A 139356-nucleotide genomic window follows, 5' to 3' on the forward strand; every position below is an offset into this window, starting at 1 on the left:
TGTAAGTATATGACAGTTTAGTTTTAAAACAGAAGCTTGGGCATGTTGGTAATTCATTGTGTAGAACAGCGCGAAAAAAACGACAGGGACGAAGGAAGACGGAAAAAGGAAATTTCTGGATGACACATGGTTCGATTGCATTCTTACACTTTCCGGTGTTTGTTTAGTTGTTCTTGTTTCTTTTACTGTGTGAACGTGTTCATATATATGGATGCAGGCATGCAATAAACTTGTCAGTTGAAAGTCAGCGCTCGTCTTGTTGTCTTCCTTCGTCCTTGTCGTTTTTTTTTGCGCTGTTCTACACAACAGTTTAGGGCTTCCGTGCTTCCGAGGCCACTGCCGCTGTTACTTCTGACTCCGACCCTTACTCTGGCTTGAACCGGCGACAGCTGGGCACCAAACGGCCACCCCCTTCTGTCACTACCCGGTAGTTGAATTCCGGCTGAGACGGCCACGCAGGCCGAGGGCATCTCCTTAGTGACCGGAACGGCTACCCCCACTCACTTTAAGGGAGTCTGGGAGTGTGCGCACCGTTAAGGGCGCATCGTTAACAATACCTTATAATTATTAACGGGTGACAGTCGGTCAGAGCTAATGCGATGGCAACCTCATCCGCGATGGTAACAGTTGCGGCGTTGAGAAGACGGCAGGCGTTGTGCCAGTTTCGGTGCGGTGTCAATGCAACCGCAACCATAGCGGGGCGAAGGGGGTGGTGGGAGGCATCCGCGTATGCAATGTCGGGGCGGCCAGCAAAACGTTTGTGGAGTTGCCGGGCTCGGTCGGCTCTGCGCTCTGTATGACACTCTGGATGCATACGTTTGGGAAGTGGAGGTATACGAAGACTGAGTCTCTGCTCGGGCGTGATGTCCATATACGTAGAAGTCGCCCTCAGTGGGTGGATTCCTACCTGGCTCAGTACTGCACGGCCCGCATGTGTCAGTGAGAGGCGCTCATATTGAAAAGTTAGAGTCGCTTCAATCAGTTCGTCGACTGTGTTGGAGATCCCGAGGGTCATCAGATTGGTGATGGAAGTGGACGTGGGTAGACCCAATGCTGTCTTGTAGGCCTGTTCGCGTGAGGCAAAGGTAAGGGGCAACGTAGGCAATGCGCGTACAAACGAAGGCTTGTACGAGGTGCAAATGGTTGGATTCGCGCATGCCCCTATGCTTGTTGGCGACTCTACTGAGCAGCTAAGCGGCTGATCTGGATTGCAGATTGATCTATTCGGTGAAGAGTAGTGGCGTTTCTTCTATTATCTTGTAGATGAAGGCCCAGGATATGGATTCGGTCAGTACGAGGTATGGGGGTTCCCTGTACTTGCAGATTGAAGGATGCCAGAGGTGATCTGGGGCGTCTTCTCTGGGTCGGGACAATAATGTATTCAGACTTGGTGGCCGAGCAGGATAGGCCGACTGTGGCCAAGAAGAGCTGCACTTTTTGCTCCGCAACGTATTCGAAAAGTTCCTCTAGAAAGGTCAAAAAACGATTAAATGTACCAGATGGCGGTCTCTAGACTACACAAAACAAATGATCAATGTGTCGTATGGTAAGCACTTAAAAATCGGGAGTGACAGCACAAAACTTCTGTTCAGTATCACACAGAAGGTTATATTTTACCAGCATAAAAACACCACCGCCTCTCCTGTCCTGGCGATTGCGATGGAAGCAGTGGTAACCAGGTGGGCAGAATGTAGCCGTTCCATGTTCATACCATGTTTCGGTAAGCATGAGCACAGTGAGAGAGAGAGAGAAAACTTTTAATGAGCATAATAATCAGTAAGAATTCGCAGGAGCTGGGTGGTCGGTGCCCCTAGTCCAGGGCTCCGCTGGCAGCAGCTGACTTGCGGACTAACTGGATAATCCAGGCTTGCTGGTCCAGGTTGTCGCTGGTCAGGGCCGCCTCCCACTGCTCGTGTGTCGGGCATGGCACTAGTAACGTTGGGTCAGGTTTGTCCTGGCATTCCCAAGAGATGTGATAGAGTGTGGGGCTCTCACCGCACCAAGGACAGTAACTCGTGTATTTTGTTGGGCTTATCTTATTTAAAATGTGAAGATTAGGGAATGTGTTTGTTTGTATTTTTCTCCAGTCTATAGCGTCCGAGGAAGGAAGTTGTTTGTGTGGTGGTGAGAAAATTCTTTCTAACCGTAGGTGTTCTAGCCTGTCGCCGTAGGGTCCTAGGAGAGGGGTGGGGTAGGGATGGGGATCCGCCCGGTTTGTGAGAGCTCGGGCTAGATCATTCGCTGCCTCATTTCCTTCTAGGCCTTCGTGTCCAGGTGTCCATGTAATTGTGTGCGTCTGGGAGATGGAACGTAATATTGCACATGCTCTTCTGTGAGGTTTTCCGACCAGGTAGTCCCTGCAGGCTGGTTGGGAGTCCGTCACTACTTGTGATGACTTCTTTTGGTGGTCTTGTGTTTTTATGGTGACGGCTATTGCCAGTGATTCCGCTTCCGCAGGATCCTTGGCATAGATCGAAGCCTGAATAATTGGCCTCTTCTGATGGTCAACTGCAGCTATTGTGAACTTGCCAGGCTCGCCGTAAGCCCCTATGTCCACATGAAAGACATTCCGAACACCTCCAGCAGAGCATGCATTTCACTTTCTTTGTTTCGTAAAGATCGGACGTTTTGATGAAAAATGAATAGGGTAGGTTTCTCTTTCTAATTCATGAATCCCTCGTGGTAGAAAAGCCATGTTTGCAACATAAAAACTGCAAAGATAAGCTTGAACATTTCAAGCAATCTCGGATCCTTGCTGGTGATAGAAATAACTGCTGAAGTTTCGTTTTTGCGAACATAGATTTTTCCATTCTTGACCCCCCAGGCATATTTCCACCCACGTTCCTTTTTTGTGGCATTTACAGCACCGAGAGGTGCTTCATTGCGAGACACAGGTGCTCATTGACAAATATTTTATCATCTTGTTCGATTGCTAGGCGACAAGATGTTAGCCTGTGCTTTCTTGCTTTTTCTAAGAAAGAGTTACGCTGAGTTCTGTGAGCAAACTGCTCAGTAATGTTAGGGGAGGTAAATTCCAAGTGGTCTGAACGCAATGGCAAACTTCAATATCAGCGTCCCTTAGAGGCATCTCGATTACTTCACCCATCTGCTTTGTTAATTCATGCAGGTTTTCACCATTTACCTGCGGCACTCTTTTAATCTCAATGTTCAGGCACCGCGAGCGTTGGTCGTTTTGCGTGAGACGAGATTCCTGTTCTTTTACTTGCTTATAAAGAGCGTCGCGTTCCTACTGTAACGTTTCTATGCTTTCTTTCAGAGCCTCGTTCTCTGCTTCAACGTTTTTCACGGAATCTTTCCTTTCCTCATAGCACTGGTTTATGTACGTATCTCTAACATTCTTCCTAGCTTGTATATTTCTGTATTTCAAAAAAGCCTTTGATTCTGTGCTTCATTCTGCTATTATTACACAAGTTACGTTGTCTTGCTCTGCATCCAATTGTCATTAACTGACTTCATATCGCCAGGACCGCATGTAGCGTGTTGTGAATAATTGTTGTCACTCGGAGTATGTAAATGTCTCCTCAGGTGTGTCTCAGGGGTCTGTCTTTGGAACCTTTCTTTTTCTCATTTTTATTAATGATATTGTTCTTGACCTTACCTTCTAAGTTCGGCCATATGATGACGACTGTGGCATGTACCATGTTGTGGGAAGTCCTTCCGATGCATTAGAACCTCAGCGAGACTTAGGTTCTATCTAGCGCTGGTGCTGAAAATGTCAAATGTCTTTTAACACTTCAGAATGCCAACTTATCTCGTTCACTCGAAAGCGTTCCTCTATACAGACCTGATATTGTTTAAGTAATATTTCCTTCAAAAGGTTTCTGAATATAAGTATCTTGGCGTACATTATACATCTAATATTAAGTGGACGAGACAAGTTGAGCATATTACATCCAAAGCCTGCAGAATGCTTAATTTTTTAAACCGTAATTTCAACAAAGCACAATGAAACGTCAATCAGCCCCTCTATTTCATGTGACTAATCCTCGGATATGCATGCCCTGTATGAGACCGCATACTTATTTGATATGCTTGAACGCGTCCAAAAAAAAAAAATGCGACCAAATTTGTGTCTAGCAATTATAACTTTCTACCTAGCGTCACATCTCTTAATGACCATCTCAGTTGGGAATCTTTAGCTCACCGCAGAAAACATTTCAGATTACAGATCATATGTATCGCATCTATTTTGAAAATCAGAGCATTAACAAAGACTAGTACCTGCTTCAACCTCACTTTTTTTCGAGACGACTTAATCACCAGCGGAAGATCCAAAAAATAAAATGCTGGATAAATGCGTATAAAACCTCATTCTTTCCACTGACGATCAATGATCGGCACAGAACAATGCTAGTCGCACAACATTGTGAACAAACTCGAACTAGAGGCGATTCTGATCGCCCATGACTCATATTATTTGCTTGAGACAAGCTGCGCGCTGACATTGGGAACCATGAACTGGCTCCTCCGGGCTATATATCCTGCGAAAAGACAGGGCAACTAGAGGCGATGGTGTTGCTTTGCTCTTGCGACGATGCATCATCTACTAAAATGACATCACTGAGTGCTGCACAGAAAATTTATTTCAGGCTTTTTTATCAGATGCGGGACGTGGCGCGCAGTTCTCTTGCGCGTGTTTTTTTTTTCATATCTTTGCCATTGTGTGTCTTTATCAATTTCTGTGGCGCGCAGTTGCCCTCCTTCGATGCATGTTTTTCATTCTGCATTATTGCCTGCGTTGTGATATTTTCTTTATTTTATCTATTCTTACTGTACATCCTGCCTTCCCAGCAATTTTTGTCATCTAATTCGTCCCCCCCCCCCTTTCGGACACTGTAGGACTCTGTAATAAATAAATAAAACATCTGGGATGTTGAAACCAAAGAAATAACAGAAGTTACAAAAAACGAAAGCACGGACGATGGACTAGCCAAACGAACGCAAAATCACTGTCGGACTTAGTTATTCTCAATGCTAGTCGCACAACACCGCGAACAAACTCGGACTAGAGGCGATCCTGATCGCCCATGATCCTCATATTATTAGTCTGAGACATAGCTGCGCGCTGACACTGGGAATCATGAACTGACTCCTCCGGGCTATAATATCGTGCGAAAGGACAGGACAACTAGAGGCGGTGGTGTTGCTTTGCTCTTGCGACAATGCATAAGCTACTCAGTAATGTCAAATGTCTCAGTTGTAAAAGCGGTCTGGTGCGGGATCCAGTCGAGCCGAAGCCACATTTGTGTTAGCGCCATGTACAGCAGACCCCCACACACTGATGTGTCATATCTGACGCTTCTAGAGTGCATGCACAAGCATATGTTAGGAAGTGTCATAATAAGGCAGGGGAGTTTAACCTCCCAGACGTGAACTGGAACTGTTTGAGCCCGTCCAATAAAGGCTATACCCGTGGATAACACGCGAAGTGATTCAATTAAAACGCAAAATTAAAAGGTTAAGGAAATATAGCAAAGTACGCGCACTTCTAGACTACCACCAAAAAGTAAACTCATTAGAAGACTGATAAAAAAACATCATCACCGTCATCATCATCAGCCGGACTATACCCACTGCAGTGCCCTATTCTCGACAATTCGCTATTTTGTCCAAATTGTCACGTACGCGTGACGTATACCTCAAGGCGACGTTAGCTGACGTAAACTCAAAATCATGTTACGACGTCCCGGGGAGGGAGGGAAGATAATTAACCAATAAGAAAACCGAATGCCGTCGTCTGCTACTAGAGGCGCCAAATACAAAAAACAAAAAAAACAAAAATGCGCTCTGGACAGCGTTTCTATTAAAGTTGGCTCCGGGGGCTACGTAGCTTCAATGCATTCTGCAATGCGTATGAAGCCAGCGGAAGATCAATGTGAAATACTACACGTCCTGGAGCCTGTAACGCGGAAATAACACATGCAAAGTGCGTTCGACATATGCATGAACAAGCGTACTTATGGTAGTGCAGTGGTTTCCCTTGGCGACTGAGCCTCACTAGTGCCATGAGAGAGACTGAACGTGCGCAGCGCCGTTTCCTATCAGTGTCTATTTATTCGTCTCTTAATTATTTCTATCGCCGCAGCTTTAAGCGCGATGGCAGATGCCGAGGCTGGCACAAATCTTTTCCTTGGTTTGATTTTTCCCTAAACCACTTGATAATGAGCACCATGTCGTGTATTTAATGGGGATGTTTTCACGACCGACTGTTGCTTAATTAGGAGGTTCTAGGACAACACATAAAACATCGTTGTCTTCTAAAGCGTGGCCTAAAAATGACACTCATCGTGCACTGCAAGACGTTTCTTCGTTGCAGCAAAAAAGTGAATGGACCTATTACATTGCTGCTTCGATACAACGCTTTCGTGGGGAAGTGAAAGAAAAACGCTTGAACTATGAAAACATATGCATGGTCCCCGTACGGCCGCTCTGTGAAATAAAGAAGTGTTTTTATGTTCAACACTCAGCAGCTAACGTCATTCAGGGTACATTACATGCAAACAAGACAATAAATGTTTTTTAAAGTAGAGAATTGTATTTTCGATTATTGAGAAAACCAAGTGCTGCTGTCGTGGTCGTAACCACGTGGTTACACTGTCGTCTGCTACGGAGCAGCAGAAGACTCATGGACCTTCAGCGAAGCAGCACGCCCCGGAGCCAGCAGCGCGGCCCTTATACGCCGCGTAGCAGCGCTGGGCAGCTCGAGGCCTTAATTAGTTTTATGGAGAGACATCCTTGTTTGACCTACGGGGCCAGCGATGCGATGTACAGCACAACGTGCCAGCGCCTTTGGGTGCAGCTGGCAGCAGAATTGAACGGCCTGGGGCAAGCAAAGCGCTCGCCAGAAGGATGAAAATGCTTCTGGCAGCAGCGGGTGAGGCAAGCGCGAACGACGGGTTCGCAAGCTGCTGGCGAACACAGGTGATTGTGCTTTCGTAATAGGACACGGTACCATTAAGCTTCCAGTTACGCGTGTCTGGTCTTTAGTATCTGATCCCGTCTCTGGTTCAGTCAGGCACACATGTGCAAAGGCCGGCGCGCACCTGCCGCGCACCACTGTAGACGCGCCGGCGCCTCTCAAACAGCTAGCGCTGTAATACATAGCTTCAGAGACGAGGTGCTTTTTACAAGAGCCACAACAACGAAACAAAGTTATGCAATGGAAACACCAGTGAAGTTTGCGGGCTTCGCACAGAAGCGAGATTCCGAAGGGGCGACCAAGATCAAGGGGCAGCTTGACGCGGGCTGATTTATGACGGTCGCGCAGGCTACCGTTTCTCGGAAGTGAGCCCAGAACACATGGCAGCGGGCGACGCTGCTGGCTCTATCCGTCCCGTGCGGCGAGGGAGGCAGAGTAGTGCTGTTAGAAAACACTGCGTAAGCGCAGTGGTTGTGAGTTCGGCGCTAACTGCTGTGTCTCCTGGTTCGAGTGGAGAGGGCGCGGAAGCCATAAATCCCGAAACGCGGTGTAACACGGGCCTGGGGAGAACGCGCTGCAAAGGGAGCGCTGTTGACGTCTTCACGGGAAGACGTCTGTACGTCCCTTTGAATCCGCCGCCCGCGCGCAACCGACCAAGGGCAGGGATCGGAATGTCTGGGCCTGAGGTTTGCGTGTGTGTGTTTATATGTGTGTGTTTTCGGAAGTGTTACCGTCGATGCCGTTTGTCTTTGCGACTGCTTGGCGCCGCTTGCATGGGAGGATTTTGGAAAGGGAGTAAATCGCAGATGTACGTGTTTGCGTGCGCAAACACTCGCCGCTAAGTGCGTGCTTTGTGTTTGTATGATTTAACATGCATAGGAGAGGGGCATGTGTGGCACAGCGATCGGCCAGCCCATTTTGAAGGACTGCATGTTATTGGCCACAGAGGGAATAGTCGTTGATTGGTCAACGTACTAAACTCGAATTTTGGGTAACGCGAAAGAAGCGAGCGTTGGACAGTGGGGGCTCGGAACCGAGTTGAGCTCGGACGAGGGTCGAGGGCAGCCGGGTTGTTCGAGGAGGGAGGCTAGGCTGACGGAGGTCTCAAGGGACTCCGGCTTAAGGTGTAGCAGAAGGCCAAGGCCTGATTCTGCTAGCCTCTGACCTCCGATCGTGCCCCCAGCTGCAGTTAACCCCCTATGTTTGATGTCGCATCCGACGACATTATTGTAAATACGTTGATGTAAAAATGTGTACAGTCGAGAAGGGAAGTCCTCATCTCCGCACCGCAATGTGTCGCTGAGCCACGGACGCAGCGGTGGTCACCAACATCACTCTGTACGAGCGAAGGCAGAAGAAACAGTAAGAAACACCTGCTGTATAGGGAAGCCCATCTATTCCCCACGCCTTCGCGCGAAAAGTTTAACTGGCGCAGTCGAGACAGGATCGGCCCAGCGACTTCCTGCGGAGTGGCGAGAGATCGACGACGCCTCGGACTGATGTACACGGAGGGTGGCACACTACCTCGGTGAGCCAAGGCTGACCAAGAAGAAGTTTGAAGTCGGGGTGCCCCGTCAATCGACGCTACCGGCCTAGAGCGGCTCCAGTGAGGCTGCGCGGATCCGGCGTAGCAGAAAAGGGCACCAAGACTGACTTTTCGAGTGGCGACGACCGATGCTGAGCCTGACGTGCTGATCGTGTCCAGGCGTTCGACGGACCGAAAGCAGTGACCGCACGGCAACCCAGTGCGACGAACTGACACTAGCTGTATACAGGTGGGTCCTTGTCCTGTTTTCTCCGGGTTCACCATGGTCGTAACTCGGTCAGAGAGCCAAAAGTCTACGGACAGCTCTGATGGCGTGGGGCAGAGCTCCGGCGCAACAGCTTCCGATGAGCGGGGGCAGACCTTGAGCAGTACCATTACTAGGCGATCGTGGTCAAAGTTCTAGTACTGCGTCGGTAACCGCGGATCTTGAGAGAGATCTAACGTCAGAAGGAAACAAGGCAGCTGTCAGACTGCGAGAAAGAGAGCTGGACATTGAAGCTCTGAGACTCCAGGTAAAGTTAGAGAGATTAAAGAATCAAGGCGGGCGAGGCACTCGATCTGAATTGGGTCGATATGCAGAAGATTTACGCGCTATTTTCGCACCAATGCCAGAGAGAGACAAGTTGGCTCCCACATGGTTCCGAGGTGCGGAAAGTATGCTTCAAAGTTACGAGATTCCCGAGGAGGTACGCGGCTCGATAATTGTCCCATTCTTAAACGAGAAAAGCCGCATGCTTATAGCAAATAGGGCAGTAAGCGGAAGGCTGTCCTACGGGGAAGTGCGTGATTATATTCTGGGTGAGTTGAAGCTCACACCTGAGAAATATAAGCGCAGGTTATATGCTTGTCGGAAAGGCAGCGAAAGATGGGGACATCTTGTCACGAAATTAGAAGGGTTGCTTGATTACTACCTGCGTAGTAGAGACGTAACAAGATGGAAGATCTGCGGGCGCTACTGATTGCAGATCGCGTTAAACAGCTAATGAAGGATGACATGCGCACCTATGTCTTACAGCATGAGACAAGGGAACAGCTAAAGCCGGAGGGTGTTGCCAAGTTAGCACAGGGATACGAGGAAAGCACAGCTTCCAAACGCCAAAATTCTCGAAAGGTTGCTGACGCAAGTAAGTTTGATTCACACAGCCGGCGGGACCCCGTAGGGAAGGGAAGATTCCATGGGATCGATCGGAAGCCGTCTTCTAGGTGCTTCATCTGCGGTGAGATGGGTCACTACCAGTGGCAGTGCAACCAAACGAGGCCTAAAGTAATAATGGGTGGGCAACCCGCCAAGGGCTCCGCACCGGAAAAGCTGACTGCCAGAGCTGCATGTGATGTAATGAAGGAGTGCGCGGCCGACAGACACCGTTTCTACGTAAAAATTAACTTAGGTTATTGAGCTCACGTCTGCGTGGCGCCCATTTACTGCCTGTGTGGACTCAGGGGTTGACATTACTATCCTGAAAAGGGATGTTATCCCGGCTGAGGCAGACAGTCAGGGTGCAGGCAAAGTTCGCCTTAAGGGAGCATTTGGGAGGTCAGTTCGAGCCGATTTGATGTATGTCCCACTGAGCCTGTCTGCTAATGACGAGGGCGTAGCCCCTCAGCTTATGACGCTGTGCGCAGTAACGGACCACTTAACGGAAGGAATAGATGCGCTTCTAACCCCAGATGCGTTTGATGAGCTGAGGAAAGTGCAGAGAGAAGCCACTGAGCTAGCCGTGCGCTTTGTGCAGGCTGAAGAGGCTGGCCGTGAAGCGGTTGAGAGCGTGCGTCCTAGAGAGGTAGCCAAAGACCAGGCGATAGGAAGCGGCCCTACGGGTGTTCAGGACGAAGCGTTTGCACCAGAATCGTCGGTGCCGAACGAGGAGCAATGCGCGGACACGTTTGCGAAAGAGCAGGGGCCTCTTAGCATACTGCAAAAGACGTGGACCGGAGCGTGGGAGTCCCCGACAGGGTTGAATAAAGTCGCATCTGCGCATTTGACCGAGCTCCGAGAGAGAATGGCTGAAGCAGTCCGTGCCGCAGATCAACGAGGTGAGCAAATGCAACAGTTATACACTTACAGGTACAACCTCAGGGCTAAGCCGAAATCATTTGAGGTGGGCGAACAGGTACTGATCCTAGAAACAGGGCAGGTTGCGAAAATGCAGCCAAATTGATCGGACCTGCCGAAGTGAAACAGCAGGTGAGGAGAGACAGCTATATCATCCAGCGCCCGGGAGACGCAGAAAAATGGGTGCACGCGAACCGCCTCAGGAAGTACTACGCTCGTGCGAATAACATCGGCGTGGTCTTTGAATCAGACGAAGAGTTCGGCGAGATTGAAACAACCCCGCAATTTAGTGAAACGGGAGGACAGTGGCTGCACTGCTAGAGGAAAACACGCACTTGTCAAACCGACAGCTGACTGAGTTAGATCACTTGCTGAGACGGTACGGCAGTACATTTTCTGAAAGGCCGGGAAAGTGTAACGTTGGTGAGCACAAAATCATCTTGCTTCAAGGAGCAAAAGCTACCAAGGCGTACCCCTATCGTGTGCCGATAGCACTGAGAGGAGAGGTAGAACGGCAGGTGGAACAACTGAAAGAATGGGGACTCACATATCCCGTAGAAAGTAGCTTCGCGCATCCGGTTGTGTGTGTTGCTAAAAGAGATGGCACAGTAACAATGTGCATTGACTACCGTCACTTGAACGCTGTCACTGAAGCGGATAGCTTCCCGATGGGAAAAACCAGTGAGCTGCTTTACGAGGCAGCCAGGGCACGATACATCTCCATTCTAAATATGAAGAGAGGTTACTGGCAAATCGCGATTCAACCAGACTCTCATAAGCATACCGCATTTGCGACCACCAGTGGTCTTTACGCTTGGAGTGTGATGCCGTACGGACTTCGTAACTCGGCGGCAACGTTTCAGAGGATCATGAACGAGATCCTGCGAAAGCACCGAGACTATTCGTGCGCCTACATAGATGATGTAACCGTCTACTCTGAGACTTGGGAGCTACATATGCAGCACCTGGAAGCGGTTCTTGCCACGATAGCGTTGGTGGGGCTAACGATTAACCCGGAAAAATGCTGCTGAGTCTAAAGTCAGGTACCTTGGGCCTGTGGTCGGATCTGGCACACACTCCCCAGATCCAGAGCGAGTGAGCGCTGTAGCAGAGCTTAAGAGTCCCTCAACTAAAAGGGAACTATGTAGCGCTTTGGGCCTCTTCAACTACTACCGGGAGTACATACCATCTTACTCCGAAGTTGTACGCCTCTGACCGATCTCACGAACCGACGCGTGCCGAACAATCTTCCATGGAGCGCGGATGCTGATAGAGCCTTTAACAATGTAAAGGTTGCATTGAAGGCAATCCTGACATTAAGTGCCCCGCAGACAGATAAGGCGTTCGTGCTAACTACTGATGCCTTGGAAAAAGGGACAGGTGCATGTCTGAATCAGGAGCTGGATGGTTCTGAGAAACCCATCGCCATCCTCAGTGAAAAGCTAACGCAGAACCAAGCGAAGTGGTCTGCTACTGAGCGTGCGGCCTTTGCAATCGTGTGGCCGCTGAGCCGCCTTGACACATGGCTTTTCGGTGCTAAAATCAAAGTGGTCACGGAGCATAATCCGCTGACTTATCTGACCCAGTCCACACCCTCCAATGCGCGCCTAGCTCGCTGGGTTCTAGCGCTGCAAAAATATGGAGTTTTGGCAAATCAAAAGATCGCTTAATCGGTATGTCGATGCCCTGTCTAGACTAGAGAGTGGTATCTAGAGTGGACGGCTTGGGTCGCCGCTCATCGAGGTGTTGGAAGTTGTAACAAGCCCCGTTGGCTTGTTAATTATGGGGAAGATCGCGGTGATTTTGCTAGTTACCTAATATTGGTGAGTGTGATGAATACCATGGTGGACCAAGGAACGTACAGGGCAGGGTCCTGCCTGTGCTTGAGCGTTGAAAAAGGACTGATAGTTTGTCTGGTGTATCAGTATCTGGCACTCCTATGTTCTATGTATGATGTGGTTTACATGTGTTACCTTGTATTGCTTTGTGTGGTGTCGTATACGCCAAGCAGTGTTGTTTAGAGTTGTGGCGCATGCATTAGTTACCGTTTGCGAATGTGCACACGGGGTATTGTCGTTCAGGGCGCGCACGCCTCTGTACGGAGCGTTGCACTATTGTTTGCATGCTTCGTTTGTTTCTGCTTTGTTTGGTGTTCGCCACACCACAATGTCCCCCCCCCCCCCCCCCCTTTCCCCGTTAGAGGAGTTTTATGTTGAGCGTACAGCAAGTGTACGCACAACATTCTCGATGGGGAGGAGTTAAGTTTGCGGACTTCGCACAGAAGCAAGATTCCGAAGGGGCGACCAAGGTCAAGGGGCAGCTTGACGCGGGCTGATTTATGACGGTCGCGCAGGCGACCGCTACTCGGAAGTGAGCCCAGAACACATGGCAGCGGGCGACGCTGCTGGCTCTATCCGTCCCGTGTCGCGAGGGAGGCAGAGTAGTGCTGTTAGAAGGCACTGCGTGCAGTGGTTGTGAGTTCGGCGCTAACTGCTGTGTCTCTCGGTTCGAGTGGAGAGGGCGCGGAGGCCATAAATCCCGAAACGCGGTGTAACACGGGCCTGGGGAGAACGCGCTGCAGAGGGAGCGCTGTTGACATGTCTTCACGGGAAGACGTCCACGTCCCTTTGAATCCGCCGCCCGCGCGCAACCGACCAAGGGCAGGGACCGGAATGTTTGGGCCTGAGGTTTGCGTGTGTGTGTTTATATGTTGCAATTACGTTGTGAATGGGGTTAGAGCCTTTGCTGTTTTTCTGGAATGGTGTTAATCACTAACTTACTTCTGTGCACTTTTCCTGAAGGAAATCATCAGTAGTGAATCTTACAAGCTTGATTTTTTCTATTTTTTTTTGAAAATGAATTAAGTGTGAGTTCTTTATATTTCCTATTTATCTTTTGAAAATGTCCTTAAGGCCAGAGGTTGTCCATTTTACTGCAAGAAACGGTGACATATGTTGCCCGTAATGGTTTTAAAGCAAACCTTGAACTTCACTTGGCCTGACATTTTGTTCCTTGTTCCACTCTTCTCACATTTTAAACTTCGCTTTTGCATTGATTTGAAAGCGCATTGCTTCTACAAGACATGTTTATGTTCAACATATACTTTATTCACCAGCTGCACCAAAGGGCTCTGCAAGAGCTAAAGCTGAATTTATATTTGTCCAGTAAAACTATTTTCTCGATGCATCTTCATCACATACCTAGCAGATGTTCACCGGATCGCAGAAAGTTGCGCTCGCACAGCGCATGGTGCACCGGTGACGCCCGCCACACGAAAGAATCGTGCACAGATCCCGAACGTTGCGTCAAGTGCCGTGATGCGAAGGTCGGCATCACACACCTGTGAACAAACATGAACAAATATGCTACATTTATTATCTTCCTCATTTAGCTGTACGCAGATAATCATGCTGTGATATTTAGGTTGTGAAAAAATGTGATATTTTTTTCACCACAATGCAATGGAGGTTGATTTTTTATTTGTTTTTCGATCAGGTCGTGTACACATTTTTCTTCACTTGTGTTTTCATACTGCGATTAAAGAGTTTCAACTGCTGTCTGTGCTGACATTAGTGTTTTGTTTACCTTGTGTCGGGTTATTGGTAACAAAGACATGCATTAACAAACTCAATTTTCTTCATGTGCTTCCAACTCGGTACTATTACAATATGACGCACATGATAATGTAGTGTAAGGAGCCATAAAATCAAACAGCTTGGCTGTGACACCTCGGTGCAGGTAAGTGGCCATAAAATTTGCTAGATGCGTCACCCTGAAGCATATCACAGGGAAACTGAAACACTGGCAACACTAACCATCACAAACTGTCCTAAAATAATAGCAATAACACTGCACGACATAATCTGCAAGCAGGTATGCATTTTCTGCCCAAGAGTGCGGGTAGGGTAGCTTGTGCGATAAACCACATACCGTAGTGTCAGTAATGTAGAGGAACAATATTAACGGTAAGCACAAACCACACCTCCAGTTGTACAACAGACAAGAATGACGCGGTGCTTGGGCTAAAAACACGCCGGCGGTACCCAGCTTTTTCAGCGCCGCTTGTATATGTATGTAGAACTTGCAGCACCAAACCTCAATGCGAGCAGAAAGCATGACGCATCTCATTGCAGATGGAACTGAGGAAACTTTGAAGAATCGTAGACGTTAATTCACATGATAACGTTGGACCAAATGAGCGAGCGAGCGGGCCGCGGGCTGGCCGTCAACACCGCGATTACATGCGCTTGCGCGTCGTGCTTGCCACCCTGCCGCGGTCCAACTCACGTAAGCCTATCATCATGCTTCACGTAGTCTATCCCCCATTCTAGGCACTATTCTTGCCACTGTACTGTTCTTTGTAATTTCGCATTTCACGCATGCAGTATGTAGTACATATTTCTTGCACCTCGCACACCTCGTACCACCAACTTCGATTTGGCTACATTTGGCTACATATGGCTACCAAGTTGTTGCTACAACCAGGCTACAACCACATCTGGGGATCTCCGTCCGGCTTTCCCGACGGATCCCAAGGCCCATATTGGAGAAAAATGCGTTGGGTCCGTCGGACGAACCCCACCGATCGCGTCCGTCCGCCGTACCCCTCCCTAATCCGTCCGGCTTTTTCGACGACGTAAACACCTGGTCAGCCGTACCTCTGAAAAATATTTCCCGGATTCGTCCGACGTATCCCAAGGAAAAACGCACCGGGTCCGTCGGACGTACCTTTAAGACCATTGATTGGGTCCGTCTGACGAACCTTTAGCCACAGCCTATGCGAAACACCATCAGTTGAAAGTCCCGATTAACCCACTTGTATTCAAGTGCCTGCGTGGCCTAAGGGCAGCGTTCTGACTCAAAGGCACCGAACTTCATTCCCCACCCTCTACGCTGTCCGAGTGGGCCAACGTGACCATTCCGTGTTGCGCGCTACGCTGTTCGATGTACCATTCTGTGACCATTCCGTGTTGTGCGCGGCTATGTCGCCAACTACCGCCTGACGGGCACACGCTAGTGATGTTTCGTTCACGACGCCAGGATTTCTGAACAGCTGGCGTTTAAACCTATCGCGTTAAAATGACACTCTGGTGGTATCCCTACTTCCTGCTCCATCAACAGCATTGCAATCATTATTACTTCCAGTCGTTGCGGAGTAAAGTACTTGTACTGAACAGGGTGCATCGAACTTGAAGCCAGAATTCCACGAGTCCAGGAGCACGTCCTGTCACGTAACCTGGCTAGTTTCACACAAATGCAAGCCGAAGCTTCCATGTTAAAAACAACTACAATATTGAAGATCCAGGTAGAACGAAAGGAAGAAGTTGGTTTGCACGGTATGAAAAAGAACTGAACAAGGGTAAATGGGGTACGCCTCAGTTCGCAGATGAGCCAACGTTTCGACAAGTGGACTTGTCTTCGTCTGGGCATAGCGATCATCACTGGCAAGGGTTTAAATACGCTTTTGCTTCCGAAGAAGAAAAGCTGGGGAGGAGAAAGTGGGTGTGAAGGAGTGGGGAGGAGAGTATGGGTGAGAAGTGGGTCATGAAGTGAAAGAAAACAAAATCTTCAGGATGTACTCATCAGCCTGGAACCAGGGATTCTGTGGCCTGCAAAACAAGTAAAAGCGGCAGTACCAGGAAAAACTAAAATGCCGGGTAGGAGATTAGTCACCACTTAAGCCGGTTTGGTGCAGATACACCTTACAAATGGCCAGGCTATGCAAAGGGCCCTGATAACCCTATTGCAAAAACCAGTGCCACTGGGTGCCAGCGCCCCAGCGCCATACCTGATTATGGTCCCAGTATGACGCTGGAAACTGGGCGCACTGGGACGCTCCGCACTGGCGGCACTGTTCGCCTGGAGAAAAAAAGGTGTGGGATAAAAATTAAAAAGTCAAAAGTAACAAAACAAGTTAGGTACATAAAAAAACCTAAAAAAAAAGGAAAAAAAAGTTAGTACACCAAGCGCGCTTCGAACAGTTTCTAGGCACATATCACGCTCAGCACGCTAACCACTCGGCCACTTTTTTTCTTTATTGCCTGACTTCAGCACAATACACAAAACCACTTACAGGGCACAATGAGCATTCATTAATACAACAATCAGCGAGGTGGGTTGTGGCGTCGTCGTGCTAAAATTCTCTCAGGGTCACTAATGGCTCCAATCTTCCGAGCCACTCGGGAGCTTCAGGAGCAAGTTTTTGAAATTCAATATATCTATTCATGCCTTCCCGAAAATAGATCCGTGCTGGCCGTGCGTCAGGATCGCAATGGTATCCTGCCATTCTCGAGCGCCAAATACAGTGGAGGGCCATTAGCATAATAAGGTGAAATGGCACCCCATCCTCATTCTCTACTGGGAAGTACCTAATACCATGCGAGTCTAATGGAAATTCCTTTTTTAAAGTCCTCTGTAAAATATCCCAAAAGTATACCCCTTCCCAACAATGTAGGAAAATGTGGTCTATAGTTTCTGGCTGTTTACAAATTGAGCAATGCAAACCCCAAGGTAAAAATAAATTCTTCCTTTCCAAGAACCTCTTTACTGGCAGTGTTTCCGTGTTTAACTTAAAGAAAAAAGTTTTTGCATTTGACGGGACCTGCATCGCCTTCACCCGCTTAAGTACGTCGCGTCCTGGTCCTCCACTGTATGAGGCCCTGTACATTGGTATGGGTACAACTACGTCGCACAAATCCTTGTACAGCTTCTTCTTGCTAACACAAGATAAATATTCATAAGAAAATCGAACAGACAGGAATCGCACACTAGCGATAACTTCTCTAAAATAACCAAAAATGCGTCCCGATACACTTTCGGTCGAGACAACATAGTCCGGTAGTGCATTTCCGAGCCTTAATTGGCACACAGTACGCAAAAATGGATCTTTTACATCGCGAACAAAAAGAAATCTGCTGACAATCTGTCGTAGAAACAAGTGCCCCAAACCCAGTCCACCGTCCTTCACCCGCCTAAACAAACCTGTCCGGCTACATCGTTCCCATTCTGCTGCCCACACAAAAATGGCAAATATCCGGTGCAGTCTCTGTACGTTCATCCTTGCACAATGCAACACTTGCATCACGTACCACAGCTTCGACATAAAAAAAACATATTGCACACTGTAGCCCTGGCGAAAACTGACAATTGTTGCCCTTTCCACCTCTCCACCTTTTATCGCATGGCTTGAGTCTGTGCCCTCCAGTACGATTCGCTATCGCGATAACTGTCTAGTGGGACTCCCAAGTACTTTACTGGTGTTGTCACCCAGGAATTGTTTGCGAACTTCTCGGGCGCCATTGGCCATTCTCCGTGCTAAAGCCCCAGGGACTTTGACCAATTAACTTTACTGCCGGAAACCTTTGTGAATTCTTTTACAGACGACACGGCCTCGATTACCCCTTCGCGATTCACTGCGAATACAGCCACATCGTCCGAATATGCCAGCAGCTTAACCTCTGCAGCTTGCAATTGGAAGCCACGAATTTTGTCGTTTTCTATGATATTCAAACACAGTGTCTCGATGTACATGCAGAATAGCAGAGGGCTGAGGGGACAACCCTGGCGCACCGATCGCTGCACGTTTATGGGGGCCCCCAAACTCTTATTTACAATCAATCTTGTTGTGCAGCTTCGGTACGCCATGGCCACTCCCTCGCGAATGACGGACCCTACATTCACATGGTCGGCCACACCGAGAACTGGATTTTCTTGAAACATTTCTGCAATTTATGTCATGACCCGCATTTATAAGGTTGGGACTTCATGTTTCGCAGTCTACAGGCCATTGCTACCGCTCTAACAATTGCAACTTCTTGATCATTTTAGCTTGCTGTCTGCTCTCACGACTTGCACCTAATGTTCTGGGTGCCTCTGCGCGCTATTTTGTGCACTGGAGTCATTTTAACATGTGGAGTTTGACATCACTGGCAAATTTACCAACGCCGGCTCTTGGGTGATGCTCTGCTACCGTAAGCGTAATTTTCGCTGAAAACGGAGCTTTAGTAGAAGCCTTCAAGGAAAAAAGTGCGATCAAGCTTCAATACCGGCAAGCACCATAGCGATGACCCTAATTGCGTGTAACTAAACCTTATTTGTATGTAAACATTGCGGGTAGCGTTGCGATGACCAAGGGCTCGGCTGCTTGAACCGCAGAGTAAGAAGGAGCGCAAAAGCTTGATAAACACGTCAAATATTATGTGTTACAAGCGCTGTATGTTGTTGCTTTTTCTCTCATGGGCCCATCGCTCAGTAAACTACTCTCTTCCTGGTTTTAGTTTTTCTTTCTGCTGTTTATACTGAGCCGTGATGCAGGCTACGCTCGCCTGCGATTGAACCCGCATTGAACATTTTGGCAGTAATCATTGTGTTAGAGTTCCCGTAAGATCAGCTGCGAAGTTGGTTGTGCATGGTAGCCCACATTATTCAATTCCAGCTTTAGTTGTGCGTTCATCGCCAGTGTGTCATGGGATCGATGCGCGGCGGTCGTTGGATCTCTCTCGAAACGCTCGAACCGACCTATGGAAACATGGAAACTCTAGAAAAAAGATACTGCCTTTGTTTTCTTACAAATGCGCAACGACTTCGCAGCAAAAAGCGCTTGCTTGAACCACATTTTTCATAAGCCCCCCGACGGTCGATTGAAAGTACGCTCTTGCCGTGTTGGCCCCTGAGGGATGCTACTCCGGCTGACGCCGCAGGCCGCACCGGCTATACTGGGGCACTGGGACCAGTGCTGCCCCAGCGCACATACAGCGCTTCTCCCAGTGCATTGCGGATGCCAGCGACACACCCAGCGTCAAAAGGCTAATTCCAGCGTTTTTCTCCCATCGCACCAGTGCAGCCAGTGTCTTCCCGTTACTGCTCCAGTGAATATCGCAGACCTCCCGCAGCGTGCCCAGCAGATCCAGTGCAAAACCAGCGCGAAAATATTACTGGTTTCGCACTGGAGACGTTGGTTTTTGCAATAGGGAAGGCATATATCTAGGGGGACAATTCCCTAAAGGAGGGGGTAGGGGAGGGGGGAGTACAAAGTAAAAGGATGATAACCGCACAGTGAAAAATAATAATAATCTTAAGTATGTATCTCAACCTGGAACCAGAGGTCCTGTGGCCTACAAAAGAAGTAAAAGCGGCAGTACCAGGAAAAAACCCATAGTACCAGGTAGATGATTAGTCACCATGTAGGCGGGTTTGGTGCAGATACACCTTACAAAGGGAGGCTTTGGGAAGAGCCCTGAGGGGGACAATTCTTAAAACTTTCTGCAAAGGGGGGGGGGGGGGAGAGAAGTACAAAGTCACAGGATAATAACCGCGCAGGGAAGCGCAACTAACATGAAAAAAAAAGAAATAAAGAACAATAATAAAAAATGTTTGAGGACAAATTGAAGCTAAAAGTGCTAAGGAGGAAATGTGTTTAGAGGAACGTGTAAGGTTATGCTATTGCGGAACCGAATAGAGTGTACATGCGTTGTGAATAAGCTGTACAATTAACGCTATGTGAGATAGTTTTCCCGAATAGTTATGATGGAGAGGGAATATACCTAAGGGATTCTAACGTTCCCCTAGATATATTTATTCCTGCTGGTTCCAATGTTCTAAATTTATGAATTAGATATGCCTCTCTATATTTTCTGTCCCTTGCAGATTTAAAGCCTGACTGGAGAATATATAATTTAATTTCTTCGAACTTATGGTCTTTCTGATTGAAATGCTGGGAAACTGCTTTCGGGAGGTTTTTGCCTACGTCTTCCCGATGTCCATTAAGCCGCATGTTCATTGGTTGTCCTGTCTCTCCAATGTACTGTTTATGACAGAAGAAGCATTCTAGAAGGTAGATATATATTTGAAGATGTGCAGTTAGAGCCTGATTTTATGCGGAAGACGAAATCGCTTGCATTGCTTTTAACCGTGGTGTCTGTTTTTATATGACTGCACGTCTTACATCTAGGTCGAGAGCAAGGGTGTGGTTGTGTTGGATGCTTGTTGTCGAGTTTAGATTGTACTAGAATGTCTCTGAGGTTGGCATTACGTTTGTATGTTACCCTTGGTGCCTCCGGAAATATTTTCTTGAGGCTTTGATGGCCATTTTAAAACAACACTGTCAGGAAAACGTAGATGAACTTAACGACCAAATGGCCAAACTAGCACTAACCGCGGTCGAGCATCAAGTACTAAAAGAATTTGTGAAAAAGAAAGAACAAAAGCTTCAGGTTAAAAACAGCGCAAATTCAGAAGGGATCAGCAGTCGATAGATAATGACACACCTTGGCAGCGAAGAATACCTCCTGCACTTTCACAACAACGACGGATATCACCTACGAGACAGGACACAGATGACAGCAACATCACTGACATTTCTAAATCTCTAAGCGATATTGATAAACAGATTCTAAGGCGAGGCCTAACATTCTGCCCAACGAATAACAGCTTTAATCGATATGAACTCCACCGAGATATAACTGAATTCGCAAGAATGCGTATTAAGGAATTCTTCGCTGAAAATCTAAACAATGTACCGGAAGCTTCTAACCTACTTAGAGCCCCCAGCACATGGTTTCCTGATGCAAAGCGCAGCTCCGAACTGTACCTGTACATTAAATCCGTCTCAAAAGAAATTATTGAAAAAACAAAGCTAGCTCGAAAGCCCAGAAACCTCTCTATTAACTAGAAGAGCAACTCTTGACAACCTAGCTTCTAGAACTGACTTAGTTATCAAGCCTGCAGACAAAGGTGGTAGCATAGTGATTCTCCTTGTTGAAAATTACAAAAAAGAGGCATATAGACAGCTTAACAACTCTTGCCACTACCAAAAGTTAAATACCGACCCGACAGAACAGTTCAGTGAAATCATACTGAATAAAATAAGAGATCTATTAGCCAGGGAACTAATTACTGAGATGGACTCTAAATTTCTTCAGCCGTCAAACAAACAAGCAGGTCGATTTTACCTACTGCCCAAGATCCATAAGGTTTCCGCAGAAGCATTGTTTACCACAGAAATACCAGGAAGACCAATTGTTTCTAACAATAATACGCCCAGAGAAAACCTCTCAATATTCCTAAATCACCACCTAGCAGACCTCCCGACCCAGCTTCCTTCGTTTTTGCAGGACACACCTCACTTTCTCCGAATTATTAAGCGTATTAATAACACCACCAATCTTGCCGATGATTGTATACGTGTCACACTTGACGTCGCGGCACTCTACACTAATATTCCTATAATGAAGGTATCGACGCCCCCTCCCAAGTTATAATCAACAACCACCATCCGCATGCCTCTGAAGTTTATCTCTCGCTCCTTAAACTAGTCCTAACTTTAAATTATTTCGAGTTCGATTCATCCTATTATTAGCAGGTATTTGGAACCAGCATGTGTACTCCATTCGCGCCGACTTACGCGAATATATTCATGGGCGTTCTAGAATCCAATATACTAAATTCATTCCCGGAAAAGCCACTTATATACCTTCACTATATTGACGATATTTTCATGATATGGCAGCATGGATCAGAATCACTTGAGTCGTTCGTCTCGCATCCTAATAATCATCACACTAGCATTAAATTCACTTGTCAGTCGTCGCAATTAAAAGTCGACTTTCTCGACACCACTGTGTCAGTGAAAAATAGAAAACCTAAAACTTCTTTGTACAGAAAGCCAACGGATAAGCAATAATACCTAGATTTTATGAGTCATCATCCGAAAGAGACATCGTAAGCAAGGAATATTTGTAGGGCAGGCGACACGGCTTAGAAGAATGTGTAGCGACTACCTAAACGAACTACATTCACTGAAAGCAACACTAATCCAGAGAAACCATCCCGGTACCTCCCTTAATACGGCCCTCGAAAAAGCAAGCACTTTAAACCGCAACAATGTGCTCACGAAACGACCAAAGGCCAACACTGAATGCCAGCCTTCTTTTGTAACTAAATACTCCAATGCCCTTCCAAACATAAACATTATTCTGTGGAAATACCATTCCATGCTAACGTGTAATGAACACCTCAAGAAAATATTTCCGGAGGCACCAAGGGTAACACACAAACGTAATGCCAACCTCAGAGACATTCTAGTACAATCTAAACTCGACAACAAGCATCCAACACAACCACACCCTTGCTCTCGACCTAGATGTAAGACGTGCAGTCATATAAAAAAAGACACCACGGTTAAAAGCAATGCAAGCGATTTCGTCTTCCGCATAAAATCAGGCTTTAACTGCACATCTTCAAATATATATCTACCTTCTAGAATGCTTCTTCTGTCATAAACAGTACATTGGAGAGACAGGACAACCAATGAACATGCGGCTTAATGGACATCGGGAAGACGTAGGCAAAAACCTCCCGAAAGCAGTTTCCCAGCATTTCAATCAGAAAGACCATAAGTTCGAAGAAATTAAATTATATATTCTCCAGTCAGGCTTTAAATCTGCAAGGGACAGAAAATATAGAGAGGCATATCTAATTCTTAAATTTAGAACATTGGAACCAGCAGGAATAAATATATCTAGGGGAACGTTAGAATCCCTTAGGTATATTCCCTCTCCATCATAACTATTCGGGAAAACTATCTCGCATAGCGTTAATTGTACAGCTTATTCACAACGCATGTACACTCTATTCGGTTCCGCAATAGCATAACCTTACACGTTCCTCTAAACACATTTCCTCCTTAGCACTTGTTGCTTCAATTTGTCCTCAAACATTTATTATTGTTCTTTATTTCTTTTTTTTTTCATGTTAGTTGCGCTTCCCTGCGCGGTTATTATCCTGTGACTGTGTACGTCTCTCCCCCCCCCCCCCCCCCTTTGCAGAAAGTTTTAAGAATTGTCCCCCTTAGATATATCAGGGCTCTTCGCAAAGCATCCCTTTGTAAGGTGTATTTGCACCAAACCCGCCTACATGGCGACTAATCATCTACCTAGTACTGTGGGTTTTTTCCTGGTACTGCCGCTTTTACTTCTTTTGTAGGCCACAGGACCTCTGGTTCCAGGTTGAGATACATACTTAAGATTATTATTATTTTTCACTGTGCGGTTATCATCCTGTGACTTTGTACTCCCCCCCTACCCCTCCTTTAGGGAATTGCCCTCTAGATATATGCGTTATCAGGGCGCTTTGCATAGCCTGCCCCTTTGTAAGGTGGATCTGCACCAAACCGGCTTAAGTGGTGACCAATCACCTTCCCGGCATTTTAGTTTTTCCTGGTACTGCCGCTTTTACTTCTTTTGCAGGCCACAGAATCCCTGTTTCCAGGCTGATAAGAACATATTAAAGATTTTTTCTTCTTCCATTTCATGACCCACTTACTTCTCACCCATCTTCTCCTCCCCACTCCTTCATACCCACTTTCCCCTCCCCAGCTTTTCTTCTTTGGAAGAAAAAGCGCATTTACACCTTTGCCAGTGATGATCGATATGCCCAGACGAAGACAAGTCCACTTGTCGAAACGTTGGCTCATCTGCGAACTGAGGCGTACCCCCCATTTACCCTTGTTCAGTTCTTTTTCATACCGTACAATATTGAAGGATTTTCATGTTTTTTTTTCACAACCACATCCTTCGTAAGTAAGACTGCAGCTTTGCCCACTGAAACAGCTTTGAGCTCTAGCATGAGTAACGGATGTGAACAAAGCGTCTACATATTAATGAGCACTGCATAAGGCATAGTCTGAGCAGGACCGACAGCTCAGAGAGTTGGACTGCCTCCGCTATAAAGATATAATCGAGACGGTAGCATAATAAAGGTAGAAAGGGAAAATTGAGGCGTTGCCAAACCGATTACAGTGCGAAAGCGTGGCCAGGACGATGCCATAACCAAATTTGGAGGTGACTATCTTGTCGGGAATAATCAGTTATGGTTAAACATTGCTATTTTGTGCAAAATGGCCGAACTCAAGTTTCGAGGATGGGTGAACCCAATTTGGAGTATCCCAGGCCACATTTGAAGGTCACCATCATGTTCGCCATAGTAAATTATGTTCGACATTGAGTTTGGTCCAGTTCTGCCGAAGTCAAATTTCAGGGCTGGATAGGCCAAAGTTTGGTTGGCCCGGGTCAAATTTATGTTCATCATCGTTTTAACTGTAGTCGAGCTAGGTTAGATATAGATTTTGCTCCGAACTGACCGAGGTCATATTTCCGCTGCCCCGGATTGAGTTACGTGGCTGTGATCTTACGAAACAGCGTTGCCGCGAGAGAGAAACCGGACAAGATTCTTGGTGGCCAGCATTTGAGTGCTTAAGCAGTAAAAACAAAACACTAAGCGGTACGCTTATAAACGAGAGTGGCGCCTGTGCAGGGTATTATTTATCCTCTAACTGCTTTTTGACGATGTTTCTCGCAAGTGCGCACCTCGAACACGAGCGCCTTGAATGCGAACCGATGGGTGTAGGTAAAAACGTCCCCGGAAGAAGCGTCCCCTGAAGAAGCGGCAACTAGGAAAAAACGTCCCCAAAGCCAAAGCCGGCCATAAAAAAATTTTCTTCCGGAACTCACATGAAAAAAACAAAAACATTTATGCCATTCTTTCTTGGCTTTGAGTTAAATGTAATCATCATTGGAACCTGCGTCCTCTGGAGCCCGAAATGTTTACAAGAACTGTGTAAAAGCATGGTGAGAGCCATCTGGCTTTTTATACGTTGCGAGGTTCCGAGTTCCGCAGCTCGTTAGCAATCATATATGGCAGGTCTAATAAGTTTGATAACACTGCCCACTTAGAAAGGTACAAGCGGATCGGCGTATGGTAGTCTCAGGAACCGCCCAAAGCAGAAGACGTCACTAGAATTACTTTCCAGACCTTCTGGTGACGAGGTTCAACCGTTCTTGTGATGCTGGTGTAGAATTGTGATAAGGGTGATGATGGTATAAGCAGAACAAGGCTTAACCGGTCGTGCATCATGGACGTATTAAAGCATCGCTCCAAGCTTATCCGGTAAAGCCGGTGGTGAGCTCCTCTTTTCCTCGCAAAGTGATGACGAGGCGCTATCAATGTATTACGGCTGCCATAATTGTTTTTGTCATGAATGCCCGCATCAGTTCGATGCCAAGCCGACAGGTGAAACCGCTGTAATAAAATTAACATGCATCATTCATCATTGCAGCTCGCCACGGGGAAACGTAGTCTACGTCCTATTGCGCAAGACTTCAACCCGTTCGGGGACATTTTTTCCTACTTCGCCAATAGGGACATTTTTTCCGGGGACGTTTCTTCCGGAGACATTTTTTCCGGGAATATTTGCTTTCCGGGTATATTTGCGTTTTTACCGGATCCCGCCAATCGATATATCCAAAACGAGTAGGGAAATGAGCACTCAAAAAATGCTTGATCTTGAAATAAGCAATCCATATCGCAAATAACTGCTCTAAGAAAAAGCAGAGCATGGCTGTCTCAACACGGAATAGCGAAGCATGACCTCCTATCGACACTTCCATTAGCAAGCAAGTGATTATAAAAAAAAAGTGTCCGATTTGGGCCAAGATTGCAATGGCCAATATTACCACGGCGACTCAAATACCGGCCACAATTTGCTATCGTGCGTAGGTTTCTTACGGTACAGTACTGAGGCATTTTTGCGTGTTCCTTCGTTTTGACTTTGCAGAGTTCAAGGTGACCGAAAGAAAGAAAGAAAGAAAGAAAGAAAGAAAGAAAGAAAGAAAGAAAGAAGGGAAGCATTAGGTAAGTTGCCATTCAGTTCCGAAATTTGGAAGACCAGCATCAGGTGGTAGATATCACCTTTGACTTCCTGTAATCAGCATTAGCGACAAGGGGCGGGAAAACAATTATCGGAAGTGGAGCCAGCTTCGAGTATGCCAAGGCTTGGGGGAAATGTCGCCCCGTATTCTCTCAAGCCTCATCACAGCAGCACAGTCGAGACCACAAGATATTGACGCGTACAGAACGATTGAAGCACACGTGAGGCGCCAGCTGTTCTCGCACCTTGGTCGAAACAGTGCGTCCGTCGTACTGAATAAGCCAACACAAAACTAAGCCAGTAAAAGAAAGTAGCGTTCGTTTTGGTTACTTCATTCTTGACGGCACAATGCTGCGGAAGCACGCTGTGCAGTAGGCAGCAGTTAGGGAGACTTCTACGTCATTTCCACTCTCTTGAAGAACAAGTGCGATCACAACACAACACAGTAGCAGTTATGTGTCCATGTAAGGAGCTTGTCGCTGAATGGATGTTAAATAAAATTCAAAACATATTTTAAACCGTCGTACAAACCTGTCTGCTGCTGTGGTGCCATCTGAACGAAAATCTGACCCGTCCGCCGGAGAGTAATTAAAATACGAACGCGTGCGAATTGTTCTTTGCACTGCCTTTATAATGCGAGACCCGCCGGGGTGGCGCAGTGGTTAGGGCGCTCGACTACTGTTCCCGAGGACGCGGGATCGAATCCTGGCCTCAGCGGCTGCGTTTACATGAAGGCGAAACGGAGTGGCGTCGGTGTGCTGTGCGATGTCGGTGCACGTTAAAGAACCCCAGGAGGTCGAAATTTCCAGAGTCCTCCACTACGGCGTCTCTCATAGCCGAAGTCGCTTTGGGACGTTAAACCCCACAAACCAAACCAAATCTAATACGAGAGGCGAGATCAGTCTTCAAAAATACGTGGCAATGGTGGCGGCCTCACACCAATGTGAGGGTAGTGGGCGTGAGAACAGCACCAGGATGCGGCTTCCTAATTCGTTCTGCTTCTTCGTCTAGGTTACGGCATGTGCTATCTTCAGCACCGCGCCGCTGTCGTCATCTGCTTGTAACATCAGCAAGTTGCCCTGCCACGTAAGCAAGACGTTTGGATCCACGTGGCTGCTAGACAAGCACCTTGTCATGGCCGTCCCTGAATCACGTGAGATATGCGGATCAACAGCAACATCATCTTCTGCTGCCTATATCAAGAGCTGGCAGGACCTTGGCGCCCTTAGTGGGTGTGAGAAAAGCACCAGGATGCGGCTTCCTAATCCGCTCTGCTTCTTCGTCTAGGTTACGGCATGGGCTATCTTCAGCACCGCGCCGCTGTCGTCATCTGCTTGTAACATCAGTAAGTTGCCCTGCCACGTAAGCAAGACGTTTGGATCCACGTGGCTGCTAGACAAGCACCTTGTCATGGCCGTCCCTGAATCACGTGAGATATGCGGATCAACAGCAACATCATCTTCTGCTGCCTATATCAAGAGCTGGCAGGACCTTGGCGCCCTTAGTGGGTGTGAGAACAGCACCAGGATGCGGCTTCCTAATCCGTTCTGCTTCTTAGTCCAGGTTAGTCCTGTTACTTCCATGTACGCTAAAAAGCCAAATGACGTATGCCTGTTGCTGTTCCCACGCTCGGGAGTCTTGCTTTCTGAGTTGAGTGAGTGCTTTGATATCGCAAACCAACTGCTGTCCGGCGATGTCGAGTCCAATCCTGGGCTTAGCACGAGGGCCTAGACACAGGGCTCTCTGCCTGGCGTCCAGTTGGAAGATGTTTGCAATGTTAGAAGTTGTAAACAAGCGTACTGCGGAAATGCAGCTGGACCAAGCGGCTTTTATAAAGTCCGTTGATGTACTTAAAAAGTCGCAGCTGAAATTGGAAGACCATTTGACAGAAGTGAACAAAAGACTAACGGAAGTTGAGCGCAAGACGGTTGCTGCTGATGTAGTCGAGAGGGAAGTACAGCCTTTTCGTCAGTTAGTTGACCAAATTTCAAGTGAAAATGCCCAACTGCTTGCACGCCTGGTTGGGCTCGGAGACAGGCAGCGACGCGAGAACCTTCTATTCTATGGTATATCAGACACGCAGTCAGTCCTGGGCTCAGTCAGAGGAAAACCTAGTTAGTGTTCTTGCATCCTGCTTAGCAATTCCGTCCTCTGAAAGCTTGATCAAAAGAGCACACAGGCTCGGCGGCTTCGCATCAGATAAATGCAGATTGATGATTGCTAAATTCTCATCTTTCAAGATGAAACAGAAAATACTGGTCAATAGTTCCAAGCTCAAGGACAAACAATTTACGCTTTGCGAAGACTATTCTCCCGCCACTCGTGACGCTAGGAAAAAACTGGTAGAATTCGGCAGAACCCAGCCTTTAACATTCAAGCTTTGCTTCAATAAGCTCTTCATAAAAAAAACAAGGGCTATGCTTACAACCACCCTGATGATTTCGTCCATGAAATCCGGAGCCCATTCCCATTACCAACCGAACGTTCTGAGGAGTCTATGAATGAAACCCATAGTGCCTTTGGGCCACCAACCGATACTCTAACTGAATAGCATTGCGCGAGGGGCAGTGGAATGATGTCCCCGGTCATTACCTGCATTTCATTTTTATTCGCAAATATTCGTAGCTTAATACTTAAACGTGATGACCTTTGTTGTGTTATCGATGCTTGCGATGCTGACATCGCATGCCTCACTGAAACTTGGCTATCGGCAAAGATAGATAGCAGCGAGCTACTTACCTGTAAGAAGCGCTACAACATTTATCGGTGCGACAGGGAGTCTAGATGTGGCGGAGGAGTGCTTGTAGCTGTTACAGATACTGTTATGTCTTTCCCGACACACATTGTAAACGCGTAGAATTTCTGCTGGTCGAAATTCGCATGTGCTCTAAGAAATTGATATCGGGCGTTTGTTATCGTTCGCCGTCTGCTTCCCCCACCTTTGTTAATGAACTTGGTTGGTTGGTTGGGAACTTTGGGATATTCACGGGGGGTGGGGGGGGGAACCGGACACTGGTTATGCCGGCTTAATGTCGCGGCGGCACTCTTGGTGTCCGGGAGATGGGGAAGTGGGATGTTGGGAGGGATGGGGGGGGGATATCATCTTGTCGTCTTGGCCCGCACCAAGCAAACAGCCCGGTGAGCGTCGGCAGGTCGGTGGTCCGGTGCGCAGCCTCCAGTGCAGCAGCGCTTGCGGGTGGTCCAGGCGAAGCCTGGTACTGCGCTTCTGTGAGGCACAGGAAGGACTGCTGGTGACAGCAGGACACCACGGCGATTGAGGCAACCGCCGCAGCAGGGGGGACCGCGATAGACTGCTGCCAAGGCAGCAATGCGGCGGGTGGCGCTGTGGAAACCGTCCGTAGACAGCGCGCCGAGGCCCGCGAGCAGGGAGTCCACGGGAAACTGTGCCGCTGGAGAATCTGGGCGGCAGCAGGGAGGACCGCTGATTTACCTTTGCCGTGGCAGATGTGCGGCGGTTGACGCTGGAGAAGCCGCTGGCAAGGCGGTGCGTCGAGGGCCGTGAGCACAAGGCCCACGGGAATGCTGGCGAAGCAGCGGGGGAACCGCAGGAGCGGCAGGTGACGCGGGTGCGTCAGGGCCCGCGGACCGTGAAGTCCGCGGGAGACTGGCAGTGGCCAGCAGGGATGCGCCCACGGAGGAGCTGCAGTGGGCCGCCGCAGTATCCATGAGCCCGGTCCAACGCAGGGGCGCGCCGCAAACGTGGAGGCAACGAGGGGTGTGCCGCGGGGAAATCCAGGTCACCGGCACAGCACTGGGTCGACGCCTCGAGGGCGGAAGGGGCGCACTGTGAGGGTCCGGTGATCCTGGAGTCGGTTGCAGCACTGGGTCGCACCACTCACGCAGCAGCTACGAGGTGCGCGAAGGAAGTCATGGGTCCGGGGCACCACGGCAGCAGGAAGGTTGGCAGAAGCCAGTGAGATGGGGACGATGGCCCAGGGAATGTGCACCAGCGGGCTGGAGCAGGGAGGACTGAACCCCCGAAGGGGGGCGAGTAGGTCGCACGAATACGTGAGGGACGGTCAAGGCTGACGAGAGCGCGGCGAGAGCGGGAACGCACGAGCTCGCCGGAGCGAGCGCCGCACGCACCCGCTCTCGCCGAGCTCTGAGAGGCGACTGACGCGGAACGCGCCTAGTCGAAGGGGAGCGAAAGACGCGTGTCCGTTCCCCTCCCGGAAGGGCGCGACGTCATCCATATCAGCCAGGACAGCAGCTTGAGCTTGTTGGTTATTCATTCTTGATGGAACAGCGCAAAACATCGGGACAAGAGACAAGCGCTGACTTACAACTGGTTTTTATTTCGAAGAAACATTGCTTCTTATACCTTCATCACCCTCTCAAAAAGCACATGCGTCGCAACCATATCGTTCAAGCGTCCACAAAAAAGCATAAGACACATAATCGCAGATATTTATAATCACATTTTTAACATGTCAAATTCTTTCTTAGTCAAAGCAACGGACGGTGTGCTGACACAATCGTCGCGCAGACTCGCTATCGAAGCTGCCTCGATTATTTCCCGGACTAGCTGGTCTTTGTGATTAGCCAAAGCTTTGCATTTTTGGAAGGCTGCTAGAACACAAAAATAATTTCGAGCAAGCTTGCAGGAACCTGGGAATCCATTGTAGAGATTGCCCTTCAACTAGTTGTGCACCGGTTTTCCAAAAATGCAAAGCTTTGGCTAATCACAAAGACCAGCTAGTCCGGGAAATAATCGAGGCAGCTTCGATAGCGAGTCTGCGCGACGATTGTGTCAGCACACCGTCCGTTGCTTTGACTAAGAAAGAATTTGACATGTTAAAAATGTGATTATAAATATCTGCGATTATGTGTCTTATGCTTTTTTGTGGACGCTTGAACGATATGGTTGCGACGCATGTGCTTTTTGAGAGGGTGATGAAGGTATAAGAAGCAATGTTTCTTCGAAATAAAAACCAGTTGTAAGTCAGCGCTTGTCTCTTGTCCCGATGTTTTGCGCTGTTCCATCAAGAGTCATCCATATGATTACAGTCCGTTATCCGAACAGTCCATTCATTTTAATGGGCGATTTTAATTTCCCCAACATAGTGTGGGCTAATGTGCGTTCTGCTTATTGTGGTCCCTATTCGAGCGAATGTGACATATTTCTGAACCTCTGCAGTGATTTCAACTTGTCCCAGCTTGTAATGCAGGCAACTCGAATTTCGCTTACTACTTCGAACATCCTCGACTTGGTGCTCACCGCAACGCCTGAACTTTTCCGGCCCATATCATACTTGCCAGGGTTACGTCATCACCTTCTGCTTCATTTTTCGTTTACCTGCACTCAGTGCTGGTAACGGTTCCACATCAACGTAACCACAGAAAGCACATCCGTAATTACAAGAAGGCTGACTTTGATGCCATTAACCGTGAACTCTGTTTTTCTAGATACAAACTGGAGCCTGTTTAAAGAAAATTTTGCTGCGCTAACTGCAAACTATGTTCCACGCTTAGTCATCATCTCTTACCAGTTCTCAATGACACGTTACCTTCCATCTTCATAAATAGCCCTAGACAATTTTGGAGCTTAGTTAAAAAAAACGACACTTCATCCATCAGCCTTAAAGACTCTAGTGACGAGCTATAATCTACCCAAATGAGTGTGCAAATGTCCTAACAGTCTATTCGTTTCAGCGTTTTTTAAATACGTGTGTTTTGAAATCCCTGCATATACCAGTGCTGACTTTTTGCCAATTAATTTTGTTTTTGATTCTCTGGCGTGGAAAAATAATCGAAAAACAAAACATTTGTTCATCATGTAGTGTTGATAGTATTAATTACAAGTGCTTGATTAAAACCAAAGTCTACAGCGCAATAATACCAAAGCGCAATAATACTATCTAACCTATTTCAACAATTGCTTCAAACAGCCTGCATACCGGGGGACTAGGGAAGGTGATTCGTTGCATAAGTCCGGAGATAAACATCCCCCCCATAATTATCGACCAATTTCACTAACAAGTATTCCGTGTAAAATCATGGAGCATGTTATTGTTACGATACGGCAAGCCGATGAAGACAGGAGACAGAACATGACCGATGGCGATGGTAGATGACGTTTTGAATGTTCGCGGGCCTAGCGCGAGCGCTCCTTCCCGCGCCACTGCCCGCTTCTTCTTCCTTGTCGTCCGTAACATTATTTACTCTCACTTTGCATAATTCCTTGATTCTAATGCTTTTTTTACTGATAGTCAACATGGGTTTCGTAAGTTTTCTTGTGAAACGCAGCTTTTAACCTTCACGCATGATCTAAATTCATTCCTTCACAGGAGTTCCGTTGTCGACTGCCTATCTCGATTTTTTCGTAGGCTTTTGACAAGGTTTCTGATCAACTGCTTTTTCTGAAAATAAGTAAACTTAACCTTGATCCTAACGTTCTGAAGTGGCTGCATTCTTTTCTTACAGATCGTTCACAGTTTGACACTACTAATAACACATCATCCTTCACCTCTCCAGTTGGATCAGGCGTGACACAAGGCTCTGTACTAGGGCCTGTTCTTTTTCTTGTATATATTGTCATGACTGAAGTCAGAGGGAGCCGTGAAATTGCACGTAGCCGAGGACCCGAGAATAAGGACGGCTTGTAGTTCCGAACACAGTCACAGAATCCAGCCCCAGCGCGCCGCTCGTGCCAACCACCGCTTCGTCGTCGTCGGCACCAAACACGGCTGTCGCGCGGCGCTAGGCACGTGGCATTATTCCCTCCCGTGAAAGAAAACATCGTCCCGATGACAAGGTGAGAGGAGAAAAAAATTAGGCGTGAGGTGAACTGTACAATAACGCAAGGTTTCACTTGTAGGGAACGCTCAGTCACGCGAAAAGTACAGCTTTAAGCGCACCACATGCACAATTTCAGGCCGCTGGCGTCGAACACTGACGATCACAATTCCATCTGGAATGACTTCGTAATTAACGTTGTTTAAGCGGCGCAGGGCTTTATAAGGTCCGAAATAGCGGTGGAGTAGTTTCTCGCTCAAGCCTTTGTGACGCACGGGGGTCCACACCCACACTTGGTCCCCTGGTTCGTAATGGGCCTCCCTGCGCCGAAGGTTAGTGTCGAGCGTCGGTGGCATGCTGCTCCTTGATGTGCAAGCGGGCCAGCTGACGGGCTTGCTCGGCCTGTTCTGCGAAATGGGCGCGTCGGGTTCGACCGCTTCTTCCCCGCACGGGAGCATCGCGTCCAACATCGTGCGGGCCTCTCTGCCATATACGAGACGGAACGGCGTAAACTTCGCGGCTTCCTGCGGCGCCGTATTGTAGGCGAAGGTGACATACGGCAGGATCTCGTCCCACATTTTATGTTCGACGTCGATGTACATTGAGATCATGTCCGCCAAAGTTTTGTTTAGTGGTTCCGTTAATCCATTTGTCTGAGGGTGATACGCTGTTGTTGTGCGATGCTCGGTATGGCTGAGAGCTAAGGTTTCCCGCAGTAGCAGAGCTGTAAACGCCTTTCCTCGGTCAGTAATGATGGTCGACGGAGCACCGTGTCTGAGCACAATGTCGTTCATAAAGAATCGAGCAACTTCGCCGGCAGTACCTCGGACAAGGGCCTTCGTTTCAGCGTAGCGTGTTAAGTAGTCTGTGGCGACTACGATCCACTTGTGTCCGTTGGAGGATAAAGGAAATGGGCCTAAAAGGTCCATGCCCACTTGCTTGAAGGGTGTGAGGGGTGGTTCAATAGATTGTAACATACTGGATGGCTTGAGCGTGGGTTTTTTTCGCCGCTGGCATTGTCGACATGTCTGTACGTAACGTCTAACGATCGGAGAAAGATGTGGCCAGTAGTAGTTCTGCCGAACTCTGTTTAGGGTGCGTGTAAAGCCAAGATGCCCTGAAGTTGGTTCGTCGTGGCAGGCCAGGAGGATTTCGTGCCTTAGATGAGCCGGTATGACTAGCAGGTATGTCTTCGCACTAGACGTAGAATTCTTCTTATAAAGCACCCCATTGCGGAGGCAATACGACGACAACCCCCGAGCAAGGTACCGGGGTATTGTAGAATGCCCACCTTCAAGATGGTCAATAATCAGTCGCAGCTCGCCGTCGGCACGCTGTTTGTAGGCGAGATCGGACGTATTGACTGCTCCGAGGAAGCTATCGTCGTCGGTGGCATCTGACGAAGGAGGGCCGACGGGCGCGCGGGACAGGCTATCAGCATCGGTGTGCTTCCGGCCAGACTTTTAACTAACATCAAAATCGAACTCCTGCAGGCGCAATGCCCAACGTGCTAAGCGGCCACAAGGATCTTTTAAGTTTTTCAGCCAACAAAACGAGTGATGGTCAGTGATGACGCGAAACGGTCGGCCATAAAGGTACGGGCAGAACTTGGCAGCGGCCCATACTACCGCCAAACATTCTTTTTCAGTGGTGGAATAGTTACTCAGCACGGGAAAGTGCACGGCTGGCGTAGACAATTACTTTCTCGACCCCGTCTTGGTGCTGAACTAGAACGGCACCAAGGCCGACGTTGCTCGCATCCGTGTGTAATTCTGTGTCGGCATCATCGTCGAAATGTGCCAGGATCGGGGGTGACTGGAGCCGGCGTCGTAACTCGTCGAAAGCCATCTGCTGCTCGGCGCCCCAGGAAAACGATGCGTCATCTCGAGTCAGGAGAGTCAGAGGGCTGGCCATCTGTGCAAAGTTTTTGATAAAGCGACGATAATAGGAGCACAGCCCCAAAAACCGTCGGACTGCTTTTTTTTGTGAGCGGGGACGGGAAAGGCAGCAACGGCAGCAAGTTTCTCAGGGTCAGCTCGGATGCCATCAGCACTCACGATGTGCCCAAGAAACTTCAATTCGGTGAACCCGAAGTGGCACTTTTGAGGCTTGAGAGAAAGGTTGGCAGACCGGACAGCTTCGAGAACAGTTCTCAGGCGGCGCAGGTGTTCCGTGAACGTCGGTGAAAAAATTATTACGTCGTCGAGATAAACAAGGCATGTCTGCCACTTAAGACCTGTGAGCACAGTGTCCATCATCCGTTGGTAGGTGGCAGGAGCACAGCAGAGCCCGAATGAGAGGACGCGGAATTCATAGAGCCCATCTGGTGTTACGAAGGCAGTTTTTGCACGGTCCCTCTCATCAACTTCAATTTGCCAATAACCACTCCTGAGGTCAATGGAGGAGAAGTACTTGGCTCGGCGAAGTCGGTCGAGTGAGTCATCAATCCGTGGCAGCGGATAGACGTCCTTCTTTGTCATACTGTTAAGTTTCCGATAGTCAACGCAGAAACGAAGTGTTCCGTCTTTCTTTTTAACGAGGACTACAGGCGAGGACCATGGGCTGCTTGAAGGTTGAATGACGCCATCGGCGAGCATCTCCTTGACTTGCTGTCCCCGAGGAGACACACGATAGGGCTGCTGATGGATGGGTCGAGTGCCTTCATGCGTGATAATCCGGTGTTTAATGAATGGGCTGGGCGGCGTGTGACATCAGCATAAGTCATCCGCTTGGTGGGGCCCGGGGGTGGTGGTGGAACGACTGTACTTGTTGGTGGCGTGAGTGCGTTCTGGACCTCCTCACGGATGATGCTGGCCAGAGAAGCTGCGCCAGGAGTAAATGATTCATGAACTTTCTGTAGCTCCTCGCGAACCACGGTGCGAATGAGGTCGCGAAGGGAGCTCATATCTGCCCCGGGATTGTAGTCGGTTCGGTCAGACGGCGGTAGTGTGGAGATGGAATTCAGCGGCCGACCGTACTGGCTGCATCGCTGCTGTAGCAGTTTCTTCATGGTCACAGATTCAGCCAGAAACGCCTCGACGGTGGTGGGCGGGTTCCGCACGAGGCCAGAAAAAAGCTGTTCTTTGACGCCGTGCATCAGGTGCCGAACCTTCTCCTCACTCATGGACAGGTCGGCGCGACGGCAAAGGCGCATGACGTCTTCAACGTACATTGCGACCCCCTCGTGACGCTGAACTCGAGAGGTCAGGGCACGCTCGGCATTCTCTCGGCGGTCACTGCTGGCGTACGTACCGAGGAGCTGACTTCGGAAGGCCGGCCACGTAGAGAATGTGGCCTCGCGGTTCTCGAACCATGTCCGAACAGCGTCTTCGAGGCTGAAGTAGACGTTCCGCATTTTCGCAGCGTCGTCCCAGCCGTTAAACGTCGCGACCCTTTCATAGCGAGCTAGCCAGTCCTCGGCGTCTTCAAACTGCTCACCGTGAAATGGTTTAGGGGTTCGTGGGGTCTGAAGGATAAGACAGGACGAAGGGGTGGAAGGGACAGTCATGGTACGGGAGGGCGGTGTCGTTGCCACAGCCAGAGTCTCTTCGTCGAGAGGGAAGGCCTCGGGGGACAAGCCTCGGAGTCGTCGGCTGGTACGATGAACAGGAGTGGTCACGAGAGGCGGCCGCGTAGGGTCGTCCGCAGGAGAAGGGATCATCGATGGCACCCCCCCCCCCCCCCCCCCCCCCCCCCCCCCCAGTGTCACGACTGAAGTCAGAGGGAGCCGTGAAAGTACACGTAGCCGGGGACCCGAGAATAAGGTCGGCTTGTAGTTCCGAACACAGAGTCACAGAGTCCAGCCCCAGCGCGCCGCTCGTGCCAACCACCGCTTCGTCGTCGTCGGCACCAAACACGGCTGTCGCGCGGCGCTAGGCACGTGGCAATATCAATGACTTACCTGATAAATTATGTTCAACAAACAGTGATTCTAACGTAGCTCTCCTTCAGTCCGATATCAATCATGCCCTTGATTGGACTAACAGGTGGAACATGGAACTAAACATTAACAAATGAAAGTATATGCGTGTTTCTCGTCATAACACTTTATTTCCCACATACCGTCTTAATAGTAGCCTTCAGTCTGTGCCTTGTTATAAATATTCAGGTGTATTTATTTCCCATAATCTTAATTGGAATGCTCATATAGATCACGTAACCAACAACGCTAATCGCATGCTGGGCTACATACGTCGTAATTTTAGTCTTTCCTCCAGCTCCGTAAAATTGCTCCTTTAGAAATCGTTGGTTTGTAGTAAACTGGAATATGATTCATCCATCTGGGACCCTTATCAAGAGACACTAATCTATTAACTCGAATCTATTCAGAACTATGCGACCCGTTTCAATCTCTCTATCATCGTAATTCTAGTGTCACTGCTATGAAATCAGGCTTATCACTGCCACTACTGTCTCAACGTAGAAATATATTCCGTATTTGTCTATTTCATAAGATCTACTATGATAACCCCATCCTCAAGAAAAAATTCATAACGCCACCTTGCTACATGTCTACTCGGGTCGATCACCGTCATAAAGTTGGTATTCCTTCGTGCCAAACAAATCACTTTACAACTCATTCATCCCCACCACATCGACACAATGAAATCGCCTTCCCCAATTGGCTGCCGAAATAATTAACCATTCTGCGTTTAAATCTGCTTTAGCTAATCTGATGTTAACATAGTACATTGAATTCTTCCACACTGCCTTTTTTTCATTGTTTTTAGTTGATCTGCTGTTTTTAATAAACTGCAATTTTGCTGCACCCTCAAACTGTGCTGCTGATTGGGTGTATGATGGTATATTTCAGCAACTGTGTTTTCTTCCTGCTCGTAAAATTGTTTCTGTGCTTTGTTTACGTGGTATATTTGTGTGCTTATATATTTTGCTCATACGTCTGTGCCAGTGCCTTTTAGTGTGTATTCTTATATTGTTGTAACGTGCTTATTTCTGCCAGCCATACTGCTTTTCACATTTGTATTATTACTGACTGCTGTTCTTCCTTTCTTTTTTTGCTTTTATTGTACCCCACTCCCCTCTGTAATGCCCTCGGGCCCTGATGGTACTGAAATAAATAAATAAATGCGTAGAGTTAGAGCAAAGACGTAATATAGCCTCAGTGGCCCATCACACTAATTATCTGTCCATGGTGAACACCAGAATCAAAACATGTAAGCACAAGAAAAGGTACGAACAATATTCGTTGATCACCAGCCAATATTATATTACTCATGTACTTCTACATGCTGGAGTAATGCACACAACGGTTAACGTAATATGCAACAGGGCCAATCACCAACAAAACCGCGAAAATACCTATTTCAGGACACAAACGTAAACCGTGGCTCTCATATATCACCTATCAACCGATAAGCATGGAGGCCACGGTTGACAAATGAATGTATGTTTAAAAATGGAGCGGTGCTCAAACACAATAAGAGTCTTTTGCCTTGTCTTCAGAAGAGATCCGAGATTGTGCATGTCTTCCGAGGAAACATGGGGGACCCGAGCTTGCAGCTGAACGCTTGGCCGAAGTGGCGCACACTTTGAACGGCTGTGTTACAACCGGCATCCTGCTTGCTGCCGGCCGTTTTCTTTCTGCACCTGTCGGCCCGGTGGGAGAGTGCGGTGAGACACTGGCATAAGCACTGTGGGCTCAAGCATACAGCAAAGCGCACTCGCAAGATTTTAAATGATACTACCGCGGGGGTGCTGTAGCATGTGGGGGTTTTAAACTAATAAATTCTAACAAGGCAGTATTATTAATATCAGCCACAAAGGAAAGATGTACGACATTCACAGAAACTCAGTAAAGGAACAGAAGTTCTTTCTCTTCCAGACTAGACTTTGAACCAAACTACGCAATAGTCGTAAAATTATAAGCCAGGACGTTGTTTAGAGCGCCTATATATTTTTTACAAAGGAAGATAAAGTTTTTGTGCTCTTTTACAAAAGTTTTCAAAGCATGTTATTCGCTCTACGCCGGCAGTGGTAGCTGAATCGCACCGCCGACCAGAGCACCCTCTTTCAAAAAAGTGTGCTCGAGTTCCAGCTGCTACATTCTGAAGATCTCCCTTCTGCTATTTGCCAGCAGTTCTGGCCGAGACACAACTGGACAACCTGCCATCGACCAAAGATTATATGCAAGCTTTTGTTTGACATGTCTCGGTGATAGCGATAATATTTACGCCAAATTAGTACTCTCATGTAGCTATTTTAGCTACAGATATTCCGGCCACTGATTACATTGAACACCAGCTGTATAGAAACAAATTTGAGCACTGTTGGATATAAGTCTCGAATCTCAGCGACAAAAAGCAACGCTGCCAGTTTTGTTCCCGGTGAATTATTACATGCCCACCTGCTCCGGCAGTAGGTGAGGAAAAACAGCTGGTCTTCGCTGTAGACATGTTCCTCCTGCTGGTCGCCTTTGATGGCGAGCAATATCGGAGTCGGTGTCAATCCGTTGTGTCCTGTCTCAGCAAGCGATGCGGTGGCCGTCGCGTTCATAGCTTCCCAGGCGAGTCCTAAGGCGACAATGTCCAACAAATTTGAAAGGAATGTGGCGTCGCATCCGAGCTCCTGCGCCCGACGCATGACTCCGTTGATCTCCGCCCACGTTATGTCGAAAACGCCGGCGTCTTTGTCCACTGCCTGCGCATTGTGACCACGTTGTGAATATACTTGATATCCAGGTATTTCTCCGGTCCAGCTAGGAAGCTACCCATGCAACATCATTCGTCTGACTGATGGACCTCTGTGTGCACAGTCTGAGCGTCCAATACCCGGGATTCACCTAAGTTAGTCCAGGGTCACGAAGGCAACTGATCAAACAAACGGGGGTTTTGAATAGCGCATTTTGCATCTTCTCGCTTAGTCGAAGCCACCCGTGAAGGCAATGAAAAAGTCATTGTAACTGGCTGACTCAGTGGACAGGCCAAAGTGAAGCGGTGGCCCTTCCCAACGTTGCTGTTCCTACTTTGGGAAAAAGGACATTGGCTCCAGTGCAGTTTTCCAGTTTGAAAACTCGCACTTGTATATTCAGGACCTATTGGCAGCTCCAATTGAAATAGATTGGGACATACATATAGGGTTTGTGACTGGAAAGATAATACCGTTGGTCAACTCAAGTGGTAGCACGAAGCAGCAGCTCATGGCAAATTCCATGGGATCCAAACCATATTTTAACAATAGCAACGTAAAAATGTGACACAACAAGATTATATACATGCCCTAAATTAACGTTTTTGTCGATTATATCCCATTCATGGCACTTTCCGTGTGCAGATAGTGCCGCTTGAGCTCTGGTAACGTTTTACTTAATCATAACTTTAACATTATTGAAGCGACCAAACGGGTAAGGCAATTATCTGCCAATTCATTTGAACAACGTCCTGATTATCTCGCTATTAAATATTTTCAGAAAGCAACAGGCATATAATGGTGAAAACGTGTTTGCTCTCCAATCATGTTGCCAATTTCAGAACTGTAATTGGGGTAGGGAATCGAACGTCGTATAGAACCACTCTGCTATGCGACGACAGCATGCTACGACCTAACAGACTGACATCAGGACCCTAATCCTACGGCGCTTTCTCCGAAGACCAACATGAAAGGGGGATGTGCAGCCACTGCGACGCCGAGACGACTTCGAGCACTTGCTCAGGGCTTCCCCTCACTGTTTTGTCATTACATATCCTGCCCGAGCTGCTCTTCCACTGCTTTCGAGTCCGCATTTGCTGCAATGGATGTGAACGAGTCCTCGCATTTGGGCAAAACTTTAGTGGCGCTTTTGTAACTGGCAACTTGGACGTTTTGGGCTCGGCTTTCCGGGGATCAAGGACGGTGTCTGGCCAGTAAACAGCGAGCAAGGATCTCCCCTTATTCATTTCGTCTTTTACACAGCATCTAAAAATTAACATTTAGGTATGAGGTACAAACAATCGCCGAACTCTAACAGCGTAACAAGCAAAAGCGTATACTCTGGCATAGTTTATGCTTGTAGGGGGCAGATGTTAATGACGTTGCAATCGTTTCGCCATCACCTGCCGGAGCCACCGTCGTGTGGAGGACCGGGATGTGTGTCGTTGCAAGAAGCGACGTGCATATTAAGCTCTGCTTCACCATAAAAACGTGGCAGTTGGGGATCTCCCATCTTCACATCGAAGCACGAGAAAGCGCTGCCAACTCGGGTCAATCTGGCGAGGCACCGAATCGGTTAAACCTCGCAAAACTTCTCTGTAAGAAGAAATACAGAGACTATCCTGCGCCGTAATGTGGCGCCCGCCGCGAATAGGGCTGCGTGAACTGAAGACACGTGCCCATCGCTCTTTGGCTTTCACGAAGCCTTGTGGCCTCAAACTTCGTACCTTTGTAATTGCAGCGTATACACGTATAATGTGCTAATACACGGGCGGCCTTTTCAGTCAGCAATCTGTCTATTCACCAGAGCAGATTTCGAAGGCCTTCAAGCAGCGGCAGCGTCCACTCTAGAGTGCAAGGAACTCGCGGCAACGCACTGGGCAAATAAATCAGAACAGCGTAATTGCGGCACATTCATGCCGTTTCAGCTACAGAGGTTCTTTTGCAAGAGTAAAAGACCGGTCAGTCTTAAAAACGCTAAAGCAAGATAACTATCTCTGAAAACCAGCACCGGCTCTAAAAAAAAAAACGGATATGCTATGTACCTAATTCAAAACAGCAAAAAAAAAAAAACATTTCTAGTGTGAACAAAATTTGCGTGACCTTTATTGTAGCCTTTCCAGTAGTGATTAGTATAGTGTAACTAAGATAAACCTCTCATGCATACGGGCCTTATATGAGGACAGATATTTATTCTGCTATAAAAATTTCTCACTTGCTGGGAGCGTATCGCTAGCCGCACGTAGACATGTTAAGGTGCCTAACATGTTTCAGAGATGACAACAGCCTTCGATGTTTCTTGAAATGCCCAGTTCTAGGGGGCATTGATCGAAAGGCAGGGGCTCTGCCCGAGTACAAAAATTATATGCTCAAAGTACAACTCTTGTTTAATGTCAGCCAGTTTTGTCGTCATTTTTTCCTTGGCTGTGGCCTGTATACATGGAAGCAAGCATGTGTCCTCAAATGGGTCCATTACATGAAAAGTGAAGCCTCACTTATAGCCCCATTCAATAAAAAACTCACTCGCGGAATTCCAGGTCTGGGCTCAAAGTGCCTGGGTTTCTCCATGCTTCCAATGCGTGGTGTAGGATGTCGTGGCGGGATTTTGGTTGCGTGTAAGTCTCGCACTTTCGTAGACAGTGGAAAAAACGGTAGTTTTCTAATGCGTCTTCAAAGCGAGGAATGTCCAGGGATGAAATCTATGCGGTTCTGGACCTCTAATCTGACTACGATGACGATTCTAGAGATCGTAGATAGAGATCGTAGCTGTTCGAGCAGATCAGAAGATGTGAGTGATGACAGCGAGCCTGGACATGCTAACGGCGCTTCAGTAAATTCTGGCCCAACGACTGCCTTGAGGGCTCCTATTACGAGAAAGGACAGCACATTTTGGATCGCTAATAAAGACGACTATACAGAAAAGTCTGCTGGGTTTCTTTGTGAGCACAGGGTCAACATGCACCTCACACACATATCGAATGACTACTTTCTTGCCGTAATTCATGAGTCTTTACTTTAGAGTATTGTTTTCCAAACAAGTGTGTGTGCAGTTCAAAACGACATTAGGAAAAAGAGCAATGTAATCAATGCCACCAGGCTGCACTCCATGGAAACCTACAACAAATGCATGGGAGGTGTCGACATCATGTATTCTTTGATTACAACATGCAGAAATACCGTCCGGTACAAGAGGGGTTACGTGAGAATGCTCTTTTACCTAATAAATGCGGAAGTTACGATCGCCTCGACAATATTTAGATCACCAAAGGCAAGGAACACTTTAGGAACCGACTTGTGTTCCGAATTCACGTTGCCAAGGTGCTAATAAGCCTCGTTGAACTAGCATAGAGCTCAATGCGAGGAGGCTGGTCATCCAATGATCCCGCGCCAGCTTGTATATAAAAAAAAGTATAGAAAAACATATGCAACGTCGGGCCTAAACAAGGGTAACGAGAAATAAGCCAGCTGCTGCGGATGCTCTGCCTGCCGTAGCAAGACAAGATACCTTTGCAGTCGCTGTAACGTCTCTCTCTGTACAAAGCATTCCAAGTCCTTCCACAGAACTAAGCGGAGTGTGCAGGACCCATCATCAAACTTTCGATGAAAATTGTTTTTTTACGTTGTTCTAGCATGAGTGTCTGTTGTGTTCCAAGTGCTGTGCTCGTCCGTTCTGTTGTGACTGGAGCAGTGCGCGCTAATGAACAGGCCCGCACCCCTCTTCGTGCTTCGCCGGGAGGAATCGCCGCCTGCCTGCGCTCAGCGGGACGCCCCCCACGGCGGGCTCCCTCACTCTCCTCTAGTTCTGGGAAACAAGCCCCATCCCCATCTCCGGGCTCCGTTCCCTCCGTTCTTCGCCCGGCAGTTCGGGTTTACGCCTTGGCCGACGCTGGTCGCACCCTCTTATCTGGTGAATAAACCAAGTTAACAGTTTAACAGTAGCGCGTACGTCTTTTCTACATCGACGACGCGCAAACACGACAGTGTTTAGAGTTGCTATTTTGTTCTGCACTTAATCCAATCACCTCGACCACCTTATGGTGTGTCGACCTCATATGACGACACACTGAAAATATAAAAGGAGGTTGTTGATTTTATGAAATGAATTTTTGAGTTCTTTGGCACCTATAGCAATATCTTCGAGCAAGAAAAAATGCTCATCCACTAGCTGTGTTTAATTCATGCCTAGAGGGTTCTACCTTTCCCATGTTATGCTTGTAGGCTGGTTCTATGATGGCTGTAAAATTGTAACTGGCGATCATGACACCGCTACAGGTCGGGTACGACACGACCAAGACTATCGACAGCGGTTGAGTACGCCGAATAACAGGGACATAATTTCATCGAGGTCGATACCGTTTGAAAGTTTCGAAGGCTTTTTATTGAATAGCCTTGTAAAGCTTTGGATTGTGGGGTTTAACGTCCCAAAACGACTCAAGCTGAGTGACGCCGTAGTGGAGGACTCCGGAAAATACGACCACCTGGGGTTCTTTAATGTGCACTGCCATCGCACAGCACACGGGCGCCTTACGTTTCGCCACCATCGAAAAGCGGCCGCCGAGACCGGGATTCGATCCCGCGTCCTTGGAGGCAGTAGCACAGCGCAGTAATCACTGCGCCACCCCTGTGGGGTCCTTGTAAAGCGCCCGTGTGACAAAATCAATAAAGCTGCAGTGAGTGACTGAGTGAGAAGACTATTTACACCGACATGGACTTCGGGGTAGGGGCCCAGCCAGGGGAAGGATCTCTTTGCTAGCTCGCCTGCGCCGTGGCCGCATAGAAGGTCTTGGAGTAAGCCTCCTCCGCCAGACATAGGACGATCTTTTGTTCATCCACATTTGGGCTGCGGATGTAGGACTCCCAGGTAATTTGGTCAAGGGGATCAGTTTCTTTAGCTCCCGGAGAATAGGGGCATTGCCAGATTAGGTGATTTTGACTCAGGGGTACATTTGCAGAGATTGCAAGCCTATGAGCCCCGCCGGGGTGGCGCAGTGGTTACGGCGCTCGACTACTGTTCCCGAGGACGCGGGATCGAATCCCGGTCTCGGCGGCAGCTTTTCGATGGAGGCGAAAAGCAAGGCGCCCGTGTGCTGTGCGATGTCAGTGCACGTTAAAGAACCCCAGGTGGTCGAAATTTCCGGAGTCCTCCACTACGGCGTCTCTCATAGCCTGAGTTGCCTTGGGACGTTAAACCCCACAAACCAAACCAAACCTATGGGTCCCCTGTCAACTCATTATATAGAGTAACATGAGGAAAGAAGCGATTGGCCTGAAGGTTTCTCCAGGCCCTGCATTCGGAGGGTATTAGGGGCCTATCTTATGGTGGATAGATCCTTTTGTTTAGTCTGGGAGTCTCAGAGAGCTCCTTGTAGGTGATGAGGGGGTCTGTCTCCGGGTAGCGGGGTCTCTATAGCTGCTCAGGTGTATACATCTCGAGCGAGGCGATGGGCAGCCTCATGCCTGGTAGACCCTCGTAAGCTGGAACCCAGATGACTGAAACCTACCAGTTTAGCGGATGCTTTCTCAGTAGACTGGCCGCCTACTTGGAAACTAAGCCTTTGCCGAAGTTCCTAACAACGCTGCAGTATTATACACACATCGGCTTGGTTTGATTTATGGAGTTTAACGTCCCAAAGCGACTCAGGCTTTGAGAGACGCGGTAGTGTAGGGCTCTTGAAATTTAGTCCACCTGGGTGTCTTCAAGGGGCACTGATATTGCATAGCATACCGGAAACGTGCTTTTGCCTCCATCGAAAAGCGGCCGGGATTCGATCCCGCATCCTTGAGCGCAGCAGTCAAGTGCCTTAATGACTGACCCAGCGCAGCCGGGGATACACTTACTGGCGGTCGGAACATCTGCATCATGTGAACCAGGAAGGTGGCGCCGAGCCCTCCAAGATTGGCCTGGAGCAACTCTGGGCTTTCCGGGTGGTAAAGTGGGCTCCGCAGAGCAGAGTGCGACACACGCAGCCGGTTGCTCCAAGGATCGTAGCGGACAACCTCGAGCGCGTCGCTCTGCCACAGCAGTTGCATGCGCTCAAACTTCTCGGTAGAGAGGGGCCAGGACTTGATGTTAGCCATCCACCAGTAGTCCATGAGCTCTGGACGCCGAGAGGTGGTCGTAGACAGCGATGCTGCGGCGCTCTGGACATCGGCTTTGCGCTGACAGGACACGCAGAATTCGGCGTACTCATCCCAAAGCGTCTCGTTGGAGTCCTCCACCTTGGGCGGCCACACGACAACCTTAGATGAGAAAGGTTATGTATTAGTATCAAAAATTCGTTTCCTGTACTTCGGCGTTTTACAGGTAAACGAGTAAGAAGTATCGTGATTTTACCTTTATCTGAACACTCATTCCGCTTGCTACCAGTTATCGCATGTCCCGTATGGAGTGGTTCGCGGACTGCCGCCATCGAACTTATCACGAAAGCCGTATGACTCCATCTGTCTTCAGGTCAAAAGCAATAATTGCTGTCGTATTGGTGTCGCCAGCATCCTCTCATATAAATATGAATAATGTTTATTCTAAAATCAAAGCATATTAAGAGGAGGTCACAGACTAAAAGCTAAGAAAGAAGTTTGGAAATGCATGTGGTCTTTACAAAAAAATATTGCGTTCTGAATGTGTCGATGGTGTAGAAAGACAACCGATAGACTATCGGTACTGCCGATGGAATATTGATAGTGCAGTAACACTACCAATAGTGAAATTGATCTCACTGAAAACGCACTTGGCAGTATTATACTTGGTGCCATTTATATTGTTAATGTAGATATTACTATCGACAGTGCTGTGGATAATAATGCAGTTATTGGCCCGCGATATTGCCAAAGCTTTTGTGATAACTGACAACCAATAAAGTAACGTAGGTAACGAAACATATTTTGATAAATTCAATTATTTTATTCCTAACAAACTCCTGGATCATGTCTATCAATGCATTCATATGCAGTCCGTAGAAAGGAATACCCCGACATTTAACGCTGGTTAGTCTCAGGCTATCTGTCCTTCGTGTGCTCGTACAGTTCGCTGCTGTAGTTCTCTGCATGCCCCTCTATAACACCTGCCACTCATCTTGTAGATGTGCCAGGTATTTACGTCCTGCGTGCCGGGGCGGCATAATTTCAGGGGCATTTCACTGCTGGGCGGTCACCGTATACTCATGATATGGTTGCAGAGTTCTGCAACCATGCAAGAGTGGCCAAAGTAACACTAATGTTTTGCTTGACTACTTTTTGCAACAACGAAGGGGAACGGCGACTTTAAAAAGATGTATTTGCTTGTTCTTCGCTGTGAAGTTACTCCGTCCCATATTTTGGATCAATACAGACATGTCTTATTAGGTGGCCTTCTAGTCCCTTGATTCTCTGCGCTCGTAGCCTTCTCTTCAGTTCTCTTTTGTTTCGGTGCCGCCTCTACACGGAGATGTGCTCGATGCCACGCAGATGACGACGCCATTCCCCGCGGCTTTGCCGGCTAGTCTGCTACTCGTTCAGTGGCGCTGGCGGCAATTTTTGGACGTCATCTGTCCGTCGAGCGGAGTTGCGGCAGCCTGGCGGTGGTGGAGTTTGATTCTTAGCCACGTGGAGTGACACTTGCGCTAGCCGCTGACGGTATTGTGAATGCAGCAGTCGGAGACCGAACACCTCTGCGAGGCGTTCAAGCACAGGTTCATGGAGTCCGAAGACCGGCACCATTCGTTAAGCGCTCGCGCTCCATCTGCGGCTGCGAGGTCAGTGGCGAGGCGAGCCTCCTGATATGGTGAAAGGCGGCCTGTAAGTTCTGGAACGTCAACTTGAAGGCCAGGTGGTGCTCATGTCGCTTTTCCATGTCGGCCAGCCTGGCGACCACTTCATTGTGCTCTTTCTGCAGTACGACGAAATCATCCGGGACGCCGCCAAATGTACCGCCACCATACTTCGGAGTATCCAAATCGCCCTCACCCCCACCGCCGACAGTGTCGTCATCATAAGCCTTGCGCCCATTCATGCTCCTGCTGTTGCTGCTGCAGCGGGCGCTCCTGGTTCTGAAACGGGTGAAGGCAATGTGGTCATTCCAGAGTCACACAGCCAGGATTGGTGCAGGCTGCGTAGAAGCCATACCCGTGGGAACACCTGAGTTGCCGCAGCGCGAAGCAGCTATTGCTGGTTGTCACGTCCCTCTAGCGCACGAACGAACTCATTTGCTGCTGAAAACCGAACGCATCAGCAAATGTGTCGCAGCATGGGTTGTAAGCGTCATCGTGCTGCTGCTGCCGCTGCCGGCGCCGCTGCTGCTGCTGCTGCTGCCGCTGCCGCTGCCGCTGCTGCTGCTGCTGCTGCTGCTGCCGCCGCCGCCGCCGCCGCCGCCGCCGCCAAGATGCCACCATCGCCGCAGTCGCTGCCTGGTGCCGCAGAGACTGCAAAGTAATTGCCCGGGGTGACCACAATCGTGAGGGCGGCGGCATTTGGAGAGTTTGTGAGCGGTGACATGCGCTGGTTGCGGCGATGCTGCTGCTGCTGCGACTTCTGCACCTTTTGCGCTTGTATCGGCACATCAGCTATGCGAAGCTGTGCAGTGCCGTCAACGGATGCAGCCCGTCATCGCTTCCCTCCGGCGGCAATCGGCAGCTCGTATTTGGGTGAAGGCAGCTTGATGGGCCATTGTCTGGAGGCTGCTGCTACTGTGGTCGCTGAGTTCGCTGCCGCCGTCGAGATGCACTAGCAGGACAGCTCCGATAGCCGCACTGTCACCCGCCCGCACCTGCCGCGCGCCAACACTCCGATGCCCGTTAATCACGAGCGAACGCGCTCTTCTTCATTAGTGAATAGCAGATACTCACGAGGGGGAATCGGCCAGGGTTCAGTGTGGACAGCCACGCTTATCACAGTGCGCGAGGTTTTAAATGCGTAAGCTCTTTTTACGTTTAGCGATTACTGCCGGTCTGTGGTGGTGCTGGTTTAAACATTTATTAACCATTAAATGGATAGAGAGATGTTTAGGTTAGAGACTTGTTGGCCTCCTCCCCTCACAATACTAGGTGGAGCCCCCTATTCCGGGGCCCCGTTGGCAAGCAATGCCACCCGCGTCCGTTGAACCAGGGCCTTTTGAGCCTTGAAGTCTTGATAGCCGAGCAGGGCCGCCTCCCAGTCCTCTCTGGTTGGACTGGGGTTGAGAGAAATAGATGGGTTTGATTAGCACGCCCAGACCATGTGGGAGGTGTCAGCCACATCCCCACAGTACTGGCAAGCACCATCAAAGGATGTGTTGAAATGTTTAAGGACCGCCGGACACAGTACAGTATTTGTGAAAATTTTGATGAAGAGGCGCTCGTCAGCGCGAACTAGTCCCTTACAAGGGGCCAGGTAGCGCCTGTGCTCCTCCTTGCAGTAACTGGTGACGTCTTTGAATGTAAGTAAGCTTCCAAAGACAGGGAGATAGCCCGGGGAAAGAGCGCGCAGGCGGCCTGATAGGTCTGTTCGCTCTTCTTGAGACCCAGGTGACCGGATGCCCAAATTAGGTTATGCAGAGTTGGGTCTTTCTGTCGGCAGCTAGATTGCAGTATACACCGGGAAAGGGGGGAGCCCACCCAAAGCTATAGTTCCGACAGGCCCCTTGCGAGTCGGTGATGATGTGCTTCGACATGGGAATACTGACAGCCAGAGCGATGGCAACGTGTGTTTTGTGGCGGTCTGTCGGCGGCTCCGAATTCAAGGTGTTGAGCCATGGGGCGAGGACCACTTGGCTCAAAACTGTGGTCTAATCGTCGGTCACTCGAGGTTTGGAGCGGTGTTAAACGGTTGGTTGGGTTAATGAACACAAAACTCCTAGTCGAGTCGATCTTTGTGTGAAGGAGTTGTACCAGGGACCTTTGGCCATTGAAACCGTAGCGAGGGTGTAGCTTCCGGTGGTCGTGCCGATAAATCGCTTTGTGGGGTTCAATATCCCAAGGCGACTCAGGCTGTGAGAGACGCCGTAGTGGAAGACTCTGGCAATTTCGACCACCTGAGGTTCTTTAACGTGCATTGACATCGCACAGCACACGGACGCCTTGCTTTTCTCCTCCATCAAAAAGCGGCCGCCGAAGCCGGTGGTTGTGGTGACATTTATTTATTCCCTTGTACAATGAGGTGCTTGGACTTTAGCCCTATTGGTCCAGGCCCTCACAAATCTAGGTGAGTTCCTATTACGGAGCCCCAATGGCGACAAACGCCGCTCGCGCCCTGACGACCAAGATCCGCTGGGACTGTAGGTCATTGCAGCCTAGCAGCACCGCCTCCCAAGCCTCCCTAAAAGAGTGGGGATTGGATGGACAGGTCCAGACCGTGTGGAAAACGTACGAGAAGGTCGCTCCACACAGGCTGCGGCACCGCCTTTCGTCTGCTCTTGAGAGACCATTACAGGGTTCCGGAAAGCGTCGGTGGCGGTCTTTATAGTATCTAATAATATCTTTGAATGCGATAAGAAATTGGGTGGGCTCAGAGTAGACTTCCCGAGCAAGTTCAAGTGCTCGGGGAGAGAGCGCGTGGGCCGCCTGATCGACTAACTAATTGCCCAGGAATCCCTGATGGCCGGGAGCCCAGATGAGATTACAATTTGTTGTGGCTGTAGGAAGAAGGAAAAATGCACGGGCCTGCCACTGGCTCTGAAGCTGAGCCACCTCCGCTGCCTCGTGCGGACAGAAGAAAAAACAGAAAAGAAAGAAAATGAAGAGGGAGAGAAACACGTGCACCGCAACAGCCGTCGTACATCACCTAAGTTATAGTGCTAGCGGGAAGTCGGGGGCGGCGGTGGCTGTGGTCGTCAACGGCCGCGGCGTGCCCGCCGCCGCCGCGTCCGTTAGAAGCCGAAATGTAGACACGGCTGAAGAAGTTGCAATAGCGCTCGCTTGCGTTGGAACGGAAGCCAGCATAGTTATTAGTGACAGCAAAACAGCTGTCTGGAACTTTGGAAAAGGGAGGGTCTCGACGGAGGCAGCCAAAATTTTAGAGAAAAGAAAACTTGAAAGAAAGATTCGAATTATTTGGACCCCCGCGCACGAGTCCGTCCCCGGCAACGAGGCGGCGCACGAGCTAGCCCGAGCTCTCTACTTCCGGGCAGCCGTAGAGCCGCCTGATTGCGATGGGATGGACGAGAGGCTGCAAACTTATAAGGAAATTTTAGAACACTACAGACTTAGCAGAAGGTCCCTGCCACCACCGGACCGAACGCTAACTAACAAGGAGGCCGTCGCTTGGCGGCGCCTGCAAGCTGGGAATTTCCCAAGTCCCGTCTGGCTTTTCCACACGCAAGTGGAGGAAAAGGCGGACGATAGATGCGAAACCTGCGGAGAAAGGGGTACTCTTGATCACATAATCTGGCAATGCCTTGATTCCCCTGGCGCCAAGGAAAACATAAACAGTAGAGAAGCCTGGGAACTGCTACTGCGGAGCGAGTCCCCCGCCAACCAGCAGCAAGCTGTCCGCCTGGCGGCTGAAGCCGCGAAGAAAAACTGTCACTTCGCCTGTCTTTAGTCGCGGAGGCCCCGGCCTCCGTCCCATAGGCCTGCGTGCCGGGGGCGGGGAGTAGGGGGCCTCCTACATCGGTGGAAAAATAAAGTTCGTAACAACAACAACAACAGTGCTCAACGATGGCGGGTGCAATGACGGCCTACAACAGATAAAAATCTGGTGGCAGGCTAGTCCCCGCCGCAAACGGCGTTGACCTACCAGTCCCGGCACCGTAGGGCCAGGAACAGCCACTCTTCACCACCTCCCCACCGAGATTACAATTTGGAGGGTCGCAGGATCGACAGCAATTTTGAAGGATGCGCTTGGGAAGAGGAGGTATCGAAACCAGATCACATTTCGGACTACCCCCTTGAGTCAGTAATAATGTGTTTCGCTTGGGGGAGGGAGAGAGCAAGCGCAATTGCTATTTTCTCCACGTATATTGTGTTGTGAGCATGGAACATAAGTCCTCCCATTGTGTTGGTGTGTTGTGTTCCACTGCCGCGGTGAACCACCTCCCACGGTAGGGACGGGCAATGTTCACGTAGTATACATGTTGTAGTCGACCATAATGCCGCTCCAGTTCTTTTGCATGCGCCTGGCGACGGCCATTATGGTCAGTGTGACATGCTGCGGGAAACGGATCTGACCCTGAGAGCGCGCCTCCAGGAGGAGGAAAAAAACATTTATTCTATACTTCCTTATTTTCCCGAGTGGAGCCCTCAGTCCAGGGCTTCATGTGCCGCTACAATCCTGCAGGCCCGTCAGAACAGCTTTCGCTGGTCTTGCTGGTTGTTGTGAATGAAACGGTCTCAGAAAGAAATAAATACACGTCAGTCCATAAGTCCATGGGCCACTGCAATCCTCTCAGCCCGCTCGATTAGCCGGCGTTGTTCAGTCAGCTCCGTGCGGGACAAGCCTTCTTCCCAAGATGAAAGGGTAGGGCGAGTTATAGGTGGAATGCCGCCGGGTGGCTTCGGGCAGGCCCAAACAGAATAATATAGTGTAGATCAGTGTTGTTGGCAGGTGGGGCATTTTTCTGGGTAGCGGGTGGGGAAGAACAAATGTTTGTGGTACAGATGTATATACATGTGAGTCCGCAGTTGTCGCCATGCCACAGCTTCGGCCTTGGTGAGCGTTTTGTGCGGCGGTGGCAGTGTTCTTTTTTGTGTACGGTAATGTAATGTAATATGGGTGTAAGACTGTAGAACTGTGCTGGCGTCCTCTGTGTCTACTTCCCCCTCCGCTTCCGTCGACAGCGCCCGGAAGGTTGCTGCCCGGGCGAGCGCTTGCGCACTCTCATTGCCAGGAAGGAAGGAGTGGCCAAGCCTCGTAACAGTTTTAAGAATAGGAAAGGTATCATAGTTCCTCAAAGGTTGTGGTGCATTGGATGTGTAGTCGATCAAGAATGCGGCAACCGGATGTTGTTGTTTTGGTGTAGGAAGAAAAAGCAAATGCATGGGCCTGCTACTGGCTCTGTAGCTGTTGTTGTGGCTGTAGGAAGAAGGAAAAGAAAATGCACGGGGCTGCTACGGGCTCTGTAGCCGAGCCACCTCCGCTGCCTGATTGATTGATTGATTTATAGGAAGGGAAAGGCACGGTAACAGTTCTATGTGAGCCTCTGTACAACACACACCACACCATTTATAACAAAATGACAGCTTGAGGGGCAAGTTAATGCTGCATAGTGTTGTGTTTCTTCGCCTGTGATTGTGTTTCTTGCTCCATGTATAACACAGATGTGCCAAATATTTAAGTCCCGCGTGCGCTCCCCGCATGACGCCGCCGGCCTTTCGCTGCTCGGGGCGCTGCTAATGTTATGGTGGAAGGCGGCCTCTCCTTGTTGAAGTGCCCACTCGAAAGCCAGATGCTGCTCATGTCGCTTGTCCATCTCGGCCAGCATGGCGACCACTTCGTTCTGCTCCTCCTGTAGTACACGGTCATCCGGGACGCCGCCAACTGCACCACCGCCGTACTCCGGAGCGTCCAAATCGCCCTCATCATCCTCGCCGACAGCGTCGTCATCGTAAGGCCGGTATTTAGCGCCCATTTGAGCTCCCGCTGCTCCTGTGGGTGCTCCTGGGTCTGGAACGGGTCACAGGAACGCCAGCCTTGGTGCGTAACAGAGCAGGAGTCGGCGCAGGCTGCGTAGAAGCCATACTCGTCGCGGGACCTGAATTGCCACAGTGCGAAGCAGCCATTCTTTTTTCGTGCGGACAGAAGAGAAAATGGAGAAGAAAGAAAAATAAGAGGGAGAGAAATACGTGCGCCGCAACAACAGCCGTCGTCCACCACCTAAGCGGTGGCGGGTGCAATGACGGCCTGCAACAGCAAAAGTTTGGTGGCTGGCTAGCCCCCGCTACAGGCGGCGTTCACCTACCGTCTCAGCCCCGTAGGGCTAGGAACAGCCACGAAATCGTTTCCTGCTCTGTAGCTGAGCCACTTCCGCTGCCTCATATGGACAGAAGAAACTAGAGAAGAAAGGTTTGTTTGTTTGTGGGGTTTAACGTCCCAAAGCGACTAAGGCTATGAGAGACGTCGTAGTGGAGGACTCCGGAAATTTCGACTACATGGGGTTCTTTAACGTGTACTGACATGGCACAGCACACGGACGACACTCCATTTCGCCTCCATCGAAACGCAGCCGCCGAGGCCGGGATTCGATCCCGCGTCCTTGGGCACAGTAGTAGAGCGCCTTAACCGTTGCTCCATCCCAGCGGTGCAATAAGAAAGAAAAAGAAGAGGGAGAGAAAGACGCGAGCCGCAGCAACAGCCGTCGTCCACCACTGAAGCATTGGCGGGGGCAGTGACTGCCTACAGCAGATAAGCGTTTGTGATAGGCGTGTGTATTGGCTGAAAAGATGGGCCTCTCGGAGTTCCCGATAGTTGTTGACCATACCAAGGTCCAACAGATGCTGGTTGGATATGGCAATGGGGAGGTCAAGGGCCCGTTTTACAACTTTGCGATTATGACCTCCAGTTGGTCCTCGTCATGTTTGCACATGTGAAGGTTGGGGGATGAGAATTCTACTCGTAACGAAGGCATGGGTCAGCCGCAAGGCATCCTTACTTCGTAACCCCCCACGCTTATCGGAGACCCAGCGGACCACACGGCCCACCTGGTCGCCATACATGCGAAGTGCGGATCTCTTTAGCCTTTCTAATCTGACCCGAAGGGAGTTGAAGGCTAATTGAAGTGTCGTCCCTAGGGGAGGGATGGATGAGACAAATTTTGGTTTGATGGGGGCAATTTGTAGACCAGCACAGTAGTCGAGTGCCGTAGCCTCTGCACCACCCCGACGGGTGTGCCGATAAATTGTTAAATAGGTTTGGAGGAACCGAAAGGCGCATATTTCTGTCACAGTTCTCGTTGGATACCTGAACCAATCCGTAAGAGAAGGGAGGGAGGTGGGAGTCAAAGAAAGAAAGATTCAAAAGTGGAGGACTCCGAATATCTTTACCCTGCCCTGACATTGCAGAGCATACGGACTCATTTTCGTTTCTCCTCGATCGAAACGCGGCCTCAGTGCTCGGGATACTCCGATTCAGTATTCGAGCGTCTTCCCCACTAAATAAGTTACGCTCTTCAATATTAACACCTATTGGCTGATGCCAAACATCGACGGACATAAAGATTGAGGTGGCAGCTAGATCAAGAAGTACCGAAGGTGGAACAGATTAGAATATTAGGATCGATCCTCCAGGCCAATGGTTACAATGGAGAGGTCATAAAGAAGCTAGAGCATCAGGCCACACAGATTCTGGGTCTTATTAGACGCATATCAGTCAAGGGCAGAGGACGTAAAGAGAGAAACCTCATGAAACTAGTACAAGCGTAAGTGATTACCAGAATCAGCTACGTGACGCCGTATTTGGATATCAAGGCGACGGAGAGAAACAGGATAGACGCCCTCATACGCAAATGCATAAAGACTGCACTTGGTCTACATATGTGTACCAGTGACTGCTCGCTTTGGAAGTACGTGGACGGAGTTAGCAGAAGAGGTTAAAGTATCTCAGATAGAAAGACAGCGCGACGAATACGGGTAAATCTTGCAAAAGTAGAAATAAACCCGGATTGAGAGGACATACAGAGCGAGATAAGGAACGCCTCGGTAGTCCCCCCACTTCCTGAAAATATGCATCCGGAATTTAATAAAGAACCTAGGGAGAAGTGAGCTGATGCCTTAAAGATAAGGCTCGGAAATATGGGTGAGAGTTAGGTAGCCTGCGTTGATGCGGCTGGAGGCCAAATCTAGGCAGCTTCGGTCGTAAACGGCCGAGAAGTGCCAGTTTTCGCTGCGTCTATACGGGGACGCAATATAGAGGCTGCGGAGGAAGTGGCGATCGCTTTAGATTGCGCAGGAACAAAAGTAAAATTTATGATAAGCGACAGTAAAACTGCCATTCGAGGACTGCCATTCAAAATTTTGGAAAAGGCAGGATCTCGCAGCCCCTCCGGGGTGGTGCAGTGGTAAGGCGCCCGACTACTGTGCCGGAGTACCCGGGTTCGAACCCGACCTCGGCGGCTGCATTTCGATAGAGGCGGAACGAAGAGGCGACCGTGAGCTGTGCGATGTCAGCGCACGTTAAAGATCCCCAGGTGGTCGAAGTTACTCTGTAGCCTCCTCTTTTTATCAACTTTCACTCCCACCTTCCTCCCTTCTCGTACGGTGCGGTTAAGGTGTCCACAGTAACAAGCGTTACATGTACTGTAACTTTCCCTTCCTGTGGACCAATTATTATTATTAGCATCTCGCCAGAGGCAGCAAAGATCCTTAGCCAACAACCACTGAAAAGGAAAATTCAGATAATCTGGATACCTGCGCACGCTGCTGTCCTGGCAACGAGGCGGCCCATGAGCTATCTCGAGCACTCTACTCCAGGGCAGCCATGGGACCCCCCCCCCCCACCCCCTCCCGGTGAATGGTAATGAGGAGCGGTTGCTGAATTATGGGGAAATAATCAACCGTTATCGATTGGCACGTAGGCTGGTATTCCCACCAGACCCAAAGTTTGAATAACAAAGAATCTGCTGCATGGAGGCGCTTTCCATCTAAAAAACTAAAGCGCACTGCAGAATCTGCATTAGAGTAATGCGAAAGCACGGATGCTGCTTTTGGTTGCTTCTGGTTGCTTCTAGTAGCTTAATTCACCTCTTGTTTGCCCATTTTAGTTTTTAGTACTTTAAATTTGCGCGCCAATCCCTTCCTATGCCCTTTTTCGGTTCTACTTCCGGTTGCGTGACGTCACGTCCTCTACCTCACAATATTTCACTTCTTGCTTACCCCTTCTAGTCTTTGGGGCTTTCACATAGCTCACCAATCCTTTCCTATGCCCTTTTTTCGGCTCTACTTCCGGTTGCGTGACGTCACATCTTGACATTATATCCTCTATGGCACCCGTTTCTCTCTTTCCGCTTTCACTCCCACCTTCCTCCCTTCTCTTGCGGCGTGGTTCAGGTATCCACAGAACAAATGTGGCAGATACTGCGCCTTTCCTTTCCTGTGATCCAGTTATTCTAGTTAATTACCTTATTGGCCTAATTATTTTTTCTGCAGCAACATTATAACAGTTTCTATCGATTGACACCACGCATTAACCTCTACCACTTCTCAATTACCCGCAACTGCTGCGGACACGATTTTACGGACGCGGTCTGCGGACACGGTCTGCGGACACGATCTGCGGACACTATCTGCGGATAGAAATCTCTGAACATAGCGAAGTAACGATTTCGCGTTAACAAGTTCATGAATCCGGTCTTAGCGTACCATGTGTACCCTGAGACGAGAGACCATGAGGAGGAGGAAAAACTATTCTGCGAAGTATTTGAGGCACGCAGGCCTCCTGGGCCTCCGCACGACCCCACTCATGATCTAAACGTTCATGTGATGTTGATACATGACGTAGGCGACCCGGCTGACGACGATATTCTGCCTGGCCGGGTCCGCTGACCCCAGTGAGGTCTCCCAGTCCTCCCAGGTTCGGAAAGGCACCGGCCCGGCGGGGGAGTAGACGCCGGGCAGGATAAAAGAATGTGAGTAAGGGTGGCCTTGGAGTGGGAACACAAAGTGCATATGGGGGATACCGGCTTAAATTTGGAGTGACAGATGTAGTGATTGTGGGGCGAGATGGAGCCTCGACCATATAATATGGGAATGCCCGCACTCTCCCGGGGTGGGAAAAAAATTAGTGTCTCTTAGATCTCTCTTAGGTTGATTGATTGAATGTCCTTTATTGAATGAGAAGGCTCATGGCCATGGATGGGGATAAAGGGGAGTAGACAGTATCTTCATTGTTTAGGTCGTCACTCGAATCACATTGCTCTAACCAGGCCACTAAGCGAGCCATACTTGGCAAATATCATCTGTGTGTTAGCATCAGTTTCTAGAAGGGAACGGCAGTTCAGGCGCTAGGGTTCAATCTCGGGGCGTCCAGTAGAAAAAGCAGGGCAATCCCAAAGTAAATGAGATATGCAGCCGCGGGTTAGAGTCGTACAGTAGGGGTACGTAATCATTTTCTCCGTATACTGACGCCAGCGGGCCATAATATGTGGCGTGTAAGCCGCATGGGCGATGAGCTTATTCACAGACTTCTTGACTTCGCGTGAGGTGGGTTTTTATCGTAAAAGGTGGGTCTGGTGTGGCCGCCTGCATGCGATGCTGACTGAGGCTACGAAGACTGGTCCGAGTATAGTGTATAAGAAGAGGAGAATGGCGGAAGCCTACCTTTCCTCTCCTATAATTTGCCTCCCATAGTTAGCCTATTGGCATTAGCTACAGTGCTACATATAATTATAATTGGTCTACAGGAAAGGAAAGGCGCAGAATCTGTCACACTTTGAACCCCGTGAACCCCGTGAAACATATCACACTTTCTTGGTAAAGATTCGTCGAGAGCTTCTAAACCAAAACAATATTGCCGCTCCTAAGTCCCAAAGGGGAAAACGAAAAATATAGTCTGGAAATGCACGGTTATAACAAAATACCCACTCGAGAGACCTGTCGGCCATCCTTTTTCACCTCTGAGAGGCCCGGAACAGCTTTCTTCGCCGATGGCGCCGGCAAAATCACACTCAGAAGCTCAAAATTAACATCGCTGACTTCACCAAATGAGCCGAGGAGTATGCGGCCTAACTCGCCGACTCTGCATTGATGCAACACGGCGGCACAACAGATGTCCAGCCGGAGTACGTGGCGCCTTTTCCGCGCCATTATTGACCCCACTCAAAACCGAGTAAAAGCTCAAATGGCGACACCTCAAAACTGGCATGCAAACTCCGAGATCAATATCTCTGTACACAGTAGGAAGGGTCCGCGTACTCGTATGCAGATTCTGAGCACGCGGAGCTACACCAACTTTCTCAGATACATGACCTGAAAGCGTCCCTAGCAAAAATGAAGCGAGAAATGGTACGGGGACCAGATCAAATTACAAAGTACTTGCTAATCTACCCGATTCAGCATACTCCATACTTCTCGCTTATATCAACTACATTTGCCTCCGGGAAACACCACTCCCGATTGACTGGAAGACGGCGCTGGTCACCGTCATTCCCAACGTTGGTAAAGCCATTAACACAGAAAACCTCCCCCCCCCCCCCCCCCCCAACTCCTTTCTTGTGTGGAAAAATTATGGAGACGACGGTGCGCGACAGGCTGTCGGAGTTTCTGGAGAGCAAATGTTTTCGCAAACATTATGTTCGGGTTCCGCCCACACCGGTCGCACGGAATGTCCTGCTTCAACTAGACCGGGAAATTCACAACCCGATCGAACACTCCCCCAATGACTTAATGGTAAGGTTGTACTCACTTTGGATTTGAAGGGGGCCTTCGACAACGTCACAAATGAAATTATTCTAACACATCTTTCCGAAATAGATTGCGGCCAAAACGCCTTTACTATACATTAGGCAATTTCTCACTGACCGACAATCATATATCCTGATTCAGGACACCGAACATGGCCCATACGAACCACGCAAGCGAGGAACCCAGCAAGGAGAGGCCCTCTCTCCCCTCCTATTCAATTTAGCTATGATGAGACTTTCCCCTCAGCTGGCGAAGATGGACGCTGTACGCCGACATTACCATCTGGGCTAAACTATCTCGGTAGGAGGAATGGATGTCTACCTGTATCAGGCGGTTGACATTGTAGACAACTATGCCCGTCGTTGCGGCCTTCAGTGCTCACCGTCCAAATCGGAATTTGTGCACATACGCCCCTCATCAAAATACGCCATCAAGATCCCCTCACGCTTAACAGTAAACGCATACCTGACCATGACAAAATCCGAGTACTGGGTCTCTTTATTCACAAAACTCGGAGAGCTGACACAATACTGGCAAAATTGTGCAAGGTGGGAGACCAGGTCGACCGCGTAGTCCGCCGGGTTTCTAACAAGCGCGGTGATTATGATGCAAAGACGACTGGCGCATGCATTTGTAACCAGTCGTGTCTTATAGTAGCCTCCATACCTCCACCTGCGCAAATTAGACGAGAAAGCACTAGAAGTCATTTCCGCAAAACATACAAGCGTGCCCTCGACCTCCGGTCAACACCTCCAATAAGCGCTTACTTGTCCTGGGGATGGCGAACGCCTTTATTGAACTGCAAGATTCACCGATGATCAACACAACACTGTCTAAAAAACTGTCAGGTCGCCAGCTCCTTGCCCAATTACACATCCATCACTCAATTAATTCGGAAGAGTGCGTACATATCCCAACACATTAGAAATATGCCTTGCACGTACGCCCTCTTCCGGCTAACATGACACGAGAGGATCACAGTGGCAGACGACTCGCACGGGTGAAAGCCTTGGCTCGCCACTACGGACAAAATCCATGAGGATTGATACGCGGCGGCAGTCATCCATCAAAACACTGTAATAGACTCACTTTCCGTGCACACAACATTACACACACGGAAGAGGTTGCCATCGCACTAGCCACCCCCGATCAGGACTCACGGGTCATCATGGCCGACTCGAGGGGTGCCTGCCGCAATATCGAGCATAGGTACGTATCATACTTCGCACCATAATTTTACAAAACAGCGACTATCTCGGTGCCCCTACGCATCAAACGATTATCTGATATCCGGTTCACACGAGCCTCGAGGGAAAGGAAACGGCCGATGGCGCCGCTCGTGCGCTGACTTTCCGGACACCAACCTTGTCTCCCATCGATCCGGAGTCCGAACTCAATCCCGTCTACACTTTCAAGGAAATAACTAACTTCTATCAATCCAGGCATTCAATCTATTATAAGAACTGCAAGGGCCTCACAAAGGCGGAACAGCGCAATCGCATTCGCCTTTACACCAAAGCTTTAGTGTCCGGCAGTTTTAAATTACCTAGACCCCGCATGCACGGGGAATATGCTTGCGCTGTGAGGAAACGTCTCCGGGCATTTTCCACATGATGTGGGCGTGTAAAAAATTCCCCAGTCTAACCCCCCTTCCTGGTAGGACTGACAGGTGGCCCTGCTCTGACCCGACGGTGCAACGAGCCTTAGTCGAGCGGGCCAAATTGCTCCCGTAAGAGGGAGCCCATCTAGTAATTGTACGGGGCGGCCCCTTAAGGACCGCTGCCATACCGTCCCTGTATAATAAATAAAATAAACAAATCAATGTTTTCAATCATCATCTTCCAGGTTTTCAGGCATTTTCATCGAATAAAATTATGAACACCGCGGTCTTGGCAGGGAACACTCATGTTTTACTACTTAGCCTACAGCCTAATTAACAAACGCTGCGCCAGAGCAATTAACGCATTTCTCAATCCAGTAGTATGAGTGTGAGCCATTGCTTAACGCAGAAACAACGCATAAATACACCTTTTGCACGGCAAGGGCTTGAGTATGTAGATACGTCGCGTGGTCACCGTAAAACATAAGCCTGGTTGCTGCCAGACGAAGGTAAAAAAAAAAAATAGGTGGTTAAACTCTGCCTTAAGGCTGTGACGACACAGGGGTAATGGCTTTCTTCTGGGGATCACTATGCGAACCTCCGTTCCTTATCTAATCGCTACTATCATGCAGAGTCCGTTTGACGTTGCTACTATTTTAATTTTTGTGAGCATTGTCCCACATGTATTTAATAAGCGACCACATAATTTGAAGGACCGCACTCAGTCATGTCACGGAGTCAGTGCCCGGCCACGTCACCTGCCAGAGGCTTGCCCGTTATTCTCAGCTCAAACAACGCCGCAATGCCAACGCCGAGTGTTGTGAACAACGGGACTTCAACCCCATTGCATCAATGAATTTGCGCGGATAATTCCAGAGTGAGAAAGAAGTCAGTGCAACTAATGTTCCCCGCAATATTCTAAAAACACACACACCTTTATGCAACGCGGTCTTTGGAAGCCGATATGCGTACCTGAAGCTCGCTCAGCTTTTTTGCTATGGCAGCCTTGGCACTGTCCCTCAGCCAAGAAGTCCTGCCAATGAAGTAGCCCGTAAAGGCCACCAGGCGGCCCAAGAACACCTCCACATCACGCCGAGAGCTTCGCGTGAAGAGGTTGACAGCGCTCTCGGAGGCCAGAAGAAGACCGAACCTGGGCGCCACTATGGAGTGGCATTCAACCTTTACCTCCTTCTTGGCAGCCTGCGCGGGGTACGTGGATCTGTCAGCATTGAATGCCGTCATATCCTCAGGCCACACTGCTTTGGGTGTTTAAAATCGAAAGCATCACTCTGAAAATATTGGATCGAAATTTTTCTGTTTACCGGTATTATGGGTTCAGCGTTTACAGCAACGCTACACTACTCGCTGAGCGCGAGAACACGGAAAGTACAATAATGTCACGGCCGGTCAATAAGATTCGGGTGTCATACACGCGTTAGTGTTATGTTTTAGCCACTGTATGGGTATCTTGATATATTCGCCTATTCACATGAACTCGAGAGAATGCAGGTCGACGGTGGCACTTGTCTGTGCAGTCTAGGCCACCTATAACTGCCGCAGTAATAAAACCGCTATTAGGAACAAATCTGTAATTAAGAGATAGAAAGCGTGCAGAGTGGGCTAGAGAAACAACTCAAGTTACCGACATTCTAGTGGAAATTAAGAAGAAGAAATGGACATGGGCAGGACATGTAGTGCGAAGAGAGGATAACCGATGGTCGCTGAGGGTAACAAACTGGATTCCAAGGGAAGGAAAGCGTAGCAGGGGGCGGCAGAAAGTTAGGTGGGCGGATGAGGTTAAGAAGTTCGCAGGGGTCAAGTGGATGCAGCTAGCACAGAACCGGTTTAAGTGGAGAAATATGGGAGAGGCCTTCGCCCTGCAGTGGGTATGATCAGGCTGATGATGATGATGTAATTACCGCCAACAGATCTATTAGGGATATGCACTGTGTCCCGGACAAAAACGAACAGCCGTGGCCGCGCCACTCGGTTATAACGAACAAGGATACCCAGTAATTTCGCCCCTGAAGTAAAAGGCTTGGGCTTTCTATGTGAAAACGATGAGCGTCTCGTGATCCCCCAAAAATGTGTGAAGGCTCTCTCCGTGTAGAAAAAAAAAAGAATTGAGGGAATTTAAACCCCACTGAACAAGCTTCCACTGACAGTCGGTGAGTGTAGGCTGGAAAAACGGGTAAAGTATAACTAGAAACGTGGTAACTGCGTGACAGGGGCGACGTTTACAGTAACAGTGTTGCGCGCAGTTTATAAAATCAGCCATGATTTGAGAGAATTCAATACAAGCGTCGCCAGCCTAATCTGATCTCCGCATTCCGTGAAGCTGGAAGACAGCCCACAGATAACAGTATTCGTCACATTTAGCTGGGGTGACTGACAGTACGCGCCAATCACTCAAGGGTGAACTCAAGCAGCCACCGACGGTTTTCAGGCAAAGTGTCAGTTTTCATCTGTTTCGTAGGCATCTCTCACTTCTGGGCAAGAACGTAGTAGTTGCCGCTTTATCTGGAGCACTGCAGGAGCGCTTTGGACAAGGTTGCGCGAAGGTACGCTGCTATAGTTTCGCAGCTCCCCATTGCTACTTTATAAGCATGAATAGGTGGTCCTCAAACAAAAACCAGTTGACGTGAGCGCCTCAGTGTCTGTTTGAACAACGCGTCTCTAAAGCGCCTCGTTTATAGAAAGTGCCGAGAGCAAATCACCAAGCTGAAGAGCTTATAAAGCGGCCTGATAGGGTACGGTTTAACGTGACAGAGGGCACTTGGACATTTTCAAGAAATAATCGTCCGTTTTGTCTGGCTTAGATTTTTGCGGTAATAACACAAACTCACTTACTTCGAACTGCGGGTAAAGCGAAGGCATTGTACATGACCGTCATGTTCGCTGTAGGTGAACTCGACGCGATCGCACAGTGGGTAGGGCGCTTAACTACTGAATCTGGCTACCCCAGTTTAGTTGTGGTCGCAACGTACGCGCTTCGTTGGAGGAAGGCGCTCGTATACCGTGCTTGCAAGTGCAAGTAAGGAATCATAGGCGGCCCAATTAACGAGGGCCTTTCATTACGGTGCTTCTGATAGTCATTGTCACTTTGGCACGTTAAATGCCACAATCCTCCTCTATAAAACGAAGTGCCCTTCACCTCTTCTCTTTTCATTTTCGTCACCGCCCCTCTACACCCTGTGCGTGACGTAGCCGGAGGACCAACAGTAACGCAAGACAATGTTAGTCCAAAATGGAGCTTCTAATTCCTGCCAGCGCGCATGTCAATTCGGTCGTTCGACGGTGTCGTGACGTCACATACCCCATTGACCCATCAGCACTCTGTGATGTCACGTGACAACGTGGCATCATCACAGCAGCGGCGATGCTTCAGAAAATCAACGTTAACTTTGGACACAACGTTTGCAATCTAGGATTTCCAACACAACCAGCTCAAATGAATCCGACAGTAGAAGGCCAGACTGAGCAATAATGATAGGAGAGAAAGAAGCATATGAAAGATATATTGGACAGGCACAGTAAATAGAGACCATCAGGCCAAGCACACACATATGCAGTGCAGACCGTGAAATAAAAAAAATACAGACAGGCAGTTAGGTAGGCATGTGATATGTGGGCTCGATACGGGAGGTCGGTAGGTAGGCAGGGAAGCAGAGGAGGAAATATTTCCCTACAATGGAAGTAAAAAAGGACGGCACTAACTATTCCTTGAAATTATTCGTTTCTATATGATACCTGTATTCAAATACAGTAAATAAGGGAACCCACCTCTTGGCTACCAGCGATTATGTAGAAACTCTGCGGCTGACCGATCACCGTGAGGATTTGCACCAACCACCAGGACAGGTGCTCCATGAGTGCAGCCGCAGTGTACTTCAAGAGGAGCTGCTCCACCGCCCTCAGTATGCGCACATCGTGGATGAACACCAGCGTTCCCTCGTCCATGTTGCTGCCGCCCGCTGTCTCTTTCAAAGCGTCCACCCAATCGCTGACAGAAGTGTTGGTCATGTTAGCAGCAATTTTAGCCACGCTAGCAACCGCTGGGCGCGGGACGACTCCTGGAGACCGCGCGCCGTCAAGGGCCGAGAGAACAGCCTTCTCAGTGGCCAGCCGTCTTAAGATGCTCACGGAGTCTGGCAGAGACGCATTGTACATCTCGTGGAACTGTTGGAAATAGTACTGGCGGCGGTGGTTTCGCGTTTCTAGGTTCTCCACGAAGTCCAGCCATAACGAAGCTTGGGCGACGCCCTGGGCACAGAGAAGGCAGTCACATGCGTGATTTCTTACACTGAGAACATACCTTTTTCATTTATTTATTGTACACTTGTTTAGCTGAATAAGCTAAGTAGGTCTTGGACATCTTGGACATCTTGGTCAAGCGTTCCGTGAACACGCACATGAAGCGAAAAGGCCACGTCTGCTTCCCTACACGCATCGCGTCTTTGGGTATCGGAAGTTTCAGAGGTGAACTCCCGCCCTAGTCAGCAGCACATTAAGGCAAACGCCTTAGCTAATATTAAAAACCTCGTGCATCATTTTGTTTGTCATTTTGTGATAGCTTCAGTCGTGAGAAACGCAGCCCCAACTATAGAAACAAATGACCACTCGTATGCACATCGAGACTGGTTGCGACTCCGCCACCCTTGCTTCGCATCCTGCCCTGCCGAGACAACTGATTGTGCTCCTCCAATTTTGACAAGTCCCGTTCTTCGATCATCGCCTTACGATTAGCGACTATAACAGTAGCATAAAACATTAATTTGGGAGTATGGGCTATGGTTTACGGTTATGGTTATAGTTATGGAAGATATATATATATATATATATATATATATATATATATATATATATATATATATATATATATATATATATATATATATATATATATATATATATATATAGAGGGTGCACAGCAACCATAGTTCTGCATAAAGAAAGTAAAACACTTTCTATAAAGAAAGGTGTTAGGCAAGGAGACACGATCTCCCCAGTACTATTCACAGCTTGCTTAGAAGTATTGAGAGACTTGGAATGGGAGCAGTTAGGGATAAGTGTAGATGGAGAATACCTCAGTAATGTGCAATTTGCTGATGACATTGCTTTGCTAAGTAACTCAGGGGATGAAAAGAATGATTAATAACCTGGACAGGAAAAGTAGAAAGGTAAGCTTGAAAATTAATATCCAGAAGACTAACGTAATGTTCAATAGCCTAGGGAAGGAACAGCAGTTTACGTTAGATAGCGAAGCACTGAAAATAGTAGTCGAATACTTGGACAGGTAGTAATCGCAGATCCGGACCATGAAAGGGAAATAACAAGGAGAATAAGACTGGGATGGAGCGCATTTAGCAAGCACTCGCAGATTATGACTAGCAGCTTACAGGCGTCGCTCAAGAGGAAAGTAAACAGTTGCATCTTATCTGTACTCACCTATGGGGCTGAAACGTGGAGGCTAACCAAGAGAGTTCTACTTAAATTAAGGACAACACAGAGGACTGTGGAAAGAAAAATGGTAGGGATAACGTTAAGGGATAGCAAACGTGCAGAGTGGGTCAGAGAAATAACTCAAGTCACTGACATTCTAGTGGAAATTAAGAAGAAGAAATGGGCATGGACAGGACATGCAGTGCGAAGAGAGGATAACCGATGGTCGCTCAGGGCAACAAACTGGATTCCAAGGGAAGGAAAGCGTAGCAGGGGGCGGCAGAACGTTAGGTGGGCAAATGAGGTTAAGAAGTTCCCAAGGGTCCTGTGGATGCAGCTAGCACAGGACCGGGTTAATTTTAGGAATATGAGAGAGGCTTTTGCCCTGCATTGGGTATAGTCAGGCTGAGGATGATGATGGGCTATGGTTTAAAGCCGGGGTTGGTCGGGTTCTCAGACAGGAACTTCATTGCCTAAAGCCGCTGACCGAGCTCTCGCAACCAGACTTCTACTGCAGCGTTTATACAGACATAAAATCCAACATACGCTGCAAACTTCGAAATACAGATATGGACTATCATAATTTCCAGTGAATACACTTCTTAAGGTGCCGAAAACGTTGAACTGCAGTGTCTGCAAGCCCTTACTTCGCACAAAAAACCTCTTGCACCGACTGCTCAAGCTGCTCACGAGTTTCTATTTCAGGCGATAGAGTGTTGCATCATCGACGCTCTGTCATCGATACCGTGTTATCCGGCGACCTTCCCCACACTTGCAGTACGGACGTACAAGATGCATGCTTGTTTTCTGTTATGAAGCGTGCTAGAGCCGCATGTACTTGGAATCACCAAGGCAGGGTTCTGCCTTCCTGTAACCTCCGCGGCGAAAGCGCGACGAACAAATGTGTTCGGCATGGTATAAAGGTGTAAAGCGAAGCCGCGTGGAAAGTGCTTGAAGCAAACAAAAAAAAAAGGCAGGTGGTCAATCGCTCGATCAAGATCTCTTAACTCCGTGGTGCACTTTCACTGTTCGGGCATAAGGTGTGCACGCAACAAATGAAAAGCCCCGTTTACTACCTCGATTCTCTACGTCGTATAAGAACGGTGAGTCCCGGCTGTCGACAACTTTCACGTTTTAAACGTGACCATTCTCGAACAGGCAGCGATAATCGGAAGCAGCTCCCAAAGCATTTAATGGCCTTAAAAGCGCAAACAATGACGACTGACATGCCTCCTGCCGCACAACGTGAATGCAACCCGACCGCGCCGGCGTTGGCGGCTCTGAATGCAGTAGCGCCGCCTGGCTACTGCAGGTTGCCTATAGAACGGATAATGGCGGATGTTACGTTATGATGTGTAGGAAGCATGCATCAGATGAATAACTCAAATTAATGGCATTCCAGGGGAAATCAAGAAGAAGAAATGGGCCTGGGCAGGACATGTAGCGCGAAGACAGGATAATCGATGACAGCAAAGGCCACCAGTTGTATTCCAAGGGAAGGACTGCGCAGCAGGGTGCGGCACAAAGTCATGTGGGTGGATGAGGTCAAGAAGTTCGCAAGGGTCAAGTGGATGAAGCTACCATAGGACCGGGTTAGTTGGAGGAATATGGCAGAGGCCTTCGTCCTGCAAGGGCCGATATGATTACTTTGATGAAATTAAGTGAAAACGAAATGAAATGAGCAACGGTCCGATTGTCTTGCGTTGTAATATGTACAGGCGCCATTTTGATTTATTTCTTTCTAAAGGCACCTAAAGTAATGTTAGCATGAGTGCTGATTTTCGGACAGATATCAAATGCTTTCTGGTTGCATGTAACGCTATACAACGAATTAAGTTGTAGCTTTTGGTGAATTTCTCTATCGCCAGGAAAATGATGAGAATACCATTCATTCTTGCCGAAACCCAAACTGTTCTTTTTTGAACGATATATGTAAGCTAACGCTCATTCTGTTAGTGATGACCTTTTATTATACAACAAATATTAAAGCAAATGATATGTAGATTTAAACAAGTTAGTACTGCCCTTCATGACATGTTATGTCACTGTTCTGTACATTTCCTCTGCGCTGCCGCTCAAGAAGCTTTTGGTATACAGACCATCAAGTTTCTCCCTGCTTAGTATCTCAAATGTTCCCCAGTAAGCCTGCCTTTCATCAAAAACACATATTGCTAGTGTTGACGTTAATTTCAATATTATTGTATTCGAGAGATAGGATGACGCACACGCCTTTTTGAAAGCAGCTTCATAAGTATAACACATTTACTTCCTTAAAAATAATAGACATCCCTCTTTGTTCAGTATATAGGTTTCTTGCAACATTTAAGTATAAAGAAAAATTAAAAAGGCCTGACCGCTATCGATAGCCATGTTCACTAGAATTGACTGAACACAACGGAACACTTGGAATGGCAGTGTTAAGACATCTGACTAAAGAACATAAATTAGGTGAAAATTTATAGGTCTTTGCACGTATTTAATCAAACGAGAGTGCAGTGGAGGCCACATTGGTCCTCATCTATATCTTGAATGAAAAATGTCAACAAATGGAACGTGGAAGCATGGCCGCCCATATCCCCTCAATCGGCCTTCTGCCAAACGACATTGAAGGCGGTTTAACTTGTCTATGCAGTCAGAAGTGTGCTGGTATTTTGTGTCAGTAGGATAGCGCAACGCAAATGAATGGCTCTACATGAAATGAATGGTATATTATAAATTAAAAAAATAAGAGATTGAAAAAACGTTCCAAATCTATTCAGTGAGGGGCCGCGTGCTATCCACCGTTCGCGCCGGGGTTTCGATTATTGTAAAATGTGCAATGCAAACGTTATAATAAGTATTTTGAATCACCCTTGTTCTCAAATTCTCTTATACATTTTCTTTTCGCCATTTTGGTCGAGTTCAAATATTTTCGCTTCTAGTGCACTGTTCTCAATATTGCTTGGAGGTTAAGGGGTTCAGTTAGGTACTGGTTTGTGGCTTCGCCTCCGCCCTTAATTTTTATTTCTATAGAGGAAACTAAAATGATCAGTTCAGTTATACAGCAAGTGGCAGATTCGTACTGGTGCGGGTAACATTCTGACCCATCTCGCTTTTTCTCTGTGCACTTGCCTCAATGAACAACGCCGGAACGACGCTAGAGTTGGCACGGGACAATTGCCGCCAGGCCTCGTAAGTATAGGCACGAAACCACGTGTCGACGCCCCACTTCATGCTGAGGGACAAGACGGCTTGCAGAGGGTGATCTTCTGCCCTGTCCTCGGGGTCAAAGGGCCACGGTACTGAAACAGTCTCGAAGAAGGCGCGAAAGCTGTCCATCGACGGCGTGGTCTCATAGCGGCCAGTGCAGGCCTCCAAGAACTCGGTAACTATCCTGCGCAGAATTTGGTGCAGACGGTCACTTGCAGTGATTAAACATACCCTTTTGAATTTTTTCTGACCTCATAAAGCGTTCGCCAGTCCGGAAAAGTGAGCGAGATAGACAAATAGGCACTGATCACGATGGCGGGTTTCTGTAAAGCTGGCATTGAACTCCAAGCTCACTTTGTATGAAACCTAAATAGGCTTTACCAGAGCCCCCTCCCCCCAAAAAAATAAGAAACGTAGACCAAGCGGGTACTGCAAGCACAGACAAGCGTAACTTAATCCATCCTTTATCAGCCCTTTTTTTCGTGCTCGCGTATCTGAACCTCAACGGCCCTCCTTGGTTTTACCTCGTCGCTGTAAAGGCGGCTTTTCCTCCCAGAAGCAGCTGGACGACATCGAGCTTGTGATCTTTGACCATGCGTTCAACAACGCTCAGCCAACCGCGCCCACCGCCAGAACCCTGGGTGAGCCCTTTGGAGCAGACAAAGGCGTCCAGGTCAGCGCACGGGTCGACACTGTAGTTGAGCACACCGTCGAAAGCCGCTGACAGTTGAGCACACGCGGGCGTGGTACAAAATCTCTGCGACGTTGGTCTGAAGCGTCTTCGGATCAACGCAATCAAAAGCACTGCGGCAGCGAGAACGCCGATAATAACTGCGAACCGCAGGTACCCCTGCTGCTCCTGCCGCATCGCGGACAACAGTCGAGGCGTACTGGCACGAGTTGGTGTCAGTGAGTCGGCTTTCAGATTGGAGGCCTGCATAGTAATTAGGCACAATTCGTACTGCGCTCGTCTACATGTGCCCTCTATCTATGCTTTGATGCATCTCGCAAAAGGAGCACGAAGGCTAGTAAAAGTCTAACACCGAAGAACAGTCGAATTCATGATGGTCACAAATTTCCCAGCATATGATCATTGCTGAAGTGCCCTTCTTTATACGTATCCATACTTTTCACACCCAAAATGAAATCATAAGCAACATCTGATTACATCTAGTTTAAAACAAACGGTGTGTCGTTTGACATGAATTGTCCGTGTTTTGTGTTTTGCTAGTGTCTCTGATTCGGATCCATAACTTTCGAATAATTTCCTGACGCAGAAAGTGCAATTCTTGATACGCTCACTATGCATTATAGGGGTGATTTCTAACGCTGTCGACTATGGAAGGTGACCCTAAAGGGCTGGATGGTGACGTCAACATAACCTAGCCCACTATTTATTTTGGTAGAAAAACGGATACGCATTACGAAAAATGATTTCAATATGAACATTCTACAATATAGACGAGGCAGAAGGCGTTACAAGTACGACAGATCTCGTCACCGGGCGATAAGCATTGCACTCTTAATGCTTACAAAACCCAGTGAAGAAGTCAGTACGGAAAACACAGCGTGCCTCTATACCGTTCAGAAAACAGCGAATGTGATCAACTCATTGCATAAACTGAAATCATAAGAACAACAAAATAGAAAAGAATGTATCTTCAAACAAAGATTGTGTCCCAGTATCAATTAAAATAACAGCATCAAAAGGCGAGAAGCAACAGTTGACCATTATGCGAGTACATACAATATATAATGAGATACGGTGTTATATGCGCAAAATACTAGTATGTATCAGATGAGAAATTAAGAGTTAGGTCATTTTGGTTCCTCATCGTCATCATCATCAGCCTGGCTATACCCACTGCAGGGCGAAGGCCTCTCCATATCTCTCCAATTAACCCGGTTCTGTGCTAGCGGGATCCACTTGACCCCTGCGAACTTCTTAATCTCATCCGCCCACCTAACTTCCTGCCGCTCCCTGCTACGCTTTTCTTCCCTTGGAATCCAGTTTGTTACCCTAAGCGACCATCGGTTATCCTCTCTTCGCACTACATGTTCTGCCCATGCCCACTTCGTCTCCTTGATTTCCACTAGAATGTCGGTAACTTGAGTTATTTCTCTGACTCACTCTGCACGCTTTCTATCTCTTAATGTTACCAATACCATTTTTCGTTCCATAGCCCTCTGGGTTGTCCTCAACTTAAGTAGAACCCTCTTGGTTAGCCTCCATGTTTCAGCCCCATAGGTGAGTATGGGCAAGATGCAACTGTTATATACTTTCCTCTTTACCGATACCGGTACCCATAATCTGCTAGTACTTGCCCAATGTGCTCCTTCTTAGTGTTATTCACCTAGTTATTTACCTTTCATGGTCCGGATCTGCGGTTACTGCCTGTCCTAAGGACACATATTCTCCTACCACTTCCACTGCTTTGCTACCTATTGTAAACTATGTTCCTTCCCGAGGCTGTTGAAAATTACTTTAGTCTTCTACATATAATTTTCAGGCCTAATATATTTCTGCTTTGTCAATCATTATTTGCAATTAATCCCCTGAGTTACTTATGCCACCAGTGAATCGCAGATTATTGTGGTATTCTCCATCAACCCCTATCCCTAACTTGTCCTGTCGTTGGGGCATCCTTATCGTTTCTCGTTAGGGACAACCGGAGTTACTCCTAACGAGAAAAAGGCGCTGCTGATCTGCCGGGCATATTTTGCCCTGCCACAATAGGGATTTCTAGTTGCGAACTTAAGCATAAGCTTCAAAATTGTCAAATAATTTATACTGCCTCGGATGTAGTGGAAAGCAGAATACCAGCGAGTGCTGAGCGACAGCCTAATGGGGGTCAACACATTTTATCAGGATGTCGCACTCTGCAAGGTCAGGGAAAGCTTACCAAGTCCTTAAGCGTCTCGTAGGAGCACGGAGAGCGTGGGCTGGACGATGCTGCTGAGGCTCTGAATAGCATCCCGGGGCTCCCTAGAGGTGTTGCCGATATTGATGACACGCTTTTCACAGGTACACGCTTTTCGTCTCCTTCCGTGTCTTTCGTTCTGTTACCTTCTGAATCATTTGCTTGTCTTTTTCTGCCTCCATTGTCTCTGGCTCCAACATACACGTTGGCATCTCCCTCGAAGTCTTCGTTTTCTCCTGACTTTGCGAGTGCTTCTTCATTTGCACGGACATTTCCACCTCTATTACAACCCACGCCGGCTTCAGCTGTGCGGCCTTTGTCATGTGTCCTATCATCAGCGTCTCTCACACAGCCTACTGCAGCTCTGTCCGTATACTGCTGAGGCTGTATACAGTGATTCCCGTTTGTTTTCTCATGAGGTACCGGGAAAACTTTCGTCTTCTGCGGTCCTTGGTCCCTCGGACTGAATTCCGCGTAATTGGAGCCTTCGGTTGCCTTCAGTTTCGATTCTTCGACAGTGATTCCGCCCGGCGTTACTCTCGGTTTCTTGTCTGCTAGTGAGGCTTTCGGACGTGGGTGTTGGTAAGGTGAAGAATCTGCACTCCCAGCCACTTTGGCGCTGGATCGGTTTTTCTCTGCCTGTTCCGATGGGCTTGATGGGCCGGCGTTGACACCCTTTCTCTCTCCAGATGTACGCAACAGTAAATTATGGGTTTTGTGGGGCGATTTTTGCTCTGATGTTCTTCCAGGAGATGCTGAATATCTCATTGGGGCATCGTACCGCTGACTGGACGGTGTCGTAGCATGGTTTGCTGGTTTGCTGGGCATCTGCGGGGAACTCGGCGGTTGGCGTTCCGTCCTGGGAGTCGCAGGTTTCTCATGAGCTAAAGATGAAGTCGCCGCCTTTCGTGACTTTGGTGATGATTCTGTTTTCTTGATGGACGGTGAAGACATGACAAAACAAGCTGTTGTTACGCTGACCAACTTCTTTTTGCCGCTTCCTCCTTTGTTCTGTTTTGCCTTCCTGTCCACTTTGTGGAGAGGCTGCCTTATTTTCTCGGGTGTAGCATCTGTAGTTGTCGCAGTAGACAAAAGACTCAAGCTACCATGCCGTCACGGCAGCGTTTATAGATCGAGGCCACAGATTCAGCACCTGTAAAAAGTAAAACAAAAAAAAGATTTTGAGCTTATATGCAGCTGTTTCTCAGCAAACCGAAGTGTTAGTGTACACTTCAGGCAGGCCGCTGTTTAAACCACTATTTCGTCAACCGTTTCCTGATCTCACTGGCGCTGCCTAGGGCATTTATGCGCACTGTAGCTTTTTACTAAGCCCATTCGACAAGCGTCATATCCATCCTCGCTTTTAACAGTGGTCCGCCAGTTATGCGGTAGTCATCCGACATAAAAGCACTTATGGTTTGCCAAAGAATGCGAAGAAAGACGAGGCACTACGGCGATCGCGGCTACTATTGGTAACAAGGCTTGCAGATATAAAGCTTTTTCACGTCAATATGCTAAAGAAACAACAAACAACGACGTTCAAAGTAACACAGAGAAAAGGTCAAATTCAGATGTGCCCATCGCTAATGGGTATATCCTGTGTGTGATAGGCCTCCAGGAGGTCTCGGGCCGTTCTTTTGTTTCTAGAATTCTTGTAAAACACTGCGCAGACTTTCAGCGTGACTCGCAATGTGCAGCCAAATATATACAATTTTTGTTCGCCCCGCTACGTTGGTGTATTAGTTAGGGAACTCGACTATTGGACCCAAGGATGCGGGATCGAATCCCGGCCACGGCGGGCGCTTTTCGATGCTGCAGTCCACGTTAAAGACAGCCGAGTGATCCAAGTCTGACCGGCCCACAATGCGTGCACAGGTCAGGCTTCAGTATTGAGGTGGGCTCCGTCGCGCCGCCCACTGACAACCACGACAACGTGCTTTGGTGGACGCCTGCGCAGCTCCTGCGCGTGCGTAACATGGCGGCACTGAAAGGCAGACGGAAGTTTTCGCCAACGTTTCGTTAGGCTTGTGTCCGTTTTGTCCCTTCGGTTTAGTTTAGGCGTTCTCCGTTCTTGCGCTATGGGCAGCCTCTGCGATTTAAAAACTTACTGTGCGACCTCACTGAATTTTCGCTGAGCCGAGCTGCACCGCGCCGCCGTCACGGCAACGAAAACCAGGCCAAGGTGAAAGCTAGGCAGAGTTTCTCTTGACGAAAACCAGCTTCTCTGCCTGTAACTATGCGCTCAAAACAAATCACGAGGGCCGGTATCTTTGAGTGAGTGTTTCTTGATGACCCTCCACCTGCTAAGGCCCCTGAAACACATAATTCAGAGTCAACCGCTCACCTAGTGCGTTCGTATGACGATCACGGATGCTTCGTTGAATTGTGCTGTGCTTTGAGATGCAACGTGGGGAGAAACGATGCTGCTCGGATGGCGTCAGCTCTTCTTCTTCTCTAATTCTAAAGGCACGTGGAGTCTAAGTCAAGTCCGACATACCGGCTGATTTTTTAATCGTTACAAACTGGTATTTTAAGAACTCAGAGATACGTACAGGTGCGGACATAAGTAAACGGAGCACGCTTTTTCGTTTAATATAAAATCACTCCTTCTACACTGGAGATAAAAAAAAAACAATATTTGTTCTAGTGAAAAGGCACTGGCGTCTAGTACCGGATCGCACATACCACAATTGCCAATTTCATTTATGCAACGCCTTAAAAATAACGGAAGGAAAAAGCGTGCTCCGTTTACTTTTGTCCGCGGGGGTACGTCTGTACGGTCTGTGAAGATAGGCGAGTACCGTGGCGCCCATGAGAGATGTTCATGATTAGACAACTAGTTAGCCGAAATTGCTAATCATTATATTGTCACGCCACTGACGACGAGGAAGGATTGTGCTGGTCTTGGAGAAGAAGAGGAGAAAGCGTTGGTGCCTGGGGGCTAGTAGGCTTCGCCTTGTCCTACTGCCATATCACTGTAAATAAACACCCCTTTGCTATTTCACCGTAACAACTTGGTGGAAGGTGCTCCGTTCGATCCCTAAGTACGGCGCAGCAAGACCAACTGGAGTTTCGATGTAGTCGCCGCCTTGCTGGACTACCACCGCTTCCAACCATCATGGACCACACCGAGTCTAACCGTGCCAGCCGCGACGCTGCAAGCCAGGTAGGTGACAGGCCTGTCCCTTCCAGCTCTGTTCCCTGCCAGCCTTACCGGGAACCACGACCGTTTGCAGGAGAAGACGGTGAGGACGTTGAGAAGTGGCTACTTCAATAAGAACGAGTTAGTCGGTACAACCGGTGGGACCCTATCACCATGCTCACAAATGTCGTTTTCTTTCTAAGTCACACGGCTATGACCTGGTTCCAGAATAACGAGGACAATTTGACAACTTGGGAACGGTTTGCCACCGAGATAAAACAGCGTTTTGGTGACTGTGTACCGAGCAAAAAGCGGGCGGAGCAGACCCTAGCTCAAACAGCTCAATTGCCGGATGAAACTTGTCCACTTATATAGAAGAGATCCTCAGATTATGCAAATGTGTGAATTCCAACATGCCCGAAGAAGGCAGAGTGGGCGGCATTTTAAAGGGCATCGCGGCTGACGTGTACAACGTTTTAATCGCCAAAGACACCCTTGAAACCGTCTCCGATGTTATTAAACACTTCCGCGCTTTTCAAGCTCTCAAAACGCGTCGTATTGCGCCAAAATTTGGGCGGCTGGCCAACGTGCCTACCGTGGCCAGCCTTGATGACCATGCCCAACTAGATATTCCGTTGACTATCAGGCAAATCGTGCGGGAAGAACTCCTGCGGCTCAACCTACTTCCCCTGCACGAATCTGCTGAGGTCTCTGTCCAGAGGGTATCTAGACGGCCGGCTTCACCACCACCAGCAATTACAGTACAGCGTTTCGCACAAGCTCCTGAAGTTGTAGCTTCTATTGACTATCCTCCTATGCATTTCGCCAACCGGAATGCATCGATGCCTGACGCCCCAAGGTATGACGTCGCCTCAAGTGCACATAGATCTTTCATTCGATCTACCAGGATTCCTGGGCAGTATGAGCATTCAGCCAGACCTACGACGCGCCCAGCTGTTCCTTGCTCTTATCCACAACAGCATTTTCTACCTTCCCCGCCGATATGCTACCGCAGCGGCGTCGAAGGTCACATTGCCAGGTACTGCCGCAGTAGGTTCCCGCCTCGCTATAACCGTCCGGCGCCTCCAACAGTACCCAACAATCGGCAATGCAGTCCCGTTTTTAAGCAATCAAAGAATCAGCATGGGTAGTACCGTAAAATTCATAACGAGAATCTCCGCGACCACTCCCCTGCATCTGATAGAAGCGTTACTCCTCCACCCGCCTTCCGTGCGCGTCTTCTCCATCAACGCGGCGGCGCTCCATGTCGCCTCAGCAGGAAAACTAACCAGCGCGACCAATGGGGGTGAGACCGCTGGAAATGTGCTTTGTGCCAACATCCCTCCAACTATAATGCTCAAAAACAAAATTCGTGTATTCATTGATGGTGTGTACATTAGCTGTGGTGGATACGGGTGCGACTGTGTCTGTGATGAGTAATCAGTTTAGGCGCTTGTTGGGACGCAAAGTGATGTTTGAATATGACCGTGCGTCAACGTTTTGTGGTGTGAGTAGAGAGGCGTTGCGGCCACTGGGTGTGTGTAGTGCGCAAGTGTCTGTGGGTGGTGCAATTCTTCAAGCTGAATTCGTAGTCTTACCCCACTCTACGCATGACATCATTTTAGGAATGGACTTCTTTGTTTTGTGGCGCTACCGTGGACTGCCGAAGTCAAGAGGTTCATTTTGACGGCTCGCATTGGCCGACTCTTTTTGAAAGTGGCCATAATGAAGAAACAGTTTTTAGTATTACTGAAGACATCGTAGTTCCACCTTTGTCTGCCATGTTCGTCCCCGTGTTCGCTCCACTTCTTGACCAGATCTCATTTCAGGCCGTGGTGCACCCAGTTCACTCAGCATGCCTGAAGAAAAATGTTATTATCCCTCACTGTATGATCGCCGTGCATCACGGTAGTGCCTCGTCATGGACAATCAATCCATCGTCCGAGCCCGCAGTTTTACCAACGGGATTGAAGCTTGCCTCCTGTGGACCCGATGCGGCCCCCGTCGTTGCTTTGGTCACATATGCTACGCGTGCCACCGTACCTCTGCCTGCTGATGAAACTTTGATCTTCCGCATGATGAGCGCCGATCTCAGCTCACTTCAACGCCGTACTCTAGTGGACTCTTTTCGCCTATGTTTGACTTTTCTCAAACAAATGAACCAACCTCTCGCCCTGCACATCGGACCCATCATACCATCGGCACTGGTTCGGCTCGTCCCATTCGCCAGAAGCCATATCGCGCGTCCCCATCTGAGCTCAGTCATTCATGAGCAAGTGGGGGAAATGCTGCGGAAGAAGGTGATACAGGAGTCATCTAACCCTTGGACTGCCCCTGTTATTCTTGTACGCAAGAAAGACGGTTCGTGGCGATTCTGCGTCGATTATCGGCGTCTAAATTCTGCTACAAAAAAGGACGTCTATCCTCTTCTTCGCATAGATGATGCCCTCGACTGCCTCTCTGGTGCGTCCTTTTTTCTTATCTTGATCTTAGATCTCGCTACTGGCAAATTCCAATGGACCCTGCGCATAAGAAAAAAAACAGCTTTCGTAACGCCAGATGGCCTTTATGAGTTTAATGTTATGCCATTCGGGCTGTGCAATGCGCCTGCCACATTTGAGCGATTTATGGACACAGTTTTGCGCGGCTTAAAATGGGACATTTGTCTTTGCTATCTGTACGATGTCGTCATATTTGGGAAGTCTTTCCAAGAATGCAATGACCGTCTAATACGCGTCTTGAATTGTCTGCACAACGCCGCCCTAATTCTAAACTCGAAAAAGTGCCGCTTTGGAGAGCGTCAAGCGCTGGTGCTAGGACACCTTGTCAATGGTGATGGTGTAATGCCGGATCCCCAGAAACCTGCCGCTGTTGAGTATTTTAAACCCCCGCAGACAGTGAAGGAGTTGCGCAGTTTTTTAGGGTTTGTTCATATTTTAGACGCTTTATACATCCCTTTGCTAACGTTGCTTACAAATTGACGTGCCTTCTCAACAAAAACTCCACTTTTTACTGGACACCAGACTGCGACTCGTCATTTCGTCAACTGAAGTTCCTTTTAATATTGAAACCCATCCTACGTCACTTCGATCTTGCTGCAGTGACAGAAGTTCACACGGACGCTAGTGGAATCACTCTCGGAGCAGTCCTTGTCCAACGGCACAACCCAGACGGCCACTGACGTCCGACGGACAACCGAACTCGGCCGCAACTCGGCGGCCGATTTCGGACGTCCGGCGTACGTACGAAAGCGGATGGTCGAATCCGTTCGCCCAGCGGACAGCCGCCGTACGTCCGCCACTGGATTTGCTTTTACACAGCTATGATATAGTTTGTAGTCGTCGTGCTCGTCTGAACTGCGTATAAATCAGTAATACCGTCAAGTCTGCATTATATGATGCCAGAGCGAATCGATGCGATAGAAAGCGTTTCCATTAAACAGTTTTTTTTTTTATTTTCCGCGTGTTTCATCGTTGAATTCTTCCATCAAAATTTTTGATTAAAAGTTAAATGACCATTAAACATTTTTCTATCATGATGCTTCGGTGAAATTTTAATCAGTGGCTGAATAGACGCAGCAAGCAGCAAGCTCAAAAAGAACGAAACCGAACCTATCCTAAAAAAATCTGAAATGAGCCAATCCAATCCACCTGACAAGTTGAAGTTTAGTCATGGAAGATGGCTTCACGTTTCCGTGTTCTGCATTTTCTGCGCAGTTACAAATACCTACGGCTGTAATGCACTGCTAGCATTGTTTTTGCTGTGGCTTTGTGCGGCTGGCACACTTTGTTCACCCGCCGATTCCAAAGTAAGTATTTCACCGAACTTTTGTTTCTTTAGTGGAACTTTTCGATGCACCGATAGTGGTGAGCTTTTGGGTAAGGAAACAGCTCTGTACAGCAGCCGAACGGTCGAGTGTTTTAGGCGAGACTGACAGGATGGCTCCGCGCCGACTAACTAAAGTGCAGCCTCAAGTCTGAGGGCCATCTTTCTCGGCATTACTGGATGCTGCGCCAGTAAGCCGCGCAACTTCTCTGTCTCTGATAAAGGAGTGCCTGCCCGAGCTTTAAAGGAGTTAATTTGTTAACCATGCGCAACGTGCTGAGTTGTAAAAACTATACGAGAAAACTTTTGCACTCCTCGAGCCTATCGTGCGACATGTTTTTTTTTCTTTTCTTTTTTTTTTTTTTTTTTTTTTAATGGACAGCCGCTTATCTTTCTCTCTCGAGCTTTACGGCAACTACAGTTTCTAGAAGGAACGGCTGTAGCTACTAAATAACTAAAGGTTTAGTACTCTCCTTCAGCTTTGACGAACCAGGACAGCACCTTGCGCATGTTGGTTATGCATGTGGGACCGAACCGCGCAGAACAACCGGACAAGGAGATGAGAGAAAAAAAAAAAAGTCAGCACTTCTTTTTCTTGACCCGTTGTTCTGCGCTATTCTGGGACGAATTTGGCATACCGCCGCCGCGATACAGTTGGGCTGTGAGCTCTGGTACCTGCAACGCCTTCTTTTATGCAAAACAGGCATACTGGGAGGCCATGCAAGCCGCGGGCTAAAAAAAAAAAAAAAAAAAAAAAAAAAAAAAAAAAAAAAAAAAAAAAACCCGAGTTGAGCAAAAGTGAGATGAAAACAAAATTGTTGCTTTGTCCTTACAGATATTCAAAGGCTCCTCAGAACTTCACTGCATTATTGACAGCGAGATAATGCCAAAGCTACACTAGAGCCATGCAGCACCTTATAGTGCATGATACTGAGCTTATGTCTCGCACTGAAAGCTCTTACCATGTTCTTAGATTATCATATTAAAGTAGCTTTAAACCCATGCTTGTTAATACAGTGATAGCCATAAATTGAACCTAGGGCATCATGCTCACATACAAGGCTTCTGATAACTGCTGGTCACATGATGTGGGCTATAGCAGAAACCTGTACCTGGTCATCTTACAAGCATTTGTGCAATTGATGCTTTTAATGTGTTGTAAAAGTTTTTGTGTTCTGTTTCTGTATGGGAATGCTTTCCTTATTGAAGGCTAACATTTGGCTTGCTACAGCAAAACCTCTACCTAGTCATCCTAAAAACAGCTCCGCAGTTGGTGCTTTTAGTGTGTTGTAAAAGTATTTGTGTTCTGCTTCTGTATGGCAATGCTTTTCTCGTTGAAGACTAGCATGAGGCTTCCAAAAATTTTTCAGATGCCATTTGCTGTAGCCGATTTCGTAGGCCAACAGGAAGCAGCATTTTGAACATGGAAAACTGTCATCCACGGGGGAAAAACAGCAACATCTCTTTGCATTCTCATTTCTTTGGTATGGCTAAAAGTGAGTATTGTATCATTATCTATATTATTAATATTGAATCATGATTGTCAGTGTTGAAGTTGTTTGAGCGTGATGATTTTAAACATACAGGACATCCCTTCGACATTAAGGTTTTAGCTTGTTTACATGTAGGATGTAGAACTGGTTTCAACAAACTTTATGCAGCAAATTCTTTTTACATTGTCCACCATGTTACTTTTTGTCATTGTCCATTGAAGTAAATGACCAGTATTTTACGTTTACACAGTCGTCCACTCTTAGCTTGAATGGGAATGTGTGGCATGCAGTTTGCAAAATAGCAATGCATCCGTCACAGCCATGCATCAAGGCTAAGTGGCTTGTGCGTAGAGGGACCAGCCGCTCCAGCTTCACGTCACCTGCCTCTTTGCTCCGGTGTGCAGACATGCATTGAGGCAAAGTGGTTTATGTGTAGAGAAACCAGGAGCTTCTTTGTCACATCTGGCTGTTTGTTACGGTGTGCAGATGCACATCGAGGCAAAATAGCTGATGTGTAGAGGGACCAGGAGCTGCTGCTTAACGTCGTTCGCCTCTTTACTACAGTGCACAGCCGTGCATTGATGCTAAGTGGCTTGTGCATGGAGGGCCCAGGAGCTGCAGCTTCACGTCTGCCTCTTCGCTCAGGTACGCAGGTGCGTATTGAGGCAAGATGGCTTATGCATAGAGGGACCAGGAGCTGCTGTGTGGTGTAGTCTGTATATTTGCTATGGTGCGTATCGAAGTACAATGGGGGGGCTCATGTGTAAAGGTACCATGAGCTGCTGCGTTATGTCGTCTGCCTCTTTACTATGGTTCGCAAGCATGCATCAAGGCAAAGTGGCTTATGCATAGAAGGACCAGGAGCTGTTGCTTCACATCTGCTATGATGCGCAGCTGCATATTGTGGGTGGTGGTGGAAAACATTGCCATCAGATACAAATATAGGAGGTTACTCACTAGCTGACCCTGAGGGGGCCTGACCTGACAAAAACAAGGGGTCCCTAGTTTGGGACCCCAGTGGTGGTAGAGGGACTAGAACTGGTACTTCACGCTGTCTGCCTCTTCGCTACGGTGTGCAGCTGCGATGAATGCAGTGGCATCTCAAAAAGTGCATGCCACGCACTCGCATGTTCAGCCTGAGTGGACGACTGTGTACCTGCTATAGCTTTGTTATTCATAGAATAAACCTAGGCCAAGTTGGATAGCTCACCTCATATGTGGTCAGCAAAGAAAAGCCACTCCAGAAAATCTGATGCATTTACTGTCATAGGATTCTTATTCATATACATGCTACTGACAAGTCAGATTCTTCACCCTCAGAAATGCCAGAAAAATAACCAAGGGTGCGTCTGTAATAGTCTAGCTTGCTCTTTCTCTGCATTGCTGTGGGTGGGACAGGTGTGAATCTTTGATTTTAAGCTTGCAACAAGTATGTTATTGTAGTTTAAAGGCAAAACGGTACTAATAATCGTAGCCCCCCGTGGCCTTTATCCCCTTTTAATAGTGTTGCTAGACACCGAATTATTAGTTTACTCTGCACTGTTTCTGTCTAGTTAATGTGCGGAGATGTACAGCCTCGTCCACTTCTAGCTATAACATGCTCACCGCCTTCAAAACGCTGTTGCGTTCGAACCGGCCACACAATAAAGCTAAGTGGCAGGCCATGTGAAGCAGCACATCCGGGTCCCTGTGTGTGTGCACCGATTTGCATCGATATGTGGCTGTTTCGTACGTAATGTTGATTTGAAAGCAGTGTCTGTGTTATAGCTAGAAGTGGACGACATATATTTATATGACTTGGAGTTGTCGACTTTGCACTTAGAAACATTGTAGCGTTATCTGATGTGTTGCTTTCATTTCTTTAATGATTTCTGTAAGGGATCGGTGGGTATGCTAGGCACCTTTATTAGTCTGCTCTTTTTGGGTCACCTGTTCACTGCCCAGCTGCGGCCGTCTCCCACTTGCCCTCGGACAGGAGGCAGAGAGACGTGCACAGAGAGGCAGCTACAGCAGCTACAGTGCTTAACGGAAACGTAGGCAGAGAGGGAAAGAAGTTCCCTCTTCCGAGGACTTTGCTGTCGCACTTGAAGACGCGGGGACAAGCAGTTTGTTCTCGTTGCTGTGTCATGTAGGGGGCTCATTTTTATTTCAGGAGCTTTACGAACAGTATACAACTAAGGGGTCCTTAGTACTAAGCGTACTAAGGGGTCCTTAGTACTCTGACTGGACCCATCACCCGGAGGTAGCACAGCTTTGAAACGAGCACCTCTTTTGGAAGAACTGCTTATCGTTCAAAGAAAAAACACTGTCAGGTTGAAGGGTGTAAGGCCCTCTTCCTTGTTGGGGAGCCCATAAAAGTGACAATTATTCAGTGCAGGCGCGCTGAGTGGGGTCTCGTTGAGGATTCCAACCCTGGATGTCAACAATGGTAGGAGATGGCGGCGTTGAAAAAGGGCAAGTGTGTAACAGTGACGGTATGATGCGGAGCGGGAGGATGTGGGTTGGCTCTTCTGATGTGGTCCGCAATGGTGCTGACTCAGACGCCAATAATTGCAATAATTGCCCTGTAAAAGGAGCCGCCAAGGATGCAAGCTTTGGGCAATGGTTGCGCACGTGGGACACCGTTTTGATGGGTTCTATTTATTTTTTCTCTTTTTTTTTCCTAGGGGAGAGAGTTTGGCATGTGACCTAGTGAGCCAATCATTTCGAGGTCCATTCTCTAAATTCCGTTTGTTGTGAAACGAATTTGTTGTCCCTTTTGCATTGCTTGTATTAGGGAGAGGATGAAGAACTTATGAAAGTGGAAAGACATGCCAAAACGTTTGTTAGCCAGTCATGTGTGAGTTCGTTGTCGTTGGGGATGAGAAATGTGGGCGGTGTCCCGAAGTTAATGAAACGGCCCTGCGGCCTGGAGAACTCGTTCTGAGCTAGATTTTGATCTCTTTCCTCTTCGGCATAGATCATGGTCATTGTTTCACCTGTTGTAAATACATACATTCATGTACAAAATTTTCAGTTCATCTTCCTCTCCGTGTGCAAGTTGTTGTGGCCAGATGCAGTAAATTCGCTATTTTCATTTCTATATAACGTGCCTTTCTGAAGATGGTGAGCTCTTTTGTCCAATTCTGTAAGAAAGCAGCAAAGTGCTCCCAAATCTTCCACAAAACTGTGTGATATCTTTAATACTAACTGCAGCTCGGTGTCACTCAAAACATGTAGTTGAGGTAGATTTCTTCCCCCCCCCCCTCTTTTTGTTCGTTCAAATGAGGACCAGCGGACACTAACTCTTGCTTTTGTAATGCCCTAGGCCCCGCCTTAAGGCAGTACTCCAATGTCAATACCATCTTTATAGCTATGGCTGTCCAACAGCACTAATGTCTTTTATATACTTCTTTTACTAATCTCTTACCCAAGTGGTGGCTTATACTGCGGGGGCGAAAGTCTCTGGACAGTATGTCTGGAGATTTTGGACTAGAATCGCGATGTAAACGAATTGTGACCTTATTTCTCTTGCACACATGAAAGAACTAACGTTCAACTTTCACATCGACAAGTATGGTCCGAGTTTCCTGGTCGATGTAAAAGTTATGTGCTTTGATTGCAGTTTGTGTAGTCCACACACTTGTCCCCGATATTACATAGGGGCAAATTAGGTGCCTTTACAGGGGCAGTTTCTTTGGCGCCCACTACCTTCCCCATAAAAAAGCTACAGTGTTGCTTGTGAACAGCTGGCTGCATTTATAAATACTATTATTTTTTTTTGTAATTTGTTGTGCGTAGTTGAGAAATCCATGACATACATGCACAGCTGGTTGCCAGAATTCTGCAACCATATTTCAGTAACTAACATCCATGCTGCATGCTGCCGGTAATACATCAGGAGCTTGTGGTTGTTAGCTTTTTGTGTTTTGTGTAACTATAAGCCTTGCTATTGTAATGTCACATATAGTGCTGTGGGTAAACAAATAACTTTACTTTTAACTCTTGTAGAAGCATGAACACTGCGCAGTCACTGCGGCGGGCTATGCTTCCACATTGGGCTTTAGCCACATGTCAAATGTCTATCTTTATTCTGCTGCAGCAGCTTGCATGTTATCAGATAAGTTACTTCGTCGCAGCTGCTCTAAGGAGACGCTTTCTAGACGCTTGTAGCCTAGATGTTGATGTCGATATACCCCCGACACGCCCAAGGAATGTCTTCGGTAGAGGGTACATGGAAACCAGTGAAATGTGCAGTTTACAGAACAAAAAGGTAACAATTTTAAATGATGTTATTATTGATCACTTCTTTTCAGAGCAGGAACAATGACTTTAGAAATCTGCCTGTTAAACCGCTCAAAATGCAGGTTTCTGCCGCCAATGCGTACCTGTGTAATACTGCAATGCTCTGGCTGTGCTTTATGTTCATATACAGCATCCTTTATGCTTAGTTTCTATGCATGTGCACTCCATGTCTTGGGCATTGCTGAGGGCGCATAGCAGCAAGCATAACATGCCATGTTTGGTCAGAGTGGCATGTTCAAAAAGACGACATAAAAACATTAAAATACTGAATGCCAGGTTCTGGTCAAACTATGTTTGTATCTTTTGTTATTCTGCATGGGTTTTGCTGCAGTTATATGACCTTTCTATATAGTATGTGACAGTTCTGAATGGAGATGCATGCGTACAGTGCCATCTGGAAAAAGCAATTGAGAGAAACTGGCAGTTGCCCTTGGAGATGTGTAATCAAAGTTCAGCACAGATAGCTTGAATTTCATTTTCCCTTCTATTGCAGGAGGAGCCCAGCCTGCTCTTTCCATCTTAGGCCTGAAAGACCAGCAACAGCTGATCGAGCAAATGCACAGGATAGTAACTGCTCCTGGAATCCCGGCCTGCGGAGGCCGCCCACAGAGAACTTGATCATCTCCTCGTTAATTCCGAAATATTAGGTTTCAATAAATACCTTTTCCTTCACCACCTCCCCAAGGCAAGAGCTGTCACGGCCAAGGATAATTAAAAAAAATTATTCAAGTAGATTCTTAATACTCCAGTTGGCCTGCATTTTACCATGCCATTCCTTAACATCAATATTTTTTAGTGTAGACTATTTATGCATGCAGTTTTTGCAATAAAGCCAAAAAAAATGCTTTTTTTACAACCTCTCATGCTGGTATGCCTATGCACTTAGCATGTTTTCAGGAATGGTGCATTTGTGTGAAGCTCAGCTAGCATATGTGCCTCTTTGATGGAAGTTATAATTGCACACTACTGTTCAGTGCTTAGTGCGTGAAAGTAAAGCAGACAACAGAAAACTTGAACCTGTTGCATATTCTGTTGTCTGCTTTACTCTCACGACAAAGGCATTGAGCACTAGTATGTGACTGAAATTTCCATGGCACATGCTTGCTGAGCTTTACACAAATGTTATTGGCAAGTTTTTACACCAATAGCGGGCCCTGCAAGCATGTTCCGGGAAACGTCCGAATGTCCGCCTCCGGCTGCCCGTCGGACGTCCGTGGGACGCGATCCGGATCCACGAACGACAGTCCGACGGACGTCCGCTGTACGTATATCGAACATAACCGGACTTCCGTCGGATGTCCGAAGGTCCGAAAACGGACGTCCGTCGGTCGACCGTCGGACGTCTATGGCCGTCTGGGAATGAACGAGAGCATGTTATCGCGCACGCAAGTCGTACCCTCAGCAAGCCGGAGCGCAACTACACAGTCACCGAACAGGAATGCCTGGCTGTAGCTTTTCGCTGTGCAGCGTGTCCGTTCATATTTGTACGGACGGTCGTTTACTATCGTGACTGACCATCATTCACTCTGTTGGCTGCGGAACCTTCGAGACCCATGTGGTCGCCTCGCAGGCTGGGCCCTCCGGTAACAGGAATATGACTTTGCCGTGGTCTACAAAAGCGGGAGGCGTCATGCAGACGCAGATTGTCTTTCTAGGAATGGCCACGACTGAACCTGAAAGCGACGATTTCGACAATTATATATCGAACCTCGAGGCAGCGTTCCCCGACACGAATGTTTGCAAAACGGAACAGCAAAATGATAGCAGTCTGCAGCCTCTCTTTGCCGCCACCCAAGCCAGCGTACCTACAAGCCGTTTTTGTGTGCATGATGGCCTCCTATGGAAAAAGGGTTATTCGCCTGTCGGCCAGCGATACCTACTCGTAGTTCCCAAGATACTGTGTACGGACGTAGTGCGTGTTATGCATGATGATCCAAATTCTGGGCATTTGGGATCGGTTCGAACACTCCACCGTGCTCAAGAAAGATTTTACTGGCCCAGAATGCGCTCGACGATTGAACAATACGTTGCCAGTTGCAACCAATGTCAACACCACAAACGTCCAACTGCAACTCCATCTGGCTTGCTGCACCCTGTGAAGACTCCGACAGCTCCGTTTGATCAAGCAGGTATTGACCTCGGTCCGTTTCCGAAGTCCGTGGATGGAAATTGCTGAATTGTAATCTGCGTGGACTATCCAACACGTTACTGTGAAACCGCCGCTCTTCCATCTGCTACGGCGCATCAGGTGTCGCTTTTCTTGCTGCACTCAGTCATCTTAAGACACGGGCCGTCCCGAATTGTCATCACTGATCGGGGCCGACAATTCACTGCTCATGTTGTTGAAGAGCTCATGCGTTTATGCGCCGTCCCTTTCCGACACTCGACGCCATACCATCCCCAGACAAATGGCTTGACTGAGCGCCTCAACAGAACGCTTATCAACATGCTAGCCATGTATGTGGACGCAGGGCATAAGAACTGGGACACCATACTACCCTTCATCACGTATGCTTTTAATACCGCCACGCATAAGACGACTGGATACAGTCCATTTTTCCTGCTCTATGCCAGACCGCCACGCTACTCCCTGGATACTATCCTACCCTTCACAAGCCGTGAAGACCCCTGCCTGGCTGAGGCCCTCTGTCTCGCCGAAGAAGCTCGGAGAATCGCCCGATTACTGTCTGGTGCTTCACAAGTAGTTCTAAAGTACGATACGATGCCAGTCACAGGCGGGTCACGTACTCTGTATGTGATTTAGTCTGGCTGTGGCGTCCAATTCGGCGCCGTGGCCTACATCAAAAACTCTTGACCAACTATGACGGCCCATATGTGGTTGTCAAACGCATCAGCGATTTAACTTATGCAATAGCCCGCCTGACAGCATCGGGTCGTCGGTCTGCCGAAACCGAACTATGTCATGTTACCCGCTTGAAGCCGTGTCAGCCTCGCACAACTCACGAACACGCCCAGAGGGCGCAGGCTGAGTAGGGGGGAAATGTCACGCCACTGACGAAAAGATTTTGCTGGTCTGGGAGAAGAAGAGGAGAAAGTGTTGGTGCCTGGGGGCTAGTAGGCTTCACCTTGTCCCACTGCCATGTCACTGTAAATAAACACCCCTTTGCTATTTCACCATACCAATATTTCTAATGAATACTAGTAAAAAAGTGAAGGCCTTAAACTCCAGCTACTATACGCAAAGATGCGGGATCGAAACTTGGCCGTGGAGGCCGCTTTTTGATGGAGGCTAGGAGGAAGCCACCTGAGTGCTATGCGTTGTCGTGCATGGTTTCAGGGTCTGAACCCAGGCAGAAATCTGGGTTGTAGATAGATAGTGCAGTTCTGGCTTTATAACACAGGTCATTAGCATACACGGCCCGCGCTACAGGTCACCTAGCTCTGCACTGCGAAAACGAGCATTCAGTTTCCGTTTACTCCTTGTTGAGCATTTGCAACATCACAAGCCTATTAAACAAAAGTCATCACTCGAATATGATAAGATATTTATATAATCTCGGTTAGGACTCTAATATCGTTCGAATACAGGGTTGATCATCAGGGGTGATCAAGTGAATGGCAGTATGGTGCGCCGCAGTTTCAGTTGTGAATGTGCCGCCACCTGGGAGCCGCTACGCCGATGGTGGTGGTTCAACCACGTCCGGTCTCGACGGTGAGCGCGCGCTCTTTCCGGCGGCCTTCTCAATCACCGCGGTAGCCACGGGAACCTTTCTACTTGAATTACGCTTCCCGCATCCGCAAGGGGCGCGACCTGCTCACCGTTCGCTCTGCGACTGCTGTAGCGAAGACGAGTGGGTTTCGCTTGTTTTCGTGCTATCATCCACTGGTTTCGTAGTGCGCGAAGCCCGAAATGGAAGAAAAAAAATATAGCTGCTTTAGCTGCATGTCGCCAGTGTACTTCCATATGAAGGAAGTCTTTATAACGAAATCGGCCTGTTATAACCATCAAAAGATGAATCAATCTTCTTCAAAAAATATGACCAACATATGACAGGTACCGCTGTCTTAAATGCAAAAGATGGTGTATTCATCTATTCTTTGCAAATACTACACTCTACTGAGGAGCACTATAAGTAAACTTATTAATGCAAGGTTGCCATGTGGGTTGTCTACCGGGTTTAACGTCCCAAATTGGCTGAGGCTGGAGAGGCACCGCATGGAGACACTGGAAATTTCTATCCCTCGGTTTACTTCAATTATTGTGCACTGAATTGTGCAGTGCACGGCCGGGGACTTGACAGTACCGCTTCCATCGAGACGCGGCCTCCACGGCCGAAACCGAACCCGAGAGGAATGGACACTCATACTTCTCAAGCTCGCGCACCTAGACATCGCCCTGTAAAAGAAGCGCGCTGTCCCTCAAGAGCGGCCGTAGTTGAAGAGGGGCCTACGTTATATGGGGATCGAATCAAGGCCGCGGCGGCCAGTTTTCGATGAAGGGGGGAAGTAAAGCGATCGTGTGCTCTGCGGTGTCAGTGTACGTTAAAGAACCCCACATAATCAAAATTTGAGGAGCCGTCATCTACAGCGTCTCTCCTAGCAGGAGTCGATTTCGGACGTCAAACCCCATAAACCAAACCGATGGAGAGACACGCACTGGAACCGCTATAGCGGGTTTGTTTGATCTATCCGCACGAGGCCACGTGGTGGCGATCTCGCGAAACAGCTTAGGCAATCAGAGTAATGGCACAGGCATTACACAATTTTGCTAGGTTCTGACCCTCCAGATGAGTGTTTTCGTAACGCAATATTTTCACTTCTTTTTGTTGTTAAATAAATAACCACTTACTGCTACTGCTGATACTAATATGCCAACAAAATGACCTTCATTGCTTTAGAACAGAGTACTGATCGAATTATGTTGACGTTCCGATTTGAAGAAGTCGATTTATGGTTGTCTCGTAGGAATGCATATGGTATTTTTCCAAATCAGAGTTGTGCTTTCCGTTTGTTCAGTCTAACTTTTAAATCAGACATGCCGGCTGATTTTTTCATTATTACCAACTGGCATTTTAAAAACTGGGAGATACGTATGTGCGGCCTGTGGAGAGGGGCTTTACAGTAAGGCGGGATGGCGTGCAGGAATGATAGATATTCATGATTAGACAACTAGTTAGCTGAAATCGCTTAATCATATTTCTTCCTAATGGGTAATATTACGAACCTGAAGGCCTTAAATGCGTGATACCGTGCCTAACGATGGGGCATCGAATCCAAGCCACGGCATTCGACTTGGTAACTCCATGACAAGGGATACCTGTCCGGACCTTACCTTTATTTTGAAGGCTCCGCCTTCTAGAATACGGGTCCGCGAGCGATGGTCTTGCTCGACGAGTGAAAACAAAGTCTTTCTTAAAAACACCGGTTTATTCCGGATCAACAGAAAAGTATAAAATAGAAAAGAAACAGCATTGGTCAAAACTGCGCTAGAAACATGCCGTCGAAGTGCGCGACAATGGACTATGCAGAATAAAACGGAACATGGGTCAGGGCTTCCCCGCGACAACACAAAACACACTGCGGCGCGGATAGGGCGAGTACAAAGCTTTGATTACGGTACAAAAGCATTGCTACTCGCGTGGCAGCACTCACGCTAACACTCCTAAGGCTTTCTTGTAGGCGCCGCTTCAGTATTTGCCTCGCAGGACTCCGCTCTGTCGTCCGTGTACACATCCCGCCGGCTTGGGACGCTGCCACGCCGCCCTTCTGTGGCCGGCCTCCCGGCGAAAAAGCCACGAGCCCTGCTTCCGACGCGATTATCTAGCCTCTGTCTCGCGCCGATAACATGCCGTCCCCGCTCCGGGCAGCTCGCTCATGCGTACTCACGCTGCCCGGGCGGACACCAACACCAACAGAAAAAAGCGCGCGCGGTTCGAAACGCTAAAAGGGGCTGTGTGGGGCCCCACACTCCCCCCCCCCCCCCCCCTCTCAAGACGGGACACCTCCCGACGTGTAAAACAAAAATAACGCGGGATAAGGACGGAACTGGTACTGCTGCTGGCGGGGCGCATGCTTGGAGGTATCCGCCGAGCGTGGGTACCCGTAGTGCCTGGTAGGTCAAGTGGTTCTATGTGGCTAGTGGACGGCCGTGGTAAGTTCGGAGATCGGCCACGTTGACTGGTCCGGTTTCTCGACCACCCTGCACATGGCGAATAAAGTAAGAAAGCCGAGACGCGCGCTTTGTTATCGTGTAAGGGCCAGTCCATCGTGGAGCGAGAGAAGCAGCAAACCCTTTTGCTGCATCACTTAGTGTGTGCGTGCGGCGAAGGACTTTGTCGCCGACTGTGAATTCCAAAGGTCGCCTTCCCTTGTTGTACTGGTTACAGTGTTCCAGGCGGGCAAGGTCCAAGTTTTTCCTTGCCTCCTTCAGAGTCTCGGCGAAGCGGCTGGAAAGATCGTGCGCAAATTTAGAATGGCTAAGACCCGGTAAATCAGAACCATTCAGAGCATGCTCAATAGGGAACCTGAGCTCACGACCAAGGAGAATGGCCGCTGGCGTAAAACCTGTTGACCGGTTTACCGTGATTCTTGTGACGAAGGCCATCTCCTGGATACGAGCGTCCCAGTCCTTGTGCCGCTCCGTGAATGCCACCATCATAGTCTTGAGATTTCGATTCACTCACTCTGTAATGTTTGCTTGAGGGTGGTAGGGCGTAGCCTTTTTGTGCTGCACGCCAAGAACTTAGCAAGTGGCAGTGAATATCCTACCGGTGAAATACGTGGCATTATCAGTGATAAGCTGAGCTGGGAAACCAAAGCGAGGAAATGTTTCTAGTAGCTTATCCCAAATTATTTTCGAGTCTAGCCTACTCAGGGGATACAATTCTACCCATTTCGAGAAATGATCAGTAATTACTAACAAGTAGCGATTCCCTTTCACTGATCTGGGATAGGGACCCATTATGTCGCAAGCTACAATTTCCCATGGGTATCGGCTCTCTACAGGTTGCATGAGGCCCGGTGGTTTTCCTCCCCTCGGCTTCGCGGTCTGCAGGTATGACAAGTGCGGACGAATGTCAGGACATCCCTTCTCATGCGGGGCCATGTTGCAATGCGACACAATTTGCCATATGTTTTCTTGCCATCGCTGTGACCTGCGAGGCGTGTATCGTGGAAGTACTCTAGAAAATGCTTACGTAGGCCCTTAGGAACGACCACACGAAATGCGGACTCACCACTGTGTGTCCGAAGCAGGTATATACCGCAGGATCAAACAATCTTCTGCTTCTACGTAGCTGTCGTAGCTTCCGTTAAGCGCCCGGCTCCCTGCAGGGTTGGCGCTGTTCAGGTTTTGGCGTATCTGGTTGCACTGGTCGTCTGAAAGCTGAGCGTCAAGGAGCTGTTGACGGGACACCAGTGTGCCCCAGGTGTCGGCAGGAGCTGTCACAGCATGGACCGCGGGTGCTCGCTCTCCCTCACCAGGAAGTGGAGCTCGTGACAGGGCATCGGCCACTTTGTTGAAAGTGCCTCTTGTGTATTCTACCCTGTAATTATACTTTTGGAGAGCGAGTGACCAGCGGGCTAGACGGCCAGCTGGATTTTGCAACCTTGAAAGCCACGATAGGGCCTGGTGGTCGGTCTGAATAGTGAATTCTGCGCCATCCAAATACATGTCAAATTTCTTGAGGGCAAACAATCGCGAGACACCCTTTCTCTGTCACAGTATAGTTCCTTTCCGGTGCCGTCAGTGTATGACTAGCAAACGCCAATGGGCAAAGCTTTCCTTGATGTTCTTGAAGCAATACCGCCCCATTTCCGTACTCACTTACATCCGTTTGTACCGTGAGTGGCCGGTTAAGGTCTGGAAGCCGCAGGCGTGCAGTATCCGCGATGGCTGCAGACAGTGAATGGAATGATCCCTGCTCGGCTTCTGTCCATGACCAGCGGGCACCCTTCCGGAGGAGCTGATGGAGGGGTCGCGCCAGGTCAGCGCAGTTCGGGATGAAGTGGCGGTAGAATCCCACCATGTCCAAGAAACGCTGGAGGCTCTTTATGTTGGTTGGTGGGGGGAGCTGCAGAATGGCTTGAAGCTTCTCTTCATCCGGGCGAACTGTGCCCTGTTCCACAATGAACCCAAGAAGATTAATTGTGCTTGTCACCAACTGAACCTTGCCGGGGTTAATGGTGATGCCCGCCTTCTGCATTCGTTGAAGGACATTCGTTAGATGAAGGAGGTGCTCTTCTAAGCTTTCTGAGAAAACTACTACGTCATCCATGTAGGCCATAGCGTAGTTAAATTTAGCGTCTCCGAGCACAACATCCATTACCCGTTGAAAAGTAGCAGGTGAATTGCACAACCCGAAAGGCAATCGCACAAATTCGAACAGTCCCCGGTGGCAAGTGAAAGCCGTTTTCTCAATGTCGCAGTGGTCAATTGGGATTTGCAGAAATCCCCTACTACAGTCAAGAGTTGTAAAAAATTTTGCTGACCCAAGTGAGTACATGACAGAGTCAACAGACGGGAAAGAGTAAGAGTCTCGCACTGTCACAGCATTCAGACGTCGATAATCGACACACAACCGTGCTGTTCCATCCTTCTTAGGCGCAAGAACAACAGGAAACGCCCAGGGACTTTTTGATGGTCTCACCGCACCGGTAGCCACCATTTCGTCGAGGTCCCCATCCAGCAGCGCTCGCTTGTGGACACTCAAGGGCCTTGGATTGAATCTGATAGGACGAGCATCGCCGGTGTCAATCCTGTGGGTTAGTACGTTAGCCTTCCCCGGAGCCTCCGTGAACATTGCTGCAAAGGGCCTGAGCATTGTCTCGATTCTGCTTTTTTCCGCTGGTGACCCCGTGAAGGAATTCAAAACGGTTAGAATACCACTTCCTGTGATACTGGCCGAATGGCCGTTCGTGGCAAGCAACTGTGACTGTGGCTCAGCGGCCTTAGTCTTGAACTGAAATGCTTCTCTACCGGTGCCATACCGGTAGGTTCCCTTACCGAGATCCATCACGATTCCTGCCTTCACTATGAAGTTACTACGGCCTAGTATGACTGGCCAGGATAGTCCGGGGAGGTGTAAGAAACGCTGTCTAACCTTTCGACCATTTATAGTAACTGTTAGGCGGGCTGCTGAGGTTGCGGGTAATATGTGAGTCGACGCCATACGAAGGTTAGTGTTTACACTCCGAAACCGGACACGTTTTGTCTCACAGGAATTCTTCACCTGATCGCCGAAGACTGACACCGTAGACCCTGTGTCTAAAAGGGCTGGAAGCTCCAGACCGGCCATTTTGACCAAGACCAGCGGGGTCTTGTCTGGTTGGCTTTCCTCAAAAGAAGTTGACGGGACTAAACTCACCGAGTGTTTGTAGGGTTTCTCGGGGTCTGCCTCATGCATAGCAGGTGGTGATGATGGCACCTGCATCAATGGCACCTAGGTCGAAGGCCCCTGGGTCAGTTCAGGCCGGAAAGGTAGCGACTGGATCAGCTCTCCCGGTGGTTGGCCACGTCTGTGCGGCCCGGCCGCTGGATGGTGTGATGACCAAAACACCCTCCTCTGCGTTGTCCTGAATCTGCGAGTCGTAGGACAAGTTGTGCCCGGGGGCGACACCCACTTCTCACCTGATGGCGACACCGTTGCACCCGAAGGTGAATCACACGTTGCACCCGGCGGTGACACCCACGTTGCACCCGGCGGTGACACCCACGTTGCACCCGGCGGTGACACCCACGTTGCGCCCGTAGATGACGTCAACGTTGCACCCGGTGGTGACACCCACGCTGCACCCGTAGGTGACGTCAGCGTTGAACCCGGTGGTGACACCCACGCTGCACCCGTAGGTGACGTCAACGTTGCACCCGATGGTGACACCCACGCTGCACCCGTAGGTGACGTCAACGTTGCACCCGGTGGTGACACCCACGCTGCGCCCGGTGGCGACACCCACGCTGCGCCCGGTGGCGACACCCAACTGCGCCCGGTGGCGACACCCAACTGCGCCCGGTGGCGACACCCACGCTGTACCCGTAGGTGAATGGTAGCCGGCAGCCGCTGCAGGAGATCTCCGGGATTTGCGCGCTCTGACGTGGGGTGTCCCAACTGCTGCCACACAAGGGGTACCAGCGCCTGCGTATGGCAAGGAGACACGGGGCCCCGTCTGACCTGTCACCCCATGAAATCGGCTCGTCACCTGAGTAGACGCATCAGGGCTTGTGACTCCGTGCAAGTCGCCAGCCCCCGTACGGCAGCCTGGCGTCTCCAGGCTGCGTGCTCCCGATGATCCAGGCCACCCCTACTGAAAAAGCAAAAGTTCTACGGGGCAATAACCTCATAAAATCGCACCTAATGGCATAGACTCTCATACGGTGCACATCATTATCATAAAATATCGTACATAATTTCTGATAATGTACAAGAAGCTATGAGATCTTATGCAATTATATGCGACTCGTATGTGATTTGTTATGTGAAGTGAATGAGATTGTGCGAGAAAATGTGAGGTTATTGCCTCATACAATTTTTTCAGTAGGGACGCACAGGACGGTTCAAGGCAAGTCTGCAGGGGGAGGTGGTTTGTACTGGAGCTCCGCCAGGAAAGATGCCTCGATGCGAGATGCTTCTCTAGCCATGTCATCGAAGTCCGCGTACTGGAGACGCCGGAGATATGGCTGGTACCTTGGATGGCACCGATGTATAGCATGAGCCACCTTCTCTGGTTCCGGAACTGCAGGATCTGCCCGCTCATGCAGCTCTTGAAAACTGCGCAAAAACTCTAGCAAACCCTCGTTTTCGCCTTGCGTCCTGGTGCAAAGCTCGTCTTTCATACGGATGTCATAGTCAGGCGGCAAAAACTCTTCTCGAAAACGGTCTATAAAATCCTGCTTTGTTGTGAACGGCCGCTGTCTACGCCTCCAGGTTGCTGCGGAACCTACCAAAGCTACGGGAAGCACACGCGTGACCAGAGCGCTGTCCGAAATTGCCATTGCCATCTGATGATCGTCGATTTCATAAAGAAAATCGCAAACAGATTTCCTGTCGGCGTATCCTTCAAACCTTGGCACGGCCAAATTCAGCCGCAGCTGATTATCGCGATACAAGGGAGTGGGCGTTAACGAAACTGCCTCGCTTCCTACCATTTTTCTGAAATGTGCCTTTTATTCAAGTAGCTCGTACAGGAGGCCTAGAATTCCGCTACAAATGTCCGACGGTTCGCTTTTCCTGTCTTCTGATTGCTCATGCCCGAAACCCGCCTGTGTGGGAGGCCGAACTGTCTCTGTTAACTGGGCGCTTGCACCCGGTAAGTCCGACATCGCTACGCACGAAACTGCATGAACCTCAAATTGCTACACTCGCGGGGCAAGCCAAAGCTCGAGCAGAAAGCACGTTGGGCGCCAAATGAAGGCTCCGCCTTCTAGAATACGGGTCCGCGAGCGATGGTCTTGCCCAACGAGTGAAAACAAAGTCTTTCTTAAAAACACCGGTTTATTCCGGATAAACAGAAAAGTATAAAATAGAAAAGAAACAGCATTGGTCAAAACTGCGCTAGAAACATGCCGTCGAAGTGCGCGACAATGGACTATGCAGAATAAAACGGAACATGGGTCAGGGCTTCCCCGCGACAACACAAAACACACTGCGGCGCGGATAGGGCGAGTACAAAGCTTTGATTACGGTACAAAAGCATTGCTACTCGCGTGGCAGCTCTCACGCTAACACTCCTAAGGCTTTCTTGTAGGCGCCGCTTCCGTCTCTGCCTCGCAGGACTCCGCTCCGTCGTCCGTGTACATCCCGCTGGCTTGGGACGCTGCCATGCCGCCCTTCTGTGGCCGGCCTCCCGGCGAAAAAGCCACGAGCCCTGCTTCCGACGCGCTTATCTAGCCTCTGTCTCGCGCCGATAACATGCCGCCCCCGCTCCGGGCAGCTCGCTCATGCGTACTCGCGCTGCCCGGATGGACACCAACACAAACAGAAAAAAGCGCGCGCGGTTCGAAACGCTAAAAGGGGCTGTGGGGCCCCACAACTTATAACATCCAACATGCAGTCTGTGTCAACCCCGAGGAAATCCTCGGTTGCGACTACTGCATAATCGATATCACAATCCGAACTCGTCCACTCTCCAGACTTGCAAGACAAGCCCGTCTCCGAGATTTGGCGAAATTTAGGCAAGCGTCATTACAGAACAATGGTGCATCTCATGCTCCCAGCGATCGGCTTCACACCTTCGCTCCACCAGAGCTGAGGTTCAGCTCTTAGAGATATCTCGAATATGGGCAACCACCCACTGCCTTATCCGCCGATGGCGCCGGCAGAAATATAAGAGAAAGCTTAAAGATCGAATTGCTCAGCTCCCCCAGCGTGCGGATGAGTGCGCGCAGCCCAGCTCGCCGACTCTAACTGGGTGGATAGGTGCAACACGGCAGCGCGGCAAATGTCCAGCCGATATAGGTGACGCCTCATTCGCGTCCTCCTTGATCCAACTCAGACTCGCAGAGAAACTAAAAACATCTTCAGCGTGCAATCTATACCTTCTCTGCAAATACTACACTATTTGCGCACAAACTCCTGGATCAATATATGTGCACCATACAGGACACCTGTGGGCATGCGAGCTCTTATGCAGGCTCTGAGAACGCTGAGCTTGATCAACCATTCCAGCTGGCCAAAATAAAACGTGCCACTGCCGGTACAAAATCACTGTTAAATTACTATCCAACCTCTTATATAACTTTATTGGAGTACATCAGTGCAATGAAGATTTATCATGTCGTCGTAAACACGCTCCGTTAAAACTTTCCCATACGCTTTATACCATCCATTACTGCGCAGCGATTTGTTTCAGTCACCTCATATCATACTTCCACGACTTGATCATGCCGTCAAAGTTAAACGCTCAAAGTGTCATTCATCGTCTTATGCCAATTCATTCATTCCTCGCACTAGCATTGAATGGAATAACGTGCCATCGCACATTGCTACAGAAACTGACATAAAAGAAAATCCATGAGCTACTTCGCTGTGACGGAAATGTGTAGAATATATTGTTGTTTTTTTCTTTTGATGTTATGCCTAATATTTATATAATGTTTCTTGTTACACTTCTTGTTGATAATTGTATCGTGTTTATTACAAATGTATCACCCCCCTCCTATGTAACCCTCCTTTGGAGGGCCTTTAGGGGTAACCTGAAATAATAAGTAAATATGGCGAAGAGACACGCCTCACCCCATTGATTGCTGGACTGCAGCGGTCCCATTCATACCAAAGGCCGACAAAGCAATACACACAGGCAACCTCCACCCATCTCTTACCTCTTGTATGGGCAAAGTTATGGAAATGATGGTGTGAGATCGGTTGTCCGGGTACCTTGAAACACAACATGTCTTTGCAGACGCCATGTACGAATTTCGCCCTCACAAGTCCGCAAAGGATGACCTGCTTCAACTATATCGCGAAGTCCTTGACACCATCGAATGCCCTCATGACGGCAAGGTCGTACTCGCCCTGGATCTTAAGGGGGCCTTCGACAATGTAATGAATGAGATTATCTTTACTCATTTAAGTCATACCAACTGCGGCAATCGTGCGTTGCAATATATCCGCCAATTCCTCACCGACCGCCAATCCTAAATCAGCATTCAGGATCGCAAACACGGCCCCTTTCCCCTTGGTACAAGGGGAACACCGCAATTTTCTCCCCTGCTATTAAACTTCGCCATGATTGCACCTGCCAGCCCAGCTGGGAGCAGTCAAGAGTGTGCAGCATGCTCTACGCCACATTACCCTGTGGGCCACGCAGGACTCGTTTTGGAGACTTTGAGGCCCATCTGCGGCGACTGTAGTGGACCACTATGCTCGCCACTGTGGCCTTCAATGCTCCCTATAGAAGCCTGAATTTGTGCACTACCAAAATTCAACTTTCCCTTCTGTCTAGTCCAATTCCAAAAGAAGTCTGAGTACTGGGGCTTTTCATTCATCAACACCGTAAGCCAGGCACCACATTGGCTAAACTCCACATGGTGGAGGACCAGGGGAGCCACATGATTCGCTAAGTTTCTAATAAACGTGAGGGGTTACGAAGTAAGGGTGCCTTGACGCTGGCAAACGCCTTCGTAACAGTCGAATCCTGTATTCGACTCCATATTTCTACCTGCGGAATCAAGATGAGGCTGCCCTCGAGGTCATTCTCCGCAAGGTCATTAAGCGGGGCCTCGATATCCCGGTGAACACCTCCAACCAGCGCCTCATGGCACTGGTTGTCACGAAATCGGCGCACATTTTCACCAAGCCGGCACGGCGCGAGGCCCGCGCGGCGTCGCGTGGAAAGCTCGAGAAAAACCTTCCCCGAGCGAGAGAGCGCGTAGCTTGGTACGCGTCGCCGTCGCCCTCTTTCTCATCACCCGGCGATGACGCGGACTCATCAGTCTGAAATACGCCAGAAAGTTCCAGAATGTTCTACGGGTCGTGGCCAATGACGACGCGCGGCTCGACGGGAGGGAGAGAGCGCTATAACCAGCGAAGCTAAGTGTGTGTGCGCGCTAGCTTTGGCGCGTGCTAACAGACAGACGCGGCGCGCCCTATTTAAAGAGACCGCGCCGCTTGTCGAGCCAGTGAGTCAGTCAGTCAGTGGTTGCGGCGTGTTCGCCAGTGCTTCGGCTGGACTCCCGGGGATCACCCGCTGCTGGCAAGCCCACGGACCTGCAAGGGAGCGGCACTCGTCTTGTATGGCGGCCACATCGTGACTCTTGAGGCGTCGGACTGCAACAGTGCCCGGTGAACAATTTGGTGTTTGCTTATGTAACTCTCTCGTGTTTCACCTGTGTTGTAAAGCCTCTATATTATTGAATATTGTTATTCGGTGAACCTCTCTTCTGTGCAATTTTAGTGTTTGTGTATTCCTTTGTATTGTCTCTTGCTGTGCATAAATTGTGTTTTGTTTGTTACTTCTGACTCCGAACCTTACTCTGGCTTGAACCGGCGACAACTGGGCACCAAACGGCCACCCCCGTATGTCACTACAAGGTAGTTGAATTCCGGCCGAGCTTGCCACGCAGGTCGAGGGCATCTCCTTTGCGACCGGAACAGCTACCCCCACTCACTCTAAGGGTGTCTGAGAGTGTGCGCACCGTTAAGGGCGCATTGTTAATAATGCCCTCTTAATTATTAACGGGTGATACTGGTAATGGTGAGCACTTCCAGCAAATTGAGAGAAGCGGACTTCAAAAATCAATATACGCGTTTGTTGCAGACGGAGTCGGATCGTCACCTTCTTGTCCGTCTCCACATCCAACGCACCAAAAACGGTACTCAATCCAGCGCCGTGGAGATGCGCCCTCCACGTACGCCCTTTTCCCGCCAAAATCACACGCGAAGACTATGATGGCAGAAGCGTAGGGATGGGGGCGGAAGCTCTGGCATGCTGTTATGGTTCCAAACCCGGCCTTTATTATGTGCATGCCTCTGCCCCGCACCATGGGGGATGGTACACGGCCGCAGTTCTAAACGAGGAGAAAACAGTTAATGGTCTTATCTTCAGGGCTCGCAACATAACTCATGCGGTCGGCATAAGATTGGCTGCTTCCCACTCCGACTTGATATATATAATTTCCGACTCTCGAGGGGCCCGTGGGAGCGTCGATAGGGCTGTACCCCGTTATTTAGCCTACCGAATACTTCAAAATAGCTCCTACATTTGGAACCCTGCTCAAAGACGTTATTTGGGCTCCTGCTCATCAGGGGCTGGCTGGAAACGAGGCTGCCGATGCTGACACACGCGCGCTCGCTCGACGGGAAGTTTCCTCGTTACCCTGTGACCAGTACAGATGGAATGTGGTGGTGGTGGTGGTAAAACTGTTTCAATGAAAATGTTTAGGAGGTTCTGCGGCGGTTGGAGTCATCAGTGCGGAACCTCATATGCGTAGGCTACTGTCCGCGCTCTTTTGACGAGTTCTTTTTCATCTCTTGCGTCCGAGCTGGCCAAAGCTGCCTCTCACCCTTCCTGTGTTGGCTGGTTATTAACAGTGATAGTCAGATTTTTCTGGCCTTCCTAGATCATATTGCCGCGAAACCTACAAACCTGTATTTGTTTTTGGCAGCCGCCGGCATGCGGCCTTATCACTATGATTCTGGACCGCGTATCAGTTCTGTATTCTTTGTTTGTTAACGCTCAATGCCGCGAGACGCACATTCATCAATGTCGTTGTCGTGCAATATGCGCCGAGATCTGTCTCCAAGGTTTTGATAACTCGCGTATGTCTACACAATGTTCCAGGTTGTGCTAGTAGCAGTTCGCGACGTTATCTAGATGGTTCTGAGACGCTTTTAAATTGACCTTTGACGAGTGCGACGGGCATTCTTTGTTCGACGATCGACGAGCACTTTTGTTGTTATCCTAGTTTGTTGCTATGCTTTTGTTGCTTTTGTTTTGCCCTAGTGGACACCAGAGCCGACTACTCTGTCATGAGTGGAGCTTTGCGCCGAGCTCAAGATGGTGACGAGTACTTGGGACGGCCCGCTAATCCGCACCGCTGGTGGTAACCTTATTACGCCATCGGCGCGATGCACCGCAAGGGTTACAGTAAATGGACGTACCTACCCTATCAGCTTCGTCGTCCTACAGTACTGTTCCCGCGACATGATTCTGGGCGCGGATTTTCTGAACGAACATCGAGGGATCATCGACCTCTGATCAAACTCATCAAGCTCTAGACCGATAATCCATACCTGCTACGAGAACTTCGGCGCATCACGTCGCTCTCAACGTCCTCGATGAATAACTGACGTAACGCCTCGATCAAGTGTCACCGTGGCTGTGGTTACAAAAGAAGTCGAAATCACGGAAGGGGTTGTCGAAGGAAACACTCAGTGGTTACTGGATAGAGGACTTAGCATCGTAAGAGGCATCGCCCGTTTCCATCATGGACAAGCTCACGTGCTCGTCACGAATTTCACCGACGAATACCGGCACCTGAACAAGGGCATGACGATTGATTTCCTTGACGAGCTAGCGGACACCCGAGAAATCTTCGCCCTCCCCAGTCAACTTGAAGACGATGCACCAACCGAGCCAAGCAGCCCAATATCGACACTCACCAAGCGCTCCCCCTAGACAGATAAGACCGGATTCACACTCTTGAAAACCACTACGAGTACTTTTCTTCAGCGTCGAAGGTTCGGCAAACCCCGGTGGCGAAGCATCGCATTATCACGGACGAAAACGCTCGACCACTATATCAAAGCCCCTACCGTGTATCGCCGCGAGAACGCCAGGCCATACGCGATCCAGTTGAGGAAATGCTACGTGATGACGTGATCCAGCCAACCAACAGCCCTTGGGCGGCACCAGTCGTTTTGGTGAAGAAAGACGGCGCAGTTCGCTTCTGCGCTGATTACCGCCGCTTGAATAGCATAACTAAGAAGGACGTCTACCCGCTTCCCCGTATCGACGACACACTGGACAGGCTCAGTAACGCTAAGTACTTCTCGTCGATGAACCTGAAGAGCGGGTACTGGCAAATTGAGGCAGACGAAAGAGACCGCGAGAAGACGGCATTAATAACACCGAACGGCCTCTTTGAATTCAAGGTAATGCCATTTGGCTTGTGCTCCGCACCAGCCACGTTTCAACGGGTAATGGACATTGTCCTGGCGGGCTTAAAGTGGCAGATTTGTTTGGTATATTTGGACGACGTCCTTGTGTTCTCGTCAAACTTTGAAGACCATCGCTTCGAACAGTACTTGACGCGATCAAGTCCTCAGGTTTAACGTTGAAACAGAGAAGTGGCACTTCGCCTGCGAAGAGATGTTTCTTGGTGATATCATAAGCAACCAGGCAGTTCGCCCCGACCCACAGAAAACAGCTGTGATTGCACAGTTTCCACAGCCCGGTGACAAGCTGTGAGCCGATTCCTCGGACTGTGCGCATATTACCGACGATTCGGCAAGAACGTTTCGCACCTCGCCGAACCTTTGACGCAGCTTACAAAGGCAGACGTGCCATTTCAATGCAAGCGGAAGCATTCGAGGAACGTAAGCGCCGTCTACAGTATCCTCATTTTCTAGGCCAGTTTGATTAGAATGCCAAAACTGAGATGCCTACCGACGCGAGCAGTTTGGGGCTAGGCGCCGTTCTCATTCAGAACAATGCCGGACAAGAGAAGGTTATCGCCTACGCAAGCAGTTCCCTCGCGAAAGCCGAAGCCAATTACTCGACGACCGAGAAGGTGTACCTCGCGATCATCTGGGCCATTTCAAAGTTCCGCCCGTACTTATACAGCTGGCCATTCAGGTTTGTAAGCGATCACCACGTGCTCTGCTGGCTGGCAAATTTGAAAGACTCCTCCAGCCGTCTTGCCCGATGGAGCCTGCGTTTCCAGGAATTGGACATCACAATCGTCTGCAAGTCAGGCCGCAAGCACTCCGATGCAGACTGGTTGATGCGCCGGCGAAAAAAGACGACGGAGACGCCTTTTTGGAACCGGTAAGCGCCAGCAGTTCTCTGCACCTTAATCCTTTGCCGATCCCCCTGTGTGGATATGTGCCATCAAATTAGAGAACAACAACCGCAACAGCAGTTTCGCAGAACAACAGCGATCAGACCCTGAGCTGAAAGCGCTAGTCGATTACTTAGAAGGAAAGACCGCGTCCCCTCCTGCTGTGTTCAGGCTTCATTTATCATCGTTCGCCTGAAGCAATGGCCTCCTCGTGAAGAACTTCGCACCCAAGAGGACCGCGCAGCTTCTTGTTGTGCCTAAAAACCTACGGCAGGAAATACTGGAGGCGTTGCACGATGAGCCCACAGCAGGTCATCTCGGGTTTGCGCGCGTGTTGCGTCGAGTCCAGGAGAAGTACTATTGGCCGCGACTGCCTGCCGATGTTGCCCACTGCATGAAGACTGAAGATGTGTCGTAAGTGCTAGCGACGCAAGGCGCCGCCGATTAGACCAGCGGGACTACCGAGCCCGATTCCGCCCCCAACCCTGCCTTTTCAACGAATTGGAATGGATTTCCTTGCCCCCTTACCAACTTCATCTATGGGTAACAAGTGGATAATCGTGGCCACTGACAACCTTACCCGTTACCCGAAGCAAAAGCACTACCCAATGGTACCGCGGCACAAGTCGCAACATTTTTGTCGAACAAATTCTCTTGCGGCACGGCGCCCCAGAAGTGCTCATCATGGACAAGGGAACGGCATTTACGGCAGAGTTGACGCTAGCCATTCTGAAATAGTCCTACAAGCCATCGACGAAAAACTGCGTACCATCCTCAGACCAATGGCCTTACGGAGCGCCTGAACAAAACGATCGCCGACAGGATCGCCATGCACGTCGACGCTGAACACAACTCCTGGGACGCCATCTTGCCGTACATGATCTTCGCGTATAACACGGCAGTCCAGGAGACGACCAGAGCGACCTCGTTCAAGCTTGTGTACGGCAGGGAGCCCACGACGCCGCTCGATGCAATGCTGCCGCACGTACCCAACGTGGACAATTTTGACGTCGCCACCTACCTGCAGCGTGCAGAGGAAGCCCGACGGCTCGCAAGGTTGCGTATTAAGGACCAACAGCGCACCGACACCCGACGATACAACTTACGACGACGCCACGCAAAGTACAATCCAGGAGACCAAGCGTGGGTTTGGACTCTAATTCACCGGCGTGGACTCAGTGAAAAGCTACTGCGTCGATACTTTGGGCCATACAAAATCCTTTGCCGTATCGGACAGCTCAACTATGAAGTCATTCCCGAAAGTACGACAGCATCACAACGGCGACACGCGTGCCAAGAAATCGTTCATCCGGGATGTTTAAACTTTGTAATGTTTCCATATAGGTTGCTTTGTTTATTTTGGAATATTCAGGTGACTTTTTATTAAGGGAGGAGGAATGCCGCGAGATCTACAAAAATGCATTTGTTTTTTGGCAGCCGCCGGCATGCGGCCTTATCACTCTAATTCTGGATCGCGTATCTGTTCTGCATTCTTTGTTTGTGAATGCTCGATGTCGCGAGACGCACCTTTATCAATTTCGTTGTCACGCAAGATGCGCTGAGATCTGTCTCGGAGATGCCGATCACTCGCGTATGTTTCTACAATGTTCCAGGTCGTGCTAGTAGCAGTTTGCGACGTTATCTGAATTGTTCTGAGCAGTCTTTAAATTGACCGTTGACGAGTGCGACGGGCATTCTTTGTTCGACGATCGACGAGCACGTTTGTTGCTATCGCCGCCGCCGAGTTGCTTAGTTCTTTTGCGGGCGCAGTCAGCCCAATAAAGAGTTAATTTCAGTACCTTCAAGCCTGTGTCTTCTTTTGTTGTCTACGGCCTTGTCACCCCTACATGACGTTACGGTACAGGTCCGCCGTCTCCCCGCAGGATTTGCATTGGGAGTCAAATGGATCAATTGCGTGAAGTATTCGTGGGTTGTTAGAAGTGTTGGTCTGTAGCTTGCGGAGGTGTACCTCCTCTCCTTTGTCTAGTGGCTTTGCCAGTGGAAGGTAGACCCGGCGAGATAATCTTAAGTGCTGAAGTATTTTAGTGTTGGTTTGCAATGGGGTAGGAGGTTCCACGAGATCTGTATTGGATGCCCGAGGGAGAAATTCTCTGGCTGAGGCGTGTGCGCTCTCGTTACCTGGGATGTGCTGGTGACCTGGTACCCATACTAAGTGTTTATGCGTGGGTTGGTAGCCACGAGTGTAACTTTCTTGCAGGATTGTAGCTGCTAACGGTGTAATCCTGCCCCTGAGGTAATTGCGATATGCTGTCAATGAATCTGTAAGAATGTATTCCGAGGTAGTGCGTGTTGCAACCAGGGCAATTGCCACTTCTTCCGCCGCCATCGTGCCTTGGCTGGGCAATATAGTCCATCGATTGTTTGATTTTGGTGCACTAACGCAACGGCCGCCATTCCCCATTCAGGACCCGCAGCATCTACATAGAACACGCCCTCGCGCCCGCCGTAGTGCCTTTTTATATCTTCCGCTCGTGCTTGTCGTCTTGGCTGGTGAAAATCGGGGTGCATGTTCCTCGGCAATGGAGTTTCCTTGAATTGTCCTCTGCATGAGGCTGGGATGTCGCTTTTAGGGTCTAGCTCTCGGGGGCAATTGATGTTCAAGTCCTTCGAGACTTGTCGGCCAGTAAGAGTCGTGGAGAGTCGTACCACCTGCGCCGTGAGGTGTGCCTTTATCAGCTCGTCTACTGTGCTGTGGATGCCCAGTCGTAAAAGCCGGTCCGTTGATGTCGTAAGAGGAAGGCCCAGGGCCTTCTTGTAGGCTGTTCTGATTATGACGTCGAAGCTCTTGCTGTCAAACTTCTTTAGGCGGAAGCAGGGTGCTGCATAGACGATGCGGCTCACGACGAAAGCCTGCACCAGTCGGAGAGTATCTTCGCGCATCCCTGATTTCCGTATCGTTATTCTGGCGATCATCTGGCGACTTGCTCGCTCACGAGGCGGAGTTTCTGGATGGCGAGGTGGTTGTTGCCCTTGTTATTGATGGACAGACCCCATTCTGAACTTCCCTTGCTTGATGGGTGGCTTGTCAACGTGGACGTCGATCGTGGCCTAACTTTTGTGCTCACATTTGTGCTCACATTTGTGCTCACATTTTTGTGCTCGCCTAACTTTTGTGCTCACAAAGAGTTCACATTTTTTGGGAGAACAAGTTAGTCCACACGCTCGTGCATAATTCTGAACTGTTGTTGCCGCTGTTTGTATTTTTTCTTCAATCGTTCCCATACTTCCCGTGGTTGTCCGGATGATTATATCGTCAGCGTACAGGGCGTGTCGTATGCCCCGTATCTGATTTGGAAGGGGTGGAAGATTTCGAAGTGCAATGTTGAAGAGAAGGGGTGATAATACTGCCCCTTGCGGAGTGCCTCTCGTTCCAATCTTCACTTACGCTGTGTGTTGTATGCCGATGCTGATGTTGACCGTTCTGTCTTTCAGGAAATCATAGATGTATGAGTAGACTCACTGGCCACAGTTCGTGGTCTGGAGGTTCCGGAGGATTGCGGAGTGTTTGCCGTTGTCAAACGCTCCTTTGAGGTCGCGGGATAGAAGTGCTCGGTCACTGTTTCTGCGTGCTGGGTCAATGACTTCGCGTTTGAGTTGCAGAAGCACATAATGGGTGGACAGATGTGCTCTTTGAATTCAACCATCGTGTGTTGCAGTAGCTCTTTGTTCCTTAGATAGTTGAAGAGACACGCGGGGACTGCCTTTTCCAAGAGTTTGCCTGCGCATGACGGGGGGGTTATGGGGCATAGGTTTTCAGTGCTGATTTTCTTGTCGGGTTTGGGGATAATGTGTACATTGGCTGTTTTCCATGCCTGTGCAATGGTGCTGTTGCGGCAGCATTCATTGACGTAATCCGTAAGTTGCTGCAGTGCTCAGTGCACAGGTTTGTTAGAAGTCCGACCGTAAATTTGTCTTGTCCCGGGGCTGTACCTAGACACATACCTGCTAGTGCTGCTATAATTTCTTCAAAAGTGAAATCTTTATCTAGGTCTTCGTTCGGCTTCCCCCGCTATTCTGGATTTGAGAGTTCTGTGTCTCTTGCAGTGCAGATATAGCGACGCGTGAGTTGATCCACGAGTTCATCATCCGTGCCTTGAAAGTTGTGTAAGGCTCGATGCAAATTTCTACATTGTGCACTCTTCGATTTCGGTGGATCAATTATGCATCAGCAAAGGTTCCACGTAGCCTTGCTGTCTAGGCAAACTTTGAGGGATTAGCACCTTTTTTAGCCAATTGGTGCGAGCGAGGTCCAATGCGTATTGGTCTGCTTGAGTAGTTAGCTTCGCTATTCAAATTCCGAAATTTTTGATTGTGCCTTTGTTTCTTCCACCGTTTTATGAGACTACGTCTAGCTTCCAAAAGGTACATGAGATGGTTTTCAACAGCTGGGTGGTCCTCCGTGGTGGCAAGGGTTTTTAGGTTTTATTTAAGGTCGAGAACGGATACCGCCCACTCTTCGTAACTAATTATTTGTTCTGATGTGACTAGTTTAGTGTCCTTCCTGAATTTTTCCCAGTCTGTCACTCTGGCTTCCCCATGTGGTTTGATGTGCTTGTTGCTTTCAAATATGGTCTGCAGTACGTAGTGATCTCTGCGTAAGGTCTCTCCCGTATTAAGCCACTGACAGTTGCGGACGTTGCGGACGATTGTGAGGTCGGGGAGGTATCTCGCGTTATGTCGGTACCGAATCGAGTCGGGTGCTGCGGGTCAGTGAGTAAGGTAAGTGCCATGTCAGTGAAGGCGGAAGCTGGTTTCCTGCCTTTAGTCTTCCTTTAGATATCCCCATAAGGGGCTAGAAGCATTAAAGTCGCCGACTATAGCTAGGAGAGCTGTTAGAGCTTCTCTTAGTGCTTAGATAGCGTCAAAGGCTACGCAGCGCTGTTTGGGGCGACTATATTCAGTATATAGGTGCCCTTGCTGTTTCGGTGTTGTGGTTGCAACTTTATGAAGGCATATTCAATGTTGCTGTGTAGATCAAGGTCTACAGTGGTTGCTGTGCATGATTTGTGGACCAAAATGCATGTCGAGGGGTTTGTTTGATGTGTTGAGTATTCTCTCATCTTAGCCTTCATATTCACTTCTTGCAGGGATATTATTTGTGGCGCATGAGGATAAGAGTCTGTGTATTGTTCTAATGTTTCCTTCTTACGCTGTAGTTCCCTGCAGTTCCATTGTAGGATGGTGAGTTTAGGTCTTGGTTGTGGCGCCATATTGGTTGTTAGAAAGTTGTGTCTGATCCTGTGGTGCATCTTCAGGTTCTTTATCAAGTTGAGGGATGACTAGGAGACGACTTCCCCTTTTTCCCTGTAGTTTTGTGCCCTTGTTGTGAGAAACCTCCGAAAAGTCCTGAATGTTTCGCAGAATTCTAATCCCCTGCGCTTGTATCCTGATTAGAACAGGTTCAAGGTTTTCAATCATGGGCTTGATGACTGATTCTAACATCTTTTTGATTGTCGTCTCATTCATATTTTGTAATTTATTCTCCATGAGACCTTGGACTGTGTTTTCCAAGCGGGTAATGCGGTCCTGTGTTTCGGTGTTCTCGGTAAATTGTGGCATGGGTGCCTTCAGTGCTGCTGCCTGCGGTTGTGGTACCTGTGGCATTGGCGCGTGCTGTGGTGTCTCTAGTGCAGTTTGCCTCTCGAGGATGCCAGTATTTAAATGCTGTGGGTACAGTGGGTGTACCTCTTCCTTGTCCTCCTCCATCGGACATGCCTGTTGCGTCAATGGAGGTAATGTGTTGTTCCTCTTGCTGCGATGCCTAATTGTTCTTTTAGTTGCTTGTTTTCTGACTTTATTTTCTCGATCTCTGCTTTAAGTTGTTTGTAAGCCAGCGCTTTGGGGAGAGGAGGCAGCTATATCTGCCCAGCTCACTTTGCCGTCTTTGCGCTGCTCCTTGTAATGGGGTCCTGTTGTCTTCTTAGCTACACGGTTGCCGGTGGGGTGCGACGCTTTGTCGGTAGTGCCAGGTCATTTGCTTGATGACCGTGAGCCGTGTGGTGCCGAGTTTCTGCTGTTGGACTGGGCCTGTTGGGTGAGTCGGTCCCCACTGCTCGATGTGCCTCTGCGGCTGGACCGGTCTCGAAACTTGGCCCTGGACTAGTGACTGTCTTGACCTGTCTTGAATTTGGTTGGTTGTGATGTTCGGTACTTGTACTTGTAATGATTCGACCCCATGGGATGTGGGCCTTCACACACCGTGCACTTGGGTTGGCAGTAATGGGCTCCTTGGAAGTCGTCCTGACCGCACTGGGCATCGCGACTGCGCTGGGCAAGGGCAGACATCCGCCTGGTGTCCAAGTTTCCCGCACAGTATGGTTCGTACTTCGTGATGGTTTCCGAAGTCTCTCGGTTCCCCAACGAAGTGCAGAATAAGGTGCAGCCGGTTCACCGAAATTAGAAGAGATAGGCAAATTTATTTGCATAGAGTAAGGATCAAGATCGAGTATAAGGATGGTTCTAAAAGTCCATGCGGTCACATTTTAAGCCTTCTGAATTCCGAGGGGAAACTTGGCTATTTCCTAATTAACCAATCACATTCGTTAACGAAACCCGCCCACGATAAGGTGGCACCTTCACACACTCGCCGGTCCTCACACCACGACACTGGTCAATTGATGTATCATCACTCCTTGGAATGAGAATTCTTTGGAGTCGACAAATCAATGCGCATCCGTTGTCAGCCCACCGTCAGCCTTGCGTTGAATGGAGCGTCCAAACGGCATCGCCTCCGCTGACTGCCGATTTATAGACCTCCGCCTTCCCGGTTCTGTCTCCCCACTTCTGACGCAGTCGTCGATTCCCAAGGCAGAGGTCCGTGAGCACTGTCTCCTGACCGCTAAGAAGCAAGAGGCGCCGGTCTCTTCCCGACCGCAGAGGGATGCGTAGGCGGTGTCTTGACCGCAGAGGAAGGAGCAACGGGCCGTCGGGGACACGTGCACACTACAGAACACTTCTCCGAACGGGATGCCGGCGAGTAAACACAGGCACCAACACGCACACGTCCCTCTGTCCTGCAGCAACCGGCTGCAATTCCCATAATTAAGTCCGTTTGGCGCCAACTGTTCAATTTTCAGACGCGTCGAGCCCAACAAGCACACTGATCATAAACCGGCTTATACATTCAAAGCTATCGCAAATTACCTACTAATCTAGACATAGCCTTTACTGCCGTCCATGTGACAGCCTTTCAAATGCGGATGAGCGGCTCTTACTCCGCCTCTATGCCAACACACTGCTGTGCTGGCAGCTCTTAAACATTTCGACCTAGCTTTCTGTGGTAGCTGCCCGCATTATGGGGTGGTGTCTTCGGACATCTGCCACATGTTGCGAGCCTGCCCCTCTAACCCGGTTATCTCCCTAACTCAACCCGGGAGGACTATGAGGTGCCCTGCTCGGCTGCTCTGACCTACAGGCCCGAGCGGCGGCCGACTACACTGGGTCCCAAACTAGAGACCTCCACCTAGGGTGTCCCACAGTATTAGTTCATGCGTAACCTCCTGTATTTGCATCTGTATATAAATGTTTTCCACCATCACCTTTGCTTTTGATGGAGACGAAAATTAAGGAACGCGAGGGCTCTGCGATGTCAGCGCACGTTAAAAAAACCAAGGTGGGCGAAATTTTCAGAGCCTTCCACAATGGCGTACTGCGTCGCATAAACCAAACCATCCTTTCATAATTTTTATAACCGGCAGTGCAGTTCGAAATGTAGAATGTAAAAAAATATTTAATGACGATTACGATAGTCACTAGAGCCATGCTTGAGCACAGCTATTATCCGTTTTTCCGATATATTGAGACAAAGAATTTGAGAACTGTTTGTAAGTATGCATGTGCAGTTATAAAGCACCTCATTGTTCTTGCGAACGAAAGAGAAGTTCTCGGGGAAAAAAGAGAGGAGTGAGGAGGAAAATGTTTAGAGAGAGAGAGAAGAAACCTTTATTAAGCCGGATAGGTATATAGGGTCGAGTTACATTGCCCTACTAGATGGCCAGCAGGTCAATCCTGTTAGCGACCTCGTAGGCACACTTGAGGATCCGGTCTTTTAGTTTCCAACATAAATTATGCGCGACTCCTCCCCTCCTCGGCTGTAGGCCTGAGGGGTATTTAAAGTGATGCCCCGCCTCGGGTGCTGGCTCGGGATGTGTTGTTCCTCGGCCTGCTGCCTACTTTGGTCTCGGGGTCTGGTCATTGCACCCACTCCCGTTTCGGTGGTGGACAACGGCTGTTACCGACGCGCGTCTTTCTCTCCCTCTTCTTTTTCTTTCTTCTCTATTTTCTCCTCTGTCCGCACCAGCCCTGTCCGGAGTGTCAGCAATGGCTGGCTCGCCGCGCTGTTACTGCAGCCACGGCCAACGGGACCCTGGACTGAGGGTCCCCCCTCGCTGACCAAATAAATAAAAATGTTTGTCCTCGTCCTCCTCCTCCAGCAGTAGAGCCAGTAGAAGGCCCGTGCATTTCCTTTTATTTTTTAATTTATTTTTATTTACAGATACTGCTAATCCCATTCGGGATTGTTGCAGTTGAGCATATGTTCGTACAGAGAAGTGTATATAGAGCATATAAGGAACACACAGTGACATGATCATATGTACAAAGCAAATCAAGAATGTAAAATGCATAGGGCACAAAAATGAGGAAACATATTATACAAACAAAAACAAATATGAGGCAGATATGAACGAGAATTTACATGTATTACGACACTACACTTCTTCCCTTAGTCGCAACAACAAGCAGCAAGGTCTCCCATGTTTTTCGTTATCTATATTTACAGCCTTCCTTGGGTAGAATAATAATAATAATTCGTTCACAGGAAGGGAAAGCTGCAGTATCTGTCGCACTTGTTTCTGTGGACACCTGAACCGCGCCCTTAAGGAAAGGGAGGAAAGTGGGAGTTAAGGTGGAAAGATAGAAAGAGGAGCCGTAGTGGAGTGCTACAGAGCAATTTCGACCACCTGGGGATCTTTAACGTGCGCTCACATTGCACAGCACACGGACGCCTCTTCGTTTCGCCGCCATCGAATCGCAGCCGACGCGGTCGGGTTTGAACCCGGGTACTCCGGCACAGTAGTCGGGCATCTTACCACTGCACCACCCCAGCAAGGCATCCTGGGTAGAAGGAGCGTTCCCATATTTTGTGGGAGAGAACCCTCTTGCCTCACAGTGATAACACTGATAGGATCGTATGTCCAGGGTTTGGAAAGTATACGCCTGGAATAGGCTCCATCTAGTCCCCAGGAGATTGCTTGTCTGTTGTTAACTCTGAGGGTTTTCGCCGTACATGTACAGGGGCGGTTTTTGCCGTACCGGTGAGTGAGTGAGAAGACTTTATTTACACCGACAAGGACCTCGGGCAGGGGCTCAGCCAGGGGGAGGGTCTCCTTGCCGGCTTTCCTGCGCCGTGGCCACAGAGAAGGTCTTGGAGTAAGCCTCCTCCGCCAGGCGTAGGACGATCTTTTGTTCATCCACATTTGGGCTGCGGATGTAGGACTCCCAGGTAATTTGATCAAGGGGATCAGTTTCTTTAGCTCCCGGAGAATCTGGACATTGCCAGATTAGGTGATTTTGACTCAGTGGCACGTTGCAGAGATTGCAAGCCTCTGGGTCCCCTGTGATCTCATTATGCAGATTAACATGAGGAAAGAAACGGTTGGCCGGAATGTTTCGCCAGGCCCTGCATTCTGAGGGTATTAGGGACCTATCTGGTGATGGATAGATCATTCTGTTTAGTCTGGGAGTCTCAGAGAGCTCCTTGTAGGTGATAAGGGGGTCTTTTTCTCCGGGTAGCGGGGTCTCTATGGCCGCTCGGGTGTATACATCTCGAGCGAGGCGATGGGTAGCCTCATTGCATGGTAGACCCTCGTGAGCTGGAACCCAGATGACTGAAACCTCCCGGTTTAGCGGGTGCTTTTCAGTAGACTGGCCGCCTGCTTGGAAATTTGGCCTTGGCCGAAGTTCCGAACAGCCGCCTTATTATCTGAAAGGATAGTTCTGGCTTTAGTGGCTGTACATGCTAGCGCTATCGCAGCCTCTTCAGCTATTAAAGCGTTACGCGTATTAATAGATCCAATTACTTTCTGGGAGTGGTTCCCATCTACCACTGCTATGACAGCGGCCCCTTCTTGCCCGCAGGCAGCATCGTAATAGGCTGATTCCTCAGGAGGGTCGATTATTAGTTTGTTTTAAATAAATTTTGCTCTATGCTGTCTTCGTTCCTTGTCATGAATCGGGTGCATATTCTTAGGGATCGGTGCAATTTTGAATAGTTTCCGCGTCTCAGGCTCCAGGAGTTCAGCGACATAGTGTGGCTCACCTGACTGAAGCTGTAGTTCTTGCAGTATTTTTCGGCCCACTACAGTGGAGTTGAGCCGCCAAATCTGGGCCTCGCTGATCGCTTTAGCAATCTCGTCCCAGGTATTATGCATTCCCGTAGCTAGAAGCTTTTCTGTCGATGAGTTGGGGAGGGTGCCTAAAGCCCTTTTGAATTACGTTCTGATCATTTTCTCTAACCTCTCTACTTACCCAGGAGTGAGATTGAGAAAGGGGGTGGCATAAGCTATCCTGCTGATTACAAAGGCACGAACAGTTTTATTAGGCAGTGTTCTCTGAGGCCTTTCCTCCTGAGAGAGATTCGCCTGAATATCCCCGTTACCTGGTCGACATACGTCTGCAGCTTTTTCAGGATGGTGGTTTTTCCTATTCTGCTGTAGGAAATACCCCAGGATCCTAATGGTGCTGACTCTCGGTACCTTGCTCCCTCCCACCTATGCCTCCACTGGTTTGTGCAGGTGCGTAGGGGGGATTCTCTGGTTAGTTGTGGTTTGCTGCACATTGAGAAAGGTTCAGATTTGTAAGGAGAGCAAGATAGTCCTCTATCTAAGGCGTTGTTTTCAACTAAATACGCCGCTTCCTGCAGCCTATGCGATATATCGGCGCTGGTGCCTCCATCGGTCCAGATTGTTATATCGTCTGCATAGATGCTATGTTTGATGTCTTCTACCTTATTAAGATGGGACGAGATATCTTTCATTGCAAAATTGAAGAGTACCGGAGAGAGGACAGATCCCTGAGGCGTTCCTCAGTCCCCGGTACTGATGGGCTCGGACCTAAGTCCCACGAAGCTAACTTCAGTTTTCCTGCAGGTGAGGAAATCTTTGACATAGTTGAAGCACTTGCTTCCCACTCCAGCCAAGTTGAGGCCTTCGATAACCGCTCTGTGGTCAGCATTATCAAATATCTTAGTAATATCAAGTCCCAGGATGGCTCTATATGATGCATCGTCCTCGGGAGCATCCATGATGTCGTGCTTTAATCTGAGCATGACATCCTGTGCGCTTAATCCCGGCCAGTACCCTACCATCTCCACTGGTCAGAGTTCCTTGGTTTCCTTATGCCTAGAGATTCTGATTTGGACCACTTTTGATTCTGATTTAAATACCGGAGCTTTCCCAGACAAGAGGTGAGAGATATGGGCCTCATGTTGGATAGTTCAAGTTTCTTGCCCGGTTTAGGAATAAGGACCAATCTGGAGATTTTCCACTCCTCTGGGATTTCGTTCCCTTCCCAAATTTTATTCATTACTTTGCAAATGAAGTGTAAAGAGTCTTCGTCCAGATTTTAAGCATAGTGTTTGTGATATTGTCTGGCCCTGGAGCAGATCTCTTTTTGAGATCCTGCAGGACCGCCGTAATTTCTGCCAATTCAATTGGAGCATCTATGGCCTTACTCTCGGGTCCGGTATAGCAGGGTAGAGGGGGGCCGGGATCCTGACATGCATATGTTGTCCTGATTGCATCTAGCATCTCCTCGTTTCCCCCTTGGAAGTTATGCTTGATTTTATTCTGGTCTAGTCTGGTCCGTCTCTTAGTGCTATTTATTGGGATCGATGAGGTAGCGGAGGATAGTCCAGGTCTTGGGAAGGCTCATGTTGAAGTTCATCTCATCACACACCTCGACCCAGCTCCTTTCGGACAGCTTGGCTGCATACCGCTCAATTTCCTTATTGAGGTTAGCAACCCCTCTTCTGAGATTTCTGTTTCATTTTTTTAGTTTTCCACCTTCCCTCCAATTCTCTCTTGGATTTAAGGAGATGTAGGAGGTATTTGTCTAATTTTGGGACTTAGAGATTCGTTGCCTGTTCTTCCGTGGCCTCCTTTACATGCCGATTAAATTCTTGTTGCCACTCAGTCAGAGGAGACCAGGTCTTATTACCTGCAGCCCCTCTGATGGAGCGAAATTTATCCTAATCTATTATTTTGGCTCGTAATACGGTATCCCGAAGATTAAATCTGAGCAGAATTTCTATGCAGCGGTGGCGTAGCGGTAGAACATCCGCCTCGCATGCAAGAGGACCGGGGTTCAAATCCCGGTGCCACGCAATTCTCCACCGGATGAAAAAAAAATCCGCGTGTCGATGGAATTGCATACACAGGTTTGGGGTGCGACATGATGCCGGTGAACACCTCCGGCAACGCACTCCCTCACCAGAACAGGAGTTGGCCACCCTGGTGCAGTAATTGGCCGCAACCTCCTATGATAATCTCCATAAAACCCCGGCACTCAGTCACCAGCGGCGGCGGTCAGACCTGTGACGCAGCAGGGGGTGCTAAGAAAGCCTGGCTCCGCTGGACAGGCCGCCATTGGAAACTGACCCTGGCAACGTTTAATGCTAGAACCGTAGCTAGTGAAGCTAGTTTAGCAGTGCTGTTAGAGGAACTAGAGGGCACGAAATGGGATGTCATAGGCCTTAGTGAGGTTAGGAGGCCAAATGAGGCATATACTGTACTGAAGGATGGGCATGCACTGTGTTATCGAGGTTTACCGAGAGGCGACAACTAGGAGTAGGTTTCCTTGTCAATAAGTATATAGCGGGTAATATAGATCAATTCTATAGTATTAATGAGAGTGTTGCAGGCATCGTAATTAGGCCTAATAAGCGGTATAAACTGAAGGTTGTACAGGCCTATGCACCTACATGTAGTTATGATGACCAGGCAGTTGAACGCTTCTATGAAGATGTAGAATCGGCAATGCGAAAAGTAAAGACGCAGTATACTGCACTAATGGGCGACTTCAATGCCAAGGTAGGGAAAAAACAGGCAGGAGACAAGGCAGTAGGTGACTATGGCATTGGTTCTAGGAATAGCAGGGGGGAGTTACTAGTTGAGTTCGCAGAGCGCAATAACTTACGAATCATGAATACCTTCTTCAGCAAACGGAAGAACCGGAAATGGACATGGAAAAGTCCTAACGGAGAGACTAAAAATGAAATCGACTTCATAATGTGTTCAACCCCCGCCATTATGCAAGATGTAGAGGTAATCGGGAAAGTGCGATGCAGGGACCACAGGATGTTGAGGTCCCGAATTAGCCTAAATCTGAAGAAGGAACGCAACAGATTAGTAAGAAAAAAACCCATCAACGAATTGGCGGTGAGGGGGAAGGCAGAAGAGTTCAGGATCTCGCGACAGAATAGGTATTCAGCTCTAAATGAGGATGGCGACATTACCCTAGAGGCAAGGAACAATAATTTCAGAGATATCATAACTGAGTGCGCGGTAGAAGCAGGCGGTAGGATAGTTAGAGAGGATACCGGTAAGCTGTCTAAGGAGACGAAAGATTTGATTAAGAAACGCCAGAGTATGAAAGCTTCCAATCCAACAGACCAGATCGAATTGGCCGAGATATCAAAGCTAATCAATAAGCGCAAGGTGGCCGATATAAGGAAGTATAACATGGAGAAAATTGAGCATGCTGTAAAGAACGGGGGAAGCCTTAAAGCGGTAAAGAAGAAATTGGGCATAGGCAAAAACCAGATGTATGCGATAAGGGACAAGGCGGGCAACGTCATCACTAATATGGAAAAGATAGTCAAAGTAGCCGAGGAGTTCTATACAGATCTCTACAGTAGCCAAAGTAGTCAGGACCGTAATGAGATTGGCGGAAGGGAAAAACAGTCAGACGTTCCACCAGTGACGAAGGACGAGGTCAAGAAAGCACTAGAAACTATGAAAAGGGGGACATCAGCTGGAGAGGATCAGATAACTACAGATTTGCTGAAGGACGGGGGGGATATTGTGCTATAAAAACTGGCCACCCTGTATACGCAGTGCCTGGTGTCATCGACGGTACCGGAACCATGGAAGAATGCAAACATTATCCTCATTCACAAGAAAGGGGACTCTAAGGACCTTAAAAATTACAGACCAATCAGCTTGCTGTCTGTTACGTATAAGGTATTTACTAAGGTAATCGCTAATAGAATCAGGACAACCTTAGACTGCAATCAAGCAAAGGATCAAGCAGGGTTTCGGAAACGGTACTCTACTATCGATCATATCCATACCATCAATCAGGTGATAGAAAAATGCGCGGAATATAACCAGCCCTTATACATAGCATTCATTGATTACGAAAAAGCATTTGACTCAGTTGAAACCTCGGCGGTGACGCAGGTATTGCGAAATCAGGGGGTAGACGAGCCGTACGTGAAAGTGCTGGAAGATATATATAGTGGCTGTACAGCAACCATAGTTCTGCATAAAGAAAGTAACAAAATTCCCATAAAGAAAGGTGTTAGGCAAGGAGACACAATCTCCCCAGTACTATTCACAGCTTGTTTAGAGGAAGTATTCGGAGACTTGGAATGGGAGCAGTTAGGGCTAAGGGTAGATGGAGAATACCTCAGTAATCTGCGATTTGCTGATGACATTGCCTTGCTAAGCAACTCGGGGGATGAACTGCAAATAATGATTGATGACCTAGATAGGAAAAGTAGAAAGGTAGGCTTGAAAATCAATATGCAGAAGACTAAGGTAATGTTCAACAGCCTCGGGAAGGAACAGCAGTTTACATTAGGTAGCGAAATACTGGAAGTAGTAGGCGAATATGTCTACTTAGGACAGGTAGTAACCGCAGATCGGGACCATGAAAAGGAAATAACAAGAAGAATAAGATTGGGATAGAGCGCATTTGGCAAGCACTCGCAGATTATGACTAGCAGCTTACCGGTATCGCTCAAGAGGAAAGTATACAACAGTTGCATCTTGCATGTACTCACCTATGGGGCTGAAACGTGGAGGCTAACCAAGAGAGCTCTAGTTAAGTTGAGGACAACCCAGAGAGCTATGGAACGAAAAATGGTAGGGGTAACATTAAGAGACAGAAAGCGTGCTGAGTGGGTCAGAGAAATAACTCAAGTTACCGACATTCCAGTGGAAATCAAGAAGAAAAAATGGACATGGGCAGGACATGTAGTGCGAAGAGAGGATAACCGATGGTTGCTGAAGGTAACAAACTGGATTCCAAGGGAAGGAAAGCGTAGCAGGGGCGGCAGGTAGTTAGGGGGGCGGATGAGATTAAGAAGTTCGCAGGGGTCAAGTGGATGCAGCTAGCACAGAACCGGGTTAAGTAGAGAAATATGGGAGAGGCCTTCGCCCTGCAGTGGGTATAATCAGACTGATGATGATGATGATGATGATGATGATGAATTTCTATGAACACATGATCGCTGCCGTAGTTTTTTCCCGTGTTGCACCATTCAACTGGGCCGCACCTGTGAGTTAGTGTAAGATCGGGCGTGGTGTAATTACAGACACTGTTACCCATGCGCGTCGGTGTCGCCGAATCCGTTATTAGAGACAGCCCATTGGATAATATGGATTCAAGCCGGCCCTTCCCCTTCCGGCATTGTGTATCATATCCCCATTCCTGGTGTTTAGCATTGAAGTCTCCGCAGATTAGAAGTGGTTCGAAGCCGACAACCTTTAGTGCTTTTTTGAATAAGAGCGAGAATTTCGCATTGATTTGTCTCGGTAGGCTGTATACATTGAGCACAAAGAGATTCTCTTTCTTATTATTTCCTGAATGGACTTCAATCAAAACTGCTTCAATGTCCCCATCAACCTCGTGTTGAGTAACCGCCGTATTGTACTCAACCAGAGTAGACACCCGAGCCGAGTACCCCAGCGAGCTGCGGAAACATTTGTATCCCTTGAGGCCAACATGCCTGGCGTTGGCCTCTTGTAATGCAATTACCAAGGGTGGTTCCTCGCTCGACTGTATTATCTGCTGAAGCACCCCCCTTTTTCCTACGAATCCCTGCAGCTCCACTGCCAGATTACGCCATCTTTCCTCCTTGAATTATTGTGTCCCCTGCCAGCCGTTGTTGGTAGCGATTATGCCTGCGGCGAGAATGGTTTGCTCCATTCTACCTAGGCTGCCCTCCATGTGTAGTATTCTAACTTGCAGATTTTCCTGCCTATAGTTGGACCTCTCCATTAGTTCCTTAAGAGACCTGATGTCTACGGCAAGTTTGTCGAGATGCGTGTCCTCAGGCTTGGCCTTCTTTCTACTGGGGGGCCCACTTTCGCGTTCTGGTTCGTTTTCACTCTCGAATGGGGGAAGTTCCCTCATCTCACGATCTTCGAGCTTAATCAATCCTTTCCTCAACTCTGCATTTTCTTGCTCAATTTTCTCTAATTTCTGCACGAGTGCCTGATTCTCCCTGATTAGTCTTTCTATTTTACTTTCAAGACTCCCTTGATCAGTTACCTGCGTGTCCTTACCTCCTGCCAAGGTACTTTTCTGCTTCAGGCCCCATGGGTACGTCGGGTCACGTATGAGTAATCCGAAGTTCGCCTTGGCTTGCTGTGGTGTTTTGCGTGGTCGGTCCCCTGCTCCGGCGCTAAGTTCCGGCCCGGGTGTAGCGTCCTCCTTCCCCGGTATGGCGATCTTGACTGCTGACCCTGGCCTGGTGGCAGACTTGGAGCGGCTGCGAGAGCGGGAGAGGGAGCATGCCTCCTTAGTTCTGAGACTCTCGAACTTGTTCTTTAGAGGAATGTGCCCCTGTTTAGGGGCGGTATCTTTGTTTCTCAAATTCTTTACCCAGAGTTTCCTTTTGACTATGTATGGGGTACTGTCGATCTTGATGCAGCTTTTGTCCTTAAGGGGGTGCTGCCCCTGACAAAGTGCACATTTGGGGTGCACTTATGATCCAGTTGGGGATTTTTAACCCCGCATCCTCGGCATTTGCGCGTCTCGGGATTTGGACAGATGTCAGCCCTATGCCCGAATTGCCCGCATGTGACGCACACCTGGTATTTCTTTTTGAATAGTTTGCACTTGAGTGGTGTTGCCTTGAAGTTGACCGTCCAGGGTACCGTGTCGTCTACGAAACACAGCAGCACAGTGCCTGTGTTCTCTCCCAGCCGCCTAGCTGATGCAATTGCCGGATTTCCTGATCTATTCAGGATATTCATGATTTATTGGTCCGAGAGGCCCAGTGGGATTCCGTAGATAACCCCCTTTCCGAATGTATCCGGCGTCACAAGGTAGACTGTGACCGGGGATGTGCCTTCTTTATGCCGGAGGGTCACGATGCCTCGGTACCTTCTTGCCCTTTCTTCCGACGCCGTGGCGATCAGAATAGTTTGATACTTAGAATTGGTCGTTATTTGATCACCTTGCATTTCCTCTTCGCGCATAGCCGCGGCTCTAGCGATGACATCGGCGAGCTCCGCCAACCCGTAGCCTTTGATTATCTTTTATATGCCTCCCTGAGGTCTAAGTACGATCTTCGCCCACTCTTTTGGTACCGGGAAAGCCCGGACAATTAAGGTTTTCGCTTACTTGAGCGTCTTCTGCTCTAGCAGCTTCGTCGCTCTCGCGTCATTCGCCGCTTTAATTTTTTCCACTTGTTCCTCAGAAACATATCTCCTTATGAGCCTGATTTTCCAGTCACCTGCGCCTATCCCAGACGAAAATTCTTTTGCATCCATAGGAGCGTCACTTATTTGGTTGCGAGGCAAGGAGCCGGCGTCTTCCGAGGCCGGAGTCTCCGACATGGTGGAGCCATTTGCGCCTATCCCGGCCAAACATTCTTGTGCGTCCATTGGAGCGTCACTCGCTTGGTTGCGAGGCGAAGAGCCGGCTTCTTCCGAGGCCAGCGTCTCCGGCATGGCGGAGCCGCAGGCCGCCCACGTACACTGTGTGGCCGCGGTTCAGGTCTGGCCCAAAACACGTAAAAGAAGTCACGAAAATCCTTTGCAGCACGTAATATCCGAGTGGATGCAGTTCGGGCACTCACCGATGGTTCAGGTGAAAAGCAGGCGAGTATGATGAAACAGATCGCCGATGGAAGCGGATTAGGCGGAGCACCGAGACATACGTCCTTCCTCGCCGGCCGCCCTCTTGCCGTACCGGTACGGTTTCAATCTTCCGTTTGACATTTCGCGCCCTAATGACGATGCATGCTCACTGGGGGGGGGGGGGGGCTGCCACCTCCTAGCGCTTACAAGAACCGCTTTTATGGCGCCGCCTTCTTGCGAAGATAAACAGAGCTCATAAAGGAAGTAATTTCTTTCCTTCCTCCATGACAGAAGGGATACCAAGTTGCAGCCTGGCCTACGGCAACGCCGCCGCCCTATCGCGGTTTCAGTTTCGCGACGTGATCGCAACGGAGGCGCGAAACTTGGTTCCTATCTTCATGGGCGCTTCAGTGCAGGGGATAAACAGAATTGATCTCTAGCTGCAGCTTGTGGCCCGGTCAGCGGCAAGGCCCTTGCCTTGCATGGTTTCGGTTACCCTCCCCCCCCTCCTGCCCGTGATCGCAATGGAGGCGAGCAAAACTTGATTTTTATCTTTATGGCCACTCCCGGTGCAGGCGAGGCTGCTGTTAGCTTGTTTATCATTGACGCTTACGAGGTATTCCTGCTCTCCTTGTGGTTTCCTGAGGTTCCTGAGTTTGCTCTCTGGAGCAACGTTGACTCCAAAATACGGTTCCTAATATTTTTCTACAACGTTTCCTTGACTTTACTTATATTGAACTATTAAAATCCGCAATAAAGTAATTTGACCATTTGGGGAAGTTTTTTTTTTTTCAAAACAATGCGACCCTCAAAGGGTTAAAGGATGCATCTGGTGGAGGCATCCTCTTACGCTCAAGGTCGTAATGCTGAGTCTGATCGTTAAGTTTAAACATGCGTTCTCCAGTCCCTTCATCGAGGGGCACCGAGTCATTCCGGCAACAAAGACTTCGGGCTGCTCGCGTTCCGCCTGGTTGGCGGGAGTGGTGGCCCGTGCCAGAGTAGAGGCCCGTGCCGGCGTCCAGATCATTTTGATCGTTCTTTCAATATTCTTCCCCGACGGCTAAAATTGTTCATTTGCTGAAATATGGTAGTTTTACTGACACTGATGATGAATGAGGCTTCCGTGTCAGAGGAGAGCGACGCAGAGCTCATGGATCCTCTGAAAATTTCTCTTTCGCTGACTAGCGTCTTAAGCTCGGTTACAAGGCACCAACGGCGAGGCGGCTCAATCGTCGAACGGGGATCCAGAGACAGGGTGGCTAATTCTGGCCCTGATGGGTCACGGCCGCTTGCGGCGGAGGCTAGCTCGCCACCGACTTTTTATCTGTTGTAGCCCGTCATTGCGACCGCCACCGCTTCGGTGGTGGACGACGGCTGTTGCGGCGCGCGTCTTTCTCTCCCTCTTCTTTTTCTTTCTGCTCTATTTCCTCTTCTGTATGCACGATGCAGTGGAGGTGTCTCAGCTACAGAGCCAGTAGCAGGCCCATGCAATTTCTTTTCCTTCTTCCTACAGCCACAACAACACAACACATGGACGTCTCTCTGTTTCGCCTCCATCGAAACGCAACCGCTGTGGTCGGGATCCAACCCGGGTACTCCGGCACAGTGGTCGGTCGTCTTACCACTGCACCACCTCCGCGGGGCAGGCCGTCATTGCGCCTACAGCCGCTTCGGTGGTGTACGACGGGTGTTGCGACGCACGTCTTTCTCCTTCTCCCTGAGCTTTTGAATCAAAAACTTCACTACGCCAGCTTTTCAATTCGTCAGCATAGCACCGGTTTTCACCTTCAAGTGACCTTGACAGATACCGCGCCTTTCCTTTCTTACAAATCAATTTGCAATGGCAGCGAAAGCTTCACTACGCTAGGTATAGACCTTTTCACGGGGGCGCTTCTGACGTTCTGGCGTCGAGAGTATGCATCAATGTTGCCTGTTTGGGCTGGACTGTGACTTGCCTCGCCCTTGCATTGTGAAGCGGTAGATATCCGTCGATGTTTGTATTTATTTTCGTCGCGAATGACTTACCCTCGTAAATAATGGCATACACCAATCGAAAGTCTACAGGCCAGCACTGTGATTTGTATGGGTGTACGAACAACCAGCGGAGAGAACGATTTTGGGGACTGGAGTGTGCCCACAGCACAGCACTCCGCAGGAGCACTGCCGATGTGATATGTTTACGCTGCACTGGTTTCCTGCATCACTCGATCTGCGAAGGCAGTGGATAGCTGCAGTCAACCACAAAGATTTTACAGTGAGTTCGTGGTCATGGGATTTGCTCACGACTTTTTATCGCCGGAATAAAGACTGATGTGAACGCTGTGCCCGCGCTGCACTTTGGCTTTCTTTTCCTTTGGGCCAGTCCTTCATATTACCACGAAAGAGTTACTTTGCTATGTTCACATATTTATGTCCGCAGATCGCGTCCGCAAAATTGTGTCCGCAGCAGTTGCGAGTAATTGAGAAGAGGTGGATGTTAATGAGTGGTATCAATCGATAGAAGCTGACGTAATGTTGCTGCTGAAAAAATAATTAGGCTAATAAGTTAATTAGGTAATCAATTGCAAGCAAAAATGTTAAAGTTGTCCGCAGCAGTTGTGAGTAATTGAGAAGTCGTAGAGGTTAATGAGTGGTGTCAATCGATAGGGGGTGATGTAATGTGCACAAAAATAGTCAAGGGAATAGGTTAATTTGGTAATTAGACGCAAAAAATGTAACCTAAATGGGTCTCTAATGAGACCCATTGGCTTGGCGCCACAATTGAATGTATCAAATACTAAAATAGTTAATGAAAACAGTCAATTAGGGTGACGTCAAAGATGTGACGGCACGTAACCAGAAATAGAGCCGAGAAAGGGCATAAGAAGAGATTGGCGCGCAATTTGAAAGTACCGGAAACTAAAATACTTAATTAAGGCAGTCAGTTAGGGTGACGTCAAGGACGTGACGTCACGCAACCGGAAGTAGAGACGAAAAAGGGCATAGAAAGCGACTGGCGCGCAGTTTGAAAGTACCAAAGACTAAAATGAATAAACAAGTGAATTAATGTGGCGTAGATGATGTGACGTCACGCAACCGGAAGTAGAGCCGGAAATGGGCATAGGAAGGCATTAGCGCGCAATTTGCAAAATCGTGTCCGCAGCAGTTGTAACTGAGAAGTCGTAGAGGTTAATGAGTGGTGTCAATCGATAGAGGGTGATGTAATGTGTGCGAAAAAGTAAGCCAATTGGTTAATTAGGTAATTAGAGGCAAAAAAATGAAAAAGTAAAAGCTAAAAAGGTCTCATTAGCGATTGACTTGACGCCACATTTGAATTTATCAAATACTAAAATAGTTAATTAAATCAGTCAATTAGGGTGACTTCAAAGATGTGATATCACGCAACCTGAAGTCAAGAAAAAAAAAAGGGATTGGCGCACAGTTTGAAGTCATTTATTCTTTGGTACTTCCAAATTGCGCGCCAATCCCTTTTTTTGCCCTTTTTCGGCTGTACTTCCGGTTGCGTGACGTCACATCCTCTATGTCACACTAATTCACTTCTTGTTTATTAATTTTAGTTTTCGGTACTTTCAAATTGTGCGCCAATTCCTCCCTGTGCCCTTTTTCGGCTCTACTTCTGGTTGCGTGACGTCACATCCTTTACGTCACCCTAATTGATTGCCTTAACTATTTTAATCTGGTACTGTCAAATTGCGCGCAAATCCCTTCCTATGCCCTTTTTTGGCTCGATTTCAGGTTGCGTGACGTTACATTTTTTACATCACCCTAATTGACTGATTTAATTACCTATTTTAGTATTTCATACATCTAAATTTGATGCCAAGCCATTCGCTAATGAGACCATTTTCGCCTTTACTTTTTCATTTTTGCCTGCAATTAATTAACCTACTGGCTTAATTATTTTTTCGCGTGCATTACGTCACCCTCTATCGATTTAGTGGTGTCAATCGATAGAGGGTGACGTAATGCACGCGAAAAAATAATTAACCACTCATTAACCTCTACGACTTCTCAATTACAGCTGCGGACACGATTTTGCGTGTTCTGCCTCTAATTACCTAATTACTTTATTGGCTTAATTATTATTTCGGGCACAACCTTACGTCACCCTCTATCGAGTGATACCATTCATTACCCTTACCACTTCTCAATTACTCGCAACTGCTGCGGACACGATTTTGCAGACGCGGTCTGCGGACAGAAATCTGTGAACATAGTGAAGTAACGCTTTCGCGTTAATAAATACAAAATACCCACCGCTGACTAGCACGCCAGGCCTCGACGAACCCGATGCGTTTGACCTACGACGAAGCGCCGGATCCGCTGACTGGGTTTGCGTTGGCCATTACTTCACATTGGTCGTTCATACGAGCCTATGAATCGCCTATTAGATCATGCGGCACAACTGAGGTGAAATGGAAGTAAGGAGCAGTATGAATATGGCGCCTTGAAGGGCACAAAACAGATGCTCGGCCGTCCAGCCCAAGTTCAGCTTTCACAAGCACAGTTCAAAATGGCGCCATAACCTGTTTCGACGCTAGACGTCGCTCGTATCGGGCAATGGCGCTACTGAAACGACGATTTGTGAAAAGGTCTATAGCAGGTTCTAAATTTGCCCTTCAAGTGACTTTGGCGCAATTTGGTCTGGATGTCTATGATTCCGTGCTGTTCTTTGAAATGTATAGACCAACACCGATCTGTGACGTAGGCACAATGCGGCGGCGCTTCTATCGCCAGCGTGGGCCGACTGGGGGTGAAAAGTAGGCTTAGCGCCCATAGGAATACATGGAAGCGAAAGGTTCCAAAGCAGTTTTCTAATTTTGCGGGCCATCTGTGATGTTGTTATTTGGTACAGAGTAACCATGAACGCCCTGGAACAGATCGTGGAAGTGTGAAATCTCATTACCGAGGCGAAGTATTTTTAAAAACACCGCGAAACGTATGGGGTGCGAGTTGGGAGGGAGACCCATAGAAGCACATGTAAACAGAACTTACCGCAACATTTTTCGCGTTGCTCAGAGCACCAAAAGTGCTGGCCGGTCGTTGAACGTTGGCCAGTGCTTTGAAGGGAGTGACAAATTATGCTGCGTCATTGCGAGTTAGAAATGCATTGCGGTAGCGCGGCCCATACACAATGTATAGGGGGTATTCACTGACGCGCTATGCGCGGTGCATTGTGGGTAATTGTGGCGCAGTCGGCCATTTTTGCGTCCACGGAAGGAATAGTGCGAACATAAGTATCAAGTGCTGTCGTGCGGTTCTACAAGCAGTGGCATCCGCAGCTATATATGGTTTATTGGGCTATCGTAGACTGTAATAGACATGTGCACAGTGTAAACAACGGAAGCTGAAGAGCTGCGCGAACGACCTCGGCATTTTAAGGTTCCGGAAGTGCACACGAACAATTCCACTCGAACGAGACACCTCATAGAGATCAGCTCAACCGCACAAGTATTATGGAATATGAGAAATGTATGTCAAAATGGGCTGGACTGGAATCTTCGGGATGTGCCCTAGCAGCCAGCTCTTGTCACCATCCGTGCACGACTGTTCTTCCCGGACTCGGACACTCGGAAGGCACATTCCCGTTAAAAGAGCAGCGCGGCAATGTATTGCTTCCAGTCATGTGCATGCATGCAGTCCACTAGATTGAAGCGAGGGTGTCTTACGTCGCTGACACAGCTCACAAGCGGCGACGTAGCGACGGGCAGAGCGGTAAAGACCTGGCTAGAAAAATCGGCGTCGCACACGGTCGTACGTGCGTGATACTCCCAAGTGTCTTGCTGTAGGGGCGTCATGAAGTTGGGCGATGCAGTAGAGCGTAGGAGAGCCGGAACAACCAGCAAAAGGTCCGCGCCATCTGGACTCATATTGCGTCGGTATAATGTCTTGTTATGGAACACAAACCTGCTGGCGGAAGAATCGGGGTTGTTGCGCAGCTGGTCTGTAATTGGTTGCAGGGCAGGATCACGATATGTTCGGAGCCGATATTGATAAATTCCGAGATGGACAAAATGTAGTCATCAGCAGTATGGTCGGACAAATTGGGAGGATCTACGGGATGACGGGACAAGCAGTCAGCGTCTTGGTGTAAGTGGCCGGATTGTATACCACAGTAAATTCGTACTCTTTTATTCGAAAGGCCCAGCGACCTAAGCGACTAGTGGGGTCCTTAAGTGAGGACAGCCAACACAAAGCATGATGATCTGTCACTACAAAGAAGGACCGCCCAAACAAATAAGGCGGAATTTGGTCAGTGCCCAAACAAGTTCAAGGCATTCCCGCTCTGTAATTGAATAACTGATCTCAGAGGACGAAAGCAGGCGGCTGGCATAAGCAATGACGCGGGAGAACCAATGCTGGGATTGGGAAAGGATAGCAACAATACCATGGTCGCTAGCGTCTGTGCGCAGTTCGGTACGTGCAGAAGGATTGAAGTGCGCCAGAACAGGTGGTGTAGTGAGGGCGGAAATAAGTGTCGTGAAGGCATAGGCTTGATCACAACCCCATGTGAAAGGTACATTTTTTTTTTTCAGAGAAGAGGTAAGCGGACGAGCAATGTCTGCGAAGTTCCGAATGAAGCGGCGGAAGTAGGAGCAAAGGCCAAGGAAGCTTCGCACGTCACTTGAGCTACGCGGGGTAGGGAACTTACGCACGGCTCGAACTTTGTCAGGGTCGGGCTGCACACCATTTGAATCAACCAAATGACCCAGGACTTTGATTTGGCGCCGACCGAAGCTGCATTTTTTGGCGTTCAGTTGAAGACCGGAGCGGCGAAAAACGGCCAGGACTGTAGAAAGTCGATCAAGGTCGGCTGCGAACGTGGAAGAGAAAACGACGACGTCATCTAGGTAACATAAACATGTTATTCATTTGAAGCCAGGGAGGAGCGCGTCCATCATGGACTCGAATGTCGCAGGAGCGTTACAGAGTCCAAATGGCATCACCTTGAATTGCTAGAGTCCGTCGGGAGTGACAAATGCGGTTTTCTCGCGATCCCGTTCGTCGACAGCAATTTGCCGGTAGCCTGAACGCATGTCGATGGAAGAAAAATAGCTGGCACTATGCAAGCAGTCAAGCGCGTCGTCAATTCGCGGAAGAGGGTAAACATCTTTCTTTGTTATTTGATTAAGGTGGCGATAGTCGACACAAAATCTCCAACTTTGGCCTTTCTTTTTGACCAATACGACCGAGGACGCCCAGGGACTGTAGGAACGCTCATTAATGTTTTTGCGCCAGCATCTTGTCAACTTTTTTCTGTATAACATGCCGCTCAGTAAGGGAAACACGATAAGGCCGTCTGTGGATGGGGCTGGCGTCACCCTTATTGATTCGATGGGTCACAACGGATGTTTGGCCCAATGGTCGGGCCCCGAAATCAAATATATCACTGTACGACAGCAAAAGGTCGGAGAGAGCTCTGCCTTGGTTATCTGGCAGATCCACGGCTATCATGCTCGAAAAGAGGTTCGAATGGGAAGAAGCCGATATATGCTGCTCCGACAGATGCTGAGGCGTTAGAGCAGCAACTTCGCAATCCGCCAAAGGAAACAGATCAGCGAGTGCGATTCCATGGGGTAAAACATGGGTCGAGCGGCTGAAGTTAAGGACGGGAAGAGAGGTGCGGTTAGCAGTGACAGTCACAACGGTATGGGGGAGTATGACGTTGCGACGGAGAACAGCATCGGTAATTGGGCAATTTACGTATGTGTCGTCAGGAACTGCGGGGAACGGGGCCAGCGGAACATAAATAGCAGCTTCGGGCGGTAGGCTCTATATTTTAATTTATATATAATTGCTTTTTTTCTTCTCTCTGCCGGGTTCCCGGCATGTACTGCTGCTGCTTTGTAAGGGACGAGGACTTGTCAAGCTGCGCAGCTTTTTGCCTCGCCTCCCCCATCCTTGATGGAAATAAATGCAGTTGCTTAGTTCTTTTGCGGGCGCAAGTCAGCCCAATAAATAGTTTCTTTAGTGCACTCACGGGCTCTTCATGTGTGTCATCGAGCTTGCCACCACCACGTGACAATATATATGTTCCAACACATTCACGTACAGTTCGTCTACACCCAGATTTCGCAATGCCTACATGACCGCCGCGGTTTCTACTGAGTCAAACGCTTTTTCGTAATCAATAATGCTATGTATAAGGGCTGGTTATATTTTGAGCATTTTTCTATCACCTGGTTGATGGTATTGATATGAGCGATAGAAAACCTGCTTGGTCTTTTGCTTGATTTCAGTGTAAGGTTGTCCTGATTCTATTAGCGATTACCTGAGTAAATACCTTATATGTTACAGGTAGCAAACTGATTGGTCTGCAATTTTTTTAGTCTTTAGTGTCCCCTTTCTTATGACTTAAGATAATGTTAGCGTTCTTCTATAGTTCCGGTACAGTCGATGAGACCAGGCACTGCGTATACAGGGTGGCCAATTTTTCTAGCACGATATCACCCCCGTCCTTCAACAAATCAATAGTTACCTTATCCTCTCCAGCTGTTTTCCCCCTTTTCATAGTTTTGCGATGCTTTCTTAACTTCGTCCTTCGTCACTGACGGAACGTCTGACCGTTTTTCCCTACCACCAATCTCATTATTGTCCTGACATTTTTGGCTATTGTAGAGATCAGTATAGAACTCCCAGGCTACTTTGACTATCTTGTCTGTATTTGTGATGACATTGCCCACCTTGTCCCTAAACACATACATCTGATTTTTGCCTATGCCCAATTTCTTGTTCATCGCTTTAAGGCTTCCCCCGTTCTTTACAGCACGCTCAATTTTTTCCATGTTATACTTCCTTATATCGGCCACTTTGCGCTTATTGATTACCTTTGATATCTCTACCAATTCTATCTGGTCTGTTCGACTAGAAGCTTTCATGCTTTCGCGTTTCTTAATCAAATCTTTTGTCTCCTTAGACAGCTTACCCTTATCCTCTCTAACAATCCTACCGCCGACTTCTACAGCGCACTCAGTAATGATATCTCTCAAATTATTGTTCATTGCTTCTAAGCTAACGTCGTCATCCTCGGTTAGAGCTGAATGTCTATTCTGTAGCGAGATCCTGAACTCTTCCATCCTCCCCCTCACCGCTAATTCGTTGATAGACTTCTTTCTTACTAGTCTGTTTCGTTCCCTCTTCAGATTTAGGCTATTTCGAGACCTTACCATCCTGTGGTCACTGCATCGCACTTTGCCGATTACTTCTACATCCCGCATAATGGCGGGGTTAGAACACATAATGAAGTCAATTTCAGTTTTAGTCGACCGGTTAGGACTTTTATTTATTTTATTTATTTATGGAACCTTGCAGGCCCCGATGGGCATTGTGCAAGGGGGGTTACAATAACAAAAGACTGTTATTAATTTTGTGCGAAACAACAAGCATTGCATGATGTTAAATATAACACGCATCCAAGAAATAGCGGGATATCAGCATGTTACACAGAAGAAAATACATGAAATGCATACAGAATATAACAACAAAGGTATAGAAATGCGGAGGGGTTATCTAACAATACAGGTCGATCACATGTTTATGGAATACAGCAAGATGAGTTATTGAAACAATTGATTCGGGCAGATCATTCCAGAGTGATATGGCGCGAGGTAATGCCGATGAATTGAAGGCTTTTGTGCGCCCAAAGATGCGCGAGGAACTGATATGATTGTGTAAGCACCTGGATGTGCGCAGTGTAGTGTTAAGTGGAATCGGCGAAGGCCTATCGCTGTAAACATACCTGTGCAACAGGCACAGAAGTGCAACTGAGCGCCGACTAGCTAAGAGAGGAAGATGTTCTTTTTTTCTTTCAGATACTCTGGATTGTTAGAGATAAACCTGATTTGTACTGGTTCCAGCTTTGTTTGCAGGTAATCCTGGTATGGTGGCCATATTGCAGACGCAAATGCCAGTTGGGGCCGTACATACGTTATGTTTACGGACATGAGCAGGTGTTTTCTTAAGGTTTCGGCGGAGATAGCCAAGTGAACGGGATGCTTTAGCACAGGGGGAAGTAATGTGTTCGGACCAAGAAAGGTTTGTTGTTAATTGAATTCCTAGGTATTTGTAGGACCAAGTCTCAGTCTCAGCTACATTGTTTATGAGGTAGGAGAGCTTAGAGGTTGTTCGTTTACGGCTGAGAGTCATTACTTTACATCTGGTGGGATTAAGCATCATTAGCCAATTTCCACACCGCCCGTTAACAGAACTGAGGACCTGCTGAAGAGCGAGGTGATCACAGATAGGTATTTTACGGTAAATTATGCAAGCAACAGCAAACAAACGCACATAGGAAGAAGTATTGGTTGGTTGATCATTTATATATATGAGAAACAACAATGGTCCGAGAGCACTGCTCTGCGGAATAGCTGAGGTGACATAAGTTGTTGATGAGGAGTAATTAACGTAAACTGCTCGCGGAGGGTAAGGAAATTTCGTATCGATGATAAAGTTAGAGAGTCAAGACGAATGGCTGAGAGTTTGGAGATTAGGCGGCAGTGGGCAACACGATCGGAAGCTTTTGAAAAGTCAAGGAAGATGCATTTAGACTGTTCGCTTTCATCCATATTGAAATTCCGGTCAGTTGTTATCTCGAGCAGCCGTGTATCACTGGAGCGTGGGCTCGGCAGCGCAGCCAAGATGCGTATCTCTCACCTGCCACAACTGCTCTTTGTGCAGATCCTCGCCGCGACCTGCCTTTCGCCGCATGTCCCCGAGCCATGCTGGATCGGAAGCCACCTGGCGTGATCTTACCTGCCGTTTGAGATTGTGCGCCTGCCGGTGCAGATTCATCGCTGGTTGCCAGCCGCGACACCCGAAACAACGCACTTCTGTCCGGCGCCACCGCCCCCTGATCTGAACTATGCCTGGCCACTACCTTCACTGTCACCTCGGACAACGGCATCGCTCCTGCCATCACTCCTGCTCGATAAAAGGCGTGCGGAAATCTGCGCCGTCTTCAGTGGGCTCGGCAGCGCAGCCAAGATGCGTATCTCTCACCTGCCACAACTGCTCTTTGCGCAGGTAACAAATCGGTATTCCTTGTTCGCTGTGCGTACTTCTTTGGTTGTTCTGCCGAGCCCACGCTTTTGTGCTTCTGCTGCTTATGATTGCGCCTGTTTGCGCTTGAACCTGCCTAAGTTATCTGGTAACATCGAAGAAAACCCACCACGCGGTCTAATGATCCTCAAGTTTCAGAAATTGTAACTGCCGTCAATGAAATTCGATCTGGGCCTGGCATCCTTGCTAAGCGAAGTTAAATCAATACACGACAAGTTGTCGCAGAATGACATGTCACTCGAAGATATTAGACAACGCCTTACTCGCAGTAAAGGAAGCAGTTGAAGGTATCCAGACCATTGCCGAGCAGAACACAAATGACATAACTACCTTGTCACAAAGATTCGATGACAGCGAGGACACAGCACGTCGCGGCAACCTTTTGTTTTTTGGCCATGACGACTGTGCCAGTGAAACGTGGGCGCAGTCCGAAGAAATTATCCTTCGGCAGTGCAATGACGATCTGGGTGTCAGGCTGCAGCCCAGAGATATAGAGCGCGCATACAGGCTTGATGCCAGTGTACCTAGCAAAAGGAGGCCCATTATTGTAAACTTCGCGCATTTCAAAGAAAAGGAACAAGTGCTTTCATGTGCCAAAAAGCTAAAGGACACCGACTGCAGCATATCCCAGGACTATTCACCTAACACTCAGATTGCACGAAAACAACTCGTCGCTTTCGCCAAAAGCCAGCCCGGTAAATGGAAACTTCGTCATAACAGAATAGAAATCGGCAAAAAAGAAAAACATTTTTGACCATCAATACCATCATCACCTGACCATACCCACTGCAGGGCGAAGGCCTCTCCCATATTTCTCCACTTAACCCGGTCCATGCTAGCCAGCAAGTCATCCTACGCCGTGCATAGCTACCTGCTAAAAACTGTAAAAGGTTCATGACTGCATTTCATTGCTTTACGCCAATATTAGAAGTATCACACCAAAGCGTGATTCTCTGCTTAACCTTATCGATACCACTGATAGTAATGTTGTTGTATTAACCGAAACATGGTTGACTTCATCAGTTCCTAATTCTGAGTTACTGCACTCCTTTAACAACTTTGATATATTCCGGCGCGATCGTACTGGGAAAACGTGGGGGTGGTGTTCTCATCGTCGCGCATAGCAGTCTGCAGTCCACCAGTCTCGACATACCCTGCCAACTCGAAGCTGTTTTTATCTTTTGTTGTGCTACTTTTCCTCCTGTGACGATTGTAGAATTGCCGATAATTCCCGATTGCCGATGCCGATAATTATTTCATTGAACATTTTCATGGCGCGCTAGACAGCCTAATTAGGTTACGCCCTCTTTCTCCGATACTAATTGACTTCAATTTCTCCGCCATAAACTGGTCAGATATCACGTTAACGGCATCAGAACATAGCTTCGATGGCGACTTTGTGAGCACCTGTCTCACATTTGGTTTGTCACAAATAGTCCATTTCCCAACCAGGCAAGCTCACAAATCAGAAAATATTCTCGACGTCATCCTCACGTCACACCCAGATAACGTCCTGCCAGTTTCACAGCTTCCCATGCTTAGCGATCATCTAACAATTTATGCTGCATACAGTGTCGCATCTCTCGCCCTGAAAAAGAAAATAACCATGTACGATAGAGCCGATTATCAAAAAATTAATGAAGCGCTCACTCAGTTTTGTAGTTGCTTCATAACTGAATTTAACCGGCGCTCTGTTGACACCAACTGGACACTTTTTAGAAATAAAATGCAAGAACGTATCAAGGCTCATCCGCCCATAATCACTGTAACCGAAAACATAAAATCACCCTGGTTCAACAATACACTAAGCCGTCTACATAAAAGAAAGAAGCGGTTATTTCGTGAGGCTAAAGGGACTTGCAGCGAAGGAGGTTGGAAAAAATACTACGATGTTGACAAAACATTTGATGTCTTGGCGAAAAAGCAAAACGATCATTTTATTCAGCGACGCTGCCTTCGACGCTACGTAATAAAAAAATATTCTGAAAAATCGTAAAACCCACTTACTCCAAGCCTCTATCGTTGCTCGACCCAGGCGGGATCTCTATTGCTGACCGTGACGCTGCCCGAGTGCTGAATTCTACTTTTTGTTCTGTGTTTACCCGCGAGCCTGATACGACTTTACCAGAGTTTTTTTTTTTTTTTTTTTTGATCACCCTTTAATGCCTGACTTAACATTCGAGCCCTATGGAATCGCAAAACTTATTGAATCGCTAAAATTTACTTCATCTGCTGGTGTGGACAGAATTAATGCAAAAATACTAATGAACACAAAGTGCGTTTCAAGTGTAATATTATCTCATATATTTCAGCAGTCCCTTTCATCAGGCATGGTTCCGCAAGATTGGAAGGTAGGCAAGGTCATTCCAGTTCCCAAATAGGGCCCTTCACAGTCACCCAGTAACTATCGCCCTATATCTCTCACTTGTGTTTGCTTTAAATTAATGGAACATATAATCTACTCGTATGTAGTAAACTTTCTCTCTTGTAAGTTTTTTCATCACAACCAACATGGGTTTCGCAAAGGCCGCTCGTGTGAGACACAGTTAGCATTATTCATCAATGACCTTAGTTGTAGTTTAGATAATAACGTCCCCGTTGATGCCCTATTTTTAGACTTCGAAAAGCTTTTGACAAAGTTCTTCACAAACGGTTATTTTCAAAACTTTCATCCCTTAATCTCCATCCGCACGTGTATGACTGGATTTGTGACTTTTTAACTAATCGACAGCAGTTTGTGTATGCTAATAATACCGCTTCTTCCAGGTCTCCCGTACTCTCAGGTGTGCCTCAGGGCACAGTCCTCGGTCCACTACTCTTCTTAATATACATTAATGACCCCCCCCCCCCCCCCCATCACAACAAATATTTCATCTACCATTCGCCTATTCGCGGACGATTGTGTTATCTATCGCCCTATTAACAATAACAATGATGTATGTGCCCTCCAAACTGACCTTTCATGAATTGAATCTTTGGGCAAAACGTGCCTAATATCATTAAATGTTAGTAAAACTTCGTTAATTTCTTTCCATCGGCGACACTCATACATAACGCCTGACTATGTACTCTGCGGCTCCGTTCTTTCTTCCACATCAGCATGTAAGTACTTAGGTGTTCACATATCTCATGATCTGTCTTGGCCCGCCCATATTACAACAATTGCTAACGAAGCTAATCGTGTTCTGTCTTACTTACGACGTACTTTACCATTAGCTCCTTCTTCTGTCAAGTCTCTGGCCTACGTAACACTAGTTCGTCCAAAGCTTGAGTATGTGTGCGCAGTATGGGACCTTAATATTACTTATTGGACTAAAACCCTCGAATCTGTCCAAAATCGCGCAGTCAGATTCATCTTTTCCGATTACTCTTATCGTTACAGTGTGACTACTATGAAATCTGAAGCTAACCTGCCTAACCTCGAGACAAGACGCAAAATCAGCTAACTTAGCCTCTTTCACCAATTCTATCACTTGTCACTTGCTGATCTAGAACCAGCTCATCAAACCTCCGTTCGAACGAGTCACGCAAAAGCCGTTTATCCGCCTCGCGCACGTACATCTGCACATCTGCATTCCTTCTTTGTCCAGACTGCAGTCGACTAGAATGGCCTGCCTGCCGATGCCGCACACCAGCACCGCGAATTTTAAAAAAAGGAGTCGAAGATCTTTTTATTTATTATTTGTAATTAATTTTTGATTTTCTGTGTTGCCATGTATTCCCCTCATGTAATACCCCGTACTGGGGCATTTGAGGTGTACAATAAATATTCCTTCCTGAAGTATATGTCCACTTCTGGTCTTCCTGTTTGCTGAAGAAGCTGTTCATGATTCGTAAGTTATTGCGCTCTGCAAACTCAAGCAGTAACTCCCCCCTGCTATTCCTAGAACCAATGCCATAGTCACCTACTGCCTTGTCTCCTGCCTGCTTTTTCCCTACCTTGGCATTGAAGTCGACCATTAGCATACTGCGTCTTTCCTTTCCGCATTGCCAATTCTACATCTTCATAGAAGTTTTCAACTGCCTGGTCATCATAACTACATGTAGGCGCGTAGGCCTGGGCAACCTTCAGTTTATACCACTTATTAAGCTTAGTTACGAGGTCTGCCACGCTCTCATTAATACTATAGAATTGATCTATATTACCAGCTATATACTTATTGACAAGGAAACCTACTCCTAGTTGTCGCCTCTCTGGTAAACCTCGATAACACAGTACATGCCCATCCTTCAGTACAGTATATGCCTCATTCGGCCTCCTAACCTCACTAAGCCGTATGGCATTCCACTTCATACCCTCTAGTTCCTCTAAAAGCCCTGCTAAACTAGCTTCATTAGCTAGGGTTCCAGCGTTAAACGTTGCCAGGGTCAGTTTCCAATGGCAGCCTGTCCAGCGGTGGATTCGTATAAATACCTTGGAATTACGCTTACAAATAAATTAACCTGGTATAGACACATATCAGAAAGTTTTGCTGCAGCGCTGCGAAGATTCCTGAAGCGAAAACTTAACGCTGCTCCTGCCAGTACTAAACTGCTTACATATAACAACTGTGTTAGAGGTAAAATTGAGTATATGGGGCCCGCATAATAAAAATAATACATAAAGCTCGAGCGCGTGCCAAGAAAAGCTGTGCGGTTTATTTCTGGCAAATATAGAAGACACGATTCACCCTCTATGCTAATGAACCAAGACTTTGGAATCCAGAAGGAAGGTTAGTCGCCTCACTTTGATAAGTCACTGCCTACAAGGCAACATAAAAATGAAGATGCCTGCATGCGTCAAAGCTCACTTTACGAGGAAGACAAACCAAGGAACTGGCAGCAATGTTCGCTCGCACAAGCACATTTAAAAATAGCTTTTTCCCCAGGACTCTACCTTCTAATATTTTTCTGTCCGGTAATTTTACAGGATAATTAGAATATCACGTACTTATTTATTGATTTTCAGGTTTTGAACTATGATGCCTGTCTTTCTCAGTTTGCTTCTGACTATAATTGTTTCCTTTTCTTCTCTCTGCTAGTGTTATCTGCACACGCCCGTAATTCATGTCCTGAAGAATATTTGATTTGTGCGCCTTCTGCTGAGGACCACACATGGTCTGCAGTATTCTAAATAAATATATATTAACCAGTGCTACGCAAACAGTAGAGGCGGGGACACCGTGTCAAAGTAATGACGTGGGAAATGAACACCCAGTCATCTATGTAAGCCGAAAGCTCACTACCAGAGAAGAAGCATACAGCGCTTACCAAAAGGATTGCGCCTGTCTGGTGCGAGCTATGCAAAAACTCGCTTGGTATGTCTCCTGATCGAGGTTCATAGTCGAGACCGACCATTGCCCACTAGCATGTTTGAAAAATATGTCGGTCAAAAACGGGCGTCTCCTTCGCTGTAGCCTGGCGTTGCAGCAATTCGTCTTCCAGACGCGGTACAAAAACAAACAGTGCGAGCACAAATGCCGGTTGCTTAAGTCGCTGCTTTCGAGGCATGTTCGACAGGCCTGCGTTATCGTGCCACTGTGAAGAAGAAAAAACAAAAGAGAGAAAGGAACAACTCGGGACAGATACTATGTATTTTAATCTGCACTCATATGTATGTTTCCTTTTTTTTCTCGCGTTTGCGAAGATTGGGTCCAAGAACGGTTTGGACGCGGTAAGATTTCCTTTATCGTGTCACCTTATATTTTTGTGTAGCTGATAAATCCTGATGGGTGTGGGGGGAGGGGGGGGGGGGAGTTTGACACTTTACTTTCCGATTTTTTTCTTGCGAGTTCTTTTTTTTTTTTTGAGTTCCTGCAGCCCCAGGCAATAATTATATATAAAGAGACAAAACACTGGTTCAAGACGCATGGGTACCTGAGCCAACCTGTAATTACGACGTCGCTTCGCATCGCCTCTTCAGGAGACGGTAGCTGACCGTTTCTTCTCAGAGAGTGAGTTCCAAGCTGTTGTGACCGGGACGACTACCCCGGTTTTCAACGAGGCGCCACGACGACGGGAAGGAGGAACCACGCAGCTGCCTGCGATGCGGACGGAGACAAGAAGGCAGGGTGTCACGCCGCGCGGGGGAAAAGAGGGAGCACCCAGAATTATGTCTTCAGTGACCCGACAGGGGTGACGGCATACTCAGGTGTGGAGACATGCAGCACATCCACGGCCCTGTGAAGCATACGGCGGGACCGCTCTATTTCCGGCAATCTGTTGTGTGCCTGTGTCGGCGTTACGGTCGCATTTCACCGAAAGACACACGTCGATGAAAACGGAGGACCTTTGCAAGCTGGCGTGGTTATGTGTTTTGCACGTTTATTGTTGCTCTCTTTTTCTGCCTCTCTAAACGGGCTACGAACCATCATCCTTGTACAGAGATAAGTTAGTTCTGCTGCAGCCATAAATGCAGATGGTTGTGAACAGTCTCTTCCTCGAGTCACCGGGCAGCGCACGGAATGCCCAGATTCTGGCTGCTTCGATCTTGAAACACCGCATAGGCACGACAACGGTACTCCGTCCTTTCCTTAGCGCGCATTCGTTGCAGTGTTCCTGCAAGTGCGGGATTAGTGGCATGGATACGTTGCTGGGCGAGTTGGTTATTAATTGTCACAGAAAGAACGCCAGCAGACGACGGACCAGGAAGAGGAGGACCCGCACAAATGCGCTCACTAACAACTACAACTCACTAACAACTACTACTAACAACACACATATGCGCTCACTAACAACAAAGAAAAAGTTGTTAGTGAGCGCATATGTGTGTGTCCTCCTCTTCCTGGTCCGTCGTCTGCTAGCGTTCTTTCTCTGACAATGGTGGTATGAAGTCACTTGTGGTGTGTGGTGCTCAAAGCCACGTTACATTCTCATGCAACTTGACTATCACTGAACTTTCCACGTGATACTTTAACGCTTCTTCCTTAA

The 139356-nt window shown here is 48.5% G+C and overlaps 2 protein-coding genes and 1 long non-coding RNA gene across 3 annotated transcripts; 1 reads left to right on the forward strand and 2 right to left on the reverse strand.

The window, feature by feature from the left end:
• Window positions 1-30000: 30000 nt before the first annotated feature.
• Window positions 30001-70022, reverse strand: LOC146194345 (uncharacterized). The gene is made up of 7 exons (XM_084596532.1): window positions 69679-70022; window positions 69077-69338; window positions 64307-64786; window positions 61496-61723; window positions 45482-45883; window positions 39363-39655; window positions 30001-30232 (listed from the first exon to the last, which is right to left on the reverse strand). The coding sequence occupies exons 1-7, from the start codon at window positions 70020-70022 to the stop codon at window positions 30001-30003; spliced, it is 2241 nt and encodes a 746-aa protein (XP_084452658.1).
• An 8843-nt stretch (window positions 70023-78865) lies between these two features.
• Window positions 78866-85658, forward strand: LOC146194346 (uncharacterized). The gene is made up of 3 exons (XR_014705871.1): window positions 78866-79025; window positions 80413-80538; window positions 85313-85658. It is a non-coding gene; the product is annotated as an uncharacterized LOC146194346 (long non-coding RNA).
• An 8511-nt stretch (window positions 85659-94169) lies between these two features.
• On the reverse strand, window positions 94170-121260 carry LOC146194347 (uncharacterized). Its single transcript, XM_084596533.1, has 5 exons — window positions 120932-121260; window positions 119869-120074; window positions 105944-106116; window positions 94978-95079; window positions 94170-94913 (listed from the first exon to the last, which is right to left on the reverse strand). Exons 1-5 carry the CDS (start codon window positions 121258-121260, stop codon window positions 94221-94223), a joined length of 1503 nt encoding a protein of 500 aa, XP_084452659.1. The 3' UTR covers window positions 94170-94220.
• Window positions 121261-139356: the final 18096 nt, after the last annotated feature.

The sequence above is a fragment of the Amblyomma maculatum genome, chromosome 3, assembly GCF_055883805.1.
Source record: "Amblyomma maculatum isolate TAMU_Amacu chromosome 3, ASM5588380v1, whole genome shotgun sequence".
Taxonomy (NCBI): Eukaryota; Metazoa; Arthropoda; class Arachnida; order Ixodida; family Ixodidae; genus Amblyomma; species Amblyomma maculatum.

What these genes read in the sequence shown, in the direction of transcription:
- LOC146194347 (XM_084596533.1), bottom strand. Translation starts at nt 121,260, where the DNA reads ATGCCGGAGACGCTGGCCTCGGAAGAAGCCGGCTCTTCGCCTCGCAAC. An exon ending in CACACCTCACGGCGCAGGTG is followed by an intron (nt 95,080 to 105,943) that starts GTACGACTCTCC and finishes CTTTTTCAGTAG; the next exon opens with GGGTGGCCTGGATCATCGGG. An exon ending in GCCCTGATGCGTCTACTCAG is followed by an intron (nt 94,914 to 94,977) that starts GTGACGAGCCGA and finishes TGCCATACGCAG; the next exon opens with GCGCTGGTACCCCTTGTGTG.
- LOC146194345 (XM_084596532.1), bottom strand. Translation starts at nt 70,022, where the DNA reads ATGCGGCAGGAGCAGCAGGGGTACCTGCGGTTCGCAGTTATTATCGGC. An exon ending in AAAAGCTGAGCGAGCTTCAG is followed by an intron (nt 45,884 to 61,495) that starts GTACGCATATCG and finishes TTCTCATCTAAG; the next exon opens with GTTGTCGTGTGGCCGCCCAA. An exon ending in TGCAGATGTTCCGACCGCCA is followed by an intron (nt 39,656 to 45,481) that starts GTAAGTGTATCC and finishes CACAATGCGCAG; the next exon opens with GCAGTGGACAAAGACGCCGG.